The sequence below is a fragment of the Puma concolor genome, chromosome B2 (genome assembly GCF_028749965.1).
Source record: "Puma concolor isolate L17-30 chromosome B2, mPumCon1.1.hap2, whole genome shotgun sequence".
Taxonomy (NCBI): Eukaryota; Metazoa; Chordata; class Mammalia; order Carnivora; family Felidae; genus Puma; species Puma concolor.
Genome location: NC_141671.1, coordinates 125,626,821 through 125,770,999, shown reverse-complemented (window position 1 = coordinate 125,770,999; position 144,179 = coordinate 125,626,821). Strand labels below are relative to the sequence as shown.

Here is a 144,179-nt window from a genome sequence, read left to right as displayed (position 1 = left end):
AAATTAATATCAATTTTAAGAAAGCAAACTGACAATTATCTCAAAAACAATTATAGTCCTTAAATTAGTAATTCTACTTCTAGGGAAATAAACAGAGATAGGTTCACAGGTGTATTTGCAAAGATGTTTATTGCAGTGTTATTAATAATAGTGAAAATTAGCAATAGTCAAAATGTCCAACTGTAGGTAAATAGTAAAATAAATTAGATTTATAATTCGTGAATTTCATGAAATACTATACATCCACTATAGTGATGCATCCAAGGCATATTTATTAACTTGAAAACTTTTCATGACACAATGTTAAATGAAAATTTAGGACTCAAATTTATATTTGTATAATTACTAAGAAAAATAAACATTACAAATGGGAATAAACCAAAACATTGGTAAGCTTAAGTATAATTTTTATTTTCTTCTTTATATTTTCCAAACATCTTACAGTGAACTATACTCCTTTTACAGTTATAAAAGTTCTTTTAATGTTTTTATTTATTTTTGAGACAGAGACAGAGCATGAGCAGGGGAGGGGCAGAGAGACAGGGAGACACAGAATCTGCAAGCAGGCTCCAGGCTCTGAGCTGTCAGCCCAGAGCCCGACGCGGGGCTCGAACTCACAGACTGTGAGATCATGACCTGAGCTGAAGTCGGACGCTTAACCGACCAAGCCACCCAGGCGCCCCATGTTCTTAAAAAAATTTTTTTTTTTTAATTTTTTTTTCAACGTTTTTATTTATTTTTGGGACAGAGAGAGACAGAACATGAACGGGGGAGGGGCAGAGAGAGAGGGAGACACAGAATCGGAAACAGGCTCCAGGCTCTGAGCCATCAGCCCAGAGCCTGACGCGGGGCTCGAACTCACAGACCGCGAGATCGTGACCTGGCTGAAGTCGGACGCTCAACCGACTGCGCCACCCAGGCACCCCTTAAAAATTTTTAAAGATATGACAGACAACCTTATACATTGACATTATTCAGGTAACAATTAAGGTGATATAGCTAGACTAGAAGATAAACAGATGTAGACAGAGATACATATTCATATATATCACAATATCACAATAAAAAGTTACATTAAATAGCATTCACTCAAGTGTTTACATTACTTTTCTGTTGCAAGGTAATGTGGTAGCTGAGGATGGCCATTGCTTTTCCCCCTTGTATTAAATGAGTTTTCATAAAACTTAACACTGGTTTAATTCTCTACTGACTTACCACTGTTCATTGTTTAGTTCATCTTTGAAAAATGGGATATAATAGATATATAACACTGTAAGTGTAAGGTATACGATGTGTTGATTTGATACACTTATTTATTGCAATGTGATTATCACCCTAGCTTAGCTAACACCTCAATGATGTCACAGTTACCAATTTCCTTTTTGGGAGAGAACATCTGAGATGCAACCTCTTAGCAACTTTGAAGTACATACATAACACAGTATTGTTGGCTATAATCACAATGCTCTGCATTAGATCTGCAGATTTATTCATCTTCTAACAGCAAGTTTGTAGCCTTTGACCACCATCTCCCCAGTTATCCCACCCCACAGCCTCTGGAAGCCCCCATTTGTACTCTGTTTCTTTTTCTTCATCTTTTGGTAGTTCAAACTCTTTGCAAGCAACTACCATATAAATAAATACAAACACTATTGTCATTTTCACACAGACTTTGCCCTGGGCTTCACTGTAATTTTCATTTTAAACTAACTTCTTTTTAGGCCCTCTTTCTCCCTTCAAGAATAGCTTCTGCGAGGAGATGCCAACAGTGGACCTGGAATCATAGGACTTGGCTTTCCCACCACTCTCTCCAGGCTGGCCTCTGGGATTACTTTCTCCTGAAAAGACAACCATTCATAACTACGGAGAAGCCTTTGTAAACCATTCCAGGAAGGAGGAATTTCCTAGGGAAGGAAATCACTAAACCATGTGTATCTCCCCTTCCTGCATTAGGGCTGGAGATCATCAATATCTCAGGAGTTGTACAGTAGAATATGACATTTTGTTAAACTGGTGACCATTTTAATAATGATTTTACCAAGAAAAGAATGTAAAACACAGATTTAGCATTGTTGAAGCAGATAGAAATCACTCTCAGTGAATATAGATTGCTATTCTGAACATAATCTGGAAATAAGTCATTCTAAATTAAAGACTTTCTTATCAGCAATTTACAGTTGAGATTGTAACATAAACTCAACTAGTTCAGATAATTAATGCAAAATGAACCTTTTATTTATCCACAGTTGCCTCCATTTTTTTGCCTGACCTTCTGTTGCAACCCTGATCATTGCTGGTTTAGAGAAATGAGGAATGACTAGTATTATTCTTTCTAAAGCTGTGGTTTTTGTAGTTTTCACAGTTTCTGCTTAGGAAAAACTACATGTCTTGGGCGTATAAGAGCGTGTGCACGCATTTGCCTGGAATTCAAACATGTTGAGAGTATTACTTATAATGGCACATGAGCGAAAGGCAGAATTTTTAAAAACGAAACAACTATAACACCAGTGACTTTCTCACCCTGCTGCCCTTAAAGTTGTAATGAAAAAAAAAAAAAAAAGAAAAAGAAAAAGATAAACCACACTTTCCAACATTCTGAATTAAACATGGCATCATTCTACATTTAAAAAAACTTTTTTATTATCCTCCCTTTGTTCTAGGGGTGGGAAATAAGATGTTTATTTTCATCCGCTGAATAAATATTAATTTATCATAAGGGATTTAACAATCTGCCATGGATCAGATTGCTAAATTACTAATTGAATAAGTAATTTCACACTTAATATATAATTTAACTCTAAACATTATACTATTTGGTAAGACCATTGTCTCAGGTTATATTGAACATTATTGCCTCCTAGACAGACCCAATTTTAAATGTTATTTTGTGACCGAATGATTTACTTTCAGTAAATCATTGCCTCTTGCTTATGGAATAGGACATAGTCTGCAACTGTTGATTTCAGAAGTGGAACTAAACTTTTTAACTTGAACAATGGGAAGATGACACAGCTGAAAAATATTAACTCTATTACAGTTAGAGTCTTTGAAGGAGAACAGGTGTATTTATCGTGCTTTTTAAAACAAGAATATTTTGCATCGAACTTTTAACAAAAATAAATAACACAAATAATTACTCTTACTATTATTCTCCTGATTTGAGGTCCAGGATCTCAGAGGCTGAAGTGACCCAAAGTACGTTGCTGTGTTGCATCGACACCTGGTGGATTAAAGCCGTTATTACAAGGTGGAAGATGGCTCTCAGTTTTTCGTTAGGACAATGTTAAAGCTGAAAAACAACGTAAAGATCGTCTCTAGTCTAACCGTGTAATTTTTCAGCGATGAAAACTGAGGCAAAGAGAAAGTAAACTTGTCAGAAATATTTCAGGAACTGTTAAGAGACATGAAAATAAATATAGCAGTATTTGTTTAATTCAATTGAAGAAGCAGCAAACAAATACTAATACAGAATATATAGACAATACATATTCCATTTTGGCAGAAACATGTTGTTCCATTGCAGTGCTCTCTGTGTATGTTTGAAATAAAAGAGTTTTTTTTAGAGGAAATAAAAAAAAATGTGTGGAGTTAAAAAAAAAATACATTGCTGCTCCTACGGTGAAGAACTTTAGTTTTTTAATTTATTCGAATGTGAAAAGGGACGAGAGAAGACGTGAAAATGGAGACCACTGCGGGTCCCCCTCTATGCATATTGTAGCAGTCCTCAGAGATGCTACTTCTTGAGGAGGAAATCACACTGAGTCAGACAACTTCCTTCAGCTCAGATACTTTGTCTCTTAAAGTAGCTCCTTCCTCAAAGAAACTTAAACACAGCATTAGAGAAAACAATCTTTTGTGCAGTTTCTCAGACATTCGCTCTCCCTGCCCACAGGACCTTTCTTCTCCCCGAATGCCCATCCCAGATGCCCATGTGTGTCAGCTACACTCTCTTCTGCTGCATAACAAAATTCCAACCAAGTAAATTGTGAAGATCTGGTTGGCTTTATGGAACAATTCATCTACCAGGCAGCGTCCCATCTAGCAAGTAGGAAGGAGCTCCAAAAGGCTATAAGAAGGAGGAGGAGGAGGAGGAGTAGGGGGAGGAGGAGGAGGAAAGAGGAAGAGGAAGGAAGAGGAGGAAGGAGGAGAACCCTTTTAAAGGCACAACAAAAAAGTCATAAACAAACACCCAAAAAGGATTATTTCAGGCAAAAGGGTCTATGTGGTGGATTACCTCACTGGTACTGACCAGAAAATTCCAGACTAACCAGTTAAAAGACTATATTTCTGAGGAAGGTTGAAATTGCACTTAGGTTAGGTATTAAGCCTCAGTTTGGTAAAGTGGGTTTAGCGAAAGTGACTCCATTTTGGGCCTGTTTCTTTTTAACACCCCCCAATCCTGACTCCTTAGAAGCTCCTCCAAAGAGCCTTTCCTGCCCTCCTCCCTGTCTTTAGTTTGTTTGCATTCTGTCGCTACAGCACCAAAATATAATCTTAAATGGGTTTATTTCTTTCCCTAGCCTGTAAGCTTCTTTAGGGCAGGACCCCAGCCTGCCCCAGCCTTTTTTTCCAGTGCCTAATACCTTCTGGCAAATAACAGGTGCTCAGATACTGCCTGCCAAATATATGTGTGCTATGGTATTATCTCCTGCAGGCCTTGGTAACTTTTACAATGCTTCCAGCACCTGTGATTAATTTCCCCTATTAAAATTATGTTTTGAAAGATTCGGTCTAGCAGAAAGCCTGTATTTCTGAAGTAGTAATAATTCCTTGGGCCAATTCGTCGATCAAAAGACAATACAGAGTTTCTAGGGCTCCCTGCCCAGCTTAGGAATTGCATCTGGAGTGTGTCCAGAGAATTCCTAGCTCAGCCCAAGTTCATTATCATCTGGCCTAGGGATCTGGAGAAGTAACAAGTTACAGGAATTTCAATTAAAGGGATTCAGAAATTAAACGAATTGCATCAGTCTCTTGATTTTGGCTAAGGTCATGATCTCAAGGTCATGAGATGGAGCCCCATGAAGACCCTGCTTAAGATTCTCTCTCTCCCTTTCTGTCTGCCCCTCCTCTGCTTGTGTGTGCTCTCCCTCCCTCTCTCAAAAAAAAAAAAAAATATATATATATATATATATATATATATATATATAATAATAAAAAAAAAACTTTTAGGTCCAGGAGGTGTGTGTGTGTGTGTGTCCATGTGTGTGCTGTGACTGAATCTTATGTCCTCTTATTATTATTTTATTTAACAATAGCTTTACTGAAATACAACTCACATGACATAAAATTCACCCCATTAAAATGTAAAACTCCATGGTTTTCGTAGATTCAGTGTTATGTAACCATCAAATTCCAGAAGGTCTGATTTCAGAGCTTTTTCATAACCACCAAGAGACAGCTTGTACTCATTAGGTCTTTTTTTTTTTCCTGATGATTTTTTGACAAATCTAATTTTCGACAACTTCTTCTTTTTTCACATTAGTAAAACCACCACTCTGTCTTGAGTTATATGCTTATTCAAAACTAAAGTGCGTTCAGGCAACTTGTTATGATTCACCTTGTCTCTAGAGAAATCTTAAAACTTTTTCAGGGAAGTGGTCAATTATTTTCATAGAACTGAAAAGTCTGTGCTTCTCAGCATTTGAAACACAAGGTTCTCCTGTATCTTAAGATTGCCCAGGCTACATTGCAAACCTATAATAGTGGCTCTGTATTTGAACATCTAAATTTCTGAAGAGTTTGGGAAATAAAACAATTTGACGTGGGTCTGTATTCTTTTTTGTCTCTCTTTTACGTAAGAATTGCATTAACAAATGATTCCCAAGTGTATTGTGAGAAAAACGAATAAAAGTGATGTAAGCAAAGTGTATCTGTACTCAATTCTACATCAGTAATGAATAAGCCTCTTACTCATCTCATTTGAAAACACTGCTTGGAACTTGGCTGTAGAAGCTTCTGACTTGCATCAGTGGAAGCTTTGCCAAGAACAAACAAAACAATGAGCTCAAAATTAGGGAATGTCCTACTTCCCAATTATTTTCTAAAAATTTTTTTTTTCAACGTTTATTTATTTTTGGGACAGACAGAGACAGAGCATGAACGGGGGAGGGGCAGAGAGAGAGGGAGACACAGAATGTGAAACAGGCTCCAGGCTCTGAGCCATCAGCCCAGAGCCTGATGCGGGGCTCGAACTCACGGACCGCGAGATCGTGACCTGGCTGAAGTCGGACGCTTAACCGACTGCGCCACCCAGGCACCCCTCCAATTATTTTCAAAGCTATCAGAAGAACTCTGAATCTTTTCATCACATGGAAGTATAATAGCAAAACTTCAGGATTTGAAGTTAAACCGACCTGGCTTAGAACTCCACCAAGCAGCTCTGTTACCTTGGATAATACCAAAAAAAAACCACAAAAAAACAAAAAAACAAAAAAACAACAACAAAAAAAGAAAAAAACCCAAAAACCAAAAAACAACAAAAAAAAGAAAAAACAGACCTATAGTCTGTGACCCTCAGCTTCCTCATCTATGCTTGTAACCTGATTTCATTCAGGCCTCCCCAGTTAGACATGCAGATGAGTTCACATCAACAGTAATGATACATACTTCCTTGGCGATCGTCCCCTCCAGCTCACGCAGGATTTCTGGTTCCCTGTAAAGCTCATCTTCCTCATGTATTTCACATGTGCTTACTTGAAAAACAGTTCCAGGGGCGCCTGGGTGGCGCAGTCGGTTAAGTGTCTGACTTCAGCCAGGTCACGATCTCGCGGTCCGTGAGTTCGAGCCCCGTGCCAGGCTCTGGGCTGATGGCTCGGAGCCTGTTTCCGATTCTGTGTCTCCCTCTCTCTCTGCCCCTCCCCCGTTCATGCTCTGTCTCTCTCTGTCCCAAAAATAAAAAAATAAAAAAAAAAAAAACAAAAAACGTTTAAAAAAAAAAAAAAAAAAGAAAAACAGTTCCACTCACACCCTCAAGAGCACTGTCCCTTCTCCACATTGTACTATGGGCGCCAACCTGTTCTTCTGCTCCCCTGGGTCCAGAACGGGCCCTGCTGATGCTTCACCAGTGAATACAGGATTGCCTAACAGGGTGAGGGTTGCCAGGTACCTGAAATTATTCTCGTACTTGAGTCTCAAAATCTGTACCCAGATCTGAGTTTCTATCAGGAATCTCTACCCTATCTGAGTTCTGAGGGCAGGAAGTCCGGGCAAAGCATCTCTAGATATGTGCGTTTCCACCCCCAAGGTGTGTAAAAAAATCAGCTGATAAATTGTTGAAAATGCAGACTCCTAACCCCACGCTCGGTCTCAGTTGAATTTCCGTGTGGAAGGTCCACAGGCCACTTGGAAAACATGCCTCTGTGAATTGCTGATTCGAATAATGGCAGTCCCTCTGAAATGTCCACAACATGTCTTCAAAGTCATTTCTGCCTCTTCCCTCTTACAACAGAGTGCTGTCCACAATCCAGCTGAGCCTGTGAAGAAATGTAAATCTGTCACCCCATTTCTCACCATCCCCTAAAGCACTCATCCCCCCAAACTGCATCCAAGATCCCAATATATTTAACTGTTAAAAACCAAAGCCGCTCAGCTGAAGGAGACTCCTGCGATGGGTTGTTGGGAGTAGGCTTCCATGTACCCACTCTGCCTCCCTGGATCAACCCCACCTCTACAACCAGCACTGGCAGTAGCTCTGAGTTATCTTCATGGAACCACTGGCTTCCACAGAGCACAATTTGAAAAATTCACCTCTAAAGGATAAATCTATAATTTCTTCCATGGCAAAAAAACGCCTCAAGGAATCTCACCCCCACTCCTAGCCCCATCTCCTCCCATGATTCCCTCAGAAATAACCCCATGCTCTGTAGCTGTGCTGATGATGTTGGTAATCACTGGTCACATGGAACTCTTTGAATTCAGGTTAAGTAAAATTAAATCACATTAAAAATTTAGTCCCGTTGTCAATTAGCCACATCTCGAGTACTCAAGAACCACACGTGGCCAGTGGCAGCCATGATGGACATTGCAGATACGGAACATCTCCACCATCGCAGAAAGTTGGATTGGACACTGCTACTCTTTGGATACCAAACAAATTTCAGTTCCCCAAACTCTGCACGTTTTCTCACAGTCTAGAACTTCTGTACATGCTGCCCTCTCTACCTAACATTTTCTCTTCTTTCTTGTCTATTTGGTCAATTCCACGCATTTTCTTTAGATTCTGTCTGGGGAAGCCTCCCCTATGCAACCTTCCCCTACCTGTACAATTTCCTGTCTCATTCAGGGACAGTTTGACACTGTTTCCTCATTGATCTCTTTGGATTCGGAAATTCTTTTAACATAACACTCTCACGTGGTTTCGTAATTATTTGCTTGGCTGTATATATTTTATATTGGGCTGTAGGCAGCAATATTTTAACTCGTCTTTGCAACCAAAGCAATCAATATAATGAATGAGTTGACAAAAGATGGAGAATAATCAGATCGCTATATACATCTAGGTGAAAAATGGTAGTTGTGGTAGGCCAGCATAGTGCCCCTCCCCGAGAAAAGTTGTCCACATCCTGATGTCAGAATCTGTGAATATGTTACATGGCAAGAGGGGCTTTGCAGATGCTGATAAAGTTAAAGACCTCCAGATAGGGAGGTTAAAATGGATTATTCAGGTGAGCCAATGTAATCGTCATGTAATCCTTAAAAGTAGAAGTGGGAGGGAGATCAGAGTAATTCAATCAGAAATCATGAATTTATCCACCAACCCTGTAGTTGGTGCCTTTGAAAAGGCAGAAGAAGGCCATGCACCAAGGACTGTGTGTGGCTGTCAGCCGCTGGAAAGGCAAGGGAACTAATTCTCCCCTGGAGCCTTCCAAAAGGAACAGAGCCTGCCTCTACCCCTTGCTTTTAACCCATTGAAACCCACTTTAGACTTCTGACCTCCAGAACTACAAAATCTGTGCTGTTTTAAGCCACTGTGTTTGTAGTAATTTGTTAGAACACCAAAAGAAAATGAATACAGTGGAGTTAGAAGGGAAGGGGGTTAGTACAGAAAGAAAATATGTTTACCTGGGGTGACTTCCCAGCCCCAGGGCCCTGGAGCCCAATGGAAAGAGAAGGGCCTACCGCACCAGAGTAAGGACATCATCACTGACCCCAAGGCAGCAGAGAGGATGTGTCCCGGGTTCTGGCTTTTATCTGAGGAGTATGGTCAGGTGTGGGAGGGTTTTAATGGGAACTCGGAGTTGGTAATTTAGCACAGGCAGGAAGATAGATTCTGTAGCCAGGCCCAGTGGTGATACCATCTGGTCCAGACTTTATCCTCTTTGAGAGTGTAGAAAATGACAAAAGATTTCTTTAATCCCTGTGGCTTACCTATTTTATAACTGGAAGTTTGTATCTCTTAATCCTTTTCACCGATACTTCACCAAATATATTTTTTAAAAGCCCACAAGTGTCTGGGCCATTACATCAATACAACAAATATTTACACAATGACATATAAAAGACACTGCACAAGCACAGTGGAAATTTTATTTTATACCGTGTAAACAGAAGAAGTTGCGTTATAACTATATCTTCACAAGCAATGGAGAACTTTCTATTCAGAGAAACTATAAATATTTACTATCTATTTCGCAATTAGTTTCAGTATGAATTGAATAGTTTTCAGTGTTTTTATTTTGTTTTTGAAAAAGCACTTATCCAACAAATATGCTTATTCCAGGAAGCATTCCCTTGGACACAGGAATGAAAAACCTGGTCACAGGCTAGCAGTGAGGACAAGGCCGTAAAGTATTGGCCGAAGTCTTGAAGTGTTGAGGGCATGCTGATCACCATGTCATACGTACCCCCGGGGAGAGGTTTACAAAAGGCGGTGGTGATTAAACCATATCTTGAAGGATAAGGAAGTATCTGCCAGGCAAAGAAGGCAGGGTGGGGTGGCTCTGAGAGCATAAGGGAGGAGGGTGGCATTGGGGCCAGATATTAGCCTGAGCCATGATTGCAGGCGTGGCTGATTCAGGAAACTGCAGCCATTCTACTCTGCAGGATCACAGTGTGAATGCAGGGAGAGAAGGAGGTGAGAAGAATGTTTTTAGAAGGAAGGTGAGGGGTCCTGTCTTCCCCCAGCCCCCCCAGATCGTTTTAAGCAAGGAAGCAACGCAATTAGATCTGTACCCTAGAAAAGACAAGCTGACGGCCATGCACCCGACAGAATGCTGGGTCGTATTATGAGGAAACTATGTGAATGATGTCAGAATTTGTAAGAGATGGAGGGAAGAAGTCATATGCCCAAGACGTTAGCGAGGCATGGCTAGATGGGTAAAAGCTCCAGAACTTGGTTATCAGTTTGCTTAGGGAGAGTAATGGAAAGGTTTTCCGTCTGAATGACAGGAGCATGGGGGATGCCACTGAGATAGGAAGAGCTTGATTGTAGACAGGTTGGGCCACAGATAGATTGATGTCTGGGCATCTTAGCAGAGCATAGCACTGGCAGTCAGATATCTGTGCTGGAAGTTCAGCAGAGAGCCCTGAATTAGAGCTGTTGATTGGGGAGGTACCAATAAAAAGGCGTCATTCACTCTCTATGCTGTATAATAATTTCTACCAGTTATTACTTCCTAATTACCAGAAACTATGAGGAAGCCTTTATGTCCATTGTTGAGTGTCATCTTCATAACAGTCATGCAATGTGCATACTGCTATCACAATTTCACAGCTAAGAAATCTAACGTTTAGAGAGATTAAATCACTAACCTACCCAAGTCACAATGCTTGCAAATGATAGAGCTGGAATTCAAGTCTAGAAGTGTATTCGCTTCAATGTTAGACAACATTGTCTATTATAATTGTCATCATCATCGTCGTCGTCATCATTATTATCCTATTTTAAAGATATATATTCTTTGTTTTTAAAATTCATCCAAGGGGTGCCTGGGTGGCTCAGTTGGTTAAGGGTCTGACTCTTGATTTGGGCTCAGGTCAGGATCCCAGGGTCATGGAATCGAGCCCCATGTTGGGCTCTGCACCGAACGTGGAGTCTGCTTAAGATTCTCTCTCACCCTGTGCCCCTCTCCCACACTCATGCTCTCTAAAAAAAAAAAAAAAAAAAAAAAAAAATCATCCAAAATGCAGATTTCAAATCAAGTAATTAAACATTGGAAGTAAATAAGACCTCCAAAGAGCATGGAAAATGAAAATTGTAATGGGCCATAACAGTAAGTAAAGAATTAAATAATGGGGCACCTGGGTGGCTCAGTCAGTTAAGCATCTGACTTCGGCTCAGGTCATGATCTCACACTTTGTGAGTTTGAGCCCCACGTCAGGCTCTGTGCTGACAGCTCAGAGCCTGAAGCCTGCTTCAGATTCTGCATCTTCCTCTCTCTGACCCTCCCCCATTCACAGTCTGTCTTTCTCTGTCTCAAAAATAAATAAACATTTAAAAAAATTTTTAAAAAGAATAAAATAATGAAGAGGAAGAAGACGAGCTTACAAAAGATTCTAAGAATGAACAGTTAGAGATGCAAGAGAAGAACAGAGACATCCCTCCAAGTCTGATACCCTCCTAAAATTATTCAATTAAAAAATCCAAAATTAAAATTATATTAGACTATCTAGAGTAAGAATTCCACCTGCTCACTTGAATTTGTTCTTTCTGAGAGATTGCTCATTCACTGTGCAGTTAAATCACAATGAAAAGACTTAAATATGGAAAAATGACAAGATAAAAACAAAACAAAACAAGTCCTGGGGATATAATATACAAAATGGTTACTATAGTTAATATTTTATTGTATATTTGAATGTTGTTAAAAGAGTAGATTTTTTTTTACACATTTTGCTGGATTTTTTTTAATGTTTTTTTTTTTTTTTTTTTTTGAGAGAGAGAGAGACAGAGTGTGAGCTGGAGAGGGACAGAGAGAGAAGGAGACACTGAATCTGAAGCAGGCTCCGGGCTCTGAGCTGCCAGCACAGAGCCTGATGTGGGGCTCTAACTCACAAACCGTGAGATCATGACCTGAGCCAAAGTTGGGCACTTAACTGACTGACCATGCAGGTGCCCCAAGAGAGTAGATCTTAAAAGTTCTCATCACAGGAAAAAAAGTTAACTATGTGTGATGATGAATGTTACCTAGACTTATTGTGGTGATCATTTTGCAGTATATACAAATATCAAATCACCATATTGTACACTTGAAACTAATATAATGTTCTATGTCAATTATATCTCAATTTAAAGAAAAAAAACTGACCTTGCATCTAATGCAAATGTTGTCTTAGATAACTGACAGTTGAGTTTTCAAAGGTAGTTTTTGAAATACATCTTTCATCCTTAACTCAAATCTTCATCCCTAATTTTTTTCTACTCCTGCCATCTGGAAGCGATTTCTCCCCTAAACAGGGTCTGAACTCCCAAAACTGTATGTGTAACTTCCAGCTGGGTATCACATTTCTTTTTTCTTTCTTACTATACAATAAACTATTTAAGGCAGAGGATCTTTTTCATAGATTTTTTTAGCTTTCCATAGTGCCTTTCACAAAGCACCTAGTAGTTGCTCAATAAGTATTTGTTGAGTTCATTTATTCATTCACTCAACAAATAGATGTTAAAGTGCCTCCTCTATGTGGGGCATTGCATAAGACAGCAGGAATACAACTGCAGGCCAAATATGCATGAACCGCACCTTCATGGAACTTCCAGGTCACTGGCAGCACAGACATTAATCAAAACATCACAGATGCAAATACAGTTAGAGTGTGATTTGTAATGAAAAGTCAAGGTGTGGTGCTATGAGTGCCTGAAAAGGGCATTTCCCAGCCAGAGAGATTTGGGAAGACGTCCCTGAGTGAGTTATTCTTTAAGCTGAGGTCTGAAGGAAGAACGGGGGTTAACGAAGTGAGGGCCGTGAGGAAGCATACCAGACAAAAGGAACAGCATGCAAAGCCCGGAGCCAGATGGAACAGGAAGGAAACATGACTGACTTCCTCTCTTAGAGCAGGTTGGCCCATAGGGAAGAAGGTCAGGCCTTGTTCCTCTGCACTTTCCATCACCACTTCCCCACTCTTTCGCAACCTTGGTATCACCTATTAGATGGCAAATATCCCTACGTTAAAATAGCATAGAAAGTTTGGATTCTTTAAAACATTTATTTCAAAATTTCTCATCCACAATTCATGAATTTATATTGCAGATATAAATCAAGAAACAATCAATGCCCCAAGAATCTGCTATAAAGAAACAGTTCCAAAATGGAGCCATCTGTGCCAAACCCACATCACCAAACCAGGGCTAAATACCTAACTTAAATTGCTATTTCAAGAATGGAATGCAATCTTAACTGGTCAGTCTAGAATTTCCTGGTCAGCACCAGTGAGGTAATCCACCTAATAAGACTCTGTTGTCCCCTAAAGGAACTTGCCAGAAAATAATCCTTTTTGCTTTTTTGTTTAGGAGTTCTTTGTCCTGCCTTTAAAAACCTTTTTCTTTGGTGGCACCCTAGAGCTCCTTTTTACTTGCTAGATAGGTTGCTGCCTAATTCATGAGTCATTCAATGAAGCCAATTAGATTTTTAAATTTTACTCAGTTGAATTTTGTAAGGTTTTTTTTTTTTCAACAAATCAAAAGATCTAGGTTCTAACTGCCGTGTGATCTTGGTTACTCACTTCACTTCTCTGGGTCTTGATTTCTTTTTTTTTTTTTAATGCTTATTTATTTTTGAGACAGGGAAAATCAGAGTGGGGGAGGGGCAGAGAGAGAGAGAGAGAGAGAGACAGACAGACAGAATCCAAAGCAGGGTCCAGGCTCTGAGCTGTCAGCACAGAGCCCGATGCTAGGCTCGAACTCACCAACTATGAGATCATGACCTGAGCTGAAGTCGGACGCTTAACCGACTGAGCCACCCAGGCGCCCCATTGGGTCTTGATTTCTTAAGACTGCACCGTGTGTATGCTAAGATTAGACAATAGACTGCTGCTTCCTGCTCTAAATCTTATACATTTATGTGGGTTTAGGTATTTAAGGCTCAAAGGGGCACTGGCACATTATAATAAGAAATAGAACACATTATGACATTGTTCACACCCCAAGTGTACTACTGAATAGCTGTGTTACATTGGGCAAATGACTTAACTTTCTAATCCACATTTTATGAATATAATAATATCTACCCTGCAGAGTTATAAAATACACACACACACACACACACACACACACACACACACATATATAGCAACTGACTCACAAAAGTTGCTAGTACAACTAAGATCCACTATTTTAATACTGTGATAGGTCCTATGTCCTCTTTTTATTTTTTTTTTATTTTTTTTATTTTTTTTAATTTTTTTTTTAAATTTTTTTTTTCAACATTTATTTATTTTTGGGACAGAGAGAGACAGAGCATGAACAGGGGAGGGGCAGAGAGAGAGGGAGACACAGAATCGGAAACAGGCTCCAGGCTCTGAGCCATCAGCCCAGAGCCTGACGCGGGGCTCGAACTCACAGACCACGAGACCGTGACCTGGCTGAAGTCGGACGCTTAACCGACTGCGCCACCCAGGCGCCCCTATGTCCTCTTTTTAAAGGAAATTATAAAATAATACACAAGAGTCTCAAGAAAAATGAAACTTTGTTTCAGAGTTTTTCCAAAGACAGTAATAATGTTTCATCCAAAGATATAGGGTGGTATTATTCATTAGTGTCATTAACTTAGACACACCCAGTTAGGTAGGAAATTGTATTAAGTAAGCATTTGGCCTTTAGCCGAAAAGACCATTGAACTTGAAGACTTGGGAGGCCTTTTTTTCATCAAATAAGGGGCAAAAAGAGAAAAGAATTACTACCAATAGGGAATTTACATCTGCAATTTAATATTTTTTGTTTGTTCCAGCTTTCATCCTAAGAGGCATTGTCATTAAGATTAAGGAAACAAAAATGTGGGAAGTAAACCCATCAACATGACAGGCTGTGAGAATGCTCACTTCGGAGAGTTTTGCTATTAATTCAGTGCAGTTTTAGAAAAATTGCGTAAGAGAAATAATTTTCCCCAATGTTTTATCAACACAGGACCTGGCCCTGAAATTCCATGCAAGTATAAACCCTCCCTCTTTTCTGAATAATTGACATTACAAGGCTATGTCTTCTAAGGTAAGTTGGGTTTTTGAAGACATAGTCTTTGTTCATTACAAAACAATGGTTAAAGTTATTTTAAATTTTTAAATCAAAATATTTAAACCAAAATTTTTCATTTCTTTAGTTCATTGCTTTTACTAAAGGTTTTGAAATATCATAATATTTATTCCACCTCCATTTTTGGCCAAATAGCATATTACCTTTTATAGAAGAGGAAAAATAATTTTCCCTCTATCTTCCTAGGTTCTTGACTAAAACACTCCAGTAATAAAAGACAGATTAATAGGAGAAAAACAAACAGAAGTTTAATAACATGTATACAGGAAAAAAACTAAGTAACTCCCCCCAATGTCACAAGCCATCACCACCTTAAATACCATCTCCAGATAGAGACAAAAGAAGATTGGAGGGAGGTGAGCTGGGAACAGGTAATGGGAGGTTATCAAGAAAAGTTCAATAAACAAAGATACAGGTTTTTATGCAGATTTAAGTCCCTGTTTTCTCATTGGCGATTTTGTAGAGCTATAATCATCTATCCTCTTCCTAGTGCATAGAGGAAGACACACTTACAAATGGAGATTTCCCTTATAAATGCAAATTTCTCTTACAAAAAGGCAACTTGTGTTTTTAGAGTTTTTCCTGTCTCTTTTTTTTTTTTTTTCCTGTCTCTGCTTTTTCTTAGAAATTATCTTAAGATACTAGGATAATCCTTATGCCAAAGAGGCATATTTGGGGGTAGTATATTCTGCTCCCCTTCACTATATAGAAGAGAAAAAAATTCCCAGTGCAAAACAGTTATATTAAAATTACACTAAAAACATTTATTTATTTATTTTAACTATATATTTTTCTAAGTTTTATTTTATTTATTTGAGAGAGACAGAGACAGGGCGAGTGGGGGAGGGGCAGAGAGAAGGAAAGAGAGATTCCCAAGCAGGCTCCACACCACCAGCTCAGAGCCTGACTCAGGGCTTGAACCCATGAACCATGAGATCACAACCTGAGCCAAAACCAAGAGTCAGATGCTTAAACAACCAAGCCACCCAGTCACCCCTAAAAACATTTTTTTTAAATGAATGGTTGTGATGGGGTTTTGGAGTGGTGGAGGTCCAGAGCTGATGGCCAAGAAAGAATTCTTGAGACATCTTTGGTGCAAAAAGGTGATTTTATTAAAACATAGGGACAGGAGCCTTGGGCAGAAAGAGCTACCTCGGACCTTGAGGAGAGACTGATTATATACTTGGGATTTGGGGTGGGGGAGGGTGGCGGGTAAAGGCTAGAGGAAATTTCCAAAGGTATTTTCACATGCTGAAGAAGACTCACAGGGTCCTGGAGGTCTTGCTATTGTCAAACTAAGGTTGTTGTTCCCTCTAGCAAAATGTTAACATCAAAATAGTAGGGGTTGCTGGAGAAATGTTATACTCTACCTGCCTCCAGTATTTATCAATGGGCTGAAGGTTATAAGGAAATTTAATTTTATCTGCCATTCCCTTCTACCTTTGTTTCCCACATCAGTTGGACTTGTGGGATGGTAACACAGTCCTTACAGCCCCCAAACAATGGAGTTAAGGAGGTATTTATGCTGAGAGTATATTGCTAATCCTGGTGGCCCAGGGCATATAGTCTGGGGTTCAAATTAATCAGATTGAAGCCCCCAGAATAAAGCATAAAGGGAGGCTAACTGGGGGGAAAAACCATTTGCAGAGCTAGGTGCTAGGGCTAATTGCCAATTGTAGCTGCGGAGCAGGAAGGAGAAGGAAGGAAGGAGGAAGGAAGAAGGAAGGAAGGAAGGAAGGAAAGATGGAAGGAAGGAAGGGAGGGAGGGAGGGATAGAAAGCTTAAAGATATAGGAAAAGAAAGAGGATGTAAGGAGAAAAGAAGAAATGAGATAGGAAAGAGGAAGAGAAGGGAAGGGAAAATAAAGAGGGCAAAATCTCTTTGGAAAATTCCTACCCTAACTGATACTTACATGAGTTTGAGAATTAAAATTCAAATAACCAGTAACCGAAGTTACTGGTTACAATAAAATTCCAGTAACCCAAGCTGAAAATTTAGTTAAAAATCTCTAGGTTGGTAGAATACTAAGGTTCTTGGCAGAGCTAAGGATGAATATGCTCTCAGAGACTGCACTTTAAATCAAGACATCAAGGAATTTCCACAAAAAACTTTCCAGTGGGCATGATTCAACAGCCCTGACTGATGCAGAAATGTTGGGGTTCAGAGCCAACAGCCAAGAAAGGGTTCTTGAGCAACCTTGGGTGCAAAAAGGTGGTTTTATTTAAGCACAAAGACAGGACCAGTGAGAAGAAAGAGTTGCACTGGGGTTGTGGTGGGTGACTGATTATATACCTTAAAGTCGGGAAGGGGGACGGGATAGTGTAAGTCTCTAAGGAATTTTGGAAACAAGCTTTCCAGGACTTTGAAGGAGCTAGCTGCTATTAGGAAAACGTCATTTATTATTGTCTATTAAAACCTTAGTCATGAGACAGCTTCAGATGTATATCAGTGGGCCATATGCTTGGAGGATGACTGCTAACCTATTTGGGGGATAGAGATAAAAGAAGTTTCAAAAGGAATTTTTGCACATTAAAGTAGACTTACAGAATCCTGGAATGTAGGGCTAAGATTGACTTTTGCCCTTAGCAAAATGTCAACATTGAGGCAGCTGAGTTCCTACAGTAATGTCACTCTGCCTGTTTCAAAAACTTGTCAATGCACTGTAGGCAGTAAGGAAATTTAATGTTTTTGTTTGCCTTTGTTTCCCACATCAATGACCCCAGGCCATCAAGAAACCAAGCTACTGTATGCAAGAGTCAGCAGGAATAGGACACAAAATGTCTGTTAATAATGGCATTATTGAATACAGGAGAGCAAATAAGTATGTTCACTATGTTATAAGGAAATAATAGAAGGAATTAAAAATAAGATGAAGAAATACAAAGTTATAAAAAATGACCAAGCAAATTTGAAAATAACCAAATAGGGGCGCCTGGGTGGCGCAGTCGGTTAAGCGTCCGACTTCAGCCAGGTCACGATCTCGCGCTCCGTGAGTTCGAGCCCCACGTCAGGCTCTGGGCTGATGGCTCGGAGCCTGGAGCCTGTTTCCGATTCTGTGTCTCCCTCTCTCTCTGCCCCTCCCCCGTTCATGCTCTGTCTCTCTCTGTCCCAAAAAAAATAAATAAAACGTTGAAAAAAAAAATTTCGAAAATAACCAAATAGAAAATGTAAAATTTTAAAGGTAATATTTGAAGTTAGAAACTCAATGGATGGACTGAACAGTGGATTAGACACAGCTAAAAAAAGACAACCTGAACACAGCCAGAAAACGATGGAATGGAAATTACGAGAGAGAGGTTGAAAGTTTCAGGTCATAGATGAGAAAATATAAAGTATATTGAATCAGTTTTGCAGAATGAGTCAATAGTTGAGAGAAAAAAAGAAGAGATATTGGCTAAGAAATCCTTGGAACTGATAGAGAAGAACAATTCTTGGATTGAGTGAGTTTAAGGAACTTTCAGCAGGATAAATAAAAAGAAATCTATATCTGTAGAAAATGTATTGAGGGGTGCCTGGGTGGTTTAGTCAGTTAAGCTTCCAACTTCAGCTCAGTTCATGATCTCACAGTTCATGGGTTCTGGCCCAGTGTCCAGCTCTACACTGACGGTGCAGAGCCTGCTTTAGATTCTCTCTCTCTCCCTCTCTCTCTGCAACTTCTCCACTCTCTTTCTCTCTCTCTCCATCTCTCTCTCCCAAATAAATAAATAAAAACTTAAAAAAAAAAACTAAAAAAAATATTGAAACAAAAGAACACCAAAAATATCCAAAAGTAGTGAACAAAAAGGTATTTACCTATATCTTAATAATACTAAAAAAATTTTATACCCAGTTAAACTATCTTTCAAGAACAAGGGTTAAAAAATTACACAGACAAGCAAAGATGGACTTTATTAATAATAGAACTTCACTAAAAATTTCTGAAGTATGGGGGCACCTGGATGGTTCAGTCAGTTGAGTGTCTGACTCTTGATTTCAGCTCAGGTCATGATCTCACGGTTCATGAGTTTAAGCCCCACAATGGGCTCAGTGCTGGCAGTGTGGAGCCTACTTGGAGTCTCCCTCTCTCTCTGCCCCTCACTGCTCATGCCCTCTCTCTCTCAAAAATAAATAAATATTAAAAAAAAAAAAGAATTTCTGAAGTATGTTCTTTCAGAAGGAAAATGACCCTGTTTCTGGGTGAAATGGAAAGACCTTAGGACCTGAGGCATCAACCTAGCTGGTTCCAAACACGTTGCCAAAGGTTATTGGTCTTTACTTGAGAAAAACATGACACAGTATACAAGTGAGAGATTTCAGGGGTGCCTGGGTGGCTCAGTCAGTTAAGTGTCCAACTTCAGCTCAGGTCATGATCTCATGGTTCATGAGTTCAAGGCCTGCATGGGGCTCTGCACTGAAAGTGAGGAACCTGCTTGGGATTTTGTCTCCCTGTCTCTCTGCTCCTCCCCTGCTTGTTCTTTCACTCTCTCAAAATAAATAATAAATAAACTTTAAAAAAAGAAAAACAAGTGAGAGATTAAAGTGAAAGTGAAAGTATACTCTTGAGATGTAAGAGCTGGTGAGTTCAAGAGAGAAAGCTGTGCATTCTGGGGCATGGGTTGCTATCTTTTATTGACAGTAGGTAACTAGGGGGTGGAATGTTCAGTACTTGGGGTAGGGATTTCTTGGAAGCAGGGTTTTGTGCCTTTTCTTTTTCATTTGATCAGGGATTTCCTGTCATGGCACCTACCATCTTGGGCTTGTCTGATTCAACTTGGCTTCATGTGGAATGCTGCCAGGACGGGTTTCTGACTTTCCCAATAGCTGGCCATGACTTCCTTGTCCTTGGCCTCCAGGTATTCTGTTAGAAACTAACTAGCTGCTTACTCTAACAATTCCAGAGGAAAGATCTCAGATGCAAGATGGAATGGTGAGTGAGGAAAATAACATATGGCTAAATCTAGAGACTTATTTATTACATAAAATAATAAAATCAACAATGTATACTTTCTGCAAGTATAAAAATAAAACAGAACCAAAATACTGGATAAAAATAGCATTGAAATTGGGAAAACAGTAATCAGGGGCCAAGCATTCTAAGATACTGGTGTTTAAAAGGAAGGTAAAGGTCTAAGTTGACTAGTCAACTACTTGACTAGTTAACTAAGTTAACTAACTTTGTGAAATTAAATATGAATGTTAAAATTTATAGAATAGCTACTAAACACATAAAAATAGGATGTATAAAAAAGAAAATGGCCCTAACTGGAGTCACTTATGTTAAGTCCCACCAAGACGTAATGCCTAACCTAATTGTACTTTCAGCCTCTTTCAAATGTGGAATATGAAACCAATGAACCTCGAATTTCCTATGAGCACTAATAAGATAACCTGCATGATAAGATCCCCTGCTTTTCCCCCAGGAAAGTGACCTTGCCTGAAATAATCTTTGCTTTTCTCTTTCGCTAATAACTTTCTTGTTTCACCCCACTTTTGCCTATAAAGTCCTTCCAATTTGCACCGCTCCTTGGAATTCCTTTCTATTCCTAGACAAGTACGCTGCCTGATCCATAAATTTTTGAATAAAGCCAATTAAACCTTTAAATTTACTCTGTTGAATTTTGTTCTTTAACAAATTTATGATTTCCAAATTAGCAAAGAGCAAAAATGGAACATGGTAGAGGGAGACCTTAAATCAATACATTTACATAAGTTAAAAAGGGAAAACTAAACAATATATATATATATTTTTTTTAAGTTTATTTATTTATTTTGAGAGAGATGGAGACAGCACAAGTGGAGGAGGGGCAGAGAAAGAGGGAGAGAGAATCCCAAGCAGGCTTTGCACCGTCTGTGGATGTGGGGCTCAGACCCACAAACCCACAAAGCATGAGATCATGACCTGAGCCAAAACCAAGAGTTGGAAGCTTAACCACTGAGCCATCCAGGCACCCCTAACCAATATATTTTAGCCTATATACATGGCAAAACTGCATCTTTAAAAGGCAAGGAAATGGTGAACACAAGAGCTGGTTGGCCTTAAAGGAAACAGACGACACACTCAAGTTAATTTGAGGGGAAGTTACTAAAGGGACTACTTAGAAGGTAGAAGCAGTGTGTAGAAAAACAAGTTAATGCAATGTCCATTGGCCAAAACCAACTGGAACTTGGAAGGCAATAGAGACTACAGGTGGAGGTCATGCAAGTCAGCTAGAGCACAGAGCATGTGGGACAGAGTGAAGCAAGGTCAAGGTGAAGGGCGAATTGAAGATATCCAATCAATAAAGCTTATTTCATCCTCCTTTTAAATCAATATTTATACCAATTTGTGTACATGATATATTTTAGAACTTGAAAATAGGGGAAAATACAACAAAAATAATGTTGTTTTTTTTCCCAACCAAGGATTATTTTAAAGATGTCTTAAAAGTAGAAATGAAGAGCAAGGAAAGTAAGAAATGTTGAAATGACTAGTAATAGGCATTATTTTCCCTTTGCTGTTAGCTAGCTCCTTGACTGCTATTTTTCCTCATTTGCAGAGAAGACAGCAAAATATTTTAAGTTGTCACTATCTCAGTTATCAGATCATCTACCCAAGAAATAAAGGCAATTTCCAAGTTTCTTACTGGGAAGAGTCAGGGGTAACTCTTGTCATTTTCAGGAAGGGCAATGTATTGGCTCAAAAGCAGCAGATAGGGAAAAAATTAGATGCCATTTACTATGAAAATGACATATAATATAAATAAAAATTAAATACACAGAGAAAGTTTAAACATGAAAAAGTTCAGCCATCACAGAGATGGTGATTTTTCTTTTAGTTTTAGCTCTCTGATTATTACAAAATTATGCACAAAAGCATGATTAAGTAATAGTAATAGCCAACCATTACTGAATGCTTATTCTTTTTCAGGGAGTGTTATAAGTGCTGTGCACATATTAAGTCATTCAATCATTACTGGCAACCCACAGGGTAGGATTATTAGTACCTTTTTCACCGATGAGGATACTGATAAAAACTTTATTTTGTTAGAAAAATCAAATCACTGGACAATGGAGTTGAGCTCATGTACCTTGTGTCTGTGTCTCCAGAGCTGCCCCAGTTGAGTTGTGAGGATGTGCAGCCACAGTTTCATTCCTTCCATTTTCTCTCCTGGCATCAGGCACCCTTTGCAAGGGTGTGGAGAACTCCAAGTACTACAGGAGACAGTCTGAAACTTACCTACCAACTTAAAGAGTGGGAAGCACATAAGATTATTTGAGGGCATGTCAGAATTTAGTGTATCTTTCTTTTTCTTTCTTTCTTTCTTTCTTTCTTTCTTTCTTTCTTTCTTTTTTTAATGCTTATTTAGTTTTTAGAGAGAGTCAGAGACAAGCAAGGGAGGGGCAAAGAGAGAGGGAGACACAGAATCTGAAGCAGGCTCCAGGCTCTGAGCTGTCAGCACAGAGCCACAGAGCCCGACGCAGGCCTCGAACCCATGAACTGTGAGATCATGACCTGAGATGAAGTGGGACGCTTAACCGACTGTGCCACCCAGGCACCCCTTTGAGTGTTTCATTTGATTCAAGATTTCCTTAAAGTCATAAAAACTGGGAAATAACAAGGCTTACACTGGGAGTTCTTGACCTGTGGTTCATTGAGAGCTCTGAAATCAAAGGTTAACTGTTGCACATGCACGTCACCTAAATGTCCCAAACATGGGACACAAAATCAAGTTTCCCTTGAACTTCCCAGTCAGGAATAGTTGAGTCCCCAGCCAGTCTTTTTCTGGCTTCCTGGCAAAAGGATTCTTGGAATTACCAGGCAAGCTTACATGTGTCACAGAGCATCCCAGTTGTACATTGTCACCTCATGTAAACTCCTGGCTCTAGAGTGTTGTTCGTCCCTTCTGCAGATCACCTCTAGCCAATTTACAAGAATAGCTGATTCCTGGAACCTTTGCCTTAGGGAGACTAAGAAGCGTAATAACATTGCAAAACAAAGATTAAGGACATAGACTTCAAGATCAAACAGGCCTGAGTTTGAATCTTGTGTCAAGCACTTAATAGCTGTGGGCAAATTGCTTAAATTGGCCTTGTTTCCTCAACTACACAGGGAGAATTATAATATCCACTTAGCAAGTTTATAGTGAGAATTAAATCCAGTAAAGCAGGCACCTAGAACATGCAGTGCACTCTTTGAATGGTAGCTCTTGCTAGATTATTAATCTCTTGCAACAGAGACTTCTAAAAGGGTGCAGAAATCTGAACTCCCCAGGACCATTTCTCATATCAACAGTCAAGAATGCCAAAGACAGCAATATTAAGTTATATTAGTAAAGGCAACTTTACACAGAATTACATTAATTCAGACCGGATATTTAATTTATAGTGATCTAACTGGATAAAAGGCTAGAACTGAAACCTTACAAGGGATAAATGGTCAATATTTTCCTTAAACTGGTATGTTTTCACGTATCAGGTACCTGAATGACATTTTTTTTGCATGAGTTAACTAGCTCAACTCAAAACTGAGTTTTCTGGTGAAATCATAGGATACAGACATTCTCTGTTGTTAACTGAGAATAGATCCACAGATTTAAGGTAGCAGATATATACAGGGCAAATCTTACTCCTTATTTGGAAGTTATGGAGTATGGTTTGTGTGCCACATAAATGAAGACTTGGTCCACTCTGTCAAGGAGGTGGAAAACAAGGGTAAAGAAAATTCACCCCAGAGAGCACTTCTCCTTTTTCTCCCTAGAATATAACCAAGAAGGTCATGTGAATTTTCTTTAAAACAGGGTGAGTGAGTTTTTGCCTCATGATCAAAACTTCTGCATTCAATATTACAAAGCTCGTTCAAAAACAATCCGTGTATTTTGGTCCAAACTGAGAAGTTAAAATGTTTTTTTTTTAAAACATTTTTATTTATTTTTGAGACACAGAGAGAGACAGAGCACAAGCAGGGGGAGGGGCAGTGAGAGAGAGGGAGATAGAGAATTCGAAGCTGGCTCCAGGCTCCCAGCTGTCAGCACAGAGCCCGACGCAGGGCTCAAACCCACAAATTGTGAGATCATGACCTGAGCTGAAGTCAGATGACCAACCGACTGAGCCACCCAGGTGCCCCAGAAGTTAAAATGTTTTTAAAATAACAAATCCCAAACTACAACCAAGTGTGCTAAAGGATTTGGTCAAAATTCACCTGAATTTGATACGAGTTTTCTTTTCTCTAAACAAAGCACAACAGCTATGGTGTTAGGAAATAGTTCTGTAATAGTGGCATGCATCTTATTCATATTACTCATCTAAATTAATATTTAGGGGTTATTTACAAAGTAGTTATTATGTGCTAAATCATACTAATTTAAGTACAGTGTATTATATACAATATATATAATGTATAATGTGTATATATAATATATAATACATACATTATATGTATGTATGTAAATATATATATATTTACATACATTTATTTTTGAGAGACAGAATAAGACAGAGCATGAGTGGAGGAGGGGCAGAGAGAGAAGGAGACACAGAATTTGAAGCAGGCTCTAGGCTCTGAGTAAGCGGTCAGCACAGAACTCGATGGAGGCTGGAACCCATGAACTGTGAGATCATGACCCGAGCCAAAGTTGGACACTTAACCCACTGAGCCACCCAGGCGCCCCCATTTTTTACATATTTTTGAAACATACTTGGTCCTCATAATGAACTTGGGAGTTAGGTGAAACAGTGCAGGTCAATATTGCTGCAAACATATCTTAAGCAGTTATGTACTATCTGTAAGGAATTAATGTCTCAGGAATTCTGGTTCCTCAGAAGATGATGAACTAATGTTGAATGCCATCACTCCACTCCAGACCGAGCCCAGAAGGGCCCTAGTGAAAAGGGAGATGAGATGAGAACAGAAAAGACTTGGGAAAATCTCAGGCAATACAGAAGAGGAAGGATCCTAGCTTTGGAGCAGAAGAGACCAAGGGCCACAGAGCAGGAGACAGGCTGCTGAGACCTTCCCTGTGGCCACTGTTCTCTGCCCCTCGACCCTTGGCTGGATCATTACTAGTCAGCGTCCACAGCAATTGTCAGGAGCTGTGGTGTCACATCAGGGCAGCCGGTGTGAGATAAATGGCAGCAGGCACAGGCAGACCAGCTGCCTCCAGATCATTTATCTTTCAACCCTGCCCCAACATTCTTGGAGGAAAGGAGATGACAGCCCAGAGGAGGCAGCTCTGGGAAAAAGGCAGTGCTGGTCTGAGGCTCAGGGAAGTCCCCCGAAATATGGAGTAATGGGAGTTGGGGACACAATAAATGAGACCTCACACAAGAACTCCCCAGGCTGAGGAAAGTGAGTGTGTGGACGCTCACTCTTTAAATGTGCTTAGAAGGGGAGGGGTTCCTGGGGGGCTCGGTCAGTTTGAGGTTCAACTTCAGCTCAGGTCATGATCTGGCAGACCATTGGCTCAAGCCCCATGTCTGGCTCTGTGCAAACAGCTCAGAACCTGGAGCCTGCTTCGGATTCTGTGTCTCCCTCTCTCTCTGCCCCCCCGCCCCCACTTGCACTCTCTCAAAAATAAATAAACATTTAAAAAAATAAAAATAAAAATAATGCACTTAGAAGGGCAAAAGCTAAGGGCTGAGCCTTTGTCCCTTCCCCCAGGTACGCCAACCAGCTAAGGGCAATATGTTAGCTTCCTGGGCAAATAATAAGACGGTAAGCTCTAAGCACTTCTCCCAAATTCATCTATTGTTCCCTTATATATCTTGACATTAAATTGATTGATGCATGTATGACTGTCACATCTTCTTGATCTAAGGTTTCTTTTTCCCATATTAATGTCTCTGGCCCTCAGGATGTTTGTTGTCTTAAATTCTGCCTTAACCCAAGATGGTTACCTCAGCTTCCTTTAAGTTCATGTTTTCCTGGTGTATCTCTTTCCATTTATTCCTTTCAACCTTTCTGTATCCTTCTTACCAAAAAATGTGTCAGTTTTGACCCATCAGTTTGACTCTTTTTAGTGTATTGTAATTATTGTATTATTGTATATTGTACAATTCTGTGTTGTATTTCACGCTTCCTATTGGCCATACTTTTTATTTCCTTTTTTTCCCCTTTTATGCTTTTTCCTTGGTAATTCAAACTTCCTTGTTCTGAAATGTGTACATTTTTTGTCTGTCCAGGGAGCACCCCTTATATTCTAAGGTGCATATTTGTGTTTCTGTTTATTTTTCCGCATTCAACTATTTTGTCAAGATCTATTTGTTTCCCTTGAACAAGGCATTCTTAACCTTCTTCGGGTTCTACTCCTTACATCCTACTATGTCTCACCACATTGGTTTTACCTAACATTTTAGTCAAGGATTGTTAGAGATTTATTTGTCCAGGGAAGGGGCAGTCTTTGTTGTTTTCTTTTAAGACCTCAGCTATATTTAAGTGGATTAATCACGGTAGATTGTCATCACTTTATACATGACCCCCTTCAATTTTTAAAAACATGTATATGTCTTCATATATACATTTTTAAAAATATAATGAATGCCCATGAACCCATCATCCACAAATTAGAACATGTAGATTATGTAAATAATCTACATCTTCCAGTTTGCTCTTGCCATATCTTATCTCTATCTTCCCTCAGAGGGAATAGCTAAGGCTGCACAAGGCTGAACCACGGAGAACCGTTTCTGGAGTCATGGAGCTAGAGTGAGCACAGGTATCCGTTACTGGTGGAATGGATGGATAAGATATGCTGGATGAGTGTGAGGGAAGGTTACGCGGCAGAGGTGAAACAGATGAATTTTAAACATTCCGTACCTACTTACTATTTTTTAAGAAATCTCAGAAAACTGAGAAGATAGAGAATTTCCTTAAGTGAAAAAAAAAAAAGATTATCTAGCAAAAACCTTTAACATATATCCTACTTAGTGGAGAAACTTTGGGTGCTTTCAGGTTGAGGTCAGAAGCAACATCCTCTATCACAGCTTCTATTGGACCTAGTATCAAAGGCCTCGGCAAACATCCCAAGATAAGGAACACAAGTTTAAGGACTAGAAGGAGGATGGTGAAACTGTCATTACTTGCAAGTGATATCATGAAAATATTCAAAAACCTACAGAGTCAATAAATGGGGGCGCCTGGGTGGCTCAGTTGGTTAAGTGTCTGACTCTCGATTTTGGCTCAGGTCATGATCATGGTTTGTGAGATGGAGCTGGGCAAGGAGCCTGCTTAAGATTGTCTCTCTCTCCCTCTACCTTTGCCCCTGCCCCCCTTGTGCTCATACGTGCACACTCTTTCTCTCTCAAAAAAAAATTTTAAAAGATAATCAGCAAATGGATTCTAGGGAAGAACAAGGTTTAGTAAGCTTGCCAGCAATGAGGTCAATTTACATCCCTCAACATGAGCAATTACCCAAGAGAAATATAATTGAAAATAACAGAGCAATAAAAATAGCAAAGGAAGTTTTATTTGGAACAAAAATAGAATTCTATAAAGGAGATCACAGACAAGACAATTTAACATTATCGAGATGTCATTTCTCCTCAAATTGATCTCATGCAACTCCAAGCAAAGGTCCAGCTGGATATTTTTGAAGAACACAAAAAAATGGTTTCAAGACATATATAAAAGAATAAAAGATGGTGCATATCTTGAAATAGTTTTGAAAAAGTAGAGCAAAGTAAGGGGCTTCTCCCTGAGAGATAATGAGCATATTACAGAGCCATGGTAATGACATTTTAAAAATAGTACAGCAACAGAACAAAGTTCAGGAACAGACCTTCGTATATATTTAAATATAGTCATAAGGGAAATCACGGATTGTTTAGTAGATCATTTTGGTAAAATTGGCTTTTTATAAGAAGAAAAAAAGATTCCTATTGTACATCATACCTAAGGTTAGCTCTAGATGTTTTAAAGAATTGAATATGAAGGGAAACTATAAAGGGAACACAAAAAAGATAGGAAAGGGACTCCAAGGTGGCTCAGTCAGTTGAGTGTCCAACTTTTAATTTGGCTCAGATCGTGATCTCACGTTTTGTGGGATCGAGGGAGCTCCATGTTGGGCTCCCTGCTGATGGTGCGGAGCCTGCTTGGGATTCTCTCTCTTCTTCCCTCTCTGTCCCTACCCTGTTCACTCTCTTTCTCCCTCTCAAAATAAATAAAACTTTAAAAAAAAAAAATATATATATATATGAGAATATTTTTGCAGACTCAAAGTCAGAAGAAATATTTTATTTTTTAAAATATATTTATTTATTTTGAGAGAGAGAGAGAGAACACACAGGCAGGGGAAGGGCAGAGAGAGAGGGATAGAGAGAATCCCAAGCAGGATCTGCACTGCCAGCACTAAAGCCCAATGTGAGACTCAAACCCACGTACCATGAGATCAAGACCTGAGCCAAAGTCAAGAGCCAGATGTTTAACCAACTGAGCCACCCAGGTGCCCTAAAATAACAATAAATTCAGAAGAAACATTTCAAATGAGACCCACATACTATAAGTCATAAGGTAAAATAAAAAATTGATAAACTTATGTCAAAATTAAGGATTTTTTTTTTTCCAACAAAGAGTACCACAGGCAAGATAAAGTCATTGGTGAGAGAAAAGGAGAAAACATTTGTGATGTCTAAAGTCTAAAAGGGAGCTATGTCTAGGACAGAGAAGAAATCTGTGCAGATCAGCAAAAGACAAGAAACAAAATAAGAACAAAGGATATGATGTAATTTACAGAAGGGGACATACGAGGCTAACAAGTATATAGATGCCCAACCCTACTATTCCTTGCAGACATGTAAACTAAAGAAGATCAAGCTTTCAGGTAATCAGAAAATGTTAAGTTTTAGTAAAAACAGAGGAAAACGGGAATGATTATGCCTCACAGGTGGAAATGCAGTGTTATAGCCGTCCAGGAGAGCACACGGCAGTACTCAGCAGGCCCCTGAACAGGCAATCCTACTCCTGGCCGTAGCCCTAGAGGAGCCCCCACACAGGTCCACAGACATGGGGCCTGCACACAGGAGCAGCTCTGCAGAGCAGAAAATTAAAAGCATCACGGATGCCCAATACTGAGGGAACAGATGAGTAAAATCTGGGATGCTTCTGTTATGAATGTCATGCTACAGTGAGAAGGGAAATGGAATATTGAGTTTTAAATGTAAGGAATGAAGATCACTAGCACAATACTATTTAAATAAATTTCAAAAACTGACCTATATGTAATCAGCAAGATATCATCTGCAGGATATATGTAACTCTACATTTATATTTATGTGTTTAAAAAAAAAAACAAAAACAAACTTTGGGACTAGTGAACCTAACTTGAGCTGCTACAATTAAGAATCATGGTCTCACATCCGGGTCCCAGATCTGAGCCAGTTATAGGGACAGAGTTCCTTCAGTGCGAAAATGGAGCCCATTATTAGACTGGATCTGAGCAGATCCCAATCACTGTGGAACCAGAATCCTTCTCTGGACCATCTATGGAAGAGGTCAAAGAGGGAGATGAAAATGAAGTCTTGGCCTGAATTTGTCTGTGAAACTGTGACTGCTTCTTCAGTTCATGAGTACATAGTTGAAAGAGTTGTAATCAAATCCTCTGACCATGGAATAAGGTATATTATGGTAGAAAAGACTAAACTAAGTGGGAACCCCTCTGCCTCTTCCTTCCAAAATAGCAACTGAAAACAATAACATGCCCCTAAGGAAATTACAGAGATCACCCACCATGAAACACTTGGAAAATGTTGGGGTTGGAATGTGTTTCGTGTGATATTCCCACTTGATTCACTTGCCTGGCTTGTAACAGAGATACATCGGTCATAGAGAATGACTGTTAATTACCATAAATGTGATCACATACGGGATGACTCTAAGTTAAGGTATTTTTACAAATGTCGTCTCCTTCCTGGAGCACATCAACTCAACTCAGCCCCAGCAAATTATCTGGGGGCACGGAACAACTGTCAGGATTTTCCTATTCAGTGACAAATTTTGTGGAAGACCAGAATAGCTCAATAGAGGTAGGACCACTAAGGGCTCAGACCCTTTAGGAACAATGGTAAAAAAAAAAAAAAAAAAAAAACCTCAAACAAATAAAATCATTCAACCATACAAAGAATTCCAACCAGCTAAAGTGCTGGCTAAAAGCAAACGGAACATGAGTGGGTAGAGGATGAAGAAAAATATAAATATCAAATATGATAATTTGCAGAAAGAAGTATTAGACTACTCAGAATTTACTAGTTGCATGGTTGAGGAGGAGACTACTTCTTAACTCTAAGCATCAGTTATCTGATCTATATGATGTAGGCTGAGGATAATCATTATCTACTGTGCAAGGTTGTTTTCAGGATTACACTCAATATATTAGTATTTGGCACTTGGTAGGTATTCAGCGTCTTTTACAGAGGCAGTAGGGTCTAGTGTAAGGTGAGGAAGAACAGAGACTTTGGTGTCAAAGTAGAGATTGGAATCCCAGATGTTTACAGATCTAGGGCATGTTGATTAAGTTCTCAAAGTTTTAAACATTTTTCTTCTATAAAATGGAGTTAGATATACCTATTTAATGGCTCTCTTAAAAATATTCAATTAGGCAGGGGCACCTGGGTGGCTCAATGGGTTGAGCATCCAACTTCAGCTCAGGTCATGATCACACGGTTCATGGATTTGAGCTCCACATCGGGCTCACTGCTGTCGGCGAGGAACCTTCTTCAGATCCTCTGTCCCCCCTCTCTCTGCCTCTGCCCCACTCACGCTCTCTCTCAAAAATAAATAAATATTAAAAAAATATTCAATTAGTAGGATAGGACACTTAAAAGTACTAAAAAGTAGTAGCTATTATTTTTATAGGGTGGAGTCCAAGTTTCTTAAATCTTGTGGGAAGAACATGCATAAGTAGATCTCTTCGATATAATGTGGTACGTGGGGAGACACATAGATGCATTCACCAGGGTTCAATAAGAACATGACAAAGTGAAGATAATGGAGATATTTAATAGTCTGGTGGACACTGTTAATGGGTCTAAGTCCAGAAAAGTAAAAGTAAATTTGCTCACGGTACGAGACATAATTAAGGAGAGAGCTGGTCCTACAGCCCAGAATTTCTAACTCTTGTACAAATTTATTTTTTGTGACTAAACGTTATATTTGTATGACATATAAAATAAATATACCTTCTTAAGTTTTCCTGTGTGGAATTCTCAGAACATAAGATGCATCTATCACATAATTGTATCTTTTTGTTAGCAATAGTTAAAGTATATAGGTCTCTTATTTGAAACATTTTACCTCTCATTAAAACCCATCTTTTAAACGTAATACAATATGGTATGACCATTAATATCTTTAGAAGGTACAAAGGAAGGAAAAGATATTAATTCACTCACTCAATTATTTTGTGTTGTGTTTTAGGTATCAGGTACTACTCTAGGTGGTGAGAATATGGAAGTTAACAAAAACAGACAAAACTGGAAGGGAGAAAGATAATAAATACTCAAGCAAAATGTGGAATACTGCATCTGCCTTTATGTGATAAAATGGGCCAATATGGTGATATCCCTCATATATGTTTTTAAATATTGCTGTTTATAAAAAGTAGTGCTTAAATTTAACTATGTTTTCAAATTTAACCTCTGAGAGATGTGGCTGGAGAGACGATTCAATGTACATTAGGAAAATAATAAAGCAGAGGCTGAAGTTAAGAGAAAAGAGAAAGTATTTCCTGATTAGTTAGACATTATCAATAAGATTTTATCCAGGCAACTTTAAAGCTTTTCATAGGCAGATACAATCTCTCTTTTACTTCCCTATGGAACAAAGAGAAACAGAAGTTTCCATAAGAGGGAATGAGAACCTCTGAGAATTACCTTAGAAGTCAGCTTTGAGGGAGGGCTGAAAAAACAGGCAAGAATTTTAATCTTCAGCAGTCAGAACGTTGTAAGAAAAATGTTAGGGATTTTGCCTCAAGGATTGGGTAGAATTCTCAAAGCCTGAAATTGCATAACATGTGAGAGTTGGGGGCATAAAGTCTTTGGATTTAGAAAGAAATTTCAAAAGTTTTTTTTCCATGAAGAATGAATGAAAAACCAGTATTTATGAAACAGGGAAGAAAATGTTAATTTTATTTAATTATTCATATTTCTTTGATTTTTCTTCTAATTATGTTTTTCGATCATAGAAATTAAATAGCTGTGCTCATGCTTAAAGCTTTATGATTTCCTTAGACACGTATAACAAGAAAAAGGCAGAGCTCTTATCTGAATCATAGCTCAAATATGGTGACTGTTTGGACCTTAAACCAAAGCACAGTGGGTTCTGGCATAGCTTCCTCACAATATACATTCCCAACACCGAGCTGGTAAATTTTAGCCAACACATAGTGATAGCAATTATCACAGCCACTCAAGAAAGTCCACATGTCAAAAGAACTTCCAAGAAATCGACATAGTTCTGTGATGTGTTCCCTCAAATATTTGACCGTGCATACCAGGCTTTTTAAGACTTTAAGACTTTACGACAGTCCCACTCTCTCATCTCCAGGGACATGTGGAGCTCTTTCATTGCCACTTAACATCACTGTTAGTATCTAGTTTATGTCCCACATTCTGATCAGCCTCTTCTAAAGGCAGTCAATTTTCACAAGGATTACCAAGAAAAAGGTTGGGGTAGTGAACATTTTTAAAAAATTTTTTTTTCCTAATGTTTATTTATTTTTGTGAGAGACAGAGCATGAGCGGGGGAGGGGCAGAGACAGAGAGGGAGACACAGAATCTGAAGCAGGCTCCGGGCCCTGAGCTGTCAGCACAGAGCCTGGTGCAGGGCTCGAACTCAGAATGGTGAGATCATGACCTGAGTCGAAGTTGGATGCTCAACCGACAGAGCCACCAGGTGTCCCATCTTTTTTTTTTTTTTTTTGAATCATGACCGGAAACATAACCCATATCCTAGAATAAGTCAATAAAGACTTTTTTAGTAGCCAACAGAAAACTTATGTTGGACATCTTTCCAAACTCTACACCTCATATCTTCTGAAATGAAATGGTTAAGGAAGTTTGAATAAGAGCATTTATAGCCTCTCTTTCTTGATAACAATAGCTAATTTAAAAAAAAGTTCTCCCTATATAGGTCTTTCTATCAAATAAAAGATAACAAAGTCATTCTCTAATTTTTAATAAAGGATCATGCAGTGCAAGGATTAGAGGCCTCAATTTAGAGGCAAGGGAGACAAGAAATATTGCATGTTCTAGTGTCTGAAAACAGAGGAATGGGGTGCCAACCCAAAGAATTTCTTCTTCTATTCTAAACAAAAAGAACAGCTCAACAACAATTCAGAAACATGCTAACTCTTAACGCCCAGAAATTCCTGTTTTTAGGCCATGCTTTAGGTTATTCAGATATAATGTTTGACTCCTCATAACAACTTAGAAATTTCTTAAATGGTCAGCACAAATAAAGTACGTTGTGCAACTTCCCTTTAAGAAACCACAATTACAGAATAAACAGTCACATCCTTAAAAGGAGCAACTAAAAAATAATAGATCCAACTTTGGGGCTATGGAATAGGGAAAATCTTTTTGAAATGTACCTTTACATAGCTTTTTTTGATAAGGAATGCCTCTTTCTATCAGTGATAGAAATAATAAATAACTTTACTAGGTACAAGATGCTATACTATACTACATGGGCTATCTCATTTATTCTTCATACAATTCTATGAAAAAGATATTATTATTATTATCATCATCATCATTAGTAATTATTATTCCCTTTCTACCGGTGAGAAAAATAAAGCTTCTAGAGTTGGTGACTCAGCCCATGATGGTAGCAGTAGAAGCAGATAGAAATGGTCAGGTTCTGAGCATAGGAAAGCCAAAAACATATGCTAACGAGTATGACGTAGATCTGAGAGGAAGAGAAGTCAAGACTGATCTCATGATTTGGGGCCTGAGCATTTGGAATAAAAGAGGACAAGTGTAGGAGACATGGGTGTGGGATTATGAAGACCAGGAGACTGGCAGTGGATATGCTAAGTTTGAGGTACCTATTAAACACCAGAGCAGAGGTATTCAGTAGGTAAATATGCAGGTCAAGGCCAAGGAAAAGGTTCAGGCTAAGGACACAAAACTTGAGAGGTGGAGGGGATGAGGAGGAACCAACAAAGGAGAAACAAAGGAGCAGGCAATGTTACAGAAGATTTTAGAGGGAGTAGTATCCTAAGGTTAAGAAAAGAACAAAAAAAGCATCTGATGTGTCAATTGGCGCATGTCTATTTTGCTGAGAAGTCAGTAAAATGCATCTGGAGAACTGCCTGACCATTGGATTTAGCAAGACGGAGGCTTTGTGAAATGCTATTCCACTTTGCTATTAGGATCCTTCCCTTATCACTTAAATGTAAAACTCCAAGCACTCCAACTCATTTATTTGACCTCACACCAATATTCAGCTACTAATTTAGATTATCCTTTTATCATATCCATCCCTAATCATTTTTTTTTGTGTGTTTTTTGTTGTTGTTGTTTGGTTTCATTTGGCTTTAGTCATATTCAGCCTTTACCAATACTACAACCTAGTTCTGATCTCTGTTAGCTCAGGACTGGATTCCCACCCACCTTCCTGAACTGTCTCCTGGTTTCTGGTCTCCTCACCGGCAATGCATCCCGATTAGTCACCCTAGAACAAAGCTTTTCTCAGGGATTCCCTAGGCCCTTTGGTTATCAGCAGAAACATACTAAGAGGCTTTTCTCACCTACTTCCCCAGCTCAGTGCATGAGTATGCCCTCCTAAAACATAGCATACCCGACCCTAAGTGCTTGTGAACAGCAAAGTTCTGCCTAAATTTCACAGAAGAGAATCCACAATGAGAACCATCAATCAGAATGATTGGGGTCCTCTATTTGTCATAACCCGATGGACTAATTCCATCTCTTCCAATCTAAGAAGAAATATGGGAGATTGAGAAATACCACACTGATGAACTGGGCAAAAGATTGGTGCTTTCCAATAAAATATAAGCTCACACACCTATTAGAATGGTTACAGTAAAATTAAACAAACAAAGAAACTTACACTGGCAAAGGCACTGGTGTGAATAAGGAAGGAGCAGCTGGAACTCTCATTTACTGCTAGTGGGAATGCAAAAGGGTTTGGCCAACTTGAAAACTAGTTTGGCAGTTTCTTATAAAGTTAAACAAATACTGTATGTCCTCATGCTCCCATTCTTAGGTACTGACCCAAAAGAAACTAAAACCTGCGTGCACACAAAATAACCTGTCAGTGAGTGTTTACAGCAGCTTTAGCCATAATAAACCCAAACTGGAAACAACATAAATGACCATCGAATGGTGAACAGATAAAATGTCTCGTGCATCCATGAAATGGAATCCTACTCAGGAATAAAAAGAACAAATGCCTGACGGATGCAACAACACGGATGAATCTCAAAAGCATTATGCTACGTGAAAAAAAGCCAGACACAAAATGCTACATAGTAAATGATTGCATTTATATGGCATTCAGGAAGAGGCTAAATTATAGAGACAAAAACCAGATCAGGGCTTATGAAGGGCTAAGGGTGGATAGAGGGTATGAGTATAAAGGGGCTTTTGATTTTGGTGATGGAAAATATACTATACCCGGATTGTCGTGGCAGTTACATAATTCTATAGGTTCGTCAAAATCATACACCTGTACACCTGAAAATGGCAGATTTTACGGCATGTAAATGATACTTCAATCAACCTCATTTTAGAAAGAACGTTCCATGGGGGCATGTACTTTGTTTTAGTTGCTTTATCCCTAGCAGCCAGAACAGTAATTGGCACATAATAAGTATATATAGGAAGGAAGGGAAAAAGGAAGGAAGAGAGAGGGAGGAGGGAACGAAGGGTATCACTTCTCTTGGATATCTTGGAATTTTTCAATGCCCAATCTTAGAATCACTTGTTATTACCAGTCTTAGTCTTTCAATGTCAACCACAGATTGTCACTTTGAAGCTTAGCCACCTCTGTCCCTGGGGAGTTACTCATTGTCTCCTAGGCCAAACCTTTTCCCCCAGTCTCTAAGTGGAGACAGAAACCCCCTCCTTTCTGAGATGAAGTAGTGAGAAATAATACAAACAGGTAAATCACGGTTAACAAATCATGCAACGGGACAAAGGAAATGAATTGATTTTGCAACAGAAAAAATACAGATGGCAAGAACACATGTGAGACAATATTCAACCTCACTTGAAGGTTGAACGGATTCAATGTTTTTTCCCATTAAACCAGAAACCTTTCCTTTTTTTTTCTTTTTTTAAATGTTTTTTCTTAAACTTTTTAACTTTATTTATTTTGAGAGAGAGAGAGAGAGAGAGCGTGAGTAGGGGAGGGACAGAGAGAGAGGGAGAGAGAATCCCAAGCAGACTCTGCGCTATCAGCACAGAACCCAACGCAGGGCTCAAACTCACAAACCGTGAGATCATGACCTGAGCCAAAACCCAGAGTTGGACGCTTAGTTGAGCGAGCCCTCCAGGTGCCCCCAGAAACCTTTCTTGGTGATACAAGAAGCAATGCTAATAAGGATACACAGCAGAGATGCTTTCATACGTTGCTACTAGGAGTATAAACTGGTATAATACTCCTGAAATATTTTGGGAAATAATTATCGAGCACACCTAAGGCATTCAGATGGTTTGGCAGGTAACGTTACATCTAGATACCTCCCTGTAATCAGAAGTGCAGGAAAAGATTTATGTATTAAAAAACTAACCAGCAATTAAAAATTTAAAGATTCCCTCAGAAGAATGAGTAAGTACATGATGGTTGATTTATGAAATGAGAATATCCAGTTTTTAAATATGATATTCATGGGGCATTCACTTCCGAATGTCCCCTCTCTGCAAAGAGAGCTTTCCTACTATTGTTCCTTTCTAATCTTATACTCCAATAGACTTTTGCCTGCTGCTCCCAAAAAATGATATTTATGAAGAATATTTAATGAAAAAGAAAATGTTAAAATACAATATTAAGCCAAAAGAAGGAAAAATTCGCAGTTGACTACTCAGCTCATCCTCGCTATGTAAATTTGTAAAACATTTCATACAGGTGCCTGGGTGGCTCAGGTTAGGCATCTGACTTCAGGTCATGATCTCGAAGTTCAGGGATTCGAGCCTCACATCGGGCTCTCTGCTGTCAGTGCAGAACCCACTTCAGACCCTCTGTCCCCTTTTTTCTCTGCCCCTCCCCCACTTGCACACTTTCTCTGTCTCAAAATAAATAATCTTTAAAAAAAATTTCATACAAAGAGGATTGGAAAAAATACCCAAAAGTCTTAATTAATAGTAGTTCTCTATAGATGGTGAGATTATGCATATTATTTTTTTGTTTATTTATGCATCTTTGTACATTTTAGGTTTGCTACATGAGAATGTACTGAAAAAAAATCAAAAAACTTTTTTTTCTTAAATCCTTATTCATTTTTGAGAGAGAGAGAGAGAGAGTGAGCATGCACGGTGAGGGGCAGGGAGACAGAGAGGGACAGAGGATCCGAAGTAGGCTTATAAAATGATTGATGGTTAGTGAAAGAACCTAGACACAAAAGAGTACATACAATCCAATTCCATTTATGTAAAGTACAAACACAGGCAACTCATCTCTGGCGTCCAAAGTCGGGACAGTGGTTCGTCTTAGCTAAAGAGAGGGAAAATTGAGACCCAGAGACTGCATGAAGGGGTTTGGCATAGGAGACAATTAGTAACTGCCAAGGAACCGAGGTGGCTAGACTTTACAGTGACAATCTGTAGCTGACATTTTAAGGTTAAGGCTGATAATAACAAGTGATTCCAAGATTGAGCATTTAGAAATTCCCAGATACCTAAAACATCTGAAAGATAAGTGAATCAGGGGAAGTGAACACCATTTTTAACCAAAGACTTACTCTATAATGATACAGCCTTGCATATCGTGGAAGCTACCGTTTCTAAGCTCATTTCTAAACCTTTTTTTTTTTTCTTTCTCTTTCAGGCAGTGAGCATGAGAAGAATTCTAGGGTGCTGTAATGTTCTGTTTCTTCTGGGTGCTTGTTACTTAGTATACTCAGATTTTGAAAATGAATAATATTTTCTTATGTATGCTTTTCTCTGTGTATAATTCATTAAAATATTTTAAGTTTATTTTTATTTATTTTGAGAGAGAGATAGAGAGCAAGCAGGGGAAGGCAGAGAGAGAGGACAAGAGAGAATCCCAAGCATGCTCCATTGCTGTCAGCACAGAGCCCGATTCGGGGCTCAATCTCATGAACCATGGGGTCATGACCTGGGCTGAAATCCAGAGTCAGATGCTCAACCCACTGAATCACCCAGATGCCCCTAAAAGTTTTTTGAAGTAAAAATATTATAGTTCTCTTCCAGAAGGAGGCAAAATTGGGTATTTTAAAGAGCCTAGAAACCTTCATAAAACTATACTCGAACATAACATTCATCGTCCAATTACTCTGGTTGCCCAATACAGGACTTAATTCATCCCACTACAGCAAGCAACCAAGTAAAACAATAACGGTTCAGAATGTCAGGGGTGAGGTCTGCACTGTGTGAATGGAGGTCTTGGCCCTTGTATTTCCCACGAGACTTACGTGGCGATCTGCACTTGGATAAAGCCAGCCAGAAGGAAAGTAGCACAAAGCAGTTTATTAAAACGAAAGTGCACTCTCATGGTGGGAGAACATGTAGGTTCCAGGACTCCTGCCACAGGTTGGGAGGGGGAGTTTTTGACTCTAGAACCATCATGGCAGCCTTCCTCAATGTGGGGGGAGGGGTGACTGTGCCTGCAATGTCAACGTATATAATGAGTCTAGGTGTAACCCTGGGGCAGAGGTGGAAGAGGAGAGTGTATATGCACTCTCTAGGTCTCTAGACAGTGACTCTAGGTCTGTCAGGCTGAAGGTCTTAGAAGCCACAGGGTCAGGATGTTGTGTCCTCTGGCTTGTAATGTGTAATCTATTTATCACTCTCCTTGCTTCCAGCTTATCTCTGTCGTTCCCTTCAAGGACTTGGGACGCTGCCTCTATCTACTGCTCCTATCTAGCTTCTATCCAACAAGACCTTAATACTAACTAGTTCTCCAGATTCTCACAGATAATACTAAATACCCCCCAAAACTTTTAAAGGCTGGCAAGAGAATGTTTAAGGAGAATACATGCACAGAAAAAAGTTATGCTATGACTGTGACTCATCCACAAGTGTCTCCTGCTGAGAAGATTCATTGTTCTTTCCTTCCTGGCCAGGAAATAAGGACACCTATCAGAATGCTTTCTTGCAAATGGGTGGAGTATTTGAGAAGAATAAGAAGAGCCAAGCAGAAAAGGAAGAAAAATGTGATAAACCTCAGCGAGGCTTATTCAATTAAGTGCAGACCTGAATGTTAGTAGGAAAAGAGTTGAAAAACTGCCTTGTGGGACACCTGAGTGGCTCAGTCGGTTGAGCGTCTGACTCTTGATTGCGGCTCAAGTCATAATCCCAGGGTGGTGAAATCAGTCCCCACATAGGGTTCTGGGCTGAACGTGGAGGCTGCTTAACATTCTCTCTCTCTCTCTCTCTCTCTCTCTCTCTCTCCCCCACTGCCTCTCTCCCCAGCAGGTGCATGCTTCCTCTCTCTCTCTCAAATTAAAAGAAAGAAAGAAAGAAAGAAAGAAAGAAAGAAAGAAAGAAAGAAAGAAAGAGAAAGAAAGACTGCCTTGTAAAGCATATGTACAAACACCTCTCCAGAGGTTGTCAATTAATGTCAATTTCTATAATGCTATAGAAAGTAAGTAAATTACAACAACACTGGGCATTTTTAACAAGAAATTGTTAAGATCAGTAAGAAATGTGCAGGTGAGAAATGTAATAAGAAGAATGTGCATCAAAAGGAAAAAGGGAAAATAAAAACCTGAAGTCTGTTTTCCTCTTTTCCTTCACTTGTTTGTTTTTAACGTCAAGAAACTCACCATCCTCCTGAAAAGTCCCCAAGATACAAATCTTGGCTTCCTCAATCTTGAGACAATGACTCATCTATTTAGTACAGCTCACCACTTTCCTCCTCCCACATCCAAAGTACCTTTGATAAAAAGCAGATGATGTCTGACAACTTCTGACACGCTTTCTGCAAGGTCAGAGCCAAGGGGGTTTTCCTGAGGAAAGAGAGTAGCAAGAAGCATGCAAGAGTGGAAAGGGTCCCAGACATGTGGCCAAGAGCCCAGCCTTCAGGATGAGCCAACCAAATCACCTGGCTTGGGACCTCGGGAAAGTCAGTTCGCTGATCTGCACTTCTGTTGGTATGTCTACAGAATGATAATAAACAGCTTGCAGTTGTGAGAATTCAGGAATATAACGGCTATTTACAAGTGCTTCCTAAAAGGTAAAGCAAACAACAATTTCCTGTTACTACCGTGATATCAGTCAGTGAGTATTGAGACAGCCCGTATGCTCAGGCCAACTGCAATGTGAAAAATTAAAGGGAGTATTAGATACAGTATTAGACCAGGGCCCCCAAGCTGGACATCTCAACTTTAGAATCAGAATGTGACAAGTGTCATTCTACCAGTAGCTGAAACAGCCTCATAGGTAAAAATCAGAGGCCAACCGGTAGCCTTTTTAACCACGAGCGTGGGAACAGGACAGCAATGAAATAACTCTCCTGAATTAGCCCACGGTGCTCTCCTTATCCCTGCCTCCTTTCCCAAGGCCCAGTCTTTGGACCTCCTGAAATGCCCTGGTATCCTTTCCAACAAATTCTATTGTTTGGACTAAAACAAGAGTTAATTTCAAAGCTTACTGGTAATGCAAAGGACGACCAGGCAGAAGACCTGAAACCTTACACTTAGCAGGATGGAGTCATTGTCAGTCTCTAGCAGGGAAATGCTGACTGAGGAAGATCTCAGCAGCAAGCAGAAAGTGGGGAAGTGAGGAAGGAGTTGCAGATAGCAGGCTGTTGCAGGATCCAAGCAGAAGAGCCTGAGACCAGCGTGGTGTCCACACATATGCAAAGAAAATGACGGAAATAAAGGACTTTCGTGTTTAGTCTGGTAGATTTTTTTCTTTTTCTTTTTTTTCAGTTTTATTTTTATTTATTTTGAGAGAGAAAGAGAGAGAGAGAGAGAGAGAGAGAGAGAGAGAGAGAGAGAGGAGGGGCAGAGGGAATGGGAGAGAAAGAGAGAATCCCAAGCAGGATCTGCAATGTCAGCACAGAGCTGGTGGATGCGGGGCTCAATCTCAGGGACCGACCCTTAGATCGTGACCTGAGCCCAAACCAAGAGTCAGACGCTTAACCAACTGAATCACCCAGGCACTGCTAGTCAGGTAGATTTTAGTGTGAGCCGTGTGTGTGTGTGTGTGTGTGTGTGTGTGTGTGATTTTAAATTTTCCAATAGCCACACTAAATAAGTATGAAAAGGTGTAAGTAAACAGGTGTAAATTTTTTTAAGTTCATTTATTTATTTTGAGAGAGAGAGAGAAAATGGGGGAGGGGCAGAGAGAGAGGGAGAAAGAGAGAATCCCAAGCTGGCTCTGCATTGTCAGTGTGGAGTCCAACAAAGGGCTCGAATTCAGGAACTCACTAGTGAGATCATGACCTGAACCTAAATAAGAGTCAGACATTTAACCGACCAAGCCACCCAGGTGCCCCAAGAAACAGGTATAGTTAATTTTGAGAACCCTTTATTAACTCGCTATATTCCAGGCATGATCATTCAGCGTGTAATCCGTACGTTTAAAATATTAATGATATGTTTTACTTTTTCCTTTTGTACTGAGTCGTCCATATCCAGAATTCGTGCCCGAATCCGAGCACATTAAAAGTGCTCGGTAGCCACAGGTAGCTATTGGCAAGTCTAGACTCTTAAAACGTCTTCTGACCTTTTTCTCCTTCTTGTTCCCTAACCTGAAAAAGGGACTGGGTTTACAGATTTTTTTAAATCCAAATCTTCATCACTTAAAAATGGATCATATGCCCAGTCTCTTTTGTGTTTCAGTCTCGTACGTTGAAAAGAGAAGAGTCTGCTGACGTTCGTTCGGACTCAAGCAATGCGAGGATTCTCCCGAGTATTCTCGCTAAAAACCACAATTACAGTTCAGCGAACTCCCCAGCTCCTTTTCACTGCTGACAAATTAACACACACATTTTAAACCACAAAGTTGAAAGAACAAACCTTTTGAAGTGATAATGACGTAATGATTACAATGTAACACTTTCTAAAAAGGAAATTCATTGCTAGTAGCTGTTTAAACTTCTGGGCTCTGATTTAAAACCCCCGCAATTCTTCCACAGAGAAGATGAGAACAATTTTTACCATCAACAGATTATTCTTTCTGAATTTTCATCCCTTTCCCTAAAAGAGATATAAAAATAAATTTAATACAGTCATCATTACGGTCGCCATTTTGTAATGAAACTAGGGAGTTGCCGAAAATTTTGAGGCACTAATAAGAGAGAAATTCGAAATCGGTTTCCCATGAGATTGAGCCCTGCCAACAAGGGTTTTGTCTTCATCCTCGCTCAGTCAGACATGGGGCCCATTCACCTCCTGAATGTCTCCTCTGATTTCCAGTTTTCCTGAGGTGCTGTGCCTAGAACGTGTGCAAAAACTCTGCTGGACACGAACTGTCCTCTTCCTGAAGCGGATTTTCCTAATTTGCCTTTTTGCTTCCCAGAGGCATGGCTAGGTCGTCAGGTCTCTTACTCTCCCAGGCCTCCTTCTGGGAATTCCGTTTTGGGCCAGTCCTTACCTCCTTTCTCTGCCTGCTCAGTGCCAAGTACCCCCAAAATGGCCACAGGAAGGCCTAGTTCTGCCCACATCACATGCCAACGCCTGGGTGCCCTGGGACTGCGGGCCGGAGAAAAGAGGAGGAAACGGTAACTAGTTGATGCCAGGAAAAGAAAGGTGGACCGTAATTTCTCATGTGCCCTCTCAGGACCAGGCCCTGTGCAACCCTCTCATGTATTCGCTCAACTCTCACATCTGCCCTGTTGAGGTGAGTGTCACTTTATCCACATTTCCCTGAGGAGGAAAGTGAGGCACACAGAGGTATAACTTCCCCAGGATCACAGGGTTACTACACGGGACTGGGATTTGAACCCAGGCAGTCTGCTTTCCCACCCCTGTATTCTCTGGCAAAGGGGCTGAATGTGAGCATAACCAGGAATGGACATTCTCTCTGGGGCTCGGCTGGGGACACACTGAACCATTTTGCCTCTCGGGACTCTGCAGTTTTTTTCTGTTTCCATCATTACTGTTCCTCTTAGATTGATGCAATTTTTTACAACTATTCTATTGTCTCCACTTAGGTCATGATGAAATTGTTCCTCCCGCTTTTAGCCTAAGGGTTAGTGTTGGCTTCATTATATTTTAATTTTAATAAACAAGCTTCTTTGTAGATGCAGACAACAGGTGGGTAGCTGCAGGGGGTGGGGGGGGTAGAAGGAGTGAAATGAGTGGAGGGAGTCAAAGTACAAACTTCCAGCTATAAAATAAATGTCATGGGGATGTAATATACAGCACAGTGACTATAGTTAATAATACTGTATTCAAAAGTTGCTGAGAGGGCAAATCTTCAAAGTTCTTACAAGGAAGAAAACCTGTAACTTGGTATGCTGACAGATACTAGCTAGATGTATTGTGGTGATGATTTCACGATATATACAAATATGGAATCATTATGCTGTCTACCTGTAACATAAAGTTGATTAACCTGTAACTGACATAATTGATAGACAGCATATATCAACTCTATCTCAATTTAGAAAAAAGCAAATTCTTGTTATGATCTTCTACCAACCTGCTGATGTACTTACACCTGACGTGAATGAGTAAGGAATGGGGTATAGTGGAGGTGCAGAATTTGGGGGTCTGTAGGTACAGGGGCTATAAAGGCAAAAACAGGGGAAATGCAAGCTGATGATGCTAACAGATTTATTATTTGCAATCATCGAAATGTACGTTGAAATGTTCACTGCAATCAGTGAAAGGTACATTCATTTTATTTTAGTTGATAGGAAAAATACATACCTGTTGGGAAGAAAGAATTTCTTATCCCCTTCAAGGTCCTTCCAGCCAGACTAAGAATCAAGCTGACATGAGAAGATTAACAGGAGAAAATCAGTTTTAATTTAAGGCATATGAGGAATCCACACAGACATAGACATTCCAAAGACAGGCAGGATGAGGTATGGATGTGATTCTGAACTAAGGAGAAGTGGGTAGGGGTCTTCAAAGGGAAAGAATTCAATTCACAGGAAGATGAAAAAGAGCAAATGTTGGGAAACAGATGTTTGCTCAGCTTCTCAGAAGCAGCTGGGCCACAGAGGAGTTTGATCAAACAGGCCTTGCGAGGTTCCTTCCTGTCTGCCAATCTAGCTCATGTCATGACATCATTATCTACGGGGAGAACTGTCTTCCTGGAGCAGATCCATCTCACTTCTCGTAGGCACTTGTGGGGAAGAAAAGAGTGGTTCCCAAATCTGCTGGCTTTTCATACTTTTTTGGTTAATATTTATTTTGAGAGAGAGCAGGGTGGGGTTGGGTCAGAGAGAGGAGAGACTCTCCCACAGGCTCAGGCTCCAGGCTGTCAGCACAGAGTCAGACGTGGGGGTCCATCTCATGAACAGTGAGATCGTGACCTGAGCTCATATCAAGACACGTAACCAACTGAGCCACCGGGGGCCTGAGGCGTTTCATTGCTTTTTAACTCAAAAATAATTTTCATGCTAAAGCGGCCCATTTTGGCCCCCACACGTTGATAAAGTTTTCTATTTTATTTTCTTCACCACTAGTCGGTGGTGGCTAGGACCCCCAGGTGAGACTAGAAACTGGATTCAAGGTTTAGTTCAAAGGTCCCCTCCTCTCGGAAGGAATTTCCGGATTGCTCTTTGAACAGAACATCCCTGCTCTGTTCCCACACAGCTAACAGGAACTTCTATGACAAGACAAATCTGTAACACGATTTTTGTTTACAATCCTCTGCCTCATAGAGTAAGTCCCTTCCGAGAAGTAATTATACCTTATTCTTCTTTACATCCCTATGGCAGAGGGTATCTGGCATATAATAATACACAGCTAATGTTTATCTACTTACCTGTCAGGCATGGGGCTAAGCACTGTTCATAATGATCTCGTTTAACCTTCACAATAATCCCGTGTGGTACACTCTATTCTATCTCCACTTTACAGGTAACAAAACTGAGGCACAGAGAGGTGAAGTAACTTGCCCATGGTCACATGGCTAATTAACGGTGACGGATGCATTGAAGCCAGGTAGACCGGCGTCAAGACACTTCCCACTGGGCACATTGCACTGTATAGTCTCTCTTAAAAAACATCTGCTGATGTGTTGACTCAAGAAAAAGACAACAGTCTTGCAAATCCATTGTTTTGCTAGTTAGGGAATGTTATAATGCTAAAATACCTAAGGGTGCCAACGCTAGAATAGTTACCAAATGCTGATGTCTATAAGCTGTTTATCCATCTTTACTCAAAGCCAGCTAAGAGCATGTGCCTGCAGATTATAAAACAGTTTACCTAAATGTTGGTTAAAGATCAAGGTACAGAGAAGCCTTAAGCTGAAGCCTTGTGAGCCAGGGCAGTTCTAGGTACTCTCAATGTAGGAGAACTCTTGGTATCTAAAAAGCAGCAAGATGGGGAGTCGTTAAGCATCTGACTTTGGCTCAGGTCATGATCTCATAGTTCGGGAGTTCAAGTCCCACATCAGGTGACCTTGAGCCCTGCTTTGGGTGAAACACGCGCCCCGCTTCGGATGAGCCCCACTTCTCTCTTTCTCTCTCTCTGTCTCTGCCCCTCGTTCACTTGAGCCCTCTGTGTCTCAAAAAATGAAAAAAATAAAAGAGTAAAAAGCAGCAAGAGGGCACTGGACATTCGTGTGGTGAGAGGAAGCACTCAGAGAGGCAGAAGCACTGAAAGAGGAAGTCAGAGGCCCTGGGGACAAACTGCAGCTTCTTTACGTCTCTTGGGTTTTTTTCAGCAGTAGTCATCCAACAGCTCAGTGTTTTGTCTGACATTGAGAAATGGTTTCTGGAAGAATATGGTAGCTGTTCTTTAAGAGACTGACTACAATGGCTAGAAATTAGGTTAAGTGAGCTTTTTTTAGTTGCCACGGACAGAGACACTCAGGTTACCTTTAGTGACCAGGGATTTGGATGAAGATGTGCCGGAAAGTCAGAAGAGGAAACAGCCACCAGTGTGCCGGTCCTCAGGGGCCACAGGGAAGGAGCACTGGTCACAGCAGGGCCAGCAAGCTTCTGGAGACTGTTGCAGCCCCAACACTGGGGCCTCCTGTTCCCCCTCAATGACAGATCACCTTTGCTTCGTGTGCTGAAGTTCTACTTCCTGAGGCGCCTGGGTGGCTCAGTCAAGTGGCTGACTTCAGCTCAGGTCATGATCTCACAGTTTGTGAGTTTGAGCCCCGCGTCGGGCTCTGTGCTGACAGCTCAGAGCCTGGAGCCTGCGTCGGATTCCATGTCTCGCTCTCTCTCTGTCCCTCCCTGCTTGCACTCTGTCTGTCTCTCAAAAATAAGCATTTTAAAAAAATTGTTTAAAGTTCTACTTTCTGTCCTTGAGTTGGCTGCTTTCTTTTTCTTTTTCTTTTTTTCCTTTTCTTTCTTTCCTTTTTTTTAAAAAAAATTTATTTATTTATTTTGAGAGAGAGAGAGAGAGAGAGAGAGGGAGCATGCGGGGAACAGGGAGGGACAGGGAGACTGGGAGAGAGAGAGAATCCTAAGCAGTCTCCACGCTGTTGGCGAAGAGCCTGACTCAGGGCTTGACCTCACCAACCATGAGATCATGACCTGAGCCGAGACCAAGAGTCAGACGCTTAACCTGCTGAGCCACCCAGGTGTCCCAGTTGCTTCTCTCTCACTCTTTTTTTTTTTCTTTCCCACTTAACCCCATCCATTCTTGTGGTTTACATTCCAGCTCTCTGAATGAGAATTTATTTAGGGTGTCCTAACAAGGAGTGCGAAAAAAATTTCAGGTCAACTAACAGAAAACCAAACTGGCAGTACCTTAAATCAATAGAGTTTTGTTATTTTTTCCCTAAAACAAGAGTCCAGAGGTTGGTGGTTGCAGACATTGGTCCAGCCGCTTGATGCTAACATTGACTCCTTAAGGTTTCTTTTTATTCTTCCATTTTTAGCTGTTGGCTTGTTTATCCTCAATCATGTTGCTTCGTGGTTGCAGGAGGACTACTGTATCATGAGTCTACAGTTCAGGCAGGAAGACTGGAGAAGGGTCAAGGCTAGCAAGTTCTCCTTTCGCATCCACCACATGCTCACATGCACACACACAGGCTTCTGCTTACATCTTATTGACCAGAACTGTGTCACGTGACTACACGTAGCTGCCATGAAGGTTGGGAAGGTGAGTATTGAGTTTTATAGCCTCTGTGAGAAGACAGAAAGGTAGAAGGATACTGAGAAACGTTATTAGCACTCAGCTAGTGAACAATTTCTGCCACAGTCACCATCTTACATATGGCGTCTCTTAGGCAATGCTTCAGGACAAGCTATCTACTAAAAGACTTTGCAGTCTATGGACAATTGCCTTTGAGTCAGGGGTTGATATGATAGGATTAGATGTAACATGACAGCCTTCCTTGGAAGGGGGTTGTGTTCTGGGCAAGAACAAATGGTCTAAATTCTCATCAGTGACCCAATTATAGCTTAATCAACCATAAATTTAACTGTATCTGTTCTAATCCCACATCTATTCACAAGCTTGCTTTGTCATTCATATATTTATTCGATAAATATTTGTGTAGTGATAGGTGCTTCTCAAGGTATAGCAGTGAAGAAAATAAGGAGCTTACTTTCTAGTGGAAGAGAGAGAGAATCTGTGCTCTAATAACCTCGTTGCTCTCTTTGGTAACGATTACCACCATTTCATACTTATATATCTGGAGATATATATATTTACACACATACGGATGGTAATACGTTCTGTGGTGAAAACGTAGGTAAGGGGCAGGATAGAGGCGATGGTAAAGTGTGAGAGGGTGGGGAAGTGTTAGTCATAGTTCCTAGAATAATTAGAATTGGAAATAGAATAGTTCATAGAATAATTGGACGGTTTGTGGCCTTTAAAGGGAAACTGGCAGACCTTTCTGCTCTAGAGGAAAAAGGAAGGAAATACACAATGCCTGCCAGGAGCCCAAAGTGCATAGCTTGTGCTGCACACTCACCCTCTGTTCTCATTACATCATAGTTCTAGCATCTTAAATTATTTTATTTGGGCTATTAATTTCCTGTTTTGACCTACAAAATGCAGCCTTAGCTTCTGAGTGCCACTTCAGTTCACACTTGGCTTTGGACTTATTCACCCCTTACCCTACATTGGGTTTGTTTTGTTTTGCTTTGTTTTTTGGCTTTAAAAACTCACCAGAGGACATAGTGGGGACCAACATATACTTGGATGTTCAAGGATATACTTGGATAGGCACAAGATTTTTACCAAGGAAACTGGCACTGCTCATTTGCTTTCTGTGTGGCTATGTAAGATTTATATACTGGGTTTTAAAATATATTTTACTGATCATCCTCTTACCTCTCATACTAGCCTGTGAGTCCCCATGCCCCAGTTTTGTCCAAATGAATTCCCTCTTATCTTGCAGGTCATGATTATAACTTCCTTAAGAGAGAATTTCCTTCAAACTTAGTCTAAACCAAGTTTCTGTTTACTCCCTGTAAATCCACTGGTCTCCTTGATAAGGATGACCACAATTTTAGTATTTAGTTACGTGATAGTTTGATCAATGCTTGTTTAATCGCTCACAGACTGTAAGCACCATGGGCGGGGGGCATATCGGTCTTATTCAGGTCTGTATCCCGGTGCATAACAGGGTTGCATAGACATAATGGCACTCAATAATATTTAGTGAATTAATAAACGTCTTTAGTCTCCAAGCGACTAGCAAGGTGCCTCAGAAGGATAGGTACTATGGTGGATGCTGACTTTGAAGCTCTGATCATATCCCCCTTTAGGAACAGAAGACTTAGCCCCATCCCTCCTTGCTGCTGGGAGCAGTGCTGGCAAAACCCTTTAACTGTCAGCCCTCTTTGGATAATGCCTCAGTTAAAGAAACGGACAAGCTCAAATCACGTCTCCTTCCAGGGGTGGTGTGTATCCAACGACCAATCAATGTTGGGAGGTGAAGGCCTAACCACTCATATCAACTCATGATCCCTCCCTCTCAAAGGCCATCCCAGCTCCCAGAGGTCCCCTGAAGCCTTTGTTAGGATGACATCACAGATCAATCTCTCCCTCTGCTCAATCCTGTTTCCTCCCCCTCCCTTTCACAGAGGTTGATCCCAAGAGCACACAACAGCCTGTTTTGCATGCTAATCTCCCCTGCTGGGTCCATTTCATGGATAGCCCAACCAGTGATGGCTACTAAAAAATAGTTACTGAACTGGATTATGTTTTGTCCTACTCCATAAACCCCTACACAGCAAAGATCAGTTCTTATTCATCCTTGCATGCTTGCAATGACTAGGTACCTTTCATATAGTGAGTGCTAATGTTTGAATGTCTGCGCCCCCCCCACCCCCACCAAAATTCAGATGTGGAAATTCTAACTCCCAAAGGGGAGTTAGAGATGTATTAGGAGATGTATTAGTATTAGGAGATGTGGCCTTTGGGAGGTGCCTAAATCACGATGGAAACATCATGAATGGGATTAGCACCCTTATAAATGAGGCTCCACAGTGTTCTCTCCCTCTCCCAACATGGGAGGGCACAACTAGAAGTCTCTAACCCAGAAGAGTGCCTGATAATGCTGGCACTTTGATCTTTGGCTTCAAGCCTCCATAATGTGAGAAGTAAAATTCTGTTGCTTATAAGCTACTCAGTCTGTGGTTTTTTGTTAAAGCAGCCCAAACAGACTAAGACAGTGGGCATCATAAATACCAAGCAAAATATTCCCCCAAACTTGGTCTAGATGGAGCTGAAGCATTCCTATTCAAAGTATGGTCTCAGAGTCAGAGGCCCCGGGCATTCTCTGTGTATTCTGTTACAAATGCAGAAATCTCCAGACCCAGCTGAATCAGACCAGTTAAATCAACCTGCATTTTAACAAGATCCACAAGTGGTTCATATGTTCATTGAAGTTTCAGAAGTCTCAGAGCTGAGGCATTTATTAATGTAAATAAAATGATCCTGTTAATAATTCCTCTCTAGTTTGTAGAGCATCTTTTTTTTTTTTCTCTCTAAAATATTGCAGGCATTCTTTCACTCAGCAAATACCAACCAAGTGCCAGACTTCAGGCAGACGGAGCTTACATTCTAAGAGGAGAAAATAAACATCAATATAGGAGAAATGCCCAGTAATAGGTGATGTGGTCAGGGAGGAAAGAGGGCGGATCACACGATGAGAGGTTGCTTAAGAAATCGCTATGTGATATTTAATTGCTGAAAAGATAACACAAGTTGTTTTTCCTCCAAAGATAAAGTAGTTCTGGGCCAAGCCAATTCGATATGGGCTGTCTACACAAACCATTTCACCACTGAAGTTTTAGCTTCCTCGAACAGAAATGCAGGGATTAGAGAAGGCATTTAAGGCTCTTCGCGTTCTAAACTCCCAGGCTTCCAGACGCCTTGATGGTGAAGTCTAACAGGGTAAGGTTAGGATTGTGGCTGGGTTGTGGCCTCAGGAAAAGCTCTGCAACCCCAGAACACTGCAAAAACAGGAAGAATAATCGCGGAAGGTGGTGCCGAATCGAAAGAACGTAACCTTTGGACTCAAGTTCCTCACAAACCTGTGGGCCCTTGTCAGGACCACAGACTTCCATGCCCTTAAGGCCGAGCGTCCTTGGAACGGGCCTCTTCCTGCCTTCCGGTCCTAGTCTTGCCTATTAGCCAACGCCCGGTTCGGCACTAGGGGTCCTGCCTTCCCGCTCAGGTCCTGGTCCCCAGCCCCCCAGGCCGCATCCTGGCCCCGCCCCCCGCCCCCCCTTTCCCCCGCCCCCCGCTTCCCCACCCTGCCTCCTACTCCCCGCCCCAGCCCCCACTGCCCCGCCCACGCCCGGCTTCCCCGCTCCATCCCGCTGCCCAGTCCACGCCTGGCATCCCCTCCCTGGCTCCGCCTCCCTTCCCATGGCCCAGTTTCCCCGCCCCAGTCCCGCCTTCCCGCCCTATCCCGCTGCCTGGCCCACTCCTGGTCTCCCCGCCCCCCGGGGCCCCGCCTTCGTGCTCTGGCCCCGCCTCTCCACTCTGGCTCCTCCACTGCTTGCGGGTCCGTCCTCCCGTTGGAGTGTTGGTCCTCTGGTCCGGAAGTGACGCGGGGGTCGGCTTGCAGGCTGGACGCCCTATTCTCAGGGCCGCACCTCGAGGCACCCCCGGGCAGCATGGCTCTCCTCCTTCTGCTCGTCCTCGTCTTCCAGGTCGGGAGTAGGGCTGAGATTAACGCCGCGGATCTGGAGCTGTCTTCTGGTATGTAGCTCTCGGCAGGGCGGCGGCCGGTGGGGGGGGGCGGAGGGGACCCGACTAAGGAATCTGGAAGCACGCCCCGCGCGGCCGCGTCCTACTTAGCCTCAGACCTCGCACCGGGTTCCCGGTCGCCCCGGAACGTCTTCGCGACCGCCGGGAAGGCCACGCAGGTCTGCGCCGTCCGCGGACTTAAGTTCCCTTTTTCTCTCCTCTTCCGTTGTTGCCGAAATGACAAAACTCGCCTCTCGGTCCTCCAGTTCTTTTAAGTCATTTTCAAATAAGTGAGTTTCCCGATCAGCATTTTGTAGACGGTGGCCAGCGCTCATGACTTAAATATCCTTAGGGTGGACCCAAAATCCTTAAGAGAGAATTGTTCTTTCTCCAACTGAGAATCATTAAGTGGCAGTGACTGGCCATCTTACATCTAAGTCTGGAAGTCGTGTAGTGTGTTTATTCAGGAGCGGATTTGTCAGGCTGTGCGTCTCTTCACTTAGCTTAGTTCCTCCGAGCATTTTTTTTTCCTCCTGCTCGCTGAGATTTCTCCGGAAATAAGTGCTGGGAATACGCTTTCCAAAGCTCGGGGTAATGATGATTAGGAACTCCAGTGAAATCAGCGAATCTTTCCTGCAACAGAGTTAAATCTAAAATATCAGAAACCCCATCAGTCTTGAGTGTCTGTTCAGTGCCCACAGTTAGCAGCTGCCTGGAAGGGGTCAAGGAGACCCACCCTCCTGCACCGTTGGCCAACTCTGGGTCCAAACCTCTGTATTATGACTTCCTCTGTGAGCTCCTGTTAGGTGTGCTGTATTCGTATCCAGCTGTCCTTTGGAGTGCTCTATAAGAGTCACACAAACAAGCAATTAGTCATTCCTTGGGACAGGTATTGTTCCAGACGTTGTCAATACAAAAATGGGAGTTACTCGGTTTCTATTTTCGAGGATCATGATTAGATAGCTAACAGTAAGTGCTGGGTACACACTGATAACTTCTCATCCCATCCCGTTTTCACAACAACCATATGGCATTTCCATTTATGGATGAGAAATCAAGGCACAAAGAGGCCTGCCCCACTTTAGAGAGGTCACTGGTACTCAGTAGGGAGCTTGGCAGCTGGGCTCCAGAGTCCAAGTTCTCAACCACTCTGCAAACTGCCATTACCTAGGGCAGCTTAGTTGTCTACAAGGACATATATTATGATAAGAGCCTGGACTTTCACACAAGCCACTGGAAAGCAAGATAGAGGTACCAGACTCTGACGAGGGGATTCAGGGAGGACTTCCCAAAGAAAGATCACCCCAGAGTTGAAGCTGGAGCTGGAGGTAGAGAGACACTTGTGTGTGCAGAGGGAGAAGTGTGAAACAGCATGTTGAATTAGTGGAATACTAAGGGTTATCACTGTAGAATAGGTGTGTGAGGATACAAGGGAAGTTAAGATAGGGAGAGAGGTAGGAACCAGTTAATGAAGTGCATTGTCATGTGTAAGAGACAGCAACATAGCATTGGCTAACCTAGGCAAAAAGAAGAATTTATTGGCTTAGAGAATCCAAGCAACAGTTAGAAAGGCGTAGGTGCCATCTGGGCCTCAGAGAGCTGAACCAGTCAGTCAAAAGTGCCAAGACACTCTTTTGCTTATTATTGACTCTGGATGTGGATACCTTTTCCTACTTGGCAGGAACCATGGATGTTGAACCATGGATGTTTGGGTTTTGACATCTTGCAGCCTCCACCGTTCTGACAGAATCCCAGGGGAAGGCTCTGATTTGCCCAGCTTGGTTGGGTCAGCCACCAGCTGGCATGGGAAGGACCATGTTACAGAGGCTGGTGGTGGGGGAGTTCCCAGAAGAGAAATAATGTTCCTGAAGGGAGTACTGATGCTGAGCCAACAAAATAATATGCTCACTCACTATACCTTGCTCAAGTTGGTGGGCAGTCACTGGATTTTAAGAAGACAAATGATTTTATGCAGGATCAGTGAAGCCATTTAGAAAGACCATTCATCTTACACAGTAGTTTGGGGGTAGACCCAAAAGAGGGAGGCCAGTTATGCCGCTGCTTAAGTCGGGAGGAATTGATGAAAATGGCAGTTTAAATGGAGAAGAGATGACAGCTTGAAAAACATTTAAAAGTCAGAGTCAGCAGGAGTCGGTGTTTGGGTGTGGGAAGAGAGGAAGAGGGTATCTAGGGTTCCTGATGTAGGTGGAGCATTAAACTATGTGCCACACCTGTCTGAGTATGGCCCCTCCTGAGCCAGGCTATCTTGCTTTCCAGTAGCTTGTGTGAAAGTCCAGGCTCTTACCACAATATACGGCAACTGTCCTTGTAGACAAGGAAGCTGCCCTAGGTAATGGCAGTTTGCAGAGTGGTTAATTAAGAACTTGGACTCTGGAGCCCAGCTGCCAAGCTCCCTGCTGAGTACCAGTGACCTCTCTACAAGTGGGGCAGACTTCTTTGTGCCTTGATTTCTCATCCATAAATGGAGATGCCCAATAGCACCTACATCATATGGTTGTGAAAACGGGATGGGATGAGAAGTTAACAACAGTTCCTAGCACTTGCTGTTAGCTGTATAATCATGATCCTCAAAAGCAGAAACCGAGTAACTCCCATTTTTTGTATTCCAACACCTAGAACAATGTGGGCCCCCTTGTGATTACACAATTTGCATATCCTTGAAGCCAGCCCTGGGAGTATCCCCTGTCTGCTCCCATAGGAACATCTACTCCTATGGCCTTCTGTACCCCAGCATTTTGTAAACACAAGAGCTAGTGACCCCCCCCCCCCACCCAACCCTCCTTTTTTCAGTGCATTTTCAATACATTTGCCTAGATTTTTACAGTGTATTTCCCTAGTTTGTGCTGTGTTCCCTAGGCTTTTAAAGTTAGTTTAAAATGTAAAGTCTCGGGGCGCCTGGGTGGCGCAGTCGGTTAAGCGTCCGACTTCAGCCAGGTCACGATCTCGCGGTCCGTGAGTTCGAGCCCCGCGTCAGGCTCTGGGCTGATGGCTCAGAGCCTGGAGCCTGTTTCCGATTCTGTGTCTCCCTCTCTCTCTGCCCCTCCCCCGTTCATGCTCTGTCTCTCTCTGTCCCAAAAAATAAATAAACGTTAAAATGTAAAGTCTCAAAAAAAAATAAAATAAAATAAAATAAAATAAAATAAAATAAAATAAAATAAAATAAAATAAAATAAAATGTAAAGTCTCCAGAGATTAGGAGGAAAACCCATTAGGACAACCTACTTCTGGCTCTTGGCTAGCTTTCTTGGCTCACCAGTGCCTGACACTTAATGCACACTCAGTGTGTATCTTATAGCGTTGAGTTTCACTGGTATATTTAGTAGTTCATCTCAGATGAGGGAATCTGGCAGGAACAGGAAGGCAGGCAAGAGAATATAGCCAGTCTCTGCAAAATCTAAGTGGTTGGGAATGTATTGTGTTACAGTTATGGGCTTCTGTTAATATTTCTTAGGGAATGGATAGGGAAAATGAACCCATGTGTGCTGTCTAATAATCAGTGGTGTTTTGCTTTTCATACGGTTTTACCTATAAAAGTAGCATATATATGTTGAAGTGAATCAGTGTCTCCCTTCTTAGAGTTTTCTCTTCCACTCTGGGTATTACCTAAAGAGCACACTGTACTTCTGCACAGATATGGGGCTCTTAACTTACCTTCTCCACTGATAAAGTAGAGAAAGCCTCTTTTCTGACTTGAGGATAATGTTCTGGGTGTGCTTGAATTTTTCCTGATTTTCTTTGGATCCTATTTTTACTTATTTCAGAAATTCAGAATACTTACGACAGTGCATTTTAATTAGATTTGTTGAACAGGCTAATAGTTTTCTTTTTCAGCTTATTCTGAAACATGATCCGTATGGACTTTGAAAGATCCACAGTTTGGTTCTATATCTAGGAAAACCTCAAGCTATCTGATACAATGTAGCAGCACACCGTTGTTGTAGGAACTAGACCAATGTTTTAATGGTTCCATTTTAAGTGGACAGAGAAACAGAAGGAGAATTGAACCAGAATTAAATGAATTCCTGACAGGAAGGAATCTGTTTGCTTACAGTTTTCTTACTACGGGAGTCCCTTTATTTTGGGTTATCCCAACACATAGTAATCAGAACGGTAGATACCCATTCAGTCGTTGTCCGTTCCAAAGAAATTATTTCCTTTCATTACATGGTTCAGATTTCACAGTGGCCGTCATAATAATTGTGGTAGTATGATAAATCAGGTAAAACTACTTGAATTAGATGCTTGTGAAGTCATCAGCAAATAATCATCTCCAATTCCAGTTTATATATGGAGGTCATTTTCTTATTTTATTCAACTATGATAAAAATGATGCTTCAGTAGCTTTTCTTAACTAAAACCAGTAAAACTTTACACTGTCTTGCCTTTAAGTAGCTTCTCTAAGCCTTTGTTCTTTCATTGGTAAAAATATGTGTAATAATCTCAACTCCCTTGTACAATGGTTTGTGTGGGTTAACTAAGACAATGCATAATAAAGTGGAGCACATCCGACTCTTGATCTCAGCTCAGGTTTTGGTCTCAGGGTCATGGGTTCAAGCCCTGTGTTGGGCTCTGCACTGGGTGTGAAGCCTACCTTAAAAAAAAAAAAAAAAAAAAAAAAAAAATATATATATATATATATATATATATATATATATATATAATTAAATTTAAAAAATAAAGAAATCAAACTCATCCATTTCAACTATGAGAAATTTAAAATAGGCTCAGCCGCTCACTTGTTCTAGATGGAACCGAATAAATGGGAGCCTGTGTAAAATCCTGCATTTCAGGTCAGAAAGTGGCTGAGCAGATGTTTATTGGATAAGCACTAACTGGGTGGTGGTTTGAGTAAAAGATCTGGGGGGATTTGGGGTAATTATAAATTCAGCACAAGCCACTAGTTGATATGTCCATCTGTTTAAGAAGAAGAGGAAGAATAGTATTTCATTCATGTCTGTCGTATTCTGGGTTCCACAGCTTAAGAAAGAGTGAATGATAAAACCAGATCCGGAAGACACACAGGAAGACGAGCAGACTGCAGAGATATTAAGAGTATTGATCGTATTGATTCAGCTGAGGAACTATTTTGTAGAGAGTAATAATTTTATTACGGACAATAATTATTTTATTATTTGAACCCTTAGCTCTGACACTTTTTTTCCGAAGGTATAAGAAAGCAACAGAAGCAGAAAACAGACTGTTTTTGTATTTGTTTCACAAAGTGATGGATGATTCAAAGCCCGAAAAGACTGAAATGTTTGAATTAAAAAAATGTATTTTCATGTACAAAACTTTTATGAACACTTGAAACATGTGCAAGAAACATGTGCAAGAATTCTTAAAACGTCTTTATTTTTAAATCTAGAGGATGCTGCTTGGGCAGCTGGGTGGCTCAGTCGGTTAGGTGTCCGACTTCGGCTCAGGTCCTGATCTCACAGCTCATGGGTTCGAGCCCCGCATCGGGCTCTGTGCTGACAGCTCACAGCCTGAAGCCTGCTTTGGATTCTGTGTCTCCCTCTCTCGCTGCCCCTCCCCTACTCATGCTCGCTCCCTCTCTCTCTCTCTCTCTCTCCCGGAAATAAATAAGCATTAAAAGAAAATTAAAAAAAAAAATCTAGAGGATGCTGTTATTTGCTAAGAGAAAAATTTGGAAGGCATTAAGAAAATAGCCATTTTGGGGTGCCTGGGCGGCTTCATTGGTTGAGCGTCCAATTCTTGATTTCTACTCAGGTTCTGATCCTGGGGTCATGGGCTTGAGCCCCGCATGGAGCCTGCTTAAGATTCTATCTCTCCCTCTGCTCCTTTCCCCTGCTTGTGTGTACTCTCTCTCTCTCAAAAAGAAAAAAATTAAAAAGAAAAAGAAAATAGCTATTTTGTCAGCTCTATACAATCTTTCAGGAGGTAATCATAATATATTCTGGGAAAGAAATGCATAAGTCTTGATTTGGTATTTTTCACTTTTTTCCCCTGAATTTTCATGTCATTTTTCAGTTTGCAATGAAGGAAGAACCCTTTGTAAAAACATCTTACACGCATGTAAGACCCCTGCATGTAAAAACATGCAGGTGGCCCTGCATCTTTCATTTGGGGAAAGTGTTAGAACTTTTCTCTGACAGTTGTTCATTCACAGAAGGGTCTGGATGCTTTCATCTGGAGCATTTGTGTTTGACCTGTAGTGTCAGATGGCGTAGAATCCCCCAAAACAATTTAATTCCTGACCCCTGTATCTTTCTTTATGCTTCTCAGCGTGTCCTTCCCGTAGAGAGGTTGGCAGGCAGATTGTCAAACGGATGTCTTCAGACTGCAGAACTCTGTTCTGCCCATCTTTTATAGTCTTTGCTGCTGTGTTCACATTGGTGAAGAGCTCCTGTGGCTGTCGCTTTTTCAGTCACGGTGCAGACTGCTGTTGGTGGTTATGGAATGGGGGGGGCAGGTGCAGCCTGTTCTCCGGTTAGCATCCACGCAGAAGAGACCTGGAGATGTCTGTAGTTCCCTGCTTCCCCTCTGCTGCTGTCCCCAGCAATTAGGACAGAGCCGTTCTGGCTTTTGGTCTTCGGTGACATCCCCATTGCCCTGTTTGTGGCGCTGCTCCCTCACGTGCTGATCTCCGTCAGTTTTTCTGTCCTCCTCTTGCTCTTTTTCCATATCCTGTCTCTCCCAGTTTATCAAGAGGAAACAGTTGATTATAACCAGAACTCTCCCTTCCCCCCCCCCCCCCCAATGTGATAAAGAACTGATTCTTCTTTCCTCTGTTTAGTTTTGTTAAATCCCCTAAGAGGCATCCTGGGAAGCAGATTTTAAAACAGCTGAAGTTTGTTCTGGGTTGTTTGTAGACACAATGCATCAAATAACTGAATCCATTTCCAAAAACAACCGGAGTCCCAGAAAGCTAGTTGGGCATTTTCCAGAGATGGAGAAATCCATAACATTACTTAACTTCATTAGATACTCTAGTAGGATCTCTCCCTAAACTCTATAGATAATCCTCTTGCTGTTTCTCCACACATTTTTATTGATAGAAGGTAAATTTCTTATGAATAGAAATTTGCTGTAAGCCTTCATTATTTTAATCTGAATGTATAACAGTTTAAACTTTAGGTCACAAAATTCTGAAACAACGAGAAAACTGCTCATGGCTGTTTACCATACGAGTTTGGCAAATAATGACAAAGGCAGATGTGTAATAACCACACGGTTTCTCTTCTGGTAGCATTAAAACCACAGGTTACTTCCGAGTTTCTCCTTTACTATAATGGTAATGCCTGTCTGTTACAATCCATTGGACCCTCCTCCTTCCACTACCTGCCTGTCTTGATTGCTTTGAAAGCTGTGACTTAAGCCCTTGTTCTAGTCTAACCAGGGCAAGCTTCTGCTTAAATTATGGGAAACCTCATTTGATTCACATTAAAAACTAATCTGATATACACGTCTACTGTTGTGTGTGGTTTTATAATTATGATTCAGTAACTTCTTAAATATAAATGCACTTTACTTAATACTCTTATATAGGTTGGCTTCTATATGCCTGTTTCTCAAATACAGGAATCTCAGTTGGAGTCTATACAATTTAAAAGTCATTCCTATTGGGCATAATTTTTTTTTTTTTTTAAGAGATTCAAAAGGCAGTGAAGAACTCACTTTTACTGGAAACTGGAGGAAGTCAGGTCCTAGTTACCAGAGGCAGAAAGCTTAGCCACGCTGTGGGCTTTCAGGAACAGGGAGTCTGTAGAATAGGAAATGTGCCTGGTGCCCGGCACGACCTGGCGGGGAGGTCTCCGAGCAGTGCTGAAGGTGCCACGTGGTTTCTTCTTGCTTCTTAGAGTAAAATGCAGGACTAGAGAGAGTAGGCAGGAGAATGACTGTTAAATAAGAACCAGAACCTGGTGGTTTGAAAATTCTCAGCCTCTGGAGAGGCAAAGGAGGCGGAAATTAAGAAATGGCTTCTGAGAGAATTTCAGATTCATTATGAGTTTTCTTAGCATCCAGTACCTATCTTAGGTTGAAAATTAGGTGTATATGTGTGGATATTATTTGATATTAATGTTGAATTGAACCTGGGGCGGGGAGTGCCTTGTATTTCCTTCTCAACCACAGATTATAAACTGTTTGAGACTAGGTCGTTTCATGAATTAAGGTGCAAGCATATAAAAACATTTCTGAAAACCTAGAAAAAGAAAGCTCCGGTACCCCCTGCCAAGTAGGGTCATGGTTGCTCTACCAAAAAGCAAAAGAGAAGAACCAGGGCTAAATCTGGCAAGGCCAGTGCTTTCTGGCTCACCTGCAAGGAAATTGCTTAGAGAACCAAAGATGATAGGTACCAACAGCTGTCAGCTGTATTTCAGGAAGAGCAAATGGAAAACTTGCAGGTGTCTGATCACAGGCTGCAGAAAGCGCATACGCAGGATAAGTATGTAGTATCTGAATCTGTGAGACATCCTCCCAGCTTCGTAATCTCGACCTTTTGGCACAGATTGTCACACTGCTTAATAAGTAATATGGAAGTTAGACATTTTGGCAGTAATCAAAGCTATTCATTGCGGGAGAAGCCATGAAAAATATATTGGAGTATCAAAAATATTGTTTTTAAATTCGTTTTTCCTCCTAAATAATAAAAAAAAAATTACGAGTACCCTACCACTACACCCAGTAGTGAGAACCAAAAATGTCTCCAGACAGTGCCAAATGTCCCTTCGGGTACAAAAAAAAAATCATCTCTTGTTGAAAACCACTGATATCAAGGAAGAAAATAGCCAGAAAAGGGGGGGGGGGGGGAGGAAAGACCTTAGAATTTAATTGCCCATAAGTCTGTATTTTTTACCTAAATAATTCTTGATCCGTGTTCTGCTTTAAAAAGGTAATACAAGTGTGAGGGGCGCCTGGGTGGCTTGGTCGGTTGGGCATCTGACTTTGGCTCAGGTCATGATCTTGCGGTTCGTGGGTTCAAGCCCCGTGTCGGGCTCTGTGCTGCCAGCTCAGGGCCTGGAGCCTGCTTTGGATTCTGTGTCTCCCTCTCTCTCTCTGCTCATCCCCTGCTCACACTCTGTCTCTCTCTCAAAAATAAATAAAGATTTTAAAAAAAGATAATACGAGTGTGAAATAATTGGAAATTAAAGCAATGCACCAGCTTGGATTTGAATATTGGAATTTTTGCTTTGGGAAAAAATCTAGGAGGTGTTTCCTTTAATAGTAAGGAAATACCTGATATATGTGAAATTAACACCTCACGTGACAGATCAGGAAATCTGAAATGACTAGCAGTATAGCGAAGAAAGAACCCAACACTTCCTAATGTCCAGCCCAGGGAGTATTTTTCTTATTGGAGCCCATCCACGTTATACAACCCTAAGTAATCATCATTATCAGCTGGAGTACCTTTAAAAAAAAAAAACACTTTAGCTCTCAGATTTTTTTTTTTTTTTTTTTTTTTTTTTTTTTTTTAAGTAGGCTCCATGCTCAATGCAGAGCCCAGTGTAGGGCTTGAACTCATGACCCTGAGATCAAGACCTGAGCTGTTATCAGGAGTTGGACGCTTAACTGACTGGGCCACCCAGGCTCCCCTCTTTTAGAATTTTTGAGGCTGATGATGACTTATGTTTGTAAGCCACTGCACTGACCACATTGCTATTCATTTATTTTAATTGTAATTATATTATGTTTAATGGTTTTCAGATAGGTAGGATTGAATAATCTTAAAATTGAGGTCGTGTCACCAACTCTGTATCTTCATGTTCGCTCATAAAGAAGGGAAGGGTAGGAGAGAAGGAAGGAGAAAGAAAAGGAGGAAGGGAGGAGATGTATGTGTATGTTTGTTTTCCAAGGGGTGATAGACAACAGCCGTCTCCACTGAGCAGGGGGGAATACGTGGCTGCTTTTCACAAATAGTAACAAGATGTTAAAGTGACTTCTGCCTGTTCTCTCATGGGACTCCCACGTTAGCAAACCCTTTCTAAAATGGTTTAAAAGAGCAAAAGGGAGAAGAAATATTGGGCGTGTTTTGTGAAAAGCCCTGCACACCCCAGAGAGCAAAATGTTAGTGAAACTCAAGTGGTGGATGGCTCCTTCAGGCCGTTATTAGGCTGCTATTCCTGGGCTAGAGACGAGGTGCTGAACGTGTGTAACGATACCGGGTAGAGAGTTGAGAGCCCGGATGGTATTTTAGACTGAAATTGGCCATCGCTTGGGGTAGCCAGCTCTCTAGACATTGAAGGCAATCTGTGGTATCAAATATAGGAAATGCTAGTGATTAAATGAATTCAGGATTATTATTACAACAGGTAGTGCATCTGTTCATAAAAACTCCCAAAACATGAGAGGAATTTATGGCCTTTACGATACTTGTATTTCCCGTGTATCCCAGTGTTGTTTCAGTAATTTAAAGTGAATCAGAACTCTATACATTTTCCAATAAAATTAATTTTTATACATCTCAATTAAATAATTGTATAGTCTGTTCTGGCAAATTCTACCTTTCTTCAAAATACGTATTCGGCTACCATGGCTCTTTGTGAGGTTTTCTAATGTTAATGTTAGTTTCTTACAATTACCCATTTTACTTTTTGAATCTCTTACAGTGCCAAAACCAACGAATATTGAAATTAAGGCCTATAACTTTAATACTGTCCTATCTTGGGACTACCCGACCATGTCACAGACCCCTGTTTTTATCGTACAGGTAAAGAACTATGGGTAAGTGTTAACTCTTTTCATCCTTTTTATTCTACTTTGCCTAGGTCTTTGTACTTTCCATGACTGTGTTTTGCCCCATCATCTTCCTTTCCCATGTGGCAGAACTTCCTAAACTGCTTGTAGACTTCCAGAAGCTCTAAGGATGCAAATTAGTTATTTTCACAAGACTTCCTGCCTTTTAGTTCTTCTTCCTGTCAAATTCAAGTAGAGGAGTCTCAGCAACTTTCAGAATTTTTCAAGGCATGACAAATAAAGCTCAGAATTCGTATTAAAAGTGAGGTCATCTTACTTGCCATAGTGAATGTGTTGTTTAGCAGAAAGATGAGAATTTCAGAACAATTTTAGGAGTTCCTGTTAAGAGTCTTTGTAATGTGTTAGGTTCTGCAATCAAGTAATGATTATCGATATTAATAGAATCTAGAATTGTTTAAAGACCAGATTTTTTACAATTACATATGGAATGTACTTTGTTCAGGTGTTGTATTTTGAATTGAGCCTCTTTATTGTAAAGGAATTTATAGGACTTCTAACCAGAGTAAGGGCTTCCTCCTTTGTCCGGCTTCTCCGTCCTGTTCTTAGCTCTTTCGACCAGCTACCAGCTCCATGCTGTGAGTGAAAAGCAAAGCACAGACAGAGATGATTGAAGTGTACAGATTAACAAAAGTTATCCTTGTTTCTTTACTCGTCTTCATTTTAGGGAGGCAATCTGGATTGATGCCTGCAATACCTCTCATCATTCTTGTAATATCTTTTCCGCAATTACCGATCCATCGCTTTCTCTCTGGGCCAGAATTAAAGCTAGACTTGGACAAAAAGAATCAGCCTATGCAGAGTCCAAAGAATTTATTTTGTGTAAACAAGGTGAGTAGAATTTTGAAATTTGAAAATACTGACACACGTCTTCTGTATGTATTTGCTTTTATTAGCACTTGCTAAAAATTATCGCAATGCCCAGAAAACCTTTGGAAGAATTTAGGGAGTTTGTATCTTCCTCTTTCCCTGAGCTCCACAAAATAGGGATGAGAGGTGCCCATCACTTTGCCCCGTCTAAACCATTGCATTTCTACTCCCTGTAAACACGGATCGGTGCTGCCCTGCTGGGCTCTGCACCGGCCTCCCCCGCTCCCCTCCTCCAACGCTCCTTGCTCGGTTACACTTACCGAGGCCAGGGGCACCTGCTCTCGTTCTTCCTCCGTGTGCCCAGTCCCCAAGGCCCTTGGGAATTTTATATACCAACTTAATACATTAAGAAATTTTAGATTTCTGCAGTCTCCTCAACCCCAGTGATTATCAGCCCTTTCTCCTGTCAGCATCGCATCCCCATGGCATACCTGATCTGAGTTATAACTTTAAGCTCCAGAATCTTCAGCACCAATTCCTCTTTTCTGATTGAAATCCTACCTGTAGCTCTCCTACTTTCACTTGTGGGTAAAGAAGTGATTAATCATGTGACTCCTCCCTAGTCTTCTATGCCCTTGTGCCTTGCCATTCAACTTCTCTCCCTTCTTCAGTTGCCACGTGTCTTTCCTTCCACTATGGCCTTGATTCTGCTCCTACGCTTCAGCTGTGCCTACCCAGTCTCTTCCATTGGCCCTTCCTCCACTTGCCCTTGAAATAATTTTATTCCCTCGAGCCCGTGCCTTTGTCATCTGTGAACTGTGCCCATCTGTATATCAGGTTTTTCCCACACAGATTTATCAAGGGCACACTATGTGCTAGAAAATATGCCAGGCCCTGAAGATAAAAATAAACCTGCCTGGTACATGGTAAGTGTGCAATAAATATGTGAAGAATAGGTAAATGGCTCACCAGCAAAGTCTCAAGCATCAGGGACACATAATAAATATTTGTGAAGTGAATAAATATCTGGTTTTGATTTTCACTCTAAAAATTGAATCTATTTAGCAAACTTTTATAAGAACCTCATGCCAGACATCTATAGGTGTCGGAGGTACAAAGAGTTTCAGTGAGTGTTCAAAGGTAACTAAAATGCCTTTTCTGAAACATTTTTTAGAGAACAGGTTTCCTTTTTAATCTACCAGAACCAAAGGAAAAGGAAAAATAACTTAACAGAGCTTCTATTATGGTAAGGGTTTTTTTTTTGGTTTTTTTTTGTTTTTTTTTTTTACCAGAACTCAGGACCAGAGCTCATGACCCAACTGCTTGTTTTCCTTTAGGACTAGAATTTAAACTGCTAAAGAGAAGTTTAGGTTAGATAAGAATACTTTCTGCTTGAGATTAATTAAACATTTATTAAGAACATTCATTTTTTTAAATTATTTTTTAAAAGTGTTTATTTATTTTAGAAAGAGAGAACAAGCAGGGGAGGGGCAGAGAGAGAGGGAGACACAGAATTCGAAGCAGGCTCCAGGCTCTGAGCTGTCAGCACAGAGCCTGACGTGGGGCTTGAACCCACAGACTGTGAGATACCATGACCTGAGCCAAGATCAGATGCTTAACCGACTGAGCCACCCAGGCGCCCCTTTATTAAGAACATATAGAGGGGCGCCTGGGTGGCGCAGTCGGTTAAGCGTCCGACTTCAGCCAGGTCACGATCTCGCGGTCCGTGGGTTCGAGCCCCGCGTCGGGCTCTGGGCTGATGGCTCAGAGCCTGGAGCCTGTTTCCGATTCTGTGTCTCCCTCTCTCTCTGCCCCTCCCCCGTTCATGCTGTGTCTCTCTCTGTCCCAAAAGTAAATAAATGTTGAAAAAAAAAAATTTTTAAAAAAAGAACATATAGAATATCATCTAGATCTTTGTGGAATGGTTTAAACATGATCCTGCATTAGAACAACAACAGAAAGAGTAGGTTGATTGATTTTGGCAGTTTTATGCAATGTATTATAAAGTTCCAGGTGAATACTAATTCTGCATTTTTTTTTTTGTCCCTGCCCCCCCTCCCCCAACCACAGGGAAAATTGGACCACCTGAACTGGGCATCAGAAACATGGAAAAACACATCATTATTGACATATTTCACCCTTTAGCTATTATAAGTGGAATGGAGCCAGTAGCCATATATGGTGAAGAAAATTGTTACTCATTCAAGTACGAGGTGCATCTGAGAATAAATGGAAATGAAGTATGTGTTTCCATTTCATCTTTTCCAAAATGGCAGGTTTTCTGTTGCTCACGCGAAGTTGTTTCCGCATGTAGTGTAACAATAGTAGAATGCTTATGAACATTCAGACAAGACTTACGGATCATAGACCTTACCATAGGTTTTGTTAAGAAACACGACCTAGGGGTGCCTGCGTGGCTCAGTCGGTTGAGCATCTGACTTCGGCTCAGGTCATGATCTCACAGTTTGTGAGTTCAAGCCCCGCATCGGGCTCTGCTGACAGCTCGGAGCCTGGAACCTGCTTTGGATTCTGTGTTTCCTTCTCCCTCTGCCTATCCCCCTCTTGTGCTCTGTCTTTCTCTCTCTCAAAAATAAATAAATAAATGTAAAAAAAAAAAAAGAAAAGAAAAGAAACACGACCTAAACGAGTGCTGGTGGAGGGAACTGGCTTGGAGTTCATCACTAGCACTGGTGTCTTTGCCTCATTTAACAGCATGGTCCTGTTTGAGGATCTTAAACCTGTTTATTTCTTCCCTGGCAAAGTGAGGATCATTTTAATCTTTCCTTCTGCATTGGTAGTGATGTAACGTAACATGAAGCTGTGATCGGAAATCATTGTTTTGGAAAGAAAAAGTAGCAGTACTGCGGTGGGGATGTACTTGCATTCTGGCACCGGTGTGCAGCCCACGCCTGGACTGGAATTGTGCTAGTCCATCCATTCTCCACGGCACTGCCGCTGCTTTATTTAATAGTGTTTGTCAAGCACATGCTCTGCGTGTTCTAGACAAACCTCTGGTGATGCGCGAAGCAGAGAAACAAAGCAGGGAGGGGGGAGATGGGCAGCAGCATTGGGGGCGCTAGTGGTCTTCGGTAGGGTGGTTGGAGCAGGGAAGGTGTTACTGCGGCCAGTGCAGGGGAAGGTTAGGAGGTGAGCTCCAGGGGGCACATCTGGGGAGAATGTTTCAGGCAGAGAATCTGGCAAAAGCACACTGGGCACGTGAAGAGCAGCGGGACTCAGCAGAGCCCGGGAGCGGATGAGGTCAGAGGTCACTGGGGGGGCCACATCCGGTGGGGCACTGGAAGGATTTGACTTTTATTCTGACTGAGGTGTTGTGCCTCTGGGAAGATTTAAGCGGGAGGAGTGACATCAGACTTAGATTTTTAAAACTTGACTCTAGATGCTTAGCAGAGTTGTCCTCTTGACGTGCACATCTAACCATAGTACTTCACCGCCTGAAACCCTTTAGCAAATCCCCACCAGCCACACAGTTAAGGCCTGAATTCCCTCTCGTGGCGTGGCCTGTGAGACCCTCGTGATTTGGCCTCTTGCGTCCTTTCCAGCTTTCTGTCTCCCCGTCCCTTCTCACCCGAATTGTATTTGTGCTTTGGCGAACTGCTGTTGTGTTCTTAGTTCCCTGCGGGTGCCGTGCTCTTTACGGAATGCCCTTCTCCGCCCACTCACCTTTGGCAAATTTCTACTCATTTTCTAGTGTTCAGCTGGCATTTCATCTCCCCTTTGAAGTCTTTTCTGACACGGAAGATTGTTTGCTCCTCTGTGGTTTGGATATTCCCAGTTCCATTAACGGTCCCCCTTGCACTACTCATCACTCACATTTCTTTCGGCTCTGGCGGAAGTTGTTTGAGGTCAGGTACTGCTGTCCTACCTTCGCGTCTTCAGGCCCTACCTGGCACAGGTGATGCGCACACTTTGGCGGAATGAATGGTAAACTGCCAGAGACTGCCTCGGTCCCTTCTGTGTACCACGGCCAAGAGCTGCTACAGTCTTTGCAAAATACCTTTCTTATTCTTCCTACAGATGGGTTTATAGCTCTCCCCACCTGTTTCTAGCACTACTGGAATGGGACTAATGAATGTTTGCTGGTTTAACGACGACCAGTGGACATTCTTGCTATTTGAGTTTTCAAATGTATGATCCCTAAAAAGAACATTTTACTGGAGATATTTCATAATGCTGTGTTGAAACAACAAAATTGACTTACTACTTGATATCCACAACGCTATTTTCAGACATGGTTCAACTTTCATCCCATATATTCTCTTCAGGGGTTTGATCAGGTAAATGTAGGTGATTTTGTTTGTTTTTGCAGAATAAAAGAAGCCACACATTTTCACTGTCGTTTGTTCCCATGCAGACCTCATATAAAACGGATGTAGAGGAAGATAATTGCAATGAGACTCAGTGCTATCTAACTGTCCCAGTGTCCTCGTTGGATTCTGAGTACTGTGCTTGGACAAAAGGATTCTCAGAAACATGGCTTGTTACAACTGAACAGTCCAAAGAACTTTGTGTTACCACTTTGGGTGACAAACACATGGAAGGCAAGTTTCTGCTGGTTTTGTCCTAAATACAGGGAGTGATGAGCGAGCTAGGTGTTGAAAAGAGGCAGTTTCAATAAATCTCTGTTCGTTTAAAAATCTGCAATGGTTCCATTCCTCAGAGAAGTTCAAAAGTACAAATAAGCTCATTTCTCAGGCATTAAAAGATATAAAATGGCCGATTAAAGAAAGCCACATGATGACCTTTTGACCTAGGAAAGAAAGAAATACAACACCTAAAACTGCGTGCACTTCAGGATTGCACGTAGCGACAGAAGCCAACTTAACTATTTCCACATGGCAAGGTGTTATATACCCATTACAGTGTTCTTTGTGGGGGTGGCAAGTTTAAAAACTGAATAGCAAAAATATTCATTGGCTTATGTGATGTGAACTGGATAAATACTAGAAATTAATATCCAAAAATAAATATTGATAAGTTTATTTAAAAATAAGTTTATTTCATCATACTTTCTTTGTGTGAGGGGGTACATATAATAGAACTTTAGGACTAACATTCTCAAGGGGCACCTACCTTAGCTGAAATTAGGGCCATTCTTTGCAGTTATGAAATTTAAATGTTCATTACGGGTAATTTATAAAATCTAAAAAGCGAGAAGAAAACAAAATTATCGATAGTTCTGTCATCCAAATATTCAGTTACAGTTTGGTGTTTTTTTTTTCTCATCCTGTTCTCTTTTTCTACATAGCTGTGATCATATTGTATAGTGTATATAATTTTGTGTACTGCTTTAAGTATTTATTATAAGTATTTTTCCATTTTATTTCACATACTTTATTCTATTTTCTAATATCTTTAGACTGTTTCATCATGTAGAACGTGTATTCTATTTAATGTTCCCCAATTTTGGACTTTTAGATTACTTACAGATTTTTTCTATGATAGATCATGCTTTGATAACTGTCTTTGTGTATATATGATTGTCAGCCTGCTTTTAGAACATATCTCCTGGGAACAAAAATTTTCTGTTACAAGTACCTTTTTGAAGAATGGGAATCTAGGCTGAAGAACTAGACCAAAGGCCTAAAATTTAATATTGATAACTTTTATTTATTTTTTTTTTAATTTTTTTTTTTAACATTTATTTATTTTTGAGACAGAGAGAGACAGAGCATGAACGGGGGAGGGGCAGAGAGAGAGGGAGACACAGAATCGGAAGCAGGCTCCAGGCTCTGAGCCATCAGCCCAGAGCCCGACGCGGGGCTCGAACTCGCGGACCGCGAGATCGTGACCTGAGCTGAAGTTGGACGCTCAACCGACTGAGCCACCCAGGCGCCCCTAATATTGATAACTTTTAGATCATTAGGACAAGGGTTTCAAATAGGTGACTTAAAGCAATGCAGTGCATTTTACACTCTCTTGGATTGTGTTGTTTTGAAAAATAAAGTTCTTACTAACACACAAAATTCGAAATAATGCAGATGCCTTAGATTTAGTTTTTTAAAATGTGGTTTATAAACTGGGCTGGCACGGTGGCCACATGGTGGCACCACTGTGGCTCAGTTTCCTTGCCTGCCTGGACTGTGCTTCTTTTTTTTTTTTTTTTAATTTTTTTTTTCAACGTTTATTTATTTTTGGGACAGAGAGAGACAGAGCATGAACGGGGGAGGGGCAGAGAGAGAGGGAGACACAGAATCGGAAACAGGCTCCAGGCTCTGAGCCATCAGCCCAGAGCCTGATGCGGGGCTCGAACTCACGGACCGCGAGATCGTGACCTGGCTGAAGTCGGACGCTTAACCGACTGCGCCACCCAGGCGCCCTGGACTGTGCTTCTAAACGCAGCGCTTATGTTAGTTATGTCATTATCTGATCTTTACTGCCGTAATAACTTCGTTTTTTCCACATCCTATAAAATGTGTTATACAAGCATTCCCTTAGTAGCAATTTCCAGAGTCGCTGTTCCAAAAAGGTAACTTTGAAATCGAAATCAAAGGTAATAAGATGCCGGTAGAGAGGTCAAACACCACCGTGATCTGTAGAGGACTGTTCATTTGAAAGAGAGGACTGTGCAGCTAGAACGCGGAAGATTGTGCTTTGAAAATAAAAAGCAGCATTAGAGCAGAATACACAGCAGTGATTATAAATGTGCTCTGAAACAAATCTTTCCCATTGTATGTTATTGTCTCTGGTTTGTGTTGAAGGGCACCTAGTTCCTGCGCAACAGCTCCTGTCTGTGTGTCTTTACAAGTACTTGCCATCTAGAAGTGACTATAAAATGTAACAAAATTCTGAGGAGTGGGATTCAGTTATTTTAAAAGGTATAGATATTGCCAGAATTTTTTAAGGGATCGATTTTTAAACTTTCTTTTGCCTTGTTGCCTTGTTAATGGAGAGAAAACTGTAACTCTGGAAACACCCTATATTCAGGGCATGAAGAAAACTGTTGAGGGGCGCCTGGGTGGCTCAGTCGGTTAAGCGTCCGACTTCGGCTCAGGTCATGATCTCTCAGTTTGTGGGTTCAAGCCCCACGTCGGGCTCTGTGCTGACAGCTCAGAGCCTGGAGTCTGTTTCAAGAGCCTGGAGTCCGTTTCAAATTCTGTGTCTCCCTGTCTCTCTGCCCCTCCCCCTACTCACTCTCTGTGTCTGTCTGTCTGTCCGTCTCTCTCCAAAAAAAGTACACGTGAAAAGAGATTAAAAAATAAAAAAGCAAGAAAACTGTTACGAAAAATCTGTTCTAGCCACTTTGCATCATGAAGGTATGGTTGCAGAAAGTGGAGAATCGCAGAGCTGGAAAGAATCACCTTGGTCTCTAGGACAGGCTCCTGAGTCTTTGATCACCTCATCTGACTTCTATGGCAAGTGCTCTTTGCAGTCCGGACCATATTAATCACGTGACGGGCAAAGCACTAAGGCTTTATAACTATTTCACAGAGACAGCAGCATTCCATCTTAATTCTAATTTGTGATTTTTCCCTTTTTTTTTTAGATTCTGTTTGGGTTCCAGTTGTTGCTGTTCTCTTCCTTTTTGTAGTTCTCGTCGTGGTATTTGTATGTTGTTACACTAAGAAGATTAATCCCTTTAAGAGAAGAACCATCATGTTACCAAAGTCCCTGGTAAAATATTTAAATATTTTTCTTTAATTGTATACACTAACACGTTAACTTGGACCTTTTTGAGAGTTGTTTAATTTTTTAAGTAGAATGATGATCAGCAGCGTATCACCTATCGTCAATCACTCAATCTACCACCCATCCAAAACCCCATAATTTTTACTACACATCGTGTGCTTTCGTATATGCACAAAACAAGAACACGATTGGATAAGTCTGTTAAGGAGCTTCAAGAGTAGTGGGAGAAAAAGATAAGTATTCAGTGAGTGAACAGTGTTCAAACACAGAGCTTTCCATACAGGCCAGCAAGGACTTCATCCACCTTTGGAGGGTGCTGGTTAGTTGTGGGCTTTCTAGAGGCGGTGAGGCTTGAGCAATCTTGATGGAAAGACAAGAGTTTATGCAGGTACTGAGAGACAGTATGTGCCAAAGCCCAGCATCAAGAAAGCATGACGTTTGAAAATCTCAAAATACAGAAACACTATTGTTATGGTTGGACTGTAGAAGAAAAGGCGGTCACACATGAGACTGGAAGTTTCACATTTTAATGTCTAGTATTTAAGAGCCTTTGTGTGGACGCCTGGATGCCCTGGGTGCAGTTGGTTGAACGTCCCGACTTTGGTTCAGGTCATGATTTCACGGTTCGTGGGTCTGAGCCCTGTGTCGGGCTCCGTGCGGACAGTGTGGAGCCTGCTTGGGATTCTCTGTCTGCCTCTCTCTCTCTGCCCCTCCCCTCCTCGTGGGAAATAAACAAACATTCAAAAATAAACATGATTTATTTCTCTCAAAAATAAATAAACATTCCAAAAATAAATAAAAGCCTTTATGCAATGAAAAGCCCATTTACAGGTAACAGGATCGTAGCTACTTGGATGAAATATAACAGGAACAATATCCATGATACGCAAAGGAGACTTTTCAATTTGTATTGAAAACACCTTTCTCTCAACAGGAGAGAATTCACGTGTGAATTCTAGTATTTGTCCATACTAAGTAAGTAAGTAGTTAAGTAGAACGCAACGTTGCAGTCCACAACTTTACACCCACTAGAGAAGGAAAAATAAACCTGAATATTCAGTACTTCCGCTAGTAGTAAACTGGTAGAAAGTGGGAAAAGTAATCCAGCGCTGGTGGGAAGGTAAACATATAATGGGTAGAGGGTGTAGGAGTGTCATAAACGTGCCACAGCCTTTGACTTAGTCATTCTACCTTCAAGAAATTATTATTATTTTTTTAATGTTTATTTATTATTTTGAGAGAGAGAGTACCCACACAAGCAGGGGAGGGGCAGAGAGAGAGAGACAGAGGGAGAGAATCCCAAGCAGGCTCCTTGTTGTCAGTGCAGAGCCCAACGTGGGGCTCATTCCCATGAACCACGAGATCATGACTTGAGCCAAAATCAAGAGTCGGGACACTGACCTGACTGAGCCACCCAGGTGCCCCAAGAATTTATTCTTATAAAGCCGCTTCATAAATAAAAAGATGTGTAAAAATATTCACTTCAGCACGTTCCATAAATCATAAAAATAGGAAACACTTCAATATCTACGATTAGAGAAATTACGTTAATCAATCAGGATAGAGAAATCAGGAGGCAGTGAAGATTATAATAAAAATTGTAATTATGAAGGCGAATGGTGAGAATATTCTATAAGTAGGTATTCTCCGGCTATAGATGTAATGTGCATACGTGTGAAGTCACATAGAAAAAGCAACATGGACTAGTTGGATGGCGGATGACTTTTTAAAAATTCTAAAAACTTCTTTTTAATCTTAATATAGCATATTTTATTAAAAAGCAAGAAAAGGCAACCACCAGATGCCATTATATTATTACCATAAATATACCATTTGGTAGTATATTTCATTGACCATTATTCTTAGAGCATTTCTTTTTAAGGATGTGCACTTAAGTTTAATAATTCATTATGTTTCATCATTTATTTTTCTTCCCTTAGCTCTCTGTGGTGAAAAATGCCTCTTCGGAGACAAAATCTGAATCAAAATGTGTATCACCCATCACCTACCAACCGATTGTCTCAGAAAATGAGAAGATGGTCTGGGAAGAGCAGTTGTCTCCAGCGACAATTTCCGATCTGCCCGCTGAAGACAGTCTGGAAAAAATGGGACACCACGAAGAACTACAAGTGGTGACCCCTGAAGGGACTATTTCTGACATGGCTCCTGATAGCCCTCAGACCCCGGTAATGAGAGAGAATTCTGTCCGTTCAAATAGTAACCAGTCTGAAACCTGTGTTGTGGCTTTAAACTCCTATCACTCCAGAAATGGTTCCGAGAGTGGCACTGTGGAATCGCAGAGCTTCTCGGACTCAGAATTTCCCCCAAGTAGTAAACCTGAAATAAAGACCGAGGAACAGGAGTCCGTAATGCTGAGAAACACGACCACCTCCTTTGGTTATGACAAGCCGCACGTATTAGTGGATCTGCTGGTGGATGAAGGCGGTAAGGAATCCTTGATCGGTTACAGACTTACAGCAGATTCCAAAGAGTTTTCCTGAGATCAGAGAAGATGCGCCATCTCAGAAGGATCTACCTTTTTCCCCAGACGGTTTTTCTGCCTCGATTTCGTGAAGAGATCATGATTTTAGAAGCCGTTTCTTTGTCGACATTAACCAAATACAGTAGTATTTTGGTTTACATAAAGGGCAAAGAGCCTCTGTGGCACTGTCAGATTTGGCCCGAAAACTGCAGAAGCTGTAAAGAAACAAACCATTGTCACATTAGGAACTTTAGGAACTTTTCCATCCAGCTTGCATTATCAGTGAACACGCACTTCCTACAACAGTGCGTGAGATGCCTCATGTCCTTTCTAATCACCTCCAGTTGTAAACTAGTTTTGTTTTGTTTTGTTTTCCTTTTCTGTGCCTTAGCATGTTATTTGTTTTTGCAAGGCTATGTCCATAGTATTTTTAAATGCTCACTTTGAGAAGAAATCGTGAAAGTTTTCCAAACATGAATTCAAAATCTAATGCAAGTCAATAGACTTCATAAAGAATATGTAAATACACACATGTATATATTTTGTATGGAACGTTGTATTTAGATATTTGTAAATAAAGTATGTTTAAAATTCATTTTTGTACTCATTTATTCAAGCACTCAGGCAGTTAACCTGATATTTTTTTTTATCCATTTGCTTGTTTCCACGTAGTAAGACGATAGAATTGTTTCGTAATTATTCATATCTAATCTTCAAAGCAGTCCTAAAATAATCTAATCTTTAAGAATGGTCCTTTTATGTCTGGATTTCTTTTTTTTTTTTTTTTTTTTTTTTTTTTTTTTAGTGTTTATTTTTGAGAGACAAAGTGCAAGTGGGGAAGGGGCATAGAGAGGGAGACGCAGAATCTGAAGCAGGGCTCCAGACCCTGAGCTGTCAGCACAGAGCCCGATATGGGGCTCGAACTCACCAACTGCAAGATCATGACCTGGAGCCGAAGTCGGACGCTTAACCAAGTGAACCACCCAGACGCCCCCTACGTCTGTATTTCAATATTTAACATCCAATGTACAGAATGCTGTCCCAAGCTCTTTGGGGAAGAAACAAAAAGGCAGATTTTTTTGTAGAGTATTAAGATTGAGGGGTCTCTAGCATAACGATGGTGGTCAAAGCCATTGGGGTGGGTGGGAGCCCTGAGAAGCATGTAGTATGAAGAGAGAGTCCCAGCAAGAGGCAAACCAAGAGTTGATTTCTATATTACACAAGGAGTTCCTGGGAATTACTAAGAGGGTAGTAATTTTAAGATTCAAATGAATTAATTGATCCCCCCCAAATTTTTAAATACACCTCTCTGAGTAAATTAACAAACCATGTAGAAATATTTCTCTTCACTTAAAAGTACAGATGAAGGGGTGCCTGGGTGGCTTAGTCAGTTAAGCGTCTGACTCTTGATTTCAGCTCAGGCCATCATCCCAGGGTTGTGGGATCGAGCCCCACGTCGGGCTCTGTTGAGCATGGAATTTGCTTGGGATTCTCTCCCTCTCTGTCCTTCCCCCTGCTCGTGCTCTCTCAAACGAAGTATAAATGAAGTCTATACTCTCACTATCCAGAGGCAGGGTGAGATTATTTCAGAAAGCTCTAGGGGAAGATCCTTCTTTGCCTCTTCCTAGCTCTCATGATTACTGGCAAACCTCAGCTTGCCTTAAATCTTAGCCGTATCATACCAGCCTCTGCCTCTTGTCACATGACGTTTGGAGCCGAGGAGCAAACAACAACTGACATTTACTGAGTCCTTACTGCGTGTCAGGCACGATGCTGAGTGTTTCACGTGTGCTATCTCATTACTAAGATCCCATATTACCCATGTTTCATGAATGAAGAAACAGGCTCAGAGAGGAAGAAGAACCTGTATCTTGTCACGTAGCTACCCCATGCAAAGCCATCTTTTCAAAATAAGGGGAATGAGCACGGGATTACCAGACCAGAAGCTCCAGGAAGGAGAGGGAACCCTACCTGCTGGCGAGAGGCCAAGAACGGCATGTTACACACAATGGGCAGGGGTGGGGGCGCCTGGGTGGCGCAGTCGGTTAAGCGTCCGACTTCAGCCAGGTCACGATCTCACAGTCTGTGAGTTCGAGCCCCGCGTCGGGCTCTGGGCTGATGGCTCGGAGCCTGGAGCCTGTTTCCGATTCTGTGTCTCCCTCTCTCTCTGCCCCTCCCCTGTTCATGCTCTGTCTCTCTCTGTCCCAAAAATAAATAAACGTTGAAAAAAAAAAAAAATTAAAAAAAAAAAAAAAAAAAAAAAAAAAAACCAATGGGCAGGGGTGAAGTGTGGGACCTGAGCAACAGGAGGCCCTGATGCCCACCCTGAGTTAGAAACGATGGCTGGAGAAGGATGCTCTAAATTCAAATCTCAGACAAGGATCAATTTCAAATGAGGATGTGGTCTAAGAAATGTCTTCTTTCGGTCGATGTGTTTTCACCCACCGAGAGCCAAGCACGCACCGGTAGCCCCCAGGCTATACGTGTTGGGGGAGTGGTTAATGAAGAGCAAAGGCTCCCAAGTCAGACCCTTGAGTTAGAACCCCGACTTTGCCACTCACCAAGTGATTTAGAGCAAGTCCCTTGGCTTCTCTTTGCCCTGCTTTACTAGGTGCAGGTGCACAACATAGGCACGAAATCAGCTCAGAGAGCCGTTCGCGTGGTACTCGCAAGGGCTGTACGCAAGCACCCAATAAAGATCAGATGCCAAAGTGCGGGAAGGAAACCATAATTAAATCTTCAAATTCTTCCTCACAAACAAACGGACAAATAAAATGAAGGAAAAGCACATGGTGCAACCACAGCATGACAAGGGGACCTAGCTGAGATCCAGCCTCTTGAAGAAGTGACATTTAAGCGTAATGATTCTGCCTGTGTTATGCCACCTATAGAGCTGTTTGTTCCCGTCAACTCCATTGTTCTCGGGTAGGGCTCACATGCAGCCAGTCTGACTCCCTCTCCCTGCTCTCCACAGCAGGATTCCTGCTTGACTCCTGCTTGAATGTTCAGGGAACATTGTGGCAGCCGTCCCCCACTCACCAAGCCTGCAGGGAGGACTGTTTACCCTGCCTCTGCTACAGGCAGCTGTTTGGCCAATTTCTCTTATCAGCCCTCCCCACTAGCTGGTGGGGCAGGTATTACACAATTTTTTCCAAGTGAGGAAACCGGGGCACGGCAAAGTTGGTTTTTGATGAACTAGAAACCAAAGAGGTATATCTTGGGAATACAATATAGTAGGAAATCAGAATGCACCTAAAACATGGGGGGATGGCAGGACTGGGACCCTTTGGAGCTAGGGCAGTGGGGTGCAGGGGTGCCACAGAGCCTGGGCAAAGTGCCCCTCTGGGGCTGGAGCCCGGGAGCCTGGACCCTGCAGCCTTGCCCAGGAACCTCTGTTGGAGTCGTGTGTGGCTGAGGGAAGGAAACGAGGTAGGGAGAAGCTAGGGCACCCTCCGCAATATTAAGGTGGAGCCCTCCTTTGGGGAATGCGGGTTTTTTAAAAACTGAAATGCAATTGACCTATCAGTTTCAGGTATACAACAGAATGATTTGCTGTTCGTACATATTGTGTAATAATCACCACAGTAAGTCTAGGGAACATCCATCACCACACATAGTTACAAATTTTTTCTTGTGAAAACTTTTAAGATCTACTCTCTTAGCAGCTTTCACATATACAATACAGCATCATTAACTCTGGTCACTATGCTGTACATTAAGTCCCCAGGACTTATTTACCTTAAAACTCAAGGTTTGTACCTTTTGAATGTAGGATGTTTAAATGGGTTCAGGAAAAGAATTCAGAGACCCCAGAAATTAAGTGAATTGAGTCTGTGCTCAGGATTTGTCTGGGCATTTGGGGAGGGATAAGAAATGACTTCCTCTGGGTCTTTGCGTACCAGGATGGGAAACTCATCACAAGTGGATGAAGCTGAGATAGATCTATTTGGAGGGATTCGAACTCAAGCTTTATTCAACTTCAAAGTGCAGCTTTTCCCACTGTGGTCTGATGTCTCTAGCTTCTGGTGTAAAAAAAAAAAAAAAAAAAAAAAGACACATTACGCCTTCCAGCTGTCTTTGAATATAAGTCATGCTTTAACTTTGATAACCCAGAGGCCATCTCCAGAAATAGCCTTAGGTGAAGCTGGAAATACACTCTAATAAGTTGCTTATGGTGGTTCCTCACAACACTACAGTAAAATAAGACAAAGTCATTACTTTGAAATTCAAAAGGTATTTTAGTTAGTCTGATGTTCATTAGGGTTTTTAAATTTTGTTTAGATGCTCAGTGTACATCTTGTTGAATGGATATTACACCTAAGCAGTTGTGTGGCCATATTTTATCTTTGCTCATGAATAGTAATGAATACTAATCCAGCTTTCTGCCGTTCAACTTCCAGAAAGCAAAGCAATAAGAGGGGATTTCTGGGGGTCCCTGGGTGGCTCAGTCGGTTAAGCATCCAACCTCAGCTCAGGTCATGATCTCATGGTCCATGAGTTCGAGCACTGCATCATCAGGCTGTCTGCTGTCAGCACAGAGACTGCTTTGGATCTCTGTCCTGCTCTGTTACTGCCCCTCCCCCAGCTTGGGCGCGCACGCTCTCTCTCTCTCTCTCTCTCTCTCTCTCACCCTCCCTCAAAATAAATAAATAAACTTTTTAAAAAAGGGGGGATTTCCAGATTGCACGTGATTGCGTAAGTCAGCATCTTCTTTTTCTCTGGAAATCATTAAAATTAAAACAATCTATATTGCAGAATTGTTAAGAAAAAGAACACAAAGAATATATCCCACTTCAGAGCAAAAGAGGGAGCCTGCGGCATACATTTCAGAGTAAATTCCTAGTGTAAATACTTGTATTGATATAAAAACAAAGGTCAGCAAAAAGGTCACAGGGCTGGAGCACTGTGGGTTAGGAGGTGAGATAAAGGAGATGTATTTAGAGATAACAGGGCCAGATTACCTAGAGTCTGGTAGGTGACTATAAGATTTTTGACTTGTATTCTGACAGAGATGAGAAGACATTAGAAGGTTTTGAACAAAGTCTGGTGTTTTAGAGAAACACTCCTGTTGCAGAGGACAGGGGCAGAGGTGGGGAGAATGGACAGGAGGCTGTGACCACAACCCAGGCAAGAGACGGTGGTGGCAGGGACCCAAGTGGCTGCAGCAGAGGGGTGCCAACTGGCTGGAATCTGGTTCCACCATGAAAATCTTTCCAGAGTTGAAACAAAGTCCAAGCACATGCTAGTGTATGGGTAAAATGGCACGTTATATCCAGTAGGATTTTCAGGGTCAGTAAAAGACCTTGGTCAAGAACAAAGTAAAATCAATAGTGTCTTTTTATTCAGAGCAACAGGAGTGAAGAGTAGGAAAAGTTACCATAAGGAAGCCCTAAGTCTTATGAATGGAAATTTTAAATAATGTATTAGTGTTCATGATCCAAAAAATTAATCAAAGTTGAACTTGATCAGATTGGTCACTGTGTTTATTGCATGTATTTCAACAATAGAGTTCCTTTTTTTTTTTTCCTGAATTTAAGTCCATAAGCTATTTTGAAATTCATGCCAACTATTTCCAGAATTCAGAACTGCTTAAAGGTCATGGGCATTATTCAGCAGAGTTATTGAGGGCCCAGCATGAGAAAGAACAAATAGCTCCCAGTTATTGGTACTACAAATATATGGTTCTCTGTGGGTCTGAGGAGAAGAGTGGATTTCAAGTTACTATTCTTTATTAACTTTAAAAAGAGGCCTTTCTGCTTACCAAATAATAGGAAGAGGGAAAGAACCTGGGGCAGAAACCCAGTCCATCTGACCCCTTGGATATACCCCACTGAGGCAGTCCAGGACACCAGTTTTTAAACACTTTTTTTTTTTCTTTTTTTTCTTTTCATTTTTTAATGTTTATTTCTGAGTGAGAGAGAGACAGAGCACAAGTGGGGGAGGCGCAGAGAGAGAGGGAGACACAGAATACAAAGCAGGCTCCAGGCTCTGAGCCATCAGCACAGAGCCCGACGCAGGGCTCGAACTCACAGGGCTCACAGTCACGAACTGCAAGATCATGACCTGAGCCAAAGTCAGATGCTTAAACAACTGACCCACCCATGGGCCCCTAAACACTTTTCTGAAGGAGAATAAGGAACATGTGGCCCTTCACTACCAAGACCTGGCTGAAGAAAATGATGCTGGCCCATCAGGACTGGCTCAGCCCATTTGTCATTACTGCATACCTCACACAGTGCCTGGGATACAGCATAGGCTCAGTAAACATTCATTTGAGTGAATAAACAAAGGGCTGCATGTCCAAATTTTCACTGACAGCATTCTATCCCTTTATGGAATAAATATTATAAGTGAAGAACAACACATAGTGATTTTACAATAGGTCCCTTAGGTCAGCCAGACCTGATTTCACCCCTTGCTCTGTCACTATATGCTATAGAGTTAGTCAGGTTCTTTGCACTTATGTCTCATTTTCTTCATCTGTAATATCAGGATAATAATACTGACCTTCTGGGCTTGTCATAAGGATTAACTAGAATAACGCATGGAAAGAATGTAACACAGTGCCCGTAGTTATTCATTCTTGTTGTCAACACTAAAATGGCATTCAGATTATCAAACGAAGTTTTATAAAGATGGCCTCTTATAGATTTAACTTTTAAAATCTTTTTCCTTTTGCTATGAAAAACTTCAAATATATATAAAAGTAGAAAGTATAATGAATCTCCGTGTACCCAATATCTAGTGTCAATCATTTTCGGCTGGGGGTTGATTGGTGACCCTCTTCCTGACCCCTTGATTATTTTGAAGTGAATTCCAGGCATTGTATCATGTTATCTGTAATACTTCAATATGTATTTCTAATAACCAAAATCCCATATCACATTAAAAATAATTAATAATGATTTCCCAGTTAGGTGAATTGTTGGTCTGCTGAAAGCCACAAGGAGAAAAGAAAAGAATCAGGTCTGTCCAAGGCAGGGGCTTAGGCAAATTCTCTCCAGACCCAGCATGATGGAGGCACCCACTGTCACTGTCAAGGTAGATTCTTCCGATAGGCTGGAGGGGGTGAGAGTAGGGGGGGAAGGTGGGGGATGCATTGGAAGTCAGTATTTCAGGCTTGAAGCAAAGTAGAGCAGAGATCTCCTATTATCTGTAATTTTCTTACTTCCCAAAGCAAATGTCATTTCGTTTGAAATAATTCTGTACTGGGGCGCCTGGGTGGTTCACTTGGTAAAGCAGCTGACTTTGCCTCAGGTCATGATCTCATGGTTCAAAAGTTAAAGCCCCACATCAGGGTCTTGTGCTGACAGCTCAGAGACCTGGAGACTGCTTCAGATTCTGTGTCTGCCTCTCTCTTTCCCCCTTCCCGGCTTGCGCTCTGTCCCTCTCTGTCTTTCAAAAATAAATAAATGTTAAAAAATTTTTTTTTTTAAAAGAAAGAATTCTGTATAAATTCTTCTGCTTCCAAATAGGTGGGATTTACAATTTAATTTTATCTTCTCATCTATGCAGATTATGATATCACACAACTAGGGAGCTCATTGAATGGTGACAGGACTGGTTTAGTTTCTGTAATTTAACATAGCACAAACGTTCACACATCTTTGAGAGAATTCTGTTCTTAGTATATTCTGTGCTTCCCCCCCTTCCCTTCTAATTGCCCCTTATTTGTTCTACAAAGTCAGTAAACCAGTACAAACACCAATTTTATTCTCTGCTGCACTCATTAAACCTTGAATTAAAATAGTTTCTTGTTTCCTTAGCTAGAATTTGGAACGATTGGGTTGTTTCCAAACAAGAGCTAATTGGTGTTGAAGGTATTGAACATCAGGAGTGCAAACACAGGTTTTCGCCCCGCCCCCCCTACTTAAAAACCAAGGTTAATGCGAAGTCTAGACCTTGCTGGGTAACGTGGGTGAGTAAGTAGGTACTGCTGAGAGCCCTGGAGTTGTGACAAGGAGCAGCAAGACGGTGCAAAGGGGGCCTGAGGTTGGTTGCATGTTTCTTCTTTGAAAGCCTCGGTTTGCTTACGAGCAATGGAAATTCCACATGGAGGAGGTAAGGGGTCTGCTTCAGAAGTGGGACACAGCACGGAGGTGCTGGGAAATCCGGCATATCTTCACAAACCCCTCCACACTGCCGGCAGCTACGTCTACTCCCCTTTGAGTAGGATTTGGAAGGCAGGGGTAATGTCTATCTGAATTGCTGCTACACCCTTGCTGCTGAGAATAATTCCTGGCACGTGATAAGGCAGCAAATCTTTGTTCAATTTATTGAATGAATGAGAACTGCTTAGCAACCCTCCCTAGTAGTCACTCAAGAGGCTGTTCTTCCAAGAACTTAAAAGAGACTAAGAAGATATTTCCTCTTTTGACCTAAAAATCCTAATTTAAAAAAAAAAAAAAAAAAGATGATTTTCTTCGTGTGCTTTCAGTATAATTCCGGTGCCTCTAAAACCATGCGGTTAAAAAGATAGGTGAGAAAAATGAGTGTAATGAATCATAGGCAAAGAACAGATGACCTAGTTCGATCAGATTTCAAAGAAGATATGGAAAAAGACAGAATGCAGCTCAGAACGATTGTTCTCCACACTCAACCTTTTAAGGGTACATTTAGTCTGACAGCTCGAAATCTTTATCAGCTTGCTGGAAATGGAGGGTGGGCATGGAAAAGAAAAAGCATGAGTTGAGTGGGGCCCAAGGCCATCATGGACTGGGAAGACTGACCAGTAGGGCAGGGAGCTCTGTGGAGAGCCAGAGGGTATGGAGGGTGTGAGGTACCAGGGAGGCTAGTCAGAGAGCTTCCAAGAAGGGAGGAAAAGGAAGAATCTCCCAGAGACCCGACCAGCTCAATCCACTGCCAGGAGCCCAGATAGCTACACCTGCCACGTTCAATTCTCGGGAATCACTCTGCCAGTCAAGTCCTGGTGACTGGCAGGCAGCTTCTCTGCCTCCCGAGGCTAGATTCCCTGAAGGCTCAGGACTTGTTTTATTCCCTCACCTTTGAGTGCCTTGCACAATTTCTGCCCCACCCTGCCCTCCATTCCGCCAATCCTCAGTGTTCTGGCTTTTCAAAGCTAACTAAGTCCCAGTCCCAACAAAAACAAGCTGCCACACTGAAGTGACTTAGTGCACCTATCTTTTGGTGGTTTTTTATTCTTTTATAAGAATCTCAAAATAATAAGTAATATAATGTATTTAAAAAATGAAATTGTAGTTCCTTCAAGGAACCGCTTAAACCCACGAGGGGATGTCCGGCATGAGGATTCTACAGTTTCCTCTTCTGTCCAGAGCTGTGCTCTCATTGAGGGCAGCACTGGTTGTCTGACCGGTCGCATTGCAACCATGACGCCTAAACATTGCTTTCTAGGCTTCCTCATCAGTTTCCTCCTGACTGGTGTAGTGGGTAAGTGCTTCATTTCTTTTTAATTGTTCACGGCTTTGTCTTCTGAGTCTGCTCAAGGGACTGTTAGAAACGGCACTGGTGCTTCTCTGGGCTTTGTAAAAATGTCAGCTTTCTTCTGTCGTGAAATGATCAGAACAGACAGGGGGTCAACTTCTGTCTGCAGCCTGACTAACGCCATGCGGCCTTAATAAGTAGCTACCAAAGAGGAGGCATTCAAGAAACTTCACCCAGGACATAGGGACACCCACCTCTCTGTCTCCTTAGCGCTTCCTTTGCCTTCAAGGGACACTGTGGCATGGTGATTATGAGCAGCCCCCTAAGCCAGACTGCCCGAGTCTGGATCCCAGCTCTGTCGTTTACCATCTAGAAAACCTGGGGCAATTGACTTGGCCCCCTTGTGCCTCAACGTCCTCATCTGTAGAAAGGGGATTGTAAGTCACTGGGAGGAATAAATCAGTTAATATATACTGAGTGCTTAGAACAGTGCCTGGCACAGAATAGAGACCATAAGCTACATGTAAGAATTTGCTGTTGGTTTTCACAGAGGACTTTTCAAGAGCAGAGAACATCTTACCCCAAGACACCTCTGATCAAGGCCATTAAACCCCCCCAGTTAACAGGTACCTCTCAGTGTAAATGGTTCAAGTAACTGTTCTAAGACTATACTCAGTGGCTGGTAACATAAAAACAATTCAATCCCTCTTCTTTCAGAAAGGTGTGGATTTGAGTACAGTGCACCTTTGGTCTGCGGCAATAAGCAAGGGCTTGTTTAGCCAAATATGGCAGGAATTCAAGCACTACCAAAATGATTCAGGCTCTACATGTTACCAGGCCTGTAACTTTGGGCAAGATCCACAAAGTCTTTAAGCCTCAGCTTCCCCATCTGTAACATGTATTAAAAATGCCTACCTTATTAGGTGGTTGTGAATACGAAATGAGACATAAAGCTTCCAGCACGGTGCCTGATAAATGTTTGATGTTCATACATGTCCAGTGATCAGTGAATGCCAGCCAGAAGGAGGAGGAGGGAAAGAGGAGGAGAAAGAATATCCTCAGGCTCTCAGTGCAGTGTTTTTTTCTTCCCCCACCATTAACTTCTCTCTCCTGAGGGAGGCTCTGCTTTTGGTTTCTGTGGTGGGTGACAGGCAGGCCCTGTAGCCAGATGCTTGGGTACAAAATCAGCCTCACCGATTTTGTCTGGAAGAGGGAGACCGCAAGAGTACCTCTCTCAGAGAAGAGCTGGGCAGGTTACGTGAGTTAATGCAGGTACAAGCGCTCGGTGCCGGCACTGAGATTTGCTATTATTGTTGGTGGTGGCGGAGGTGGTGGTGTAAAAGTGAGAAAAGAAATCCAGAGACGGAGGACATAAAGTGCATTGAGCCGACACTCCTCGGGGTGGCAGATCAGCCCTAGGCGCAGCCTCTAGGAAATTGTGTGCATCGTGTCCTGAGACTTCTGGAATGCTTACGTGCTATACAGGATTGATCCGGTAGTGATGCCCGTGAGAAAAATCAACGCTGGCCGTAGACTCTTACCATGAACACACCAGCATTTGATGCACTGGAGGAGTTCCAAAAAAGAAAAATAAAAGCAAACAAACCAAATAAAAGTATTTGGTTGGTAAAAACAAATACGTAAGGAAACAGCCTCCTTTATTAGACTGTAACAAATCTTAAATGTTCAGAGCTGAGATCAGGGGCTCAGGGCTCAGAAGTATGTTCTGACATCTCAGTGATTTTTGAGCAAACACTTGAAGGAGGTAAAGAAATGACGCATGCGGGGAGAGCAAGGGCCAGTGCAGGGATCCTCAGGCGGGACCACACAAAGCAGGGGGAAGCAGGAGTCAGGAGGCCACCCTGGAGGGGTGAGGGGTGGAAGATGTACCCAGGGAAAAAAGCAGGATATATTTCCCGACGTCCTCTCCTTCTGCTGGACTTCCTATCCCTGATCAGAAAATTTGCACTTGTTGGGAGGCAAAACTTCAAGTCTGCCCATCTTAGGCTTTGAGCTGGGACTCCTTAATGAAAAGACAGATTAACAAGAGAAAAACAAATTGTTTATTAACGCGTGCAGTGCCCATCACGAGGGAGGAACATAAGCAAAGAGTAACTCAATAGCATTTCAGCTTATCTAGCATCTTTGACGAAGAACAATACCTTTGCAGGGATATGACAGGACACAGGAAAGCAGTTGTAGGCTTCCAAGGGCGGCAGACTGTGGTAAGGGAAATGTATGGGAGGAAATTAATGGAAGAAGGTTTGTTTGCAGACTCCCATGGTGCCGTTCTGGGCTGATAAGTCTGTCTCCAGTAAAAAGAGAATTTGTATCTTGCCTTTAGGCAGACAAGGGAGAGAGTTTTCCTGTGTTTGCTGCTTCTTAATTGCCTTCAGCTCACAGTATTTTTTATGTCAAAGAGGCATATTTTAGTGCCATATTCTAGTTTCCTGCAGACTCTAGAACAAAATTTTGTCAAGATCCCTTGCTTCCATAGGACTGAATGCAGGTGAGATTGGGTCACTCATTCAATCAGTTGTGGAGGAAAGCACAAGCCACGCCAATACACAATTATCCCCTCTCCTGCCACAATTATTGCCGAGACTCTTTTCAGAACACAACAGGGTCTTGGGCAGTCTCCCTTGATAGCACGGACAGGTTCATCTCAGCAATTATGCTTGGGTTCTTGGAGCCAAGATGCAAACTGATAAGTGCAGCCATTTAGGACTGGGGCGGCAAAGGCTCATCTACCTGAAATAAAGCCAGGTCACCTGGTAGAGGTTAGAGGCCGATAAGGCAAGACGCAGAGACTGAGAAAGAACCTGAGAAAGGAGAAACCGAGTTCTGGGCTGAGTTCCTAGAGTCAAAAATGGTCCCAGGCCAGATTTTGTCTCAGTGTAGCCGTAACATAATGGCTCCTAGGAAGGTGGGTGATTCCTTTAAAAAAAACCCTCAAGAAAGTCAGGATAGAAGGAACATACTTAAACATCATAAAAGCCATAGATGAAAAGCCCACAGCTAATATCATCCTCAATGGGGAAAAACTGAGAGCTTTCCCCTTAAGATCAGGAACACGACAGGGATGTCCAGTCTCACCACTGTTGTTTAACATAGTGTTGGAAGTTCTAGCATCAGCAATCAGGCAACAAAAGGAAATAAAAGGCATCAAAATTGACAAAGAAGAAGTCAAACTTTCACTTTTCGCAGACAGCATGATACTCTACATGGAAAACCCGAAAGACTCCACCAAAAGGCTGTTGGAACTGATACATGAATTCAGCAAAGTCACAGGGTACAAAATCCATGTACAGAAATCAATTGCATTTCTATACACCAATAATGAAGCAACAGAAAGAGAAATCAAGAAATCGATCCCATTTACAATTGCCCCAAGAATCATAAAATACCTAGGAATAAGCCTAACCAAAGATGTAAAAGATCTGTATGCTGAAAACTATAGAAAATTTGTGAAGGAAATTGAAGAAGACACAAAGAAATGGAAACACATTCCATGCTCATGGATTGGGAGAATATTGTTAAAATGTCAATACTACCCAAAGCAATCTACATATTCAATGCAATCCCAATCAAAATTGCACCGGCATTCTTCTCAAACCTAGAACAAACAATCCTAAAATTTGTATGGAACCACAAAAGACCCTAAATAGCCAAAGTAAAATTGAAAAAGAAAACCAAAACAGGAGGCATCAGAATCCCAGACTTTAACCTCTACTACAAAGCTGTAATCATCAAGACAGTATGATATTGGCACAAAAACAGACACGTAGACCAATGGAATAGAATAGAGAACCCAGAATTGTACCCACAAATGTATGGACAGTTAATCTTTGACAAAGCAGGAAAGAGTATCTAGTGGGGGAAAAAAAAACAGTCTTTTTAGCAAATGGTGCTGGGAGAACTGGATAGCAACATGCAGAAGAATGAAACTGGGCCACTTTCTTACACCATACACAAAAATAAACTCAAAATGGATGAAAGACTTAAATGTGAAACAGGAAACTATCAAAACCCTAGAGGAGAAAGGAGGCAACAACCTCTTTGACCTCAGCCACAGTAATTTTTTGCTCGACATATCTCGGAAGTCAAGGGAATTAAAGGCAAAAATGAACTATTGGGATCTCATCAAGATAAAAAGTTTCTGCACGGTGAAGGAAACAATCAGCAAAACTAAAAGGCAACCGACAGAATGAGAAAAGGTATTTGCAAATGACGTATCGGATAAAGGGTTAGTATCCAAAATCTATAAAGAACTTACCAAACTCAACACCTGAAAAACAAATAATCCAGTGAAGAAATGGGCAGAAGACATGAATAGACACTTTTCCAAAGAAGACATCCAGATGACCAACAGACACATGAAAAGATGCTCAACGTCACTCCTCATCAGGGAAATACAAATCAAACCACACTGAGATACTACCTCACATGGGTCAGAGTGGCTAAAATTAACAATTCTGGAAACAACAGATGCTGGAGAGGATGTGGAGAAACGGGAACCCCTTGCACTGCTGGTGGGAATGCAAACTGGTGCACCTGCTCTGGAAAACAGTGTGGAGGTTCCTCAAAAAATTGAAAATAGAACTATCTTACAACCCAGCAATAGCACTACTGGGAATTTATCCCAAGGATGCAGGAGTGCTGATTCATAGGGGCACATGTATCCCAATGTTTCTAGCAGCACTTTCAACAATAGCCAAATTATGGAAAGAGCCCAAATATCCATCAACTGATGAATGGATAAAGAAGATGTGGTTTATATATACAATGGAATACTACTTGGCAATGAGAAAGAATGAAATCATGCCATTTGCAGCAGCATGGATGGGACTGAAGAGTATTATGCTAAGTGAAATAAGTCAGTCAGAGAAAGACAGGTACCATATGTTTTCACTCATATGTGGATCTTGAGAAACTTAACAGAAGGGGGAAGGTTTGGTTCCCATGGGAGAAGGGAAGGGGAAAAAATAGTTACAAATGGAGAGAGAGGGAGGCAAACCATAAGAGACTCTTAAATACAGAGAACAAACTGAGGGTGGATGGGAGTGTGGGGGAGAGGGGAAAATGGGTGATGGGCATTGAGGGGGCACTTGTTGGGATGAGCACTAGGTGTTGTATGTAAGTGATGAACCATGGGAATCTACCCCAAAAACCAAGAACACACTTTACACATTGTATGGTAGCCAATTTGACAATAAATTATATTTAAAAAATAAATAAAATAAAATAAAATAAAATAAAATAAAATAAAATAAAATAAAATAATAAGGAAGGTGGGTGAGTGGCCTTGGTGTGGCGCTTTTCATCTTGGTCATTATATTCCTTTGCCATCATGGAAGGACCTGAGGACAATATTTTCTTCGCTGCCATTTACTTCCTCTGGAGCTTGGGAATGGGGTGGGAGGATATCCCTTACGTTTGTGTAGTCAGGAACACAGTTTTTCTGAAACTTTAGTGTGCATAAAAATCGTCGCATTCAAGGTCCAAAATGTCGGCTTCTAGGTTTCACCTCCACCACCTGCACTTACAGCAACTATTTTAGGAGATCCTGATGCCGGTATTACACTGAAAAGTAGTGCTAATAACAATCGTGCCTGTATCCGTGTTCAATGTTTTTCCTTCTCTTTTTATTCCAGAAACCCAGTCAGCCCATGAATCCCTGATGCCTCAGCGAGTACATTTTCAGTCTCGAAATTTCCACAACATTTTGCACTGGCAGCCTGGGAGGGCTTGTACCAGCAACAGCAGTATCTATTTCGTACAGTATAAAATGTAAGTAATTAGCGTTTCCTCCAGCTGATGGAGATGGTCACTAGAATTTCATGTTCGAGAATGCAGTGGAGCGTTAGGATCTTTTTCTCAGTTTCAGAGAGGTTGAGAAGCAGAGGTGGGGACAGGAGTGCCGTGTCTCCTTGGGGACACAAAATGCATGATGATGTGAGTCTGTTGGGGAGATGCTTCATCCCTTGGAGACCCAGCGCCGAGATCTTACAGGCCAAGCCTTTGGCTTCACGACGGAGCCCGGCACATAGAGGCCTCTCAGTACATATTTATCTAGTGAATGTTGGAAGCACATAGTTTAGCTCATAGTAGGCACTCAACTAACTTGATGCTATTGATAATCGGTGAACAAGCTGTGGGACACATGGACATGAGTGTACACAGTATATTTTGTAATTGAAAAGCCATTTTTGAAAATTTAGAAAATTCTTTTCAGAAACGTATGGCTCCTGTAAGCACAAACACAAACCAGAGCGTGCTGCTGCATGCTCTTCTCTGGGCTCTTCAGGATGTTTCTGGTGGATTGTTATCAAAACTCAGATACAATAGGGGCGCCTGGGTGGCTCAGGTCGGTTGGCTTCGGCTCAGGTCATGATCTCACAGTTCGCGAGTTCGAGCCCCTTGTCGGGCTCTGTGCTGACAGCTCGGAGCCTGGAGCCTGCTTGGGATTCTGTGTCTCCCTCTCTCTCTGCTCCTCCCCTGCTCACACTCTCTCTCTCTCTCTCTCTCTCTCTCTCTCTCAAAAATAAATAAAGTTTAAAAAAAATTAAAACAAAAAAAACATCAGATGCAATCAATTCCTTCCCTGGATCCAGGCCTTGGACACACAAGCTCCTGATTTGCAAATGGCGGGTTTTCCCACTCATACACTTCTTGGGGTTTTCCGAGCCTCCTCCTTCTCTTTCACAGTTTAAGATGCTGGATGAGAGATACTGAGACAGGAGATATTGCACTTTCGCTCCCATGAGTTTTTTCTTAGAAATTCAGAACATCAGATGTAGCTGTGGACCAACATCACACTTTTTATTCCATAATTTTTATTCCGTGTCTCTCGAGCATGGGGGTAGGCTTGAGGTCAGATCTTCCCATTAATTAACCTCTTGCTAACCTCATAAGAACTATTTCCAGAAGTTTCTCAGTCTCTAAATACTGCTGCTTTTCTCAACATATTTTGTGTAGCAGCTGTAAAATTTATGCATCTTTCCAATAAAAACTGTTCCATTCTAAAAACAGATTTGTGCATAGTTGGAGATACTCCAGCATATAGAATATAGGGATTTTTTTTATACTTCCCCCTTAGGCGGTATAAATAGGGCCTGTTTATGGTCCAATGTTAAAATTGGATTAGAAGTTGTTTTACCATGAAACTAATGAAGATTAAACTTTAAGATCCCATGGGAGGATTTTATATTTTTAATGTTTTTTTCTTTCTTTTTTTTTTTAATTTTTTTTTCAACGTTTTTTATTTATTTTTGGGACAGAGAGAGACAGAGCATGAACGGGGGAGGGGCAGAGAGAGAGGGAGACACAGAATCGGAAACAGGCTCCAGGCTCTGAGCCATCAGCCCAGAGCCCGACGCGGGGCTCGAACTCACGGACCGCGAGATCGTGACCTGGCTGAAGTCGGACGCTTAACCGACTACGCCACCCAGGCGCCCCATGTTTTTTTTTTTCTTAAAGAATACTCCCAAACTTGTATGAGACTCAGAATGCCTGGATCCATTCCTCTCTATATCATATTTTCAAGAGCACAATGCAGATTTATATTTTTTGAGATCTTTCACTTGGTGAAAGCACATGGTACTATTCCATCCATGTGGGTCTACTGTTAATATACATGCCTTTGGGATAAGACAAGAAATGAGCTGCCACGTTAGAAGAGAAGCCAACCACAACAACTAAATGTAGCTAGCAAAGACAATGTCTCAACAATAAATGACAATTGAAAGACATCAAACTGTATTCAATTTATGTCACTGGTTTTGCTCTAATGGTGTCCTTTGATAAAATGCCACTGTTGCCATTATATAGTTTACAGAGTATAGAGGCCAGAAGTATTCCTCATTATATGGCCAGAAAGCTAGATTTCAAGTCTTTCCACAAACATTTTGGGAAGACTTTCACCCCAGCTTCTAATTTCCACTCTGTTTCCACCATCGTCTTCCTGTGTCTTTTCTGATTTGTGACGGGAAAGGAAGGGAAGCTTTAATCTTCCCTGTTGCTGTTACATCGTCCCATAGTCCTGGGCTGAGTCAACCTGTTTCTTTGACTCAGACCTTTCTATCATGGGCTCCCCTCCTTCACACCTAGTTGCTAATTACAGGATTTCCTCACTATTAACCCCTGCCCCATTTTCAACAAAAATAGTGACCAGATGTGTTGGGTAAGCAACACCTGAGATAAAAAGTGGTAGCGACTTCTCAGAATCAGCCACGTTACTCAACAGCAGGCTGATGAGAAGTGAAGAAAACCACAGGGTTGAAACCTCAGAAGCATTAAGGATGTGGGACGCTAGTACTCAAAAGTGGAAGTTGGTTCATATACTAGAAGAATAACTTCACTAAGTATTAAAAACCCTGAAACCCCTTTGCTATGGATACAGAAGGTGTCTGTGTGGAGTTTTTCTTTCAGCAAGATAACACTTGGATTAATAAGAATAAAATATTTGTAAAAGATACTTGATGAGAGTAGCCATAAGCTTTCACAGGGGTGCTGATGTTGGAGGACAAATCTCAACCCATTTAAAATATTCATAGACTGGGGCGCCTGGGTGGCGCAGTCGGTTGAGCGTCCGACTTCAGCCAGGTCGCGGTCCGTGAGTTCGAGCCCCGCGTCAGGCTCTGGGCTGATGGCTCAGAGCCTGGAGCCTGTTTCCGATTCTGTGTCTCCCTCTCTCTCTCCGCCCCTCCCCCGTTCATGCTCTGTCTCTCTCTGTCCCAAAAATAAATAAACGTTGAAAAAAAAAATTAAAAAAAAAATATTCATAGACTGAAAAAAATGGATGACTCCTTCAATGGGAAGAAAAAAAAACCCTCAGATTTTTGTCTTTTCCTTCTATAGGTATGGACAGAGACAATGGAAAAATAAAGAGGACTGTTGGGGTATTCTCGAATCCTTTTGTGACCTTACCAATGAAACATCAGATATACAGGAACCTTACTATGGAAGGGTGAGGACCATCTCGGCTGGGATCCGCTCAGGCTGGACCATGACGCAGCGCTTCACTCCCTGGTGGGAAAGTGAGTTCCATGGAGTTCCTTTACATTTGCTCTTCCTGACCCCAAGGAGCCCCATAGAGCAGGCCCTGTGCTTTGCTGAGGTCTACACCATCATCTCTTTTGATCTAATTCTCAGAACAACCCCCAAAGATGGCTTTTACTATCTTTATTTTATAGCCCACAAAACCAAGGCACAGAGGCTCCAGTAGGTGGCCAGGTCTCATGGCCTGTACAACCCAAGTCAGGATTCACATTCTATGGCATCTGACTGCAGAGCTCATAGTCTAGCCTGCTACCCAATTGTTACCTGCTAGGACAAAAAAGTAGTTTTAGACACTAAGAAAGAAGTCTAGTCCTTTTCTGAGCATGGGGAATAAGTTCTTGAAAATACTCTTCAGAAAGATTCTCTGTTGACAAAATTAAGACTTTTAGTCATCTCCCCAAAGGGAAGACCAAAAGCTTGTTCTTGTATCCATTCCTCAATGACATATACTCTTTTTCTCAGTCATAGTCCTAGAATAATATAACCTAAAATATAAGTTATAAGAAACCATGACCAACCGACCTTATATAAAATAGTGAACAAAAGGGAAAGAGTAAAAGGAAAGCGCTTAATTTACATGTACAAAAACATGCATAACAAAACAAGAAAGAAAATATGGATATCTACAACAGTCCTTAAAACTGCGACTAGTCATGTAGCTGTAGTTAATATTTATAACTTTTCTCATTATTAACTCAACATTTGCTTTCTTTCCAGGTAGCACCTCAGCTCTTCACTCTTGAGGAGTTTAAGTCTTTTTAATCTTTACCATATTAGTTGAACATAATTTTACATTAATTTTTATCACGGAAAGTAGGAGTTCTAAGAGGCATCCCAGGGGACACTCAGCAGACTTCTACCTGACCCTGTTGTGTATATAGCAGCTCTGCTTCCCCTGGAGAGTCAGAACCAATTGCCCTAGACAACACAGGATCTCATTTTCTCCGTGTTGCTTAAATGGCATAAAGAGCTCCAAAGAGTCAGGAGGCGGTCTCAATTTCCAATTTTTTGAAACCATTTTTGTTCTAATCAAGTGTATTGGAAACAAGCCATTTCATGAGTTGCTCATCATGTTTCACAGCAAGAATTGCCCCTCCCATTTCCACTTCTTATATCCTAGACTGGTGAGTGCTGTCTACGGAAGAAATAGCACCATATATTGGTCACAAGATTAGAGCATATACCAGTTCACATTCAACTTCACAAGGTGCTCTCAAACTGAGTTTTCAATTAGCCACTTTACCTTCCCATAAAACCAGGGGTTTCTAAGTGATGGGATATATCAGAAGGTCAAATACTCCTGTGGGTATGAGAGTGACTTCGCCTCTTCCACATTGACTTAGTTCTTCCGTCATAAACAACGTCTCGTCAGGTACTATGCTCATGAATAAGGCATCCATTACATTCATGGTGGGTGGTCAGGGGGGCTGCTGATTAAAGCGTTGATGCAGAGAAGACAAATCTATAATCAGAAAAGTGTCTATTCCCCTGTCTCTTTTCCCCTCCCTGTTGGAAGGGATAAAATATATATATATATATATATATATATATATATATATCTACTATATAAAGTGAACTATACTAGGGGTTCAGCACTGGTCCTCTTCTATTCAGTGGTGTCAATCCAGCTTTGAAAAGGGAAGTCCATGTTGTTAAATCTATATAAAGTCTCCGTTCCTTTCACACAACCATTTTGCTCATGAGCCTATGGAGCAAGTATGAGACACTGGGGAAATGAGTTTTCACTGCCTCCACCTGGAGTTTTTAAAACAACTTTGTTGAGATATAATTGGCACCCCTTACCTTCCCTATATCATGTGTACAATTCAGCGGTTTTTAGTGTATTCACAGACATTACAACCATCACCTATAGTCCATTTTAGAACATTTTCATCACCTCAGAAAGAAACGCCCCACTCTTCGGCTATCACCATCCTATTCTCTCATTTCTCCAGTCCCTTAGCTCAAGGCAATGACTAATCTACTTTCTATATCTATAGAGTTCTCAGTTCTGGACAATTCACGTGAGTGGAATCATATAATATGTGGTCTTTCATGGTAGGCCACTTTCACCTAGCATAATGTTTTTAAAGTTCATTCATGTTGTAACGTGTATCAGCACTTCACTTCTTTTTGTGGCTGAATAATGTTCTAGTATATGAATATGCCACAGTTTGCTCAGCTGATAGACATCTGAATTGTTTTTCCATTTTGGCTATGATAGTGTTTCTATGAACACTCGTGTCAAGTTTGTGTGTAAACAAATGATTTTATTTCTTGTAGGTGTATACGTAGGAGTAGAATCCCTAGACCTCATAGTGACTTTAGGTTTAATCCTTTGAGGAACTGCCAGACTGTTTTCCAAAGCAGCTGCACCATTTTACATTCCCATCAGCGGTGTATGAGGGTTATGATTTCTTCACGTCCTTAGCAACACTTACCTAACCTTTTGATTATAGCTGTCCTAGTGGGTATGAAGTGGTATCTCGTGTGGTTTTGATTTGCATTGCCCTGATGATTAATGGTGTTGAGTATCTCTTCGTGTACATATTGGCTGTTTGCAAACGTCTCTTGGAGAATTAGCTATTTAGCTCCTTTGCTCATTATTAAATTAGATTGTCTTTTTATTATTGAGTTGTAAGAGCTCTTAATATATTATGGATACCAGTCCTTAGTCAGATATATGATTTTCAAATATTTTCTCCCATTCTATGGTTTGTCTTTCCACTTTCTTGGTGGAGTGATTTGAAACACAAATTTTTTTAAATTTTTATGAGGTCAATCTATTTTTTCCCTGTTGCTTGTGCTTTTGGTTCAATATCTACGAATCTCTTGCCAAAGCTAAGGCTGTGGAGGTTTATCTGAAGTTTTTAAAAGAGTTTTATAGATTTGGCTCTTACATTTTGATCTTTTTCCATCGAGTTCATTTTTATATATGGTGTGAGGTAAAGGTCCACCTTCCTTCTTTTATAAATGGCTATCCAGTTGTTCTAGTGTCATTTGTTGAAAAGACTATTCTTTTCCCTCCAAATGGTCTTGGTGCTCTTGGTGAAAAAAAGTTAATCATAGACCTGTGGGTTTATTTTTAAGTTCTCACTTTGATTCCAATGATCTATACACCTATCCTTGTGCCAGTACCACACTGCCTTAATTACTATTGCTTGGGAACAGACTTTGCAATTGAAAAGTGTGAGCCCTCCTACTTTGTTCTTCTTTTTTTCAAGATTATTTTGGCTATTCTGGGTCCCTTGCAAATTCATATCCACCTAGATTTTTGAACGCTTCCTTTTGGTAGGTGTATTTTGCTTTGCATTCATATGGACACAGAAATATTTGCTTCAGGGTCCCTCCACATACCTCTTACCCAGACCTCCTGCCACCAACTGAGTGTATATAATGTTGTAGCAGTCCACTTCTGGCCAGTGTCATCATGTCATGCAGAACCTTCTGGGAAACAGGCTTCTTTTTTTTCTTCTTAACTAGTCATAGGGGACTCCTCAAGATGCCATAACTATAAAGGAGGAAGAAGTGATAAGACAGTATGTGTAGTTGTGCTGAGAGGATAAACCACCTACTTTTGTGAATTAATTTGATGTTAAGACCTGCTAGAGGCTAGACTCCTATAATCTGTTTCCACTTACTGTTGGCATGTTTTTGTGCATTTTATGAGTTTCTGTATCAGAGGACATCCAGTTTGTGATAGGAAACTCAGACCACATGGCTCCTTGATATCCCTTGATTCAAGCATTCATTTTCTATCAGGGTTCAGGAACAAGGAAATCTGGAGCTTTTTTCAAAAGAAACATAGTTGTTTCCTAAAGTGGGTATGACTTTGTTCCAAAACATCCAGGGACTTAGAATTGCCACAGTCTCTAAATAGCATCCTGATCTGTCACAGATACTTTGAAGATTATTGGATTTTCTGGATCATAAAAGACAAGTGGTAGAGTAGCTTGTTTGCAACATGAACTAGTTGAGAAGTCTGTCATTTAGTCTGGGTCCTTCTCAAAGCTGAAAATCTTATGGGTTACTTTGCAAATGGATAGCACATCTAAATACGGTATGTGTTTCCTACAAAATGCATAGAGGCCCAACAAACCCAGTGAACCTTTCTTAGCAGTAGGGGATGCAAAGTGAAATAGCTTGTCTTTCACTTGAGAGGAAATGTCTCAACAAACCCCAGAGGAAATATAGCTCCAACGTGTTTCTTACTCCAACATGTTTCTATAACATGTTTCTTACTCAAGCATCTATAGTGCCTAGAACTCTAGGCATACCAAGTCCAATCAGTGTCATGATATCCCGTGGTAAAAATATCAAAGACTCTGTAGACTGTATGTGATAAAGATCCAGATGACAATGAAAGCCAAGTGAAAAGAAATTGTTCTGATGCTTTCTAATTATTGGACGAAAGGAGGAAAAAATTCCCCCAAACAATAGCTCTATTGATTGGCTCCAGAACAGAGACACTGTAACTGAATAGCAATTACACCATGGTCGTCACCTGAGTACATGTACAATTATCTCTTTAATTATTTAAGATCCATGGTTTGGGGAGAGGAGGGTACAATTCAAATAAATGACTTAAGTGGGAGAAGTGACACATTTCACTACCCCGGCATTTCTCAAGGTGTTTTTGATGGACAAATTTTGTTCAAAAGAGAAATTCCATTGGCTTCCACTTGGCCTTTCATCCCATCATAACTCCCATGCCACAGATCAGGGAACCAGAATGGAAATGAATTCTGTCAGTTGTGGTGTATATCTTATTAAATTTACTTTCATTGCCTGACCACTATAAGAATGCACTATAAGAGGTATTCTGAGTCCCCAGAAATTATCATCAACTGAGAACCAGGGTCCCATTACTGGCCAGAGTCTATACTTACCTTTCTCCAATTCACAATTACCCTCTGGGAAAGGATGAAAGATTTATCATAAAACTGGTAGCATCATTGCTTCCAAATCTCACCCTAATGACCTTAACTAGTGTAATGTCCAATTAAATCCAAACTAATTAGATCATGTCCAGAATGCTAGATGGAATTGAATTTAGAAAAAGACATCTTTAGTTTTGCAAATCTTCAACCAGTAAGAGAATAGAATGGCAATTGAGTAAACTACCCATGGCCTCCAGTACAGTATTTCTTGGAATAACTTGAGAGTGAAGCCCAATTCACTTCAGCAATTCTCTGGTGGAGGAAAGGAGACTGCACAACTAGGCTGATACACAGCACTGAGGGGAATTTGCAGAGTAGTTTAATTACTATATTCAAACCTACAGATGGGGTCAACTTCAAATTTATTTCTCAAACAAAGCTTTCTTGAGTGTGATCCGTTAGGCTAGTTGGTAAGATTAGCCAAAGATGTTGGCTGAGATGAGCTGAAGTTTTGACTCAATTCTACCTAAATTGAGATAGTGTTGCATTAAGAAGGTTTTGTGTTCTTTCTGTATGACTGCCCCAGGAAGGAACAAACCTCTAAAAAACAACAAAAACCTTCTTCCAAGACCACTTAAGAAGAAGAGTAAGAAAGCAGTGCATCACATAGTCAAAACTGGAGCTACTCTTGTTGAAGAGACAGCAAGAGCCCTGCTCACTTGCCTGTTTCCTTACCTCCAGCTTTGTTTGCCTCTCCTGCCACAGGTCCTGAGGCTTTCTGAAAAAAATGTTTTGAAAAGCATGTTGTTAGGGATAATAGAACAGCATGTTCCTAGAGTCTATGATACAGGCCTAATGAATCAACTGGATGCACTGACTTAATGTGAGATCCATTTCTGAACAACAGGGTGTTGCTTTAGGTTAAGGAGTTCTGACTCCTGGTATCTATCTAGGGACAACGCAACATTAAAAAAAAAAAAAAAAAAAAAACTTAAGTTAAAGCAGCATTTGAGGCTCAATATGATTTTAGTCTTATTTAAGCCATATTTTCTTGAATTGAAAATAGTTGTGGAGTTTTGGAATAGATCTGAGTTTCTAATGGAATGACTTAAAAATCATTCAGTAATGGCTGAATGACTTTATGCCTTCAGCAAGTATTTATAAAGCAATTCCTACGTTCTGGGCATTGTACTAGGTCCTGGGGAGAAAATAGCAAGCACAGAAGACACAAAGAAGTTTCTTTCTTCATAGAGATTCCTGTTCAACAGGGAAGACAGACTTTAATAAAATAATAATACAAATAAACATAAAATGATACCAATGACAGGTGGCACAAAACAGACCCACAGTGCTATGAGAGCCTAGTCAAGGAGGGATATGATCAGGGATGTCAGGAAAAGCATGTCTGGGGAAATGACACTTGAGATGGTATCTAAAGATGAATAGAAGTTAACTAGATAAGAAAAGGTGGACAAGTCCAGGCAAAGGGAATAGCATTGGCAAAGGCCCTCTAGCAGGAGGAAGCCTGACAGGTACAAGAGACTGAAAGACAGCTGCATGGTGATGAGGGGCAGGCAGAGGGGCTGTGAAATAAGATGGGACTGGAGAGATAGACCAGGAATGAGAATTTTCTCATTAAGAAGTTATAGCATCCTCCAGAAAGATATAAAGTGATTTTAATCAGGGGATGATGTGATCAGATTTGTGTATTGGAAAGATCAATTTGGCTGTATTTGGGAAGTACAGATCAGAAAACAAAGAGACTGGATACAGGGAAGTGAGTTAGTGAGTTCCTGTACTGGCCTGTAAGAGACAGGATTTGGCTTAAATTAGAATAATGGAAAGGACTATAGAAAATTTATCATTGAAGGGACATTTGGTAGGAAAAATTGGCAGGGCCTGGAGATGGGTTGCATAAAGAAGTAAGGAAGAAGGTAAATGTCAAAGATGACTTCCAAGCTTCTGGCTTGCATAACCGGATGAATCACTGAGATATTTTTGGATGCCACTCGATGGGAAAAGACCAGTTTGATGGGATGCAGAATAATGGAGAGCATAAGTCAATTTCGAATATGTTGAGTTTAACATGCTTTTCAGATATCTAAGGGAAATAGCTATACAGATCCAGGACTCTATTAGACACAAACTTGTGAGTCATTTGCATGTAGTACAATGGGCATTGATAGGATTGTCTAGGCAGAAAGTATTGAGGAGAGTTGAATAAGTCCAAGTATTTAAAGGATGCCTGAGTACAAAGTAGGAGGAAACCAGTGAGTCCATTATATTTGTGAATGCTCCGGGAGGCTAATGCTTCAAGGAGAGAGCAGTCGAATGAATTGGTCTTGGGAGATGAAGTAATCTTAAATTGTCCATTGTAACAAAATCACAATTCAGTGCATGGGTCAAGAATGGTCACTCAGTTACAAAGCTAAGCATCATGGACCACACAGTAGGAGCTCCTGTGATATCTGCAGCTGGGCTCACTGGAATTCTAGGCCAACACTGGAAATATATACTTCACCTGTATTTAAGGTTAAATATCACATTAAACAATAAAAATTTAAGATAATGAATGCATACATTCAAAGGACAGGCTCTGCATGCATATAATTAAAAGAAAATTCTTCAATAATAACAGCTTGGGCCAGAAGGGGCAAGGATTATCAGTTTATGTATAAATACATTAGTGAGAAAGAAAATACACAGTAGTATTTAACCTTGCCATTATTCATCTTTAACTAATGTCTACCAATTGAAGTAAGTCTAAACTCTGAGTCACATTTTAAAAAGAGGACTGGATTTTTTTTTTTTTTTTTTTTTGGTTTTTGTTTTCTTGGTGTTAGATATGTGACAAGAATGTTAGAAATATGTTTTTTATCCAGGAGAACATTAAACATACATTAAACTAGCCTACAAAAAGCAGTAACTCTTCTCACCTTGCAAGAGACAGACAAGGGGTCTACGGTAACTTGATCACTCAAATTTGGAGCAAGGAAATCACAAACAGGATTAAATATCAACCACTTCACAAAATTAAAGTGTAAAAAAGGGGGAAATCCTTCACCTTCAAAACAATTAGGCAAAATTTCCGACAATTGAAAAGTGAATTAACAACTTTTGGTTTCAGAGTAAATGGGATGGGGTGGGGGTTTGTGATGGTAGAAACTGTCCTCTTCTAAAATGCTTAGAAAGTCTGGATAAAACATAACCTTTTTTTTAACTCTACAGAAGAACATAAAAGAAAATAAAGGAAATCTCCTGGGCCTCCAAAGCAAAGTAACTGGAACCAGAGGGAAAACCAGAGGGGAAACAAAGGGAAGCCTTGCTGTCCTTGAGGGCATTTTCCCAGACTTGGGAACTAGACCCTAAGTGGTAACAGCCCCCACCCCTGGGGCAGGAGACAAGGCTGTAGGTCTACACAAGGTGGGGAGTTACAACTAGTACCCTCATAAAATCTTAGACCCTCGAAGAGCTCCTATAAATAAAAGAACAGACTAGGGAGAGCCCTTCTGAGAAAGAGAGGAAACAAAGGAGGTTGTGTGTTTTTGTCTCCACTCTGTCAGCAGTCAGGTGTTTCCTAAATTCATAAAGGCTTGAGATTCAAATATATCGAACTTTTGAGTTTCAGAAAACACCATCTTGAGATTGTACCAGGTTGATGGTGCCACAGGGATACCCTGCAGACACAAAACCAAATACAGTGTTGAGAAGCAACACAACCCACATATACGATCATTTGATTTATGTTCATAGTTTAGTTCAGTGGCATCACTATGGTCTAAACGAGATTAGATCAGTTGGAAAAATAATAAGTCTTGTTCCCCTATGTCATCCATTTACAAAACCGAGTCTGGCTGGACGAAAACAATAAAACTTAGCAACTACAGCTTGTGAGCCAAATTGCCTGCTTCTAATTTTGTAAATAAAGTTTTTTTGTAACACAGTCACACCCATTCATTTACATTTTGCCTGTGACTGTTTTTGCACTGCAAGCCATGGCGAAGTTGAGCAGTTACCACAGACATATGCGGCCTGAAAGCCTGAAGTATTTATTATCTGGCCCTTTACAGAGAATATTTGCTGCCTCCTATTCTGTAACACAACATGGGAGAATATTTTCATGGCTTTGGCATAGCCAGATCCCCAAAAAGTGCTACTGATGAAGGAAATAACTGATAAATTGAACTACACGAAAATTAAGAACTTCTGTTTATCAAAACGTACCATTAAAATAATGAAAACACAAATCCCAGAGAGAAGATATTCACAGTGCTATATTTGACAACGAACCGTGCTCAGAATGTACAAAGAACTCTTACGAATTAATTAGAAGAAGACGAGGAAACCAATTTAAAAAAATGGGCAAAAGACTGGAACAGCTGTTCGCAGAAGAGGACATCCAAATGGCCAATAAACACGTGAAACTCCATTAGTCGTCAGGGAAATGCAACTTAAAAACACAATGAACACAACGAAACACACTTCCCAGAATAGCCCAAATTAATTTTTTAAAAAATAATAATGCCAAATGTTAGAATGTGAACAATGGGAACTTTCATATGCCACTAAAGGGAATATAAATTGGTGGGTCTCCTGAAGCATGCAAATATCTATAAAAACTAAACCTACATAAAACAACCTAAGCCTGTCAATAGATAAATTGTGATATACATATAATTAAATACTACATAGAGGCCCCTGGGTGGCTCAGTCAGTTGACTGTCCGACTTCAGCTCAGGTCATGATCTCGCAGTTCGTGAGTTTGAGCCCCACACCAGGCTTGCTGCTGTCAGCACAGAGCCTGCTTCGGATCCTCTGTCTTCCTCTCTCTCTGCCCCTCCTCTGCTCATGCTCTGTCACTCAGAAATGAATCAACATTAAAAAAAAAATACTACATAGCAATCAAAAGAATGAACTCTTGATACATGCAACAATATTGATTAGTATATATATGCTACATAATATATACGTTAGTTTGGTAGGGCTGTCACGGAATACCATAGATTCCCTGGGTGACACAACAAAAATTTGTTTTCCCACAGTTCTTCAGCCAGAAGTCCAACACCAAAGTATCAGCAGGTTTGGTTTCTTCTAAGGCCTCTCTTCCTTGGCTTGGCTTTCTCTCTTTCTTTCTCTCTTTCTTTCTCTGTGTCCTCACATGGTCATCCTCTGTGCCCACGCATGTCCGTGTCTTCCTATAAGGACACCAGTCATATTGGAGTAAAGCCCACCAATACCACCCATGAAGTCAATATGGCTTCATTTTACTTTAATTAACCGCTTCCAAGTCCCTGTCTCCAAACAGGGTCATATTCCGAGGTACAGGGGGCTTAGGACTTCATCCTATGAATTTGCAGGGGACACAATTCAGCCCATAATTTAAGTATCTGTGTCTGTATCTACCTATATCTATATCCATACCTATTACTATATCTATATATCTATATAACTATATATCTATATACCTATATCTATCTATATCTATATCTCTCTATAGACCTAGATCTAGATATATATATAGAGAGAGAAAAAGAAACCAGTCACAAAGAAGTGTATATTGCATGGTTTCAAAAACTGATATATGCGGTCATAGAAATCAGTACAATTGTAGTTGTCTTCTGGGGTTAAGTAATTGGAGAAAACATGAAGGAGGTTTCTAGGGTGCTAGTAATGTTTCTTAATCTGGATGATGGCTATTCAGGAGTGTTTATTTGTAAAGATTTGTTGAGCCATATGATTTACTTATTTGTCAGTATCTATCTTATAGGCTAATGAAAGTTTATTTAAAATTTAAAAATTCAGGGATGTCTGGGTGGCTTAGTTGGTTGAGTGTCCGACTTTGGCTCAGGTCATGATCTCATGGTTTGTGGGTTCAAGCCCCACATCGGGCTCTGTGCTGACAGCTCAGAGCCTGGAGCCTGCTTCGGATTCTGTGTGTGTGTGTCTCTCTCTCTGCCCCTCCCCTGCTGTGCTCTCTCTCTCTCTCTCTCAAAATAAATAAATAGACATTAATTTTTTTAATTTTAAAATTCATACTTACATGGCAGAGGAGATACCATGATCACATGGTTCTCTCAAGGCAGAGGTCATCCAAAGCACTCAGGTCTTTCTGACACCTGCAATTTCCTCAAGCAGGGGAACTCAGCTGCACAATTTCTGTTCGTGGGGAATTTCACACTGTCCCCCGATTTAAAAAGAAAATTAAGTTAAATTAGATCAAAAAATCCAAACCAAAGCAGCAAAAAAAGAATCAACTTTAAACATGTGCTCAACAACAAAAACACAAGGGAGTAGATCAATATAAGCAAGTTTGGAAGAAATAGTCATCTACCTTACTAGCACTTCAAGTACTTATAATAGTGGAAGCATATAGCAAAATAAATAAGTTTAAAGATATAACAGAGAAAATAAAAGCATAATCAAAGGCAAAATATTATTTTTTAGGACCAGATAGATTGAAAAAGACCCAGAGCTCATCAAAATGAAAAAAAAAATCATTGAAATGAAAAAAAAATAATTTGGAGACTTAAAGACCAGTTCAGACATGGCTGAATAGTAAATTGGTGGATTGGAAGACAGGTCTGAAAAAGCCATTCAGAATACTCTGCTGAGGAAAACAGATGGAAAAACCAAAGTTAAGATATATAGAGAATCAAGTAAGAAATTCTAACAGGTGTTGAACTGAAATTCCAGAAGAAAAGCATATATAGCTCTTTATGCACTTGTCTGTCTAGCTGTCTAGCTGTCTAGCTATCATCATTCTTATCTATCAAGAATGGTTGATTTTCAAGAATTATAAAAGATATGAATTTACAAACTGAAAATATGTAACGAATACCAAAAAGGAAGACAACAACAAATCCATCATAGAATTAATTCTTCCTAGAATTGCCGTTAGTTAATCTGAAGAAAATTAAAGTGTTAATTTATCCAATTTTCTTTCCTAGTTCATAATGATCTGGTTAATCATATCAAAATGCAAGGACCGAAAATTCTCTCTCTGGATCCTTGCCATGCTCTTCCATAGTACGTAACATAACCCTGTTGAATTAATTTTATAACAACAAGTCTTCAAATGGTTTTAACGCTGCTTTGAAATTTCACATCTTTAAGAACCTACAAAATATTTGAAATCTCCACCCAAATAACTTTTTACACCTCATTTTACAAAACAATCACTATGAGTTGGGGAAATGATTGATAAATGTCCTCTCAAAGCTGAATCAGGAGGTACCAGTCTTTGCAAATAAAAAATTATCTTTAAAGAGAATTCTCAGACATGCATATTTTAGGTGTCAGAGTATCTCTTCATAATGATTTTTACCAGATCTCTGAACTTAGTAGTGACTTGTTATTATGTATAATGTGTCCATGTGAAATATTACGTTATTTTAATGATTTGTCAAATTTTCCCATTCTTTCTCCAGCGAAAATTGATCCTCCAGTCATGAATATAACTCAAGTTAATGGATCTTTGTTGGTGATTCTTCATGCTCCAGGTTTACCATATAGAGACCAAAAAGGAAAAAATGTATCAATAGAAAATTACTATGAGCTAGTATATCGAGTCTTTATAATTAACAATTCAATAGGAAAGGTAAGTTCAGGTGAATAGGTAAGTTTGGTATTTTTCTTTTATTCATTTAAGTAACATTTTAGCTCTAAAGTATGTCCATTCTTTTGCCACTCAGTTCCTTTTACTTTTCTTTACCTTTTTTTTTTCAATTCCTTTTCACTTCCACCCTCATTGATAAGCAATTTGTGACTGGCATCACCATCAGATGTTTGTGTGTGTGTGTGTGTGTGTGTGTGTGTGTGTGTGTGTGTGTGTTTGTGCCTTTGCTCAGCTGGTCTCCACTTCATCCTGCCTAGTTAATCTGAAGAAATTAAAGTGACTATCTAAAGATTGGTGCATATCTAAAGATTGGTGTTAACAATATTTAATTCCATTTGATGACCACAAATACTAATTTTTATGGATTTTATACACTCTTTTTAAGTAGCTTTTGGATCACAGCATTATATATTTAGGCCAATTTTGTTATAGTATTTTAATCCACCATATGTGCCTTTATCTTGTTTCATAGTTAATTGAATGTTCCTTTTTGGTGTCCATCTAAGACAAGGTTCCTATTGTTGTAAGGAACAGAAACTCACTCAAACTGGTTCAAATAGAAAAGGGGAGAGGGAAGGGAGGAGCTTAATAAAACTCCCAATAAACAAGTGATCTTAGGGACAGGAAGAAACAGGAAATAAAGTGCTGCCGGGCTTTGAAGGGACAGGGAAGGACGGATAGAGAAGAGAGTCTTAAAGGATCCTGATCCGTGTCTCTGGCCACATGTTGCATGTCTACAGTGGTCTCCAAGTCTCCTCCATTTTCCTCACTGCACAGCATAAATTCTTGGAAAAGGGATTCTGGCCATTGAGTCAACCAGTCAACAGCCCTTATGTCGCATGTACACAGCCATGACCTGTCCCTTTATCAGGCTCTGAACTAGGACTCTGGAGAAAGAGGATGTGTCTGGGAAGAAACCCTATAATCCAACCACTACCGAGACCGTGGACAACTTCTTAATAATAGAGCAAATCAGTGACTAACTGAAAGCCATTTGTCATCTTACTTTTCCCTTTATGTACAGGAACAAAAGGTATATGAAGGAGCTCACAGAGTTGTTGAAATTGGAGTTCTGGCACCTCACACTGCTTACTGTGTAGTGGCTGAAATGTACCAGCCCATGCTAGACAAAAGAAGTCGGAGAAGTGAAGAGAAATGTGTGGAACTTCCTTGAAGGGTTCTGGAGTGCTCCACAATATGGAAATCAAAACTCTCTGAGAGCGGGATGGCTCATGTTTGAAGGATCTCACTGAAAGTTGTGCTTATATTTTCTTGAGGCGGTGTTCACCATTAATTACACCTTGGGGAACTCTTTGTTTACCCATTCTTTCTTCCTTTACATTTTACTGGTAAACTAATTTAAGCAACATGGCTCAAAACATTAGAATTTAAAGAGGAGGCAAAGAATAAAGTCCTCTCTGAATGCGGAACTTTGTCTCTGAATGTAACATCCCAACCACAGCCTGCATTGTTCTAAGACAGCTGAATAAACATTTAAGAGACAAGGTAATAGTAGACATTTAACAAAAGAGAGTTGGATTAATTTTTTTTAAGAGAGTGCTACAGATAAAAGCAATCTTGAAGCAATTCTTTTTCACTCACTATTGAGACAGTTCACTTGACATAGATATGCCAATTTTTACATAAATGGAACTTTTACATGAATGAATATTTTCCATGGATTTCCTATTTTATATGAATGTACTTTTTCATACATTCATTTTCTGTTACAAAATATTTCCACTTAATGAGCCAATATTTTCTTTCAACTTCTATTCTATGTAAATACAAATAGCATTTGAAAAAAAGACTTCTCATGATCTCTGGATTAGTATCTAGATTAATATTGACAATAACATCTAAATACCAAAGGAATCCTATGCAATACAATTTCCCTCATTTAATACATACTCACATTAAAGGTTTCTTTTCTGTGTTTGTTTTGTTTTGTTTCTTAATATTACCCTAAAATTATTCATCCTTATTCTCAAAATCAAGTAAATACCTTTCAGCAACAAAGTGAAAAGAAATTTTGACTCCAATTTATACCACACTTACCACTCAACCCTCCTGGCAAAGGGTCCTTGCTGGTGGCACCATTGCCTTCTCTCTGCACAAGGATGTTATGAATGACAGTTTGAGTGGGGGGGGTATGGAGGGTGGTTGGGGACCAGGTAGAGAAGTTGGCTTGAAGCTGAAAGCATACAGTGGGTGGTAGGTTTATTTGGAAGAGGGACTGGTGTGAGTGGAGATTATAGGGCCAAAGAAAACCCAACAGTGACCTTCCAGAAGCTCCACTGCCCCCTGAGCAAAGGTCTGGCCTAATGCTCAGGTTAGGCAACAAAAAGCTGCCTTCTCCACTTTGGGCTCAGTCTTGTATGTGTGTTTAAGGTTGTCCTTCTTGTGAAGAGATACATATCATAGAATATTTGTACAGTTCCTCATGAAAACTGCTCCTAAACGTGATAACAATACAGTAATTGGTTCGGGTTATACACAATTGCACACAATAATAGGTGGATTAAAAATTACCAGAATTGCATGGAGGGAGAGAATAAGAGACAGAATAGGAGCTAGAGAATTAGTTTCATTGCTCTCCCATATGGTCAGAAAAAAATGAATTTGAGCACAGATCTAGAGACAATCTCAGCCCAATACCAAGAACTAACCATAAAACTGGATGAAGGGATGGTCATTTCTCCAGGCACATCCCTCAGCAGGTCCAGGCTTCAGTCTGTACAAGTCCACATTTGCAGTCCACACTGTATCTTTAGCCCTCACACTTGGCCACAAGGCAGTCATGGTTATCATGAAATAGATGGTCACTCACCTTATAGGCGAACATCTGAGAGGTTGTGATTTGATAAGGTCAATAGACCACATCTATCTACTCCATAGCTTAAGCGCTTTTTATCAGACCCTCTAGAACTTCCTCTGGGATTTGGTACATACAGATATCCCTTTAGTTTCCTAGTTAAAATACCTTTTTTTAAATGTCAGTTTTGCTCTGTTGAACTTCAGGACTTTTTTTTTCTGTAATGTCAGTCGGTATATAGAAGGGCAAGTATTGGTCTTTAGGACAAGAGAGCAGTGGGGGCCAGAAGATCTAATGGGACAGCTGGGCAGCTGGTGAGTAGCCATCTGCTCTCAGAGACAAGTAGAGCAGCACCAATATAGCACCTATTTGTCATGCATGGTTGGAAAGTATGTATCCACTGGAAAGATCTAAGTCTATACGGGTATTGGCAAACTTTCACTAGTTGGAAAATACCATCTCCAAGTTGCTTCTAAGGCTAGTCTCAATAATTTGTATGGTATCTTGATTTTCAAGAAAAAATTCAGAAATTTATTTTGTAACAGAAGACCCAATGTTTTCAAGGCAAAAAACAAATAAATCAAAAAACCAGAACCAAAATCAACAACAATGACAGCAACAAAACAACCTTATGACTTAAAGAGCTGATTTAGAATGAAGTCTAGACAAGTCTTTTAGAATTGGAACCACGGAAATTCTTACACCAGACTCTGTGATTCCCTTTACTTATCTGCCATTTACCCAGGGACATAAGTGAACTTGGAGAAGAGAAGAGAATATTTTTTCGTTGTTTCAGTGGATTTTCTTTTGTCTATTTTATCGTGCTGGTTGGGACCACATGCCCCTGAAAGGAAAGTGGGCCTCTGTCTCTAAACAGTAACAGAACTGACTACAAAACTCAGTGCTTGGTGTTGCCCAGACTGAACAACCAAAATTGATCTCTACAGAATGAGGGTGATCCAGGGGGAGGGAGCTTGACCCCAATGCCCCCAAAGTGTCAAATTTTTTAAAGCTAAGACCTCAGTCCCTTTCACCACTTCAGTGATAGCTAGCCTCTCTTACTCCTGGGCCTGATGTGGGCAGGGACTGGTCCATCGGGCATTCCCATGGAATGCCCCAATTCCCCTGTCTAAGCCTTCCTCCTTTCTGACCCCCCCATTGGTGACAGAAAGCAACCATGAGCCAGTTCTGCCAGATACTTGGATTGGGGCTTTTTATCTATAAAAAATTAATCAGGAGCAGTATACTTTGCCTTGAGTAAAACTAATTCCAGACATACTGTGCAGCTGGAACATACTGTCTCTACTTTCAGAGACAGGCACAGTTGGAACGTATGTAATCACTGGAAAGATCTCTTAGGTCTATACAGTGATTGGCAAACTTCACTTGTTGGTAAATTCCATTTCCAAGTTGCTCTGCAGACTAATAGCAAGAATTTTCCCTGCCCTTGAAATCATACAGTACCCAAGGCTGATGATCCCGTGAGAGGTCTAGGAAGGTGGGTGATGGTGAGAAGAGGCATACAGCAGCTAAGGTGGACACTGCGTAGCTGGTCCGTCTTTGCAGTCACCCCTCATTTCATCCACTGACCCCAAGATTGCCGCAAGACAGCCCCCGTAGCTCTGTTCTTCTTCCGTTGCCCCTGTTTGTCACCTTATCAAAGGGGTCTCCCGCACACGTGCACGGTGTCTTCCCCTGGTGGGATTTATCTTCGGTGGGTCAATCAGACTTCTTTTCAAATATTGAGAGTGGGATACAGAAGCCTGCTGTCTCCTCTGGGATGGTGAACAGTAAGGATCAGCTAGATATGGAGCTGCCACACAGACCAACTTTGCCGCCAGAAAGAGAAAGCCCATTCGTGAATAAAGTGAACGTAAAGAAAGCAGAGCAGAGGTGGAGAAAGAGATTTCTGATGGTATGCAAGTAAATCTGGCAGCACTATTAGTCAACCTGCTGAACTCTGGCTTGGAGCAAGCAAATAATTTGCCTTTCCCCCTTACTTTAACTTTCACTAAACTTCTGTCACTTTCAACCCAGAGATCCTTAACTAATAGAATAAAGTAACAAGCGTGTGTGGCATGACTTGTGTGCTATATTAACAAAAGTAAACTTTGTCCACGTCCCCTATCACTTTTAAATACTGAGAGGAACATTGCTAGAGAGCGTACCTTTCTACAGATGATAAAATTAATGAAATCTGAACTCAGGAAAACCCTACAAGTGCATGTGTTGTCCTGCTCAAGGCTTTTTTAGAGACAGAGTCAGCCACTGTCTTGTGTTCAGCAAATTCTCAACTTAGTGATATCACTTGGTTCATTTTTCAGCTACCTTGGCACTAAATACATGTGCAATTTCATTTCTACCCATTTTTATAACAGCAAATCAAGGTCCCATGTGATATTCTTTAGAAATCACATAGCTGGGGCGCCTGGGTGGCGCAGTCGGTTAAGCGTCCGACTTCAGCCAGGTCACGATCTCGCGGTCCGTGAGTTCGAGCCCCGCGTCGGGCTCTGGGCTGATGGCTCAGAGCCTGGAGCCTGTTTCACATTCTGTGTCTCCCTCTCTCTCTGCCCCTCCCCCGTTCATGCTCTGTCTCTCTCTGTCCCAAAAATAAATAAACGTTGAAAAAAAATTTAAAAAAAAAAAAGAAAAAAAAAAAGAAATCACATAGCTATGTGAATACTGTAACCAAAGGGCCAGTATCTGCCATTTGCTCTATTAATATAATCTTCAAGGCCAAAAAGTCCTTTTAGAATGCTCCACATTTAGGCCACAAATATTTGTTGATGTCCTAATATATGCCCAGTACAGTGCTAATGACTCTATTCCATGTACCACAGCGACTATGTCTTCAGTACTTGTTTCAAATGCTTACAGCTCTCTTGTTCTCTCTCTTCCACACACACACACACACACACACACACACACACACACACACACAGCAATTGCCATTATAGGCTCCTAGGGTGTCATCTCTACTGATTTGAGAACAGGACTTTGTAAACTTCGTCTAAATTCCAGCCAATACCTGACTTCACCTCTATCTTCCATATTTGCATAGAGAACAATATTTTTCATTGCTTAAAGTTAATCTGAGGGGCGCCTGGGTGGCTCAGTCAGTTAAGCCTCAGACTCCGGCTCATGTCACGATCTCGTGGTTTACGGGTTCGAGCGCCACGTCGGGCTCTGTGCTGACAGCTCAGAGCCTGGTGCCTGTTTCGGATTCTGTGTCTCCCTCTGTCTCTGCCCCTCCCTGCTCACATTCTGTCTCTCTCTTCTTCAAAAATAAATAAACATCAAAAAAATTTTTTTAAAGTTAATCTGTTATTTCTTGTTTTCTCAAAATAACTTTAGCAAAGAGGAATGTTTCCAGAAACATTGTTTGTCAACTCCTTAACAGAACACCAGCCTATAAGTGTATTTCTGTTCTTATATTTGGATGTTGTACTTCACTCCAGGGCACAGATCCTAGGCCATCAACAGTTTTTGCCACAGTGGCAAGAATGGAGCTGTGGAGGCAAGATACTGGCAGTTTGCCAAGATGTCTACAGGTTGGGACCCATTGCCATTAATGTATATAGTGTTTCATTGGTTCAAGTTCACTATTAAAAGTAGTGTTCCATTCTTTCAAGGAAAAGGTAGTCGAGATCATTACTCTTGCTTTTCATAAACCTATAAAAAGAAAAGTGAACTCACACTGCTCTGGAAGGAAAAGGCCCACTGCCAAGATCTGAACCTTATCTCTCAACACTTTAACACTAAATTGACGCAAATTCCTTTCCCTTCCTGCAAATAAGCGAGGAGAAATAATCTCGTAGGAAAGCAGCCTAAGGATTTCCTTCACTAGCATAATGGCTAGTACAACATAAACACACTTTAAGTACTTGTTGACTAATTGAATTACCCGCCCTGTGCCGACATTTGTTATTCTTTCAGGATGCTTCATATTGGAACCACCATCTTATGTTTGAGGAATCCCTCCAGTTTATGAAATAGTAACAGGTACTTTCTCTCCATACTTCCCTTCAACTAAGGGGCAAGTAGGGAGGCTCGGCCAATCTGATAGGCCTGCCCCGGGCTGTCCCAAGACAGGTTGCACATGGGCAGTCTTGTGCAGAATCCATTCTAGCCAGAGTGGTGAGAGAATGGCACAGTGACAGCTGCGGCTTTGATTTCGGTGGCAGCCTCCGATGGCTAGTGTTTGAACTTTAAGGTATAAGTTGCACTGGCTACACCCGCCACAGCACAGGAGTCTTTAATGGGCCAGTCTACAACACATTGGCACATTGTTCCCGCCCTGCAGGTTCCAAATCAGATTCTCTCCCCTGCCCCACTCCCACCCCCCAGAGAGCCTGTGAGTTATCCAAAATGCATTTATTTCTTTCTGTCAAAATTAAGCTATAACTTATATCCCAAAACGGATGCAAGAATTAAGAATATAGGTCGATGCTTTTTTACATATGTATTCTGTAGGTATTTCAGGTCAAGATATAGAATATTTCCAACATGCTGAAGGCTTCTTTGCATAGCCCTCCTATTTACTATTCCCAAGGGGTAACCACATCCTGATTTCTATCTCAGAGACAAGCTTTTCCTGTTTTTGAACTTCATGTAAATAGAATCATACAGTGTGTAGTATTCTGCATTTGTCTGCTTTCATTTAATGTTAGTCTGTTAAGTCCATCTATGTTGTAGCTTATATCAACTGTGCATCTTTTGAAATCAATGCGGAGGCTCCATTGTATATTTAAAACACAATTTATCTATTCCATTCATGGACATTGGGTTGCTTCCAGTTTAGGGCAGTCACAAATCAAGTTTTTACAAATTTTCTTACGTATATTTTTGGTATACATACTCATGGATTTCTATTGGATATCTACCCAGGAGTAGGTCATTAGGTTTAAGTATGTTTAGCTTTAGTACTAACAAACCCATTTTTTCAAAGTAGTTATTTAATTTATATTCACACCAGCAAGACAAGAGAATTTGAGTTGTTCTAAATATTTGGTATTGTTAATATTTTAAATTTTAGCTATATTGGTGGGTATTTAGTCACATTTCAGTGGTGTGTATGTGTGTGTGTGTCTTTAAGTGAGTGTATAATAAAGATTTAACTCATGAATGAGAGTACCGGAAGAATGGTAAGGCTTATTCAAAGGACTACAGGAGAGAGAGAAGTATTTACAGTCATTGAAGAAAGAATGTTAATTTAGAGACAAACCTAGTTGATGTCCTACAGGTCAGTGAAACTATAACTTTTAGGGTTATCTTCTGAAAATCATATACGTCTCTATAGGAAGAAAGAGCATTTGCATTGCTATAGAGACAATAATTTACATGCCATTTGATTTTCTAAAAGTTAACATCCATCTGAAGTTGTAAAATGTCCTAATAAATAGTAATTAGTGGGTCAAAGATAAGCCTGTTTTACAACGAAAGGATTGCTGTCATCCCTTTCCCTTTATAAGTTATAGATATCTTTTATTAGTGGTTCCTTCGTTGTTATCATCAATAATCATATATTTCAGCCTGATGCACTTACATAGATGCAACAAGAACCATTATTTAATATATAGAAGCCAACTTGTGGTATAATCAGCAAATCTCCAGCTGGACCCATTTAAGCATTTACTAAGACCAGAAGATTAACTTTTCTCAAAATTTTGTAGAAATTGTATTTTCAATAGTCTCCATCTTTCTAGAAAGTTATTTATTTATTTATTTATTTATTTATAACTTTTAATTTATTTCTTTTTGAGAGAGAGGGTGACAGAGAGAGAACGTGAGTTGGGGAGGGGCAGAGAGAGAGAGGGAGAGAGAGAATCCCAAGCAGGCTCCACACTGCCAGCACAGTCCTGATGCAGGGCTTAAACTCGAGTTGTGAGATCATGACCTGAGCTGAAACCAAGATTCAGACACTTAACCAACTGAGTTACCCAGGTGCCCCTCCAAAAATGTTTTTTAATTGTTCTTCTATTCCAAGATGAAAAAACTAAACCCAGAAATTCATCTCCACCAACTTTTACCTGCAATTAAATATGCAGGTAAATGCATATTTATAAATGCATGGATAAATATGGATGATCTCCTCTCTCTTCAAGGTCCCCAAAGTCTTCTAAAACATGAAGCCTGGGGCTCCTGGCTGCTCAGTCAGTAGAACATGTGACTCTTGATCTCAGGATCATGAGTTCAAGTTACACATTGGTCATTGGGTGTAGACCCTACTTAAAAACAAAGAAACAAACACCAAGCCTGTCAGGAATTGACCTTCCTTACTACATAAGACTGTATCTCTGTAAATCAAAGCAGGTACCAGACCTTTTTACCAGGGAGATTCATAGTCATTGGTTCTATGAGTGAAGTACAACTTTTGTTCCAAAGTGGTGAGTTTGTCATATCTAGTTTTAAAAACTTATTGAAAGTCTCAATAAAATCAATTAGGTTATGCTATCAATTCATCAAATTATTTCTGGTTAAAAAAGGCTATTGTTGACTCTATGCACTAAAGGGGGAAAGTTTCTCTAGCAATAATTGTGTCTGAATTCCAAGGACTCAATGAGAATGATAACTTTTCAAGAATGTTCTACTTAGGTAGTATTAGACATAGAAAGGTTCAAGATAGATTAAGTAGCAATTTCTATCATAGATCTATCAAAATATAACACTGCAACTGATACTAACATTAATCCAAAAAAATGACTTCTATATTTTTCACAAGTTCATTGTGTTTCATTTGGTGAATTCTTGCATCTCAGATATTGGGGGTGAGTAGTCTGTGTTCCTGAGTGCATCTGTTTCTGGACTGAAGAGAGTTCTAGAAATCCCAAGTCAGACCCATGGTATAATCAAACGGCCATCTAAGCACTATCCACTCAGAAGCTACGCTATTCTGAGTCTAGTCTTTGAAGTAACAATAGATGGAGAAGTATCTGGTAGAGTCCTTGCCACTAAGTTTCTGAAACTGTCTTTCTTCTTCTTCTTCTTCTTCTTCTTCTTCTTCTTCTTCTTCTTCTTCTTAAAGGTCCATTTCTAGAATTATAGCTTATGGTAGAGCCTTCAGGCAAGTATGGGAGGAAGATCGAAACCATTTGGCTATGAGAAGACAGACTGGCTGCAGTTAATTTGTTATAATTGCTGCCAATACAGAATGGAGGAAACTAAAATTTTCTATAACATATAAATACCTTATATATATACTAATATATATATACACACACATATATATATATATATATATATATATATATATAATACTATATATACTAATATATAACTACCTTTGATCAGTATTTCCCCTGAAGGTAAAAATGGCCTATGGACAATCAGGGCATTCATAAATTTCCAGAACCTTCTAATCTATCCTGTAAAGTTATCCATGCTCGGAAACACATTTATCAGTAATATTGTACCAAGACAGAATTAATCTACAAAAGGCTGAGCTTCTCCTTTGACAGCTTTTCCCATGCAGCTCTTACAATAGTGTTGAACTAACTAAAAAAATATGGACCATACCAAACCTAATTATTTTTAGCCTCTTCTTTTTATAAAGTTAAATTCATACATACATACAAACATACATACATACATACATCTTTTGCCTGGAGGACCTCCAGGGAACAACAGTTTGTCATAGATTATTTGTAAAACATCTTGAAAAATTCTTTGTATGCATCCAAGATCTGACCTTTGGAAGACAAATCCAATAGAATTAATACAGAAGGATGGTCATTTAGCTCAGTAACACAGATGCGTGTGATCAGTGACCAGAGAATGACCATAGTAGGTAGTCCAGCCACCTATTGGTAAGACTGATCAGACAGCATTTAAAAATCAGCTTCGCGGGGCGCCTGGGTGGCGCAGTCGGTTAAGTGTCCGACTTCAGCCAGGTCACGATCTCGCGGTCCATGAGTTCGAGCCCCGCATCAGGCTCTGGGCTGATGGCTCAGAGCCTGGAGCCTGTTTCTGATTCTGTGTCTCCCTCTCTCTCTGCCCCTCCCCTGTTCATGCTCTGTCTCTCTCTGTCCCAAAAATAAATAAACGTTCAAAAAAAAAAAAAAAAAGAAAAATTAAAAAAAAAATCAGCTTCGCAAAAGGTGACATAATTATGAGACATTCTAACTCATCCAGAAGTAACTTTAGGACTGATGGCCTTAAAAAACGAGGACACAGTGGAAAGGCAGCTGTGTAAAAATGGAAGCAGAGTCTGGAGTTACGAAGGCATGAAACAGGGATTGCCTAGGGTTGCCAGAAATCACCAGAAGCTGGAATGGACAAGGAAGGATCCTCCCCAAGTGCCTTCAGAGAGAGTATGCCCTCCCAGGGCCTTGATTTCAGACTTCAGAACCAAGTTCTTGTCTGGACACAGGGTTTTAGACTGACATAGTTCCTGCCTTGGAGGCGGACACACTGTTCCTCCTTTGAAGGGCAGGTACCTTGAAGTCACCTGAAAAAAAAAAAATCAGCTTGGGTAGGAAGGCAGCGCTCTGAATGTGCTGTTTGTCAAAGACTTCTCTTTGTTTGAGGAGTCTTGACAGGCCTTTGAGAAAGTCTCTGATCATTGGTTTATCTCCTCCAGTGTGGGATGTAGAATGAGTTGGCTTTTCAAACCTTATGAGCCTCCCTTTTTCTGGAGGCTATTTTTTTCCATCTGTGTTCACAAACTTGCCAATTCTTACCTAGGTTCACCACCTTCTAAAAAGTCTTGTAACAAACGACAAAGAGCAGTGAACACAGGTCAACATTCTGACTCTTTCCAAGCGCTTCTTCTGCAGAAGCAGAGGAGGTGGTCTGCTTTCCCCATTACTGCCGATGATCATTTTTCCAAATGTGTGTGTCAACCGGAACAAGCCTTTGAGCCCAAGATACCTGTACCTCCATCATTTGCCGCTCTGTCATCATACAAATGCCACATTTTATGCTTTAATTATGACAGCACCGTTTCCCATTTCTGTTTAGGGCAACGTGCTAAGCTGCTGTAAAGAGAATCCAAAACATCCTGGTTCAAGTATGGTAGGTATCTTTTTCTCACATTACAGTGCAGGGCTGAAAAGTGGGTTTTGCCCCAGGAAACCATTCAGGGACCCATTGGAATGCAGGGGAGTGGTAATCTCGAACACATAGCTTTCTAAGCTGCCACAGAAATAGAAAAAGGATGAATGATTCAAAGGAAACATCTTTAAGAAGATGAACTGGCAGTTACACACATCCATTGTAGTCGTTTCCCATCGGCGAGGACTTAGGCACTTGGCTACACCTAGCTGCCAGGAGTCGGACAAACGTCTCCAACAGGGCAGCCCCGTTCAACAAAAAGGGAGAGAATGATTTGGGGAGATAATCAGCCATAGTCAGCATAGTATGCTCTACTTTATTGTTCATAATATTTATATAGTTATCAGGCAGAACACACATTCTGGAATTTTTCAACCATGTCCTTCTTGGTGGATTTTTTATCTTTATTATTTTTTTTAATTTTTTTTTTTTCAACGTTTATTTATTTTTGGGACAGAGAGAGACAGAGCATGAACAGGGGAGGGGCAGAGAGAGAGGGAGACACAGAATCGGAAACAGGCTCCAGGCTCTGAGCCATCAGCCCAGAGCCCGACGCGGGGCTCGAACTCCCGGACTGCGAGATCGCGACCTGGCTGAAGTCGGACGCTTAACCGACTGCGCCACCCAGGCGCCCCTTAATGTTTGTTTTTTGTGACAGCGCCAGCAGGGGAGAGGCAGAGAGAGAAGGACAGAGGATCTGAAGCGGGCTCTTGTGCTGACAGCACAGCAAGCCAGAGGTGGGGCTCGAACTCATGAACCATGAGATCATGACCTGAAACAAATTCGGACACTCAACCGACTAAGCCACCCAGGTGCCCCACTGGTGGATTTTTAAATTTTTTTAAATCTTTATTTATTTTTGAGAGAGTGTGAGCAGGGGAGGAGCAGAGAGAGAGGGAGACACAGAATCTGAAGCGGGATCCAGGCCCTGAGCTGGCAGCACAGAGCCCGCGCGGGGATCGAACCCATGAACCGTGAGATCATGACCTGAGCCGAAGTTGGACGCTCAACTGACTGAGACACCCAGGCGCACCGACCCCCCCACCCCCCCGCCAGTTGGTGAATTTTTAAAATGGTTCTTAATTTATTGCGATTGTAAACCCTCTTTATACATAATTTTGATAGCTGTGCCTCAACTGCCTCTGAAGATGTACTAATTCATCCTCCTACTGAGGACATAGAGTGTACCTGCTCTGCCACAGCCTGACGGAAGTACACTTTATCAGATCTTGTAGTCTTTGCTAATTTATTGGACAAAAGGTGGTGTTCTGTTTCACTTTTCATTTCTTTAATTATATTGAATTTTTTCCTTTCTTTATAAAATAATTTTATTTTTTCTTTTTTGTAACTACCTATTCTACGTTGTTGTCAGTTTTCTGTTGGGTTTTGTTATTATTATTATTTTTTTTTTACAAATTTTTTTAGCACCTTATCAAACCATAGGGTTTTCTAAATACAGTATACTTGGGCCATACTCCACGTCAGGGATGGGCAGATAATAAGCATGTGGACCAAATCCACCGTGTAAATGAAATTTTATTGGAACGCAGGCATGCCCCCTTTCTGACAGACTGTCTCTGGCTGGTCTTGGGCTGGTGTGGTCCTTCCCGCTAAGTGGTTGTGACTGTTGGTGAGAAGATCTTCACCTCTGCCTGTCTGAAGTTTTTAGCTGGGACTCCACAAAAAAGCAGATTAACGAGAGAAAAACAAATTGTTCATTAACGCGTGCAGCGCCCATCACGAGGGAGGAACATAAGCAAAGAGTAACTCAACAGCTTTCCAGCTTATCTAGCATCTTCGACGAAGAACAATACCTTTCCAGGGACGTGACAGGACACAGGAAAGCAGCTGTAGGCTTCCAAGGGCGACAGACTGTGGTAAGGGAAATATATGGGAGGAAACTAATGGAAGAAGGTTTGTTTGCAGACTCCCGTGGTGCCGTTCTGGGCTGATAAGTCCGTCTCCAGTAAAAAGAGAATTTGTGTCTTGCCTTTAGGCAGACAAGGGAGAGAGTTTTCCTGTGTTTGCTGCTTCTTAATTGCCTTCAGCTCACAATTTTTTGTGTCAACGAGGCATATTTTGGAGTGACATATTCAGGTTTCCTTTACAACAAATATTATGTGGCCTAGAGCCTAAAATAATTACTTTCCAACCCTTTACAGAAAAAGTTGGCCAGCCCCTGCCCTAGACTCAGTGAAAGAATCTCCAGTGTTTGGGGGCTATACCCATGTATTTTGGAAAAGCTTCTCATGGAATTTTAAGTTCACCAAAATTTGAGAAACATAAGTTAGTTAGTAGAATACAGAAAAGTATAGTTTCTGAGCAAACTCCTTTTAACCTCTTCTGCATTTCATTTCCTTTTCCCTCCACATCCAACTATCCACAAACCAAAGTCTTAAGAGAAACATATTGGGATTTCCAAATGAGTACAGTAGGAGTCTATGTCTGGCTATTCGAGCACTGTAGAATTCTTTCAAAGCGGTAAAACTTTATTTTAAACAGTTAAATTTGGGAGAGAAGCAAAAAATGAAGATTTCTTGAATGTCAAAGAAGAAAACACGATTCTTCTCTTTAGGAAGTGATTCTGATATGCAAAGTTACATGTATGTATATGAATAGATATGCATGTATTTGCATAAGGATTAGATTATGGGTTGGAATTATGTTAAGTGTATGGACATATACATCAGAAGTGCCACTTTGGATCAACCCATGATTCACCAACCCAGTACTTTGTTTCTAATGCATGTCCCAAAGGCCACTCTAAAACCGTTTTTAAACAATGAAGTAACCCCTCAAATGCGTGAAACTTTCGCCTTGTTGTCATTCTGAACATTGAAAGATAATCTAATCTGTCCTAACTTTCCCTTAGGATTCTATTTGATTCTGCTATCCATGACTTTATTAGCGCCTCCTTGGAAGGTATTTCAATTTTCATCCTACCCTCACTCCCCTCCCAAAAGTGCAATAAGGTTCTGCTTCTAAACACAGAAAACACTTTTTGTTGCTGTTGCTGTTGCTTTTGTTTTCATTAAACACTTTGTGTGATGGTGCTCCGTTTTCCACAAGTCACTAAAAGCGGCATTTATTTTCTCATACTTTTCCCATTTATTAGAGGCAATAGGTTTCAGTACTACACTGAATTTTAGGCAGATGCTAACGCAAATAAACGTTTCCTCCCTAAACGTAAATATTTCCTCTCAACGAGGAAAGAAAACATTACATGCTGTGTCTATGGACTGAACCTTCTTATAATTCAGCTGTCGTGAATTAGAATTCCAAACCGCTTCCTAACTTATAAAAATAGAATTAAAACATACCAAAAATGTATATCCATTGCATCTGCTCCTTGGGCTTGGTGTTTAGAACTGATATTTGTCTTAATTTTATTTTATTCTATTTTATTTTACTTTAAAGTGTATTTATTTTATTTTGAGAGAGACGGAGACAGTGCAAGTGGGAAAGGGGCAGAGAGAGAAGGAGAGAGAGAATCCCAAGAAGGCTCCACACCATCTGCAGAGAACCCGATGCGGGGCTCGAACCCACAAACCGTGAGATCGTGACCTGAGCCGAAATCAAGAGTCAGACACTTAACTAACTGAGCCACACAGGTGCCTCAATATTTGTTTTTAGATGGCACTTTGAGTGCCAAAATTTTAAGGGGCTAAATAGTATTTAATAAGGGTTGTGTGAGAAACAGCACTTTGGACTACGGAATTAATGTATTTTTCCAAGAAAGGAGTTGTTTTATTGTCATTATTCAGAAAAAGAAATTATACTCTCCATAAGATTTTTGGGCTCTGAACACATCAAATGTGGAAGTTAATGGCCTTGTCATGGTCCCTCTCTGTTCCAAATAGCCTAAGTTCATTGTGTGGGAATTAGCTATTCACTGTCAAGCTTCAAAAGGGCCTTGGACTTATGTGCAGAGCCATAGATGACCTTATATTAAGACACCATTAAAAACAATATGAGCATTTAGGATGTTTTGATCTTATAAAATGGGTATTTTTTAACATTTTTTAAATCTTCAAGATTTTTAAGATTCACGTTACTCATTCTGTTCAATATAGATTTAGTTTGTCTGGCCATGCCATCCTTCAGTTTAAACAACTTTTATTTTATCACTGATAACTTTTTCTTTTTAGTGTCTCTTTGTTCATGTATATCACGCAGATCAAAGGTTGGTAAAGTACTGTCCAAGGACCAAATCCAGCCCTTGGCCTGAATTTTGTATTTTTGTACAGCCCATTAGCTGAGTGGTATTTACATTTCCGAAGAGTTTTTGTTTTTTTTCAGCATATGCAACAGAGGCCATATGTGGCCCGCAAAGCCAAAAATACTTACTGTTTAGAACTTTACAGAAAAGTTTGCCTACCTCTTTTCTATATCACAGGAAACACACACACACACACACACACACACACACACACACACACACACATCTACTACCTAGCCTGTTCCTATACTGAATGAGCTTATCTGATGGAGGATATAAACAGGAAATGGCTTTAATTGTCTCTCATCATAGCTTCTATTCATGCTACATTGCCTGTCCCTTCCCCAACTTTTGTCATCTCAGGCAAACTAACTTTCCAGGTATTAAAAACTCCAGGCTAGGCTAAGCCAAAACCTTAACACCACATCCACTTCAAAGCTTCTCTTTTCCTTCCACTTACCCCACCTTCCCCCAACCCTGGATTGAAGATTAGCTGTCAGTTGGGGATACCGTCATATCAAGGCCAAGCTGGGGCTAAAGAATACAAAGAGAAACCCAAGCTCACTCAGGTGGCTGTTGACAGAAGACCTCCTCACTCAGTTCACCACCATATGTATTTCTCCATAGGGTTGCTCATGACATGACACTGGCTTCCCCTAAAGCGAGTGATCCGTGAGAAAAAAAGGGAGAGAGGGAGAGAGAGAAAGAGAAAAAGTGATGGAAGCAGCAGTGTCGTTTATAACTCAGTCTCAAAAGTGACGCACCCTCACTTCTGCCATCATGGTCAGGTCAGGTACGATATGAGAGAGGACTACCCAAGGCTGTAAATACCAGGATGCAGGGATTGTTGGGGGCCATTTTGAAATCCGGCCACTACAACTGCTGATCTTTGGTGACCTCCTCCGTTTTCTGCTCTCAGCAGGCCACCCTATACAGAGCAAGTGACTCCTTGAGTAACTCTTCTGCTGTGGCAGCCCTCTGGTGTTGGGTCCCAAGACAGCTCAAACCCAGTTACCTACTCGTCTTTGGGAAAATCACCACCTTGCGGTACTGAATAGGAGAAACTATTGCTTCCCTCCCACCTCGTGCAGCCATCCGAGTCTACACTAGCCAGCTTCCCCCTTTCAGAATTTTTCAGGAGGAAGGCAGGCACCAATATGTATATTCAGAAATTTTAGGAACACGTGTATTTCTTTTGTGAGTCAAGAACTCTCAGCCACCTCACTCCCCACGAGAGCTCTCCCACCAGCCTTCTCTCTGGAGCACTTGGGGGAGCTTCTAAGTGGTGGCAGGTCAGCAAGTACCAGACAGGGGTGAGACGCTAGTCTCCCCTTGAAGCAGGATTTGCCCTCTTGGACTTCCCCTCAGATGTTAGGGTGGGGAAAGCACCATGTCTCCTATGAATTCCTCTCTTTTCAGTGCACTTTTATTATTGCTTATATAAACTGGCAGAGGGAACAGGAATGAGGACTGGAGGACCAGCTTGGCCTCCACTTTGCACTTGGGGAGAAAAATATCTGACAGAAGTTGGCTCTACTCTTTAACTTTGGGAGGAACTCACCTCATGTGGGTCTCAGCTCTGTGCATTAGCAGCAATTCTGAGATGAAGACAGAAGGCCCTTTCACTTCCTGTTAGGTGTGTGTTGGGGGAGAAGTGGGGGTCTGTCTCGGGGAGGCCCTGTGTACCAGAGGCCCAATTCTTTGTGAAGAACAGAACTGTTCCCAACATTTATAGGAACTAAGGGAAAAGCAGAAATCAATGAGGCTCACATTTCATAAACCTGAGTGTTTCAAAAGCAAATAAGTTGGTAAATAAAATATATGCTATCAATCTATCTTGATAAATGTGCCTTCATAAGCACAAAATGAAAACTGTGGAAAACTATGGTTTTTATGTGACTCGGAGTTGGCCAAATATCAACGATGACCGAATTTAGTCATTGTTACATATGTTTAGCGTTCTGCTCATGGGCCAGTGCCTTTCAGATGTGTAACAAACTAAAGAGGTATGTGATTCATACATTATTACCTATTTTTATCATCACTTACTTCATAATATTTATTATTCATGCCTTCATTTCTATTCACTTCATTCTACAATTACCAATTATGTTGTTTTAGTCAAGATTTTCACTTATTTTGTATTCTGCTGGCCGTAATGTCAAGTGAGCAACCTACCTACACGCACTGTAGTTCTGATAGAATTTTTACTGTTTTCTTGGAGAAATTTTCCTCGACCAAGGCCCACAGACTGCTTTGGAAAAGTGAAACAGCCAAACTCAGACTGATTTTGTTGCCTTTATTTTATTTTTAGGAGGTTTTGCTTATCTAATGGCCAGTAAGGGTTCACAGCAAATAACTGCAGAGAACAAAAATTCAAAATTGTTTTGATAGTCCACTAAAGTACATGATCTTCTTTTTGGAGAACAGCTGTTTTCACACTACTCTTTCATGGTATCTTGCATCTCATCTGAATTAAAAACCAACTCAGTTAACAGCACTTACTCAGAATGCTCATTCTTTGAGAGTGTTTATAAGGTCAAATTTTGTATGTGCTTCATCAAACTGTTTCCTCTTTAGGCAGATGAACATATTTTATGTAATCTCGGAACTGTTCCAAAGAATGTCATTACTATTGGCCTTGTCTCTTGGCAAAAGATTCTAACCGTACCATGCATGGCACAAAGAATGCTTCTGGATTTGGGGCCAAAATTCTAGGTATATGCCATTTTTATTAACAATGCTAATGCCATTATCACAGGTTTACTTTGGATAATCTCTTAAATCAATGACTAAAATTTCAAGACTAAAAATTTTTTGGCAGTCCAAGCCTGTACTTTTGAAAATGAGGTGTAAGATAGTAAGGGGTGCCCAGGTGGCTCAGTTGGTTAATTGTGAACTTGGATATATTTTTATGCATATCTATTAAAATAAATGTTAAGATAAAATATAAAAATGATTATTGTATTATTTCCATAAAGCTATTTTCCGTTAAAATATTCAGGATCTCCGGGCGCCTGGGTGGCTCAGTCGGTTAAGCGTCCGACTTCAGCTCAGGTCACGATCTCGCGGTCCGTGAGTTCGAGCCCCGCGTCGGGCTCTGGGCTGATGGCTCAGAGCCTGGAGCCTGTTTCCGATTCTGTGTCTCCCTCTCTCTCTGCCCCTCCCCCGTTCATGCTCTGTCTCTCTCTGTCTCAAAAATAAATAAAACGTTAAAAAAAATTTTTAAAAATATTCAGGATCTCTTCTTTTAAAAAAGGCAAAGTAAAAGGATAATTAGTGGCCACTTTATAATTGATAAAATTATATCTATAATTAATGAAATTTAAATATCAAAATCATTTAAATTAAATTGAAAACTCTTGAAATTTCAATGAAATAATATCATATATTTTATAACAATAACACAACTCACAATTCTAGTGTTCTATCTCCCTCTGGTTATCTAGAGAAGCAATGGTATTACCTTTCATATTACACTTAGACCTACGAGGCACAACATTAAGGGGAAAAAAGTAGCATTCAGTCCTGCAAAATGTGTCTTAGCTACTACTACTGGCCACTGCTGTGTAGCCTACCCAGATTTGTAAACACTTCCGGAAAGATACTTTGGAGCAGGAACAAAGCAAGAAAATGGATGCTTTTGGAAAACGATGCTTTGGATGCAAACACGTCTTGGTTTAATTAGCGTAACGAAAGGAAGATTTGACGATTCAATCTGTTTTTTCTCTTACTAAGCAGTTGTACATTCCAGGTCCTCCTAGGGCAGTCTGAAGCTGTCTGCTCAGGTATACTCAGAACAGAATTTACCACTCCACACACATATAGGGCAGGAAGTGTAAGAGTCATCCTATGGTCTACACGTATCGGTATAGGGCAAGAGAACAGATGTTTAGGGCTGTGAGTGGACTGTGTCAGCCTAGTCTGGATGTGGGGCACAGAGTATTTTTCAGTATATTTGTATTGAATCAAAGAACCCATGGTTAGTTAGGTCACCTTAACAGAAGGGACCTAGTGGTGTTGAGGCTATGGAACCCAGAGCAGAGAGGAGTGGGCAGATGGAGGGGTTCGAGGGGTTTGAGGGGTTTTAGCATATGAAGGAAATATGTTCTTAATAATATTAGTACATCGTTTGTGCTCCATTTATTATTTTTTTAACGTTTATTCATTTTTTTGACAGAGATAAAGAGAGAGACACAGCACGAGCAGGGGAGGGGCAGAGAGAGAAGGCTACACAGAGGCCGAGGCAGGCTCCAGGTTCTGAAGTGACAGTATGGAGCCTGACGCTGGGCTCAAACCCAGGAACTGTGACATAATGACCTGAGCTGAAGTCGAATGCTTAACCGACTGAGCCACCCAGGCGCCCCAGTCTAAGACCATTTAAACCTGAGCTTTGGTCATCAACTGAGTATGCTTTGTAAAACCATTTTCACTCATATCCCAGCCACTTCCAAAAACTCTCAATTTTTCAGACATGTCTTTCTTCAAATGTAGTAGCCTTTAAGTTTTGTGACACTAGCTGTCCCTTGTCATATGTAGACATCAACTGCTACTAGTTTTTTAAAGTGCAAATATTTATCATTAGTTTTATGCAAGTAAGTAGCTATAATTAGTAGCTTTCCTGCTCATGTAGATAAAATAGATAAAAATCAACGTAAAAAAATTTTAAAAAATAATAAATGTAGAAAAATGGCTTAAACCTATAAACTGCCAGATCATGACCTGAGCTGAAATCAAGAGTCAGATGCTTAACTGACTGAGCCCCCCCAGGGGCCCCCTGAGTTTTCTCTCTTAAGCTTTGTTTTGAATCTGTTCTCAAATGAGCATGACTTAGCTGTTGGGGACCCCCTTAGGCTGCCTTCCACGACATCCTTCTAGCTCTAGACCCTGTTTTATGACAAAAAATAGGATGTTCCAAACCCATCTTGACTTTTTTTTTGTGGTCATCATTATAGGACTCTTTAAAGAGTCCTATGTCTGAATTGGAGGCTAGACTTAGAGACCAAAATCTGAGGGCAGGTGGTGCATACAAGAATTATGAAAAGTGAGAGCACCATCACCACTAGTGTGTTGTCTGAACAAGAAGTAAAGATGTATTTAAGGTATGGCTTCAAATTAATCTTACAAATTTATCGTATTGTTATATCTCACAGACCACTAAGATGTCCCTTTACAGTGACAAATTGGAACTCAGGAAAGGGTGAATACAACCTTACATTAGGGGATTGGTAGAACCCTATATCCAAAACATTCAGAGGTGTGTAGGTGCACATCTGTGTGTGTTAGATGAGAAAAGGGAGGTTCGCTGAGACTCAAGCTGAAACAGGACTGACACTCCCAAACAATCTTAAAATTTTTGGTATAAAGCTAAAATTTTATTTTCTACCTCTTGATGTTGATTAGATTAGGAGAGTGGGTAATACTGGATTTGAGTGTGTTGGTTTTGGAACCATTTTAGCTTGAGTCAAAGAGCCACACATCACAACATGATAATTTTTTTCCTGTTTTGAAACAAAATTCTCATTCCTCAAAAAGTAAAATTTAAACCCTTATAACTGTTGCTTCACAAAGCAGAAAGAACTTTACACAAGGACAGGTGGTTCAGACACATCATGGCATGCAATGAGTCCTTGAAGACTCAGTTTGTTTTTCCACTTTTCCATCTTTCTACATGCAGGCTTTTGTCTACATTCTTGTCGCCTTGTGGTTACAAGATAGTTTCTGCACCTCCAGGGCTCCTATCCACTCTGCCATTGGAACAAAGAAGCAAAAGCAAGGCAGAAGATATGGCAGTCTTTATTTAATAACATAATTCAAAGTCTTCTTGAAAGTTCCATCCAGCATGGATGGTAGAAATGGAGAAGAGTAGATGAAGTTAAGAAACGTCTAGAAGGCAATCATTGGATATTAAGTTAGATATGAAGGATGAAAGAGGAGGGGGTACAAAGCATGATACTGAGGTAGATGCTAGTGTCATTCACTCAGAAACTGGTGGACGAGCATTGGGCTGTGGGAGATCATGAGTTTAGTTTTGGATACGTCGAGCATGAAGTGCCTTTGAAACATCCCCAAAGAGATGCCAGGTAGACAGTTGTATATATTTGCTTGACTTCTTTTCCTACAAAGAGACTACTTTTGTTAGAAGCAGTGCTGTGTGGCAAAACACAACATGGGGAATAAGACACTCAGTAAGTCCACACATGCTGTGCCAAACAGAAACATGGTGGGCTAGAAAAGCAAACCTAAATCTATTGCACCTATACCATTGGGAACAAATCACTGCCTCCTCCAAAATATGGCAACATACAAAGACTTCATAGGTTGCTTGTTGCTGTTGCCAGTATGGGCACTCAGAATGGCAGTAGTCAGGCCAGCCTCAATGACAGGAAGCTCATGCTTTTGAGCCATATATAATAGCCTCTGTCTCTCCTGCATGGACATTTGTTCATGAGAGCATTGAGAAAGCTGGCGTATGTGGGAAAGAGGTTGAGTAAGTTACATATTTACAGAATGGATCATCTTATCTGTCGGTTCTCAAGGTGCTGAAGTTTATTTGTGCTCTAAGAACATGTTTGAGTCCAGTCTTTTTTTTTTTTAAGTTTATCTACTTAGAGAGAGAGAGAGAGAGAGAACAGGGGAGGGGCAGAGAGATAGGGAGAGAGAGAGAGAATCCCAAGCAGGCTCGGCACTGTCAGCACAGAGACTGATGCAGGTTCAATCTCACGAACCGGGAGATCATGACCTAAGCTGAAATCAAGAGTTGGACACTTAACCAACTGAGCCATCCAGGTGCCCTTGGGTCCAGTCTTGATTATGCCCCTCCTGCCTCCCAGCTTGATAGTCCAAAAGAATACCCATTAATGATGGGAAGCTTGGGTCATGTGGTCACACAGCTGCACTTGGTCAGGCTTTTGGCCTCTTTGTGTGCCTGGGGACCAACCAATAGCTGTTTTCCAGAACCAGACTAGTTATTTGCTGAGGAGGGTAAAATTTTGCTCCAAAACCCTAGAAGCCTCTGCGGGGCGTCTACTATCAAGTTCACTTACCGCAGACTTCCTTTTTGGTTTTCTATTTAGACTTGCCCTCTCCCGTCTAATTTTCATGTGATAGCCAGAATAACCTTTCTGAAACTAAAATCTGATCATAGCTTTCTCTTGTTTAAAATCATTAATTAGTTCAATGCCAATGTTTTTTAAATTTTTTTTAATGTTATTTATTTTTGAGACAGAGAGAGAGAGACAGAGCATGAACGGGGGAGGGGCAGAGAGAGAGGGAGACACAGAATCAGAAGCAGGCTCCAGGCTCTGAGCCATCAGCCCAGAGCCCGACGCGGGGCTCGAACTCACGGACCGCGAGATCGTGACCTGAGCTGAAGTTGGATGCTTAACCAACTGAGCCACCCAGGCACCCTCATTTCCAATGCTTTAACACATGTTGAATGAGCATCAATTATGCACCCATTCTAATCGAGGAGGATTCAGCAGAGATCAAGATAGGACTGTGCTCTATCCTTTGAATCTGAAAAATAGGTCCTTGACTCATAACATGACTTAAAGAGTATTAGTCCCACACTGGTGCCCAAATTCCACCATTAGAGATTCATTCTTTGGATTAAAGCTCTTTGTCATATGCTAAATGCCCTTAAAGTAGTATGGCTTTTCATTCTTGGCCATAAATACTCTGGGTAAGTTCACTTTGAGGATGGGTTCTCATATGACAGTAACCCAAGATCAGACAGTCTAATATTATCTATTTGAGTTTTATGGCATCCTTTACAGTGGCTTTTGTGACAGAAAACTTACTCAGGGAATGTTGTGCTTTTTTTTTTAATTAATATTTTAATTTATGAAAACTATAAATTCAAGTCCCTTGTTATTCCTTGAGTTTTAAAAATTTTTTTTAAATGTTTACTTATTTTTGAGAGAGACAGAGTGTGAGTGGGTTAGGGGCAGAGAGAGAGGGAGACACAGAATCCAAAGCAGGCTCCAGGCTCCGAGCTGTCAGCCCAGAGCCCGACGTGGGGCTCAAACTCACGAACTGTGAGATCATGACCTAAGCCAAAGTCGGACACTCAACCGACTGAGCCACCCAGGCACCCTTTTTCCTTGAGTTTTTAAGTTCAACTCATAAATCTTATTCTGTTTATAAATCTGGCAACTTTTAACAATCACCTTTTCTGAGGCCTTTCCCAACTTAATTGAATTATTTTACATGTTTATGAATTTCATATATTTCATATCCTTTTTGAATACTTCAGTTGTATAACACAATGTTAGGAACTTTCAGAGATCTGGTATTGTACCCTACTTGTAAGCTAACAAGTCGGCCTGTCAAAGTTTCTTTGATGCTGGCAGTTGCCAGGAGACTCCCGGGTCAAAGACAAAGGTCTTTAATACTCACAGCAACAGTAATAACCAGAGTAGCATCATTTTGCATTAGATCACCAATCAGTAGGTCTGGGTTAGGAGCCAAATGTAATATGAGGAATGAATTTAATTTAGCAATATCCTAGATGGGATCAAGAAACAGGAAAAAAAAAAAAAGGACACTATGTAAAACCTAAGGAAATCTGAATAAGATATGGACTTTAGTTAACAATAACACATCGATATTGATTCATTAACTGTGACAAGTATACCCTACCAATGTAAGAAGTTAATAATAGGGGAAACCAGGTGAGGGGTATATGGGAAATCTCTGTCCTAGCTTCATACACTTTTTGTAAATTTAAAACTATTTTAAAACAGTTTTTTAAATAGAATAAATGAAAAATATTAAATAAATAATAGCACATCTAGTACTTGAACATGGAAAACATTGTGAAAATTGTAGTCAATGACTGAAGTCTGGGAACACTGGTCTTGGGCTTATGAGGAATGTCTGAATTATCTGCTGAGCACTCATTCTTTCAGTGTGACAGGGAAAGATGTGTAATCAAGCTGCATCACTATCTGGCTACAATTTGAGATGTTCTTTTGCAGCGCTAGTTAGAAGAGTCTTTTGTCAACCACCCTGAGAATCAGCAGAGACTAACCACCAAAAGCAGAGCTGAAACTTCGCCAAGAGTGAAACATGTCTTTCTCTGGAAGGAACTGGGGCTTCTTGGTGTCTGGGTTCTCAGGGGATTTCTTAAGTGGAGAGTCGCTATTAACACCCAGGCTCTGGTTTACCACAGGGGTGTGGTTCTTCAGAAGCCTTGTGTCTTTTAGCAGTCCTTTGGCAAACATGAGTCCTTATCGACACTCACAAGAGCCCTCGCTCTGGGAGCAGGGAGACAGAGTGGTGGACCATCCTCACCGATGTCCATGCTCAGTAGCCCCCTACCGTCTGTCTTCTGCCCTGTTCACAATCATCCAGGGGTTCCAGCACTTGTCCTTCTCTCAACACACGAGATCCCAAAGTGAGAGAGAAGAGTGTCAACATTCCTCATCTGTAAAATGGAGGACAAAAAAAAAAAAGGTTGGCCCAAATCAGTGGTCTGGAACTTTACATGAGAATCATCTGGAGGGTCTGTTACAACACAGGTCACTTCCCCCCACCCTCCAGGGTTCCTACTCAATATAGCACCAACAATTTGCATTTCTAACAAGTCCCCGGGTGATGTCGATACTGCTGGTTGGCAAGCCGTGTTTTATTTTATTTTATTTTATTTTATTTTATTTTATTTTATTTTATTTTATTTTATTTTAATTTTATTTATTTTATTTGTACTATAATTTATTGTCAAATTGGCTAACATACAGTGTGTAAAGTGTGCTCTTGGTTTCTGGGGCAGATTCCTGTGGTTCATCGCTTACATACAACACCCAGTGCTCATCCCAACAAGTGCCCTCCTGAATGCCCATCACCCATTTTCCCCCTCCCCCACACCCCCATCCACCCTCAGCTTGTTCTCTGTATTTAAGAGCCTCTTATGGTTTGCCTCCCTCCCTCTCTGTTTGTAACTTTTCTTTTCACTTCCCCTCCCCCATGGTCTTCTGCTAAGTTTCTCAAGATCCACATATGAGTGAAAACATGATATCTGTCTTTCTCTGACTGACTTATTTCACTTAGCATAATACTCTCCAGTTCCATCCACATTGCTGCAAATGGCAGGATCTCATTCTTTCTCATTGCCAAGTAGTATTCCATTGTATACATAAACCACATCTTCTTTATCCATTCATCAGTTGATGGACATTTAGGCTCTTTCCATAATTTGGCTATTGTTGAAAGTGCTGCTATAAACATTGGGGTACAAGTGCCCCTATGCATCAGCACTCCTGTATCCCTTGGGTAAATTCCTAGTACTGCTATTGCTGGGTCATAGGGTAGTTCTGTTTTTAATTTTTTGAGGAACTTCCACACTGTTTTCCAGAGCAGCTGCACCTGTTTGCATTTCCACCAACAGTGCAAGGGGTTCCCATTTCTCCACACCCTCGCCAGCATCTGTTGTTTCCTGAATTGTTCATTTTACCCACTCTGGCTGGTGTGAGATGGTATTGATTTATATTTCCCTGATGAGGAGTGACGTTGAGCATCTTTTCATATGTCTGTTGGTCATCTGGATGTCTTCTTTGGAAAAGTGTCTATTCATGTCTTCTGCCCATTTCTTCACTGGATTGTTTGTTTTGGGCGTTCAGTTTGGTAAGTTCTTTATAGATTTTAGATACTAACTGGAAAGCCACATTTTAATAACCACTGGTTTAAATTATCTGGAAGGCAAATTTCTACTTTCATATTTATTAAATCATATATCTCAGACTCATGTGATCATAAAAATCACCTGGGAGCTTGGTTAAATATGTAGATAAGGAGACTCTACCTCAAACCCTAGTGACAGAATCACCAGGAGAGCACCAGAGGTGATTCTTATGATCAGAGGATTTGGGAAAACTTTATTATATCAAATGCAGAACACCATCAGTGAATATCTTAGGTTGGAGCAGGATATGGTGGGGTGGGTCACAGGCATTCAAGGACAACATGCATGCCCCAGGGGAAATGGGTAAAGCTGAAGGAACCGGTCAGAAGGAATCCATAGGGTCACAGTTTTGCCTTGACCCTTGCCCACTGTTTGCAAAGCACTGCAGAAATTATCTCAATCACTTGGCATGGTTTTTTTTTTATTATTCTATGAATACGATTGGATGGGGGGAGGCTGGAGGCCACTGTACAAATGGCCAAAGTGTTACTGGGTCAAAAGGCAACATGGGAGGGACTCCTGGGTGGCTTAGTCAGTTAAGCGTCCGACTCTTGGTTTTGGCTCAGGTCATGATCTCACGATTCGTGGAATCGTGCCATGGCTTCTGTGCTGAAAGCAGGAGCATGCTTAAGATTCTCTATCCCTTTCTCTCTGCCCCACCCTGGCTTGCATGTGTGCACTTCCTCTCTCAAAATAAATAAATAAACATTTTTTTTTAAAGGCAACATTGGAGGGTCATCACGTATAACATCATTGAGTGTTTTGAACGTGCTCAGTTTCCCCCAACACATAATAACATATTGGCAGAAAGGCCTCTTATTTATTTATTTTTCTCTCCTCTCTTGTGTGTACAGTGTCCAGGGACAAAGCTGGTCTTATGAGTAATTACAGCATATGGCTGCTAGAGTCTCTTATGGCCAGAGACCATATGTCTAGGTTTTCCCAGGACAGTTTGCTATTATCACGGCTTCCTGTGCGGTTCTCACCCCCACTCTCTCTCAAAGTAGTCTGGTTTGGATGATGAGTTATATTACTTATATAAATTAGACAAATTCATGTAGCTGTAACATTTCACATGTCTATGGATCTAATCATGGTCACTTATATTTGTCTAATGTCCTATATCTTAAAAGGTACCTTTTAGATACCTTTTGTATCTTAAAAAGTATTTGTGTAAAATGAATTGGAGTTCTTATTATCCCCCTTGTTAAGTTCTGGAAATACAGGGTCAGAGAGGTTAGGTGACAGGACAAACATCACAATACTATTAGGGGCCAAATACGGACCCAAGACCCTTCTAAGCCCCTAGACCAATGGAGTTTCTTCCAAAATGGTATTATTTGAAGGTACAGTGCTCCTTCTCTTTAAACTATGTTATCTCTGTGTCCCAGAAAACAAAATTCCATCATTAAGACGTTCATTTCTTTGACTTTTTTAATATCAGTGGTAGAAGTCCATTTTGAAGAAATAAAAAAAAAAAATTTCTAAGCTCCCATCACCTAAGACATCAGTGAAGTTCAACAGAGAGGCAGTCTACTACTACTGCCATTCATCATCTGCTCTAGTAGATTATGAAGGGCATGCCACGACCATAATCCCCCACCCCCCTGCCCTGCCAAGAAGCAGAAAGAAAAATGGTAACAGAAAGGAAGAACAGTGAATAGGGAGATAGACCCTCTGCAAAAGCTTTTGTTTTGGTTTATTTTGGTTTGTTTTGGTTTTTTGAGGTAAGTTGTATGGTGACAAGGACATCATAGCTCTTGCCTCCCTCTTTTGCCTGCGTAGCCTCCAGGAGAGCTGGTGGATCCAAATTAAACAGAAAGTGATACTAACTCTGACTGGAAGCAATGTGAGGCTGTAATGTGGCCTAAAATCTCCTTGTATTGATTAAGGGACAGAGAGAAATCTCTTCTTATAAAGATCCGGCCCAATGATGGCAGCCCAAGATACTCCATTCAAGACCATTTTCAAAATGCCATTGGATACTTAGGAAGTCTTATTCAAAATGAGACCAAGAATCTTCCCGGAGGTATTTCTCCCTTTCTTCTCTGAAAGGCAGATTCAGGGCCATGTCATTTTCCCCTGCCGGTGATCCCCACCCCCCCTTTCTTTCCCGCAGCATGGGGGAGCTGCTCGATTAAACAAGAGACTCAAGGAGAAGGCCGTTAGAAAATTGGAAAGAGTAGAGACTAGAGAACAGATGCTCCTGCTTATAAATTAGTAGAAGATTATGCACGGCCAGCTGTACCATATAAATGCCTGGTTTTTATACCACACCATGACCCTCTGTGTTTATCATATGGTCCAGCATCTGGTCAATTCTGTCCCCAGCTCCCATATATCTATTCAAATCAAGCATTGGCTGGGGATTTATTTATGTATATGCTTCAATCTCAATCAGGATACCCTCCTGAGGTCTTCACTTGCAGCATGCCAGAGAATTAATCCAGCAAGTCCTGTGTATCATGACTATAAGTTCTCATTCACCTGGAGGATCATTTCATTTTCACAAGGTTTAGAAGGTGAGTAGTGGCCACATGAAGAATATATACATGTACGTAGATAGATAGAGCTACAGATATAGATATAAAGACTCAACATTTTTATGTAGCAAGAGAAACAAATATGAATACTCTAGAATAAGGAAAAAGTAATGTTTTATATGCCTCGAATAATTAAGATGAAAAGGGATTTTCTGTGTTTTAAAAATCTTGGGCTAGGGGCATCTGAATAGCTCAATTGGTTAACCATCCAACTCTTGACCTCAGTTCAGGTCATGATCACTGTTCAGGAGACAGTGTCCCGTGTTAGGCTCTGCACTGACAGCATAGAGAGCATAGAGCCTGCTTGGGATTCTTTCTTTCCCTCTCTCTCTCTCTCTCTCTCTGCCCCTCCCCTGCTCGCTCTCTCTCTCTCTCTCTCTCAAAAATAAATAAATATTTTTTTTTAAATCTTGGGCTAAGCCTGAGCTTACATAAAGTTTTTCTAAGTTTCTTTCTTTTGCAAAGACAGTTTTCCAAGAAAAAGAAATCCATTAATTGATTTTTTTTTTTTTTTTTTTTGGCTTCGTGAGTTTTGTTTTAGATGTCTTTGTTCACTTAATTTTAACGGGACCCAAGTTATGTGGGCTTATCTTTGTGGAACACTCAAAAGAATACTTTGATATTTTTCTCACACCACACATCAAAAGAAAGTCTAAACTGAATAGAGAACTGAACTGAAAAAAAGTCGAACCAAAAATAAACGTGGAAAAGACTTCAACATTTTTTTTCTGATCTCTGGAAGGTGAAAGGATTTAGATTATAAAAACAATGAAAGAAGTTATAATAGAAAAAAATTGCTAGATTTTATCCCATAAAACCATAAATTATTCTAAATCTTAAAATTTAATATAAATTGAATTGAAAGCCAAACAGCAAGGTGTGGGGATTTCTTTTTTTTTTTTTTTTTTTTTGGAACAAATAATGAACAAAGAGTTAATCTTAATATATGAAGAGCTTTTGGGGATCAACAAGAAAAACATCAAAACATTGATAAATAAGAAAAACACATAAATAAATTGTTCTTAATGGAGGATATACAAATTGCCAGTAAATATTTTTATTATTTGGCTCATTAGAAATGTTAAAATGTTAAAGTAAAAAAAAGTAACATTCTACAACCATCAACCAGAAAATAATTAAATTATAATAGCAAGGATGAGATGAGGTTGATAAGTTAGGGTAACCAATTTGGAAAACAATTTTGCTTTTAAGCGTTCATATCCTTTGACTCAGTAATTGCATTTCTGGCCCTCTATACTCAGGGTGAAAAATTTTAAATGCAAATATGAATTCAGGTACAGTGATATTCACTGCAGTGTAAGTTTTTTTTTTTAATTTTTTTTAAAGTTTATTCATTTTTGAGAGAAAGAGAGAGAGAGAGAGAACAGGGGAGGAGCAGAGAGAGGGAGACAGAACCAGAAGCAGGCTCCAGGCTCTGAGCTGTCAGCACAGAGCCCGATGCGGGGCTCGAACTCACAGACCGCGAGATCATGACCTGAGCTGAAGTCTGACGCTTAACCGACTGAGCCATTCAGGGGCCCCTGCAGTGTAAGTTTTAACAGCAAAACAAAGAGTAAAAACAATCTAAATGCTCTTCAACTATAGGGAAATGGTAAAATATGTTAGGATGTGTCCCATAGGCTATTATGTTTGTTATGTAAAAAATCTCTTACAAAAAGTGTAATGGCATAGAAAGAGGGAATAAATTCACATTTCTCTGGCCTCATATTTAATGTGGCAGCTTTTCTATGTGTACTTGATCTGGGTGAAGGATCAAGTCAACGTGAAGCTGTCAGCACAATACAGAAGGGTTCAAGATATGCCACCCCCAAATATGCCACTTCGTCATAGACATTATTTTGAACTAAAAGCAATTAAGAATCAGCAGACACAAGAAGAGTTCTCTGCCCTCCCCTCTTCTGCCTACATGCAGGGTAGGCATTTCCCTTCGTAAAGGGGGAATAAGATTTCCCCACCGTCCTGCTCCAGGATGAGGAAAACCACCTCTCTTGCAAGAGACAGAGAGCACCAGAATGAGTCTGCATAAACGAACCTTACTAAAAACCTTTCTCTCTCATGAGTTCTGCCGTGTATTTCTTTGTTACTTCCCCACAACTTATAAATTCTTGAAACCCAAACCCTCTTTGCTTGGTGAAAATGGTGTATAAGCTCTCAAGGCTCACCACCTTTTTGAGTTTCACTTCTTTCCTGTGGACTCCTGTGCATGTAAACCTTTTAATCTGTCTTTGGTCAGTTAAATTCACAGGCTCCCAGACACTGAACCTAAGGGTAGAGGAAAAGTTGTTTTCCTCCCCAACAATTCCTAGCGCATAGGAATGCCTTCATGTATCTTAGCTCTTCTTGTCATTCTCATTTAATCGTGGAAACAATTCTGTAAAACTGACATTATTTTATCCATTTCCAGTAAGGTCAAGCACAAGGGCTCTAACTGAATAGCTATTTGAATGCAGATCAGTCAGCCTCCACAGACCATGTGTTTTGTTTTGTTTGGTCTTGTTTTGTCTTGTTTTGTTTTGTTTTTCAAAATATTATGCTCCAAAGACTGGAGAATTCAACAAGACGCGTCATAAGATTCAACACTGCAAGTTAAAGAGTGGTTTTCAATTATTTGGAGGATTATATTTTTGTACTTCAGGCTTGGTATGGAAAGAAGGCTGCTATGATTCTGGTAGGAAGGGAAACAGCTTAAGATCTTAAGATGATTAAAAACTAAAGCAATATAAGAAAAGCCTATCATGCTAATGATAATACTTGCAAAAAGAGTTTAAAAAGATACGCAGTAGCATGATAAGGCTTCTCCTCAGTGATTTTATCCAACTTAAAAAAAGGCTTATGATTAGAGACAAGTATGCCTATAAATTGCAATCTGAAATTATAAACACGGACTCTGAAGCATGTTATTGAGTGGAATGTTATAAATGGGACCCAGCTGTTAACTTTGCATGCTGCAAACAGAGATGTCTCAAAATGGCTCATCAAGTGACTTATAAATACCAGCGATGCTGAAAACACAACTGGTGTCTTTCTACAACACCATGATGTGACATGTATGCTCTTTATTGGATTTGGGCACCTACATTTTTCTTCTGTTTATTTTTGAAAGGTAACATCCCCTTTACCATTTTCTAGACCGACGTCGGCATGTTGGTTTGCACGTTGAAGTTGGTAAGAAATGGGGTCTCTGGCACAGAAAGGAGTCATTGAAGACTTTAACATGATTTTTTTTTAATTTTTTTTATGTTTATTTATTTTTGACAGAGAGAGAGAGAGACAGAGCATGAGTGGGGGAGGGGCAGAGAGAGAGAGCGACACCGAATCCGAAGCAGGCTCCGGGCTCTGAGCTGTCAGCACAGAGCCCGACGCGGGGCTCGAACCCACGGAGTGAGAGATCATGACCTGAGCTGAAGTCAGACGCTCAACCGACTGAGCCACCCAGGCGCCCCAACATGATTTTGAAGATATTTGGGAAATTGGAGGGAAAGAACCATCATGCAAAAAGCATTAGTTGGAAAGAGGGTTTTTAACAAGCAAAGAAAGTGAGAAAAATGAGTTTCCATGATTTTACCTCATTTTTTAGGTACTCTGGATACAAAGATACCTGTAAACATTACAAATTTGAAAGGACACATCTTGAATTTGAAGCGTCTTACTCAATAGATTACTATAAATGTGATCACAGCTGTTTCCTCACATGCTTCAAAACATAGGTGTCCCCAACATGGCTCACTAAGTGGCTTTTAAATATCAGTGATGCAAGGAAAATTAACTTGGCTTTATGCAATTGGGCACTATTGAGATTTTGCAAGGCTTCGGATTTTACTGCTGGTAGAAGCAATAAATGGAGTCTCCCCTTACCAACATTTCCTTTACCTTAGATCATCCCCAAACTCCACTTTTCCAACATGATAAACAGTTGAACCCCAGCATAATTAACCAATTTTATAAGATGGTTTTATCATCAACCTAGAATATAAATGATACAAATGTCTTTCCATATTATGGGATGGCTAGTCTATTTTCATCAGACATTTAAGAGGAGATCATTCTTTCTGACCTCCTCATTCCCAACGTAAGAGGTGGTCGGGGCAGGAGGGTGGACAGACAGTAAGAAAGAGAGAGAAAAAAATTCACCCTCACAGGTACATTAAAACCACATAAATAGAACATTATACATTTGCCACAAGAAAGAAAGAGAAAGAGAAGGAGAAAGGAAGAGAGAGGAAGGGGAGCAGGAAGGAAAAAAATGAAAGTTCTCCTATCAAGAAAATTGTCCGGGGTGAGTTTTCATGTCAGGGATAAGAGCAGTCTGGAGAGACAAATAGCAGTGATTTGGGGTTTATTTTGTTTTGCTCGTTTATTTTTAGTTACCGGCTTACAACCACAATGAAAATTCAAAAGACAGATGACATTTAACTTTAAAAACTGAACAACTGATCCTCAATATCATCTGAAGGGAAAATACTTACCTTCTGATACAATGGCTGGTGGCCATGGGGTATCGTCACGTGACTTACACATTGGAGTCTGTGTTTTAATAAAGAAGCATCTCTGTACACACACACATACACAATGTTTCTGTTGCTCTCTTGCCAATGGATTTCAGAGGTATTTCCATGTAGTCTCTTTGAGGTCTGGTGGGGGTTGGAGATGAGAGAGGAAGTCACTGGTCCCATGGGAAACTGAGCTTGGGTGCAGCCTCTCAAATGGGAAGGAGAAGCTACCCAGGACCCAGCTAACTCCTCGAGGCAGTCCAGGATGGTGAATACCCACAGAAATCCTCAGAAACTGGCTAACAACTACAGTGTGGTTGAAAACCTGCTTTCTGTGCCTAGGAAATATTATTTATATTGGGATATCAAGACACCAGCCTTCTTCCAAATTATCTGGATCTTCTGTAACAATTGTTGACTGACCTGTAGATTGAAACTCAGAAGAAACTCAACTTTCCACCAACCATCCTCCTTCTTTAACTAGTATTTTTGCACATTGACTGTAAAACTAAAGCTGAAGCTTGCACTTCTCAGTGACTTTGAGAGCTCTCACGTGGCTCTCGCACAAAGCTACGTTCTTCACTTTAGACTTCCACCAGTAACAAAGGTGTTACTCTTGCTTCAATATTTACCCTTTGTTTCCCTTTTCAAGTAATTTAGAACTTATGCAAAAAGAAAGGCGTTCTCTCCTGAGGACCTCAACCACTGGCGGCCAGAATAGAATCTGCAGTCAATCAACAGAGACTCAAAAAATCTTTTTCCTCCACTAAATATCGCACAGCCTCTACCTCTACTCAGAGGGTGGTCTGCAGAAAAGCACTGGGTATTTCCTGGGTGATTGTGAGAAATTCAGTGTATAGGGTCCCACCTCCCCGCTTTTTGCAACGGGATCTGCATTTTAACCGGGTCTCAAGTTGATTCACAAATACATTAAAGTCTGAGTAGCAAGATTCCAGAGCTCGTAGCAAATATTAACAAGAATAATAATTGCTCTCTCCCAACTCAATTGTATACTGTAAGCTTAATTCGTAGTTACTTTATTCATTTTTTATCATTTTAATTAAATTATTTTTAAGATAGCTTCTTACAGGGATGCCTGGGTGCTTCAGTTGGTTAAGCATCTGACTTCGGCCCAGGTCATGATCTCACAGTTCATGGTTTTGAGACCCGGATCAGTCTCTCTGCTGTCAGCACAGAGCCCACTTCAGATCCTCCGTCTTCTCTCTCTGCCCTTCCTCCATTCATGCTCTCTCTCTCCTTCTCTCAAAAATAAACAAACACTAAAATTTTTTTTTCAAACAACAGCTTCTTACAACAAATTTCTTCACCAACTTTTGCAATAGTAATAAAATTATGTCAATATAAAACTGTTTTTATATTGTGCAAATGTTTTTATTTTTTTTATTTTTATTTTTTTAAATTTTTTTTTTCAACGTTTATTTATTTTTGGGACAGAGAGAGACAGAGCATGAACGGGGGAGGGGCAGAGAGAGAGGGAGACACAGAATCGGAAACAGGCTCCAGGCTCCGAGCCACCAGCCCAGAGCCTGACGCGGGGCTCGAACTCACGGACCGCGAGATCGTGACCTGGCTGAAGTCAGACGCTCAACCGACTGCGCCACCCAGGCGCCCCGCAAATGTTTTTATATGTGCAAATGCATGACACAACTAATATTTTTTAAAGTATAAAGATAATGTTTTAATAAAAATAATATTTTACATAATAGAAAAATAAATGAACTATACTGAAGAGATACATGTTTATTTTCTACAGCAGTAGAGTTCAATACCTTGGTTTCTAGTCAATAGGTTAGTTTTACTATAACACAGAGTGCCATCAGAGCTTCTTGAAGTGGAATAAAAACTTCCATATCAGTCTTTATGACAGTCTCATTTACATTTTTGGCCAGTGATTCACCACTTTTGACAGAAGAGGGTGAGAGGCAAAGGAAGATGTGACTCATTTATTTCTTCTTTTCAACAGAATGTCAGGCTGAGTCTTACCACACGCATTTCAATTTCTTATTGTTGTAAGATAATCATACCTTATGTTTGCGTGACGTGTTACCATTAGCAAAGTGCCTCCCCATCTATTATCTTGTCTCATCCTCCCGCCAACTGGCAAGATGGGTGACATTAAGCTCTTTCTACAAATGGGTAGAGTCAGCCATACTGAGGTTGACTTGCCTGAGATGCAAAGCAGTAAAGGGGGGAACAGGATGAACAGTGCATTCTTCTGACTCCAAGCCAAAGTTGTCTCCAGATGGGACCTAGATACGATTTGTCCGAATGTGCTCTGTTTCACAGAGCTGGAATTTGGATATGAAGACTGACACTGATAGCATAATTAGAATGTGTAAACACTGCGTTAAATGTTCCACCTTTGAAAACTTCCTGAATATTTGCAAATATTAACACATTCAACTCTCACAAGGCAACAGTGTAGTGAATTGTATTATTCCCCTTACATAGATGAGTTGGGTTCTAAGAAAATTTGTCAGTATCATGTCAAAATTTAGCTTCTATGAAATTAAAACACTCAAGTCTTTTTATTACCAGAATGAGTACATCAGCTTGGGCTATAAATGACTTCAGACATCAAATAACGTGTGTTTAGAGGCGTACTGGGAAATGTATCAGAACCAGCTTTCTGGGGAGAAAAGGTCCCAAGTGGTAGAGCTTGCCAATTTCTGTGGTGGAATTACTTCCCTCATGGCCTTGTCAAGCTACCAAGTTGACATCACTAGATTTGGAGCTAGGAACAGACATGCACAGTCAGCTCTCGCAAGCTAGTTCTGAAACATTACTAGTCCAGGGCCAGGTATAACCTATTTTTATCTATTTATTTATTTTTAAATGTTTATTTGTTTTTGAGACAGAGAGAGACAGAGCATGAGTGGGGGAAGAGCAGAGAGAGAGGGAGACACAAATCTGAAACAGGTTCCGGGCTCTGAGCTGTCAGCACAGAGCCCGAGGCGGGGCTCGAACCCAGGAACCGTGAGACCATGACCTGAGCCGAAGTCGGATGCTCAACCGACTGAGCCACCCCAGGTGTAACCCATTTTTCAGCTGCCATTCTTCATACTCTTCAGTAGGCCCATTCTGGCTTGGTTTTAAGACTATATTACAAGAATTTTGACAGGTTTTTGGATTACTATTAATTTTTCCAATTTTTTTTCCAGAGTGAATGATACTAATCGTCTCTAAAGAGCATGAAGACCCATGCATAAGCCGCTAATCCAAAAGCTGGCAAACTTCTAAAATAAAGGGGCAGTGCTATATGGTCTGAATGGTCTGTGTCCTCCCCAAAATTCATATGTTGAAAATATAATGCCCAAGGTATGTTATTAGGAGGAGGGGCCTTTGGGAGGAGTCATGGAATCCTCACGAATCAGATTGGGGCTCTTCTAAAAAGGCTCTGAGAGGGGCGCCTGGGTGGCGCAGTCGGTTAAGCGTCCGACTTCAGCCAGGTCACGATCCCGCGGTCCATGAGTTCGAGCCCCGCGTCAGGCTCTGGGCTGACGGCTCGGAGCCTGGAGCCTGTTTCCGATTCTGTGTCTCCCTCTCTCTCCGCCCCTCCCCCGTTCATGCTCTGTCTCTCTCTGTCCCAAAAATAAATAAACGTTGAAAAAAACAAATTTAAAAAGGCTCTGAGAGCTAGCTTGCCACTTCCATCCTGTGAGGACACAGGAGACATCTGTGACTGAGAAGAGAGCCCTCACCTGATTGTGCTGGCACCCTGATCTTGGACTTGCAGCCTTCAGGGCTGTGAGAAATAAATCTCTCTTGTTTAGAGGCCACCCAGTCCGTGGTATGCTATTGTGGCAGCCTGAATGGACTAAGAGAGCCAGATGGTAAATAGTTTAGGTTTTGCAGGCCACATACTGACTCTGCTGCATATTATTCTTTATTTTTACAATCTTTTAAAAATATAAATAGTATTCATGGTGCTCAGGCTGTTCAAAAACAGCTGGATTTGGCCCGCAGACTAGATCTGGCCCATAGGCTGTAGTTGGCTGACCCCTTCTCGAAGCCTTGGGAAGGCAAGTTGGGGAAAGAGATGAGAACGGACATGTAGTCAGATGATCCTGATCGTTACTCCATATGTGATATCGGCAGGTCAGAGCCTTCTACCTTACAGAATTATAAGGGCTAAATCAATTAATTGCTATGAGAGCTCTTCCTAAAGTATAATGTTTCAATAATTGTAGGAAATTGTTAGCATTATCCTCAATTGCCCATGAACTAACTGCAACCAGTGTCCCAGTTGAATTAAAACCTCTACCCAGACCGTTAAAGTACCAGCTCTTTAAATACAACATCAGGGGAGAACTAAAGCTGGTTTGGAACGTTATTATAAAAATCCTCTACCTGTTTGTGCTAAGTCACTCCCGAGGCAATGTCCAGGCTTCCTAGCGCTGGGTAGCAATTTCAGCATCAGCTTGACTTTGAGTTGTTCAGGGATCTGACCTTGCAAATATATTTCCTGGCATACCGTAGATGCTCAGTCTACACTGAATGAATAACTGAATTAATCAATGATCATATGAAACTAGCTGAGCCCTCACCTTCTGTGAACCATAGCTCTCCCAAGCCACTGTCCTAGCCACGTGCTCCATAGCCTGCTGTGTACATCCCAACACCAAGAGGATGCCTTCCCTTTGTGTTGAGATGTTTCCCTGGCTCAGATGATAGGAGAAAAAGAGAGAGAACACTGTGTACATCAGATACCCAACCACCCACAGTTGTTGAATAAATGGCTTTCTTTACATCTTAAAAATCAATATACTGCAATCATAATTATGTCATGATGATAGATAATTACTTTAAAAAAATAAAAGAAAGAAAGGGAAGAAAGAAATCCTCCTTTTGAGCTGACTTTGAAATCCAAACTGACAATAAGGAATGTCCCATGATATGGGACATATCCCAGGACTGATATGAGAACATCCTAGGACAGAGGTGAGTTTAAACTCCACTTCTCTCCCATCATTACTCAGTGTTAGACAATGTTTCATTATGTGCAAATGTATTATAACAATTTATTCATCTGGTACACTTTCTGAGCAGAGATTTTAGAGCATTTTAATTTTTAAAACAAGATTTCTGTTTGAACGCTATGGTGGAAATGAAAATTTTGATGTCTAAATCCATTCCTCAATTCTAGTACCTAAGAAACTCCTACCTTCACACTGGAATGTAAGCTGGGGTCCTCTTTTTAACTCCTAATAGGGATGGTTCCAATCAGCTGAAATATGTTTCTACTTTATCTGTTAAGTTTCTTACTACATGGCTAATGAGTTAAGGATGATAAAGAAATAAGAATCTAGTTTCAGAAAATACGGCAAACTTTTTTTTCAGATGCCAGAGAGAAAAAAAGAAGTACAACTGTAGTTTTTGCCTCTATCAATAAATTAGGAAATGGAATTTGGAATTAGAATCCAAAAAGAGACACCATAAAGTCTGACTGAACACAGGAGCTAGAGTAATTAGGAAGGCTGGGATTGAAATAAACAGAAAGAGATCTTCATAGACCAATTCAAACTGGTCGATATGTTTTTACAGAGTTATGAAATCATGCAGCATTCAGTTATGTTTGCCTTTTATTCATCTCCAGTGAAGCCATACCCTAACCAGGAAATTCATTTGCAGTAAAGAAGGATGGAACTACTTCAAACTAGGGCTACTTAAATCAAATGAGTGAATCTAGAATTTTTAAAAGTCAGCTGTGTTGGGTTGAAAGAAACAAAATAACAATGATTCTACTTTACATAATTGATCCTAAAATACTTAGGAACAAGTTGCAATTGCCAAATTTCACAATGTATGTAAAAAATTACACTAGTGCCCATGTTCATCATTCCTTTGTGAAATTAAATCATAGTAACTCTTGATCCTCAGTGATTTTCTCCCTGTGAATGAGCCATTTTGTAAATTATCTATAACAACACTTTAATCCAGACTTAATTTGTTTTCTACTATTCTATAGGTTATGAAACATCTTCCTTGTCATCCACTGGTATCCTCAAAAGAATCAATTTACTCAGAAAGTAATCTAAGCCTGTTTCCCAAACTTCATTCCAGACAGTATTAATTCCTATAAGATGTTCTATAAAAACAAGGTTAATCATCAAATAAAGTTGAATAGATACTGTCTAT

At 40.7% G+C, this 144,179-nt stretch overlaps 2 protein-coding genes, 2 long non-coding RNA genes and 1 pseudogene across 4 annotated transcripts; 4 read left to right on the top strand and 1 right to left on the bottom strand.

Moving 5' to 3' along the window:
- Positions 1 to 39,804: 39,804 nt before the first annotated feature.
- LOC147581237 (uncharacterized) lies at positions 39,805 to 42,510 on the top strand. Its single transcript, XR_015251567.1, has 2 exons — positions 39,805 to 41,443; positions 42,115 to 42,510. It is a non-coding gene; the product is annotated as an uncharacterized LOC147581237 (long non-coding RNA).
- LOC147581236 (uncharacterized) lies at positions 41,784 to 51,067 on the bottom strand. Its single transcript, XR_015251566.1, has 3 exons — positions 47,157 to 51,067; positions 44,149 to 44,210; positions 41,784 to 42,966 (listed from the first exon to the last, which is right to left on the bottom strand). It is a non-coding gene; the product is annotated as an uncharacterized LOC147581236 (long non-coding RNA).
- A 306-nt stretch (positions 51,068 to 51,373) lies between these two features.
- IFNGR1 (interferon gamma receptor 1) lies at positions 51,374 to 73,835 on the top strand. The gene is made up of 7 exons (XM_025925136.2): positions 51,374 to 51,576; positions 62,157 to 62,271; positions 62,969 to 63,132; positions 65,182 to 65,351; positions 67,484 to 67,670; positions 70,616 to 70,743; positions 72,699 to 73,835. The coding sequence occupies exons 1-7, from the start codon at positions 51,492 to 51,494 to the stop codon at positions 73,257 to 73,259; spliced, it is 1,410 nt and encodes a 469-aa protein (XP_025780921.2). The 5' UTR covers positions 51,374 to 51,491; the 3' UTR covers positions 73,260 to 73,835.
- Positions 73,836 to 82,329: 8,494 nt separating this feature from the next.
- IL22RA2 (interleukin 22 receptor subunit alpha 2) lies at positions 82,330 to 106,133 on the top strand. Its single transcript, XM_086707965.1, has 5 exons — positions 82,330 to 82,648; positions 88,297 to 88,432; positions 91,502 to 91,680; positions 104,010 to 104,179; positions 105,222 to 106,133. The coding sequence occupies exons 1-5, from the start codon at positions 82,435 to 82,437 to the stop codon at positions 105,369 to 105,371; spliced, it is 849 nt and encodes a 282-aa protein (XP_086564091.1). The 5' UTR covers positions 82,330 to 82,434; the 3' UTR covers positions 105,372 to 106,133.
- LOC112862989 (U1 spliceosomal RNA) lies at positions 102,615 to 102,768 on the top strand (annotated as a pseudogene).
- Positions 106,134 to 144,179: the final 38,046 nt, after the last annotated feature.

Bases quoted from the DNA above. Each gene is read 5' to 3' on its own strand.
- IFNGR1 (XM_025925136.2), top strand. From the start codon at position 51,492: ATGGCTCTCCTCCTTCTGCTCGTCCTCGTCTTCCAGGTCGGGAGTAGG. The intron at 62,272-62,968 runs GTAAGTGTTAAC...TCTTCATTTTAG, and splicing joins GTACAGGTAAAGAACTATGG to GGAGGCAATCTGGATTGATG. The intron at 67,671-70,615 runs GCAAGTTTCTGC...TTTTTTTTTTAG, and splicing joins GGGTGACAAACACATGGAAG to ATTCTGTTTGGGTTCCAGTT.
- IL22RA2 (XM_086707965.1), top strand. From the start codon at position 82,435: ATGTATTTAAAAAATGAAATTGTAGTTCCTTCAAGGAACCGCTTAAAC. The intron at 88,433-91,501 runs GTAAGTAATTAG...TTCCTTCTATAG, and splicing joins TATTTCGTACAGTATAAAAT to GTATGGACAGAGACAATGGA. The intron at 91,681-104,009 runs GTGAGTTCCATG...TTCTTTCTCCAG, and splicing joins CTTCACTCCCTGGTGGGAAA to CGAAAATTGATCCTCCAGTC.